Here is a 144,179-nt window from a genome sequence, read left to right as displayed (position 1 = left end):
GCCTCCAGCAGCAGTGCTTCTTTGCGCCTCAAGATCTCCTCTTCATCGGACGGTGCGCCCTTCATCAACCCTAAGGCAGCTTTGCGCGCCTCCACCTGTTGCTCCAAGGAGGCGTTCAAGGCCTGGAGCTCCCACCTACGCTCCTCGGCAATCATGCGGCGACAGTCTGCCTCCCTGGCCTCCTCCAAGGCTCGGGCACTGGCCTCGTGCGAGGTTGCCTGGGATGCCTCAGCTTTCGCATTGGCATGCTCATGCTGAAGGCGTCTAAGGTTGATAGCTACCTTCAGTTGATGCTACTCCTCCACCAGCCGGAGACCCTCGGCCTGAAGGCGTGCGTCAACATCCATGAGTTGTCCACCAAGCCGGCTCATCGCGCCCATTTCCTCCTGAAAGAGCTCGTGGCGGATGATACTCCGCTCATTCGCAAACTTAAGTGCACGACCAGGTCCATCCCCCACAGCGGGGGTTGCCGACGGGGTCCGAAGCGGCTCGCCCACTTTCATCAGGGGGTTGGGGGCTGGCGCCTACCGGGTCACCGACCGGGCTTCGGCAGGGGCCCGGATGGGTTGAGGCCCGTTGCTCGAAGAACAAGCCAGGATCAAAGTCATCCAGCCGCCGTCCATAACCATAGGAAGAGCCCTTGGCACACTTGCCGCACATCAACCGTGGCCACGAAGGAGAGACGGCAAAGGCGCAGGCTCAAGGCGCCAGGCTAGTGTGTTTGCCTCTCCAGCCGACTTTGCGCCGGATGCATGCTGGCTTGGGGCGCTCAAGGCCAGTGGGGGATTCGAGGCAGGAGGAGGTTGCTTCCCGGGAGACTTCGCTGCCTTAGCAGAAGGGACCCTGAGGAGCCACAATCAGGTTGGGAAGCAGCACTCGGGAAATTACAAAGATAAGGTACTCACTCATCTATGGAGATATACTTCCTCTGCTTCAACGGCCGGAAGGCATCACTTTTGTAGCTTGGAGACTCCTCTTGCATAGCGCAGCAAAGTCCAGACGGAGCTGGCCGAAGCCTTGGACAAGGCAACCAGTGCAGGGCGCGGCTGGTGAGGCGCCCAAGAAGACCACCTTGGGAGTGCTGGGCTGAGGGGAGCCCTCTGGCTCCACCTCATGATGACCTACTGAGACCTCGGAGGCTTCAGCCTCAGGAGCAACGGATTGCGTCGCCTCCTCAGCTGTCACCCCAGGGCAAGAGTCACGGGCTCCCGGGGATGGCACCTCGGTGGCCTCGAGCGGTGTCGACGCCTCAGCACCCGCGCCTCCGACCTCCAGCGGTGCTCGCCCCCTGCATCCATTCTTGGGCTAAGTTTGGCGCCAGCGTTAAGGAGGGGAAACACAGAGATAGGGTTCGCATGGGGCCCTTCAAGGCCGACTGGACGCAGCCCCCATTCATCAAAGGGGGGCATCTGCCCCGCGAACTCCACCCTGTTCGAGTAGCAGTACAAAAGACAGCCCCCCTGTCGGTGTCAAAACCGGCGGATCTCGGGTAGGGGGTCCCGAACTATGCTTCTAAGGTCGATGGTAACAGGAGATAGGGGACACGATATTTACCCAAGTTCGGGCCCTCTCTATCGAGGTAATACCCTACGTCCTACTTGGCTGATATTGATGAATACGAGTATTACAAGAGTTGATCTACCTCGAGATCGTAATGGTTAAACCCTAGAGGTCTAGCTTCTATGGCTATGGTAATGAATATCTCCCTCTCTCCGGACTAAGTCCTCCGGTTTGTATTGACACCGGAGAGATGTAGGGTTACACAAGGTCGGCTACAAAGAAAGGAATCTACATATTCGGTTGTCAAGCTTGCCTTCCGTGCGAAGGAGAGTCCCGTCCGGACATGGGTGCAGTCTTCGGTCTTTGTATCTTCACAACCCATCAGTCCGGCCCATGGCTAACAGGCCGGACGCTCGAGGACCCCTTAGTTTAGGACTCCCTCCGTAGCCCCCGAACCAGTCCTCAATGACGAGGTGTTCGGCACATAGATTATCTTCGGCATTGCAAGGCGGGTTCCTCCATCGATGACTTCCGAGTAGTGTGTTCGGCCTTCCATTTAATGTTATACTCCTCGGCTTCTGTGCATCAACAACTTCAGTTTCCACGTGTCAAGCGAATGTGAGAGGTCAGGGTATTTTTGCATATACCACCCCGACCGTACCTCAAAGGCGCCTATTTAAAGAGAATAGATCTCAGATCCATTCCACACCCCGCGAAAAATCCTCAAAGCTTGCTAAGAAAAAAAACATGGCTAGCACTCCCGGCTCTTCCTCTCGTCCTCATGGCTCCAAGAAGGGTGACTGGGAGAGATGTTCCGTATCCCACAGTCAGCTAGCGAAGCTGCAAACACAGGGCTTTCCTCCCCCCGTGGACATGGTCCCTGTACGAGCAGGGATGACGTCTTTCAAGGGCGGGGCTCAAATGGTGAACTTCCCCAACCCGTCCAGGGGAGAGTGAGTATGCTTCGTCCCCTTCTTGTTAAGAGGTGTAGGATTTCCGATCCATCTCTTCCTCCAAGGTCTGTTGGAGTATTATGGCCTCCAACTGTACAGTCTCACTCCCGCCTCTATCCTTCATATTGCGGGTTAGGTCGCTTTATGCGAGCTATTCCTGGGTTGCGAGGCCCATTTCGATTTATGGAGAAGAATGTTCTGCCTCGTCCCTCGTAATCAAGGTGGGTCAATTTTTAAAGTTGGAGGCGCCGAAGTGTGGCGCATCGCCGGGACCGGATACCTGTCCGGCACGCCGAAGAAAGCTTCCGAAGTGTGGCCTTCCGAATGGTTCTACATCGACGATGTCGGTCTACCCGACCCCGTCCATAGAGGCCTCCACGAGTTTTCAAGTGCTCTGATATGTCTCCAACGTATCTATAATTTTTGATTGTTCCATGCTATTATATTATTAACCTTGGATGTTTTATATGCATTTATATGCTATTTTATATGATTTTTGGGACTAACATATTAACCCAGAGCCCAGTGCCAGTGCCAGTTTCTGTTTTTCCATTGCTTTAGAGTTTCGTAGAAAAGGAATATCAAATGGAGTCCAAACGGAATGAAACCTTCGGAAAATTTATTTTTGGAAAGAAAGCAAGACAGGAGACTTGGAGTGCACGTTAGGGGATCAACGAGGAGAGCACGAGGCAGGGGGCGCGCCCTCCACCCTTGTGGGCCCCTCTTGGCTCCCCTGATGTATTTCTTGTGCCTATATATATCCATATACCCTAAAACTATCGAGGACGACAATAGATGGGGAGTTCTGCCGCCAGAAGCCTCCGTAGCCACCGAAAACCAATCTAGACCCATTCCGGCACCTTGCCGGAGAGGGGAATCCCTCTCCGGTGGCCATCTTCATCATGCCTATGCTCTCGATGAAGAGGAGGGAGTAGTTCTCCCTCGAGGCTGAGGGTACGTACTAGTAGCTATGTGTTTGATCTCTCTCTCTCGTGTTCTTGAGGTGGTACGATCTTGATGTATCGCGAGCTTTGCTATTATAGTTGGATGTTATGATGTTTCTTCCCCTCTACTCTCTTGTAATGGATTGAGTTTTCCCTTTGAAGTTATCTTATCGGATTGAGTCTTTAAGGATTTGAGAACACTTGATGTATGTATTGTGTGGGACACTACTAGGAAAAGGCCTACTAGTGGCGCACCTGTTTTGCCTACTAATGCCGCACTACAGGTGCGCCACTAGTATCACGCCATTAGTATCTGGTATACTAATGGCGCACCATGCAGCGCACCATTAGTATAGCCCATGGTGCACCATTAGTATACCTCCCAGGGGCCATATTTACCCATGTGCTTTGGCATACTAATGGCGCACTAGTGGATGATGCTCCATTAGAGTCCTTTTTGCAGTGCGCCATTAGTGTGCTGAGTAGTGCGCCACTAGTATGAATATTAGGATTTTTTTCCTTTTCTGATATTTGCACAAGTTACAAAACATATTACTGCACATAATATAGAGAGCACAACATATAAACAGCAGATTCATCGAATACAATAAAAGATTAGTCTCCGAATACAATTCATCATATTAGTCTCCGAATTCAAAAGACCCCAGAAAGATAGAACATTACAAGTCTCGAGACCGCGAGTAGCGAGTTTGTCGGAAGTCATACTAATCCTAACAAGTCCTACTAATCATCATCATACAACTTCTACTCGTTATTAATAACAAGTCATACGATCATCATCTTGATAGTCATCGAACCAACCCTAATTAATTGTTCTTAGCACATGATCATCAGTATTAGGCAGGACCTAAATACCCTATTGAAGGTAAAGTAGCATAAAACAATATAGACCCTGACTCCATTATGGAGAATGGAGATCATCCTGTCTCCAATTCTTGCGCTTCGCTTCCTTTTGCTTCATCACAACATTAGTGAAGAAGCGAAGATGGCTGGCGTAATCCTCGGTGTGGGGATGAGGGGCATGCTCATCGTAGATGGTACCAAGTGCCCGGTTGGCCTTCGTCCTAAGGTCCCGAAGCATGGGACCATACTCGCGCAGTAGCGTCTACCCGCGAAGTGCCTTCTCCCTGCTTTGTTGCGCGAAGGACTCGGTGCTGGCAACCTGCTACTAAAGAGAGAGCAGCTCGGCACGGGCGGAGGCCAGCTCGGCCTGCACAGAGGTGAGAGCGGTCGAGGCGGCTTTCTCGTGCTATTCTGCTTCAGCCAGCGCTGACTTGAGGGCAGTGGTCCTGCCCACAACTTCGGCTTCCACGAGCGCCAGCTTCAGGTCGTACTTGCCAAAAAGGACCGCGCGAGCCTCGGCCACCCGGCGGTCGACCTCCTCCTGAGCCTTGGCCTCACGTGCACCGACGACGTCTTCTACTTGGGCGACCTGGCGCACCCTCGTCTCCAACCGCTTGAGCTCGAGGCTACGCTCCGTGGCCTCCAGCAGCAGTGCTTCTTTGCGCCTCAAGATCTCCTCTTCATCGGACGGTGCGCCCTTCATCAACCCTAAGGCAGCTTTGCGCGCCTCCACCTGCTGCTCCAAGGAGGCGTTCAAGGCCTGGAGCTCCCACCTACGCTCCTCGGCAATCATGCGGCGACAGTCTGCCTCCCTGGCCTCCTCTAAGGCTCGGGCACTGGCCTCGTGCGAGGTTGCCTGGGATGCCTCAGCTTTTGCATTGGCATGCTCACGCTGGAGGCATCTAAGGTTGATAGGTACCTTCAGTTGATGCTACTCCTCCACCAGCCGGAGACCCTCGGCCTGAAGGCGCGCGTCAACATCCATGAGTTGTCCACCAAGCCGGCTCATCGCGCCCATTTCCTCCTGAAAGAGCTCGTGGCGGACGATACTCCGCTCATTCGCAAACTTAAGTGCGCGACCAGGTCCATCCCCCACAACGGGGGTTGCCGACGGGGTCCGAAGCGGCTCGCCCACTTTCATCAGGGGGTTGGGGGCTGGCGCCTACCGGGTCGCCGACCGGGCTTTGGCAGGGGCCCGGATGGGTTGAGGCCTGTTGCTCAAAGAAGAAGCCAGGATCAAAGTCATCCAGCCGCCGTCCATAACCATAGGAAGAGCCCTTGGCACACTTGCCGCACATCAACCGTGGCCACGAAGGAGAGACGGCAAAGGCGCAGGCTCAAGGTGCCAGGCTAGCGTGTTTGCCTCTCCAGCCGACTTCGCGCCGGATGCATGCTGGCTTGGGGAGCTCAAGGCCAGTGGGGCATTCGAGGCAGGAGGAGGTTGCTTCCCGGGAGACTTCGCTGCCTTAGCAGAAGGGACCCTGAGGATCAACAGTCAGGTTGGGAAGCAGCACTCGGGAAATTACAAAGATAAGGTACTCACTCATCTATGGAGATATACTTCCTCTGCTTCAACGGCCGGAAGGCATCACTTTTGTAGCTTGGAGACCCTTTCCTCTTGCATAGCACAGCAAAGTCCAGACGGAGCTGGCCGAAGCCTTGGACAAGGCAACCAGCGTAGGGCGCGGCTGGTGAGGCGCCCAAGAAGACCACCTTGGGAGTGCTGGGCTGAGGGGAGCCCTCTGGCTCCACCTCATGATGACCTACTGAGACCTCGGAGGCTTCAGCCTCAGGAGCAGCGGATTGCGTCGCCTCCTCAGCTGTCACCCCAGGGCAAGAGTCACGGGCTCCCGGGGATGGCACCTCGGTGGCCTCGAGCGGTGTCGACGCCTCAGCACCCGCGCCTCCGACCTCCAGCGGTGCTCGCCCCCTGCATCCATTCTTGGGGTAAGTTCGGCGCTAGCGCTAAGGAGGGGAAACACAGAGATAGGGTTCTCATGGGGCCCTTCAAGGCCGACTGGACGCGACCCCCATTCATCAAAGGGGGGAACTCCACCCTGTTCGAGTAGCAGTACAAAAGACAGCCCCTTGTCGGTGTCAAAACCGGCGGATCTCGGGTAGGGGGTCCCGAACTATGCGTCTAAGGTCGATGGTAACAAGAGACAGGGGACACGATATTTACCCAAGTTTGGGCCCTCTCTATCGAGGTAATACCCTACGTCCTACTTGGCTGATATTGATGAATACAAGTATTACAAGAGTTGATCTACCTCGAGATCGTAATGGTTAAACCCTAGAGGTCTAGCTTGTATGGCTATGGTAATGAATATCTCCCTCTCTTCGGACTAAGTCCTCCGGTTTGTATTGACACCGGGGAGATCTAGGGTTACACAAGGTCGGCTAGAAAGAAAGGAATCTACATATTCGGTTGTCAAGCTTGCCTTCCGTGCCAAGGAGAGTCCCGTCCGGACATGGGTGCAGTCTTCGGTCTTTGTATCTTCACAACCCATCAGTCCGGCCCATGGCTAACAGGCCGGACGCTCGAGGACCCCTTAGTTTAGGACTCCCTCAGTAGCCCCCGAACCAGTCCTCAATGACGAGCTGTTCGGCACATAGATTATCTTCGGCATTGCAAGGCGGGTTCCTCCATCGATGACTTCCGAGTAGTGTGTTCGGCCTTCCATTTAATGTTGTACTCCTCGGCTTCTGTGCATCAACAACTTCAGTTTCCACGTGTCGAGCGAATGCGAGAGGTCAGGGTATTTTTGCATATACCACCCCGACCGTACCACAAAGGCGCCTATTTAAAGAGAATAGATCTTAGATAAATCCTCAAAGCTTGCTAAGAAAAAAAACATGGCTAGCACTCCCGGCTCTTCCTCTCGTCCTCATGGCTCCAAAAAGGGTGACTGGGAGAGATGTTCCGTATCCCACAGTCAGCTAGCGAATGTCAGGACCCCGACTCGATGTCACATCGATCTAGCTGGTAACACCTCATATCACTTTGCGGCCTCACGCACGGTATCCCCGGGTGTCGTCTTACCTTTTCCCGGGACCGTTTGCGCCTTTTGGCTCACGTATATGATAGTGTCGCTAGCATCCATATGATAAAGAGCCCGGGCTGACATGACTAGTCGTAAACCCAAAGTGGCACAGACTTACAGGGACAGGCATCCATGACCCAGCTTCGAACGTGTCGGTCATCAGCAAGTGGGTCCGGGCTGTAGCACTGGGCTAGCAGGACTCCGGTAAACCGGGCTGTAGCGGGCTAACAGGACTCCGGTACTCAAAGCGTGACATTTCCCCGAAGGGACAGACACAGGAACGAAGAAGGACACATGCCGGCCAGCCTAAGTGTTCCAGAGCAGTAGCAAGCTACCATGGCTCAGCGGTAACACTAGGAGACATTTCCCGGTAAGAGAGGCTACTAAAGATAAACAACTAGATAGTCAGATCCCACACATACCAAGCATTTCAATCATACACACAATATGCTCGATATGTGCAAATACAACGAAGCATCACAACATGACTCTATGACACAAGTACTTTATTTAAGGCTCAGGGAGCCATACATAACATACACAAAGGTACGGGTCTCACGACCCAACATACAAGTCATACAGTCATACAAGCCAGCAGCGGAAGTAACTTGTCTGAGTACAGACAACTAGTAAAATAAAAGAGGCTTGGAAAGCCTAGCTATACTACGTGGTCCATCACAAGCTCAGGGTCACCACCTGGGTCTTTAGCCTACTCGTTGATGTCAACGTCTACATAGAACCCATCAGAAGGGGTTGCAGCGTCTTCTGTAAAAATGTAGATTATAGCAACATGAGTACAAAGGTACTCAGCAAGACTTACATCAGATCCTACATACATGCATAGTATCAAGAAGGGTTGGTGGAGTTATTGCAGCAGGCCAGCTTTGACTCTTGGCTAGACTAACCTACGATACTCCAACTTGAAATGGTTTTGCGCACACGAGTCCACTACTCACCACTTCAATACACTACCGAGGATCCACCTCCGTCTTCCTACAGAAGAGCCATCCTCGGCACTCACACTTATCTTGAGGCTTTTAGTAGTTTCCATTTACTTGTCTATGAACTGTATAGGCAACCAAGTAGTCCTTTACCGCGGACGCGGCTATTCGAATAGATCATGTTAACCCTGCAGGGGTGTACTTCTTCATACACGCTCTCACCACTTACCGTCGCTTACACGACATGTACTCGGCAACCTTCAAGCGGAAGCCCAACGTGGGTGTCGGCCACGACCTACCTAATCACCTAAGCCTCCAGTCCAGGTTTATCGCCTATTCAGGTTCCATCCGCAGGGAGTCCGGCCGAAGTTTCCCATACGGCCCCGAACGATGTGAACAGGGTTCCCGAGATACCTAACGGGTACTCGGTACACCGTGCCACGTACCTACCGCATCACAGCCCACCCCTACGGTCAGCGCTGTCCACGGCCTCCAGTAGGCTACAAACACCAGAAACTACTTGCAACTCCTGGACGGAGAACTAGGGTGAATAAGAAGCCGAGAGGGTCCATTGGTTTCGGGCCCAATGCATGGTAGTAGCTGATTCTTAAATCACACATACAGATCTCAGTGCTTAAGGTCGGCTTCAATGAAACAACCCACCATGTACTCCTACATGGCCTCTCATCGATACCTTTACCAAATCGTGTTCACCACACCACTCTCATTACCGACATAATCATTTCACTCTAGCCCATCACCCAGATGGACCAGACCTGACACGACTCTAAGCATAGCAGGCATAGCAAGGTAGGAACAACACATACATATGGCTCAATCAACTCCTACACATGCTAGTGGGTTTCATCTAGTTACTGTGGCAATGACAGGTCATGCAGAGGAAATGGGTTTAACTACCGTAGCACACAGCAGTTTGAATCGCGTTGTCTTAATGCAGTAAAAGAGAGCAGGAGCGAGAACATGGGATTGTATCGATATGATCAAATGGTAGGTTGCTTGCCTGATGGTTCGATGCACTGATACGGTTCTTCGTTAGGGTAATCACGGTACTCCTCGGAGGCAGAACCTGTCGCAAAGGACATCGGTACACAACATCACCAAACAATGTGCAACAATATGATGCATGCATGAAACATGGCAATATGAGTGTGTTGGGCTAATGCAACTAAAACCAGAAGGATTTGAGCAAATTTGAATCAAGGATTCAAATTTCAAATTCAAATATGGCCTTTTAAAGTGCTTTTCCTTGTTCTGCTTGAAACATCAATTTAACTTGTTTGATCATGCATGAAAATAGTACAGATGGATAGATTGGATTTTTCTGATCATTTTTCATATATAATTTGTCCAATTTGGAGTTACAGAATAAAAGTTATGAATTTTTGAAGTTTAAATAATATTCTGGAATTTCCTGATTTAAATTAAATCCAGAAATTATAATTATTGCGCCAGCATGACGTCAGCATGACGTCAGTGGTCAACTGCGGCTGGCTGAAGTCAAACCTGACGTGTGGGGGCCACACGTCAGTGACAGGGGGGGTTTAACAGGTTTAAATTAATCCTAATTAGGGATTAGTGGCGCTGGGGCCCACTGTCAGTGTCAGGGGGGGTTGACTAACGGTAATTAGGACTAACTAACCACCTGTCCGACAGGGCCCACGCGTCAGTGACCCTGGGGGGGTCAAACCTCAGGTCGGACAGGTCAAACCCGCCGGCGGTTAGTCGCCGGCGAGGTCCGCGGCGTGCAGGGGCCTCGGGTTTCCTCTGTGGTGCTCCAAACGGCGTGCGGCTAGGTGCGTTGGATAGCTAGCTCGACGGCGCGTCGGACGGTGGCCGTGGCTGGCCCTGGGGTGGCCGGAGTCGACGGCGGCGAGCTCGGCTGCGGCTGCCGGAGTTCGGGTGCGGTCGGAATCGACGTTGCAGGGGGCTTGGGGAGGCGTTAGTGCGCGCTGCGTGCTCCTGGTGAGGTGGGGAGCACGATAGTGCGCTCGGTTGGGTGCTACGGTGACCGTGGCCACGACGGCGACATCGCCGGCGGCGTGGAGCTCTCGGCCGAGGTGGGGCTAGGGCCTAGAGGTCGAAAGAGACCAGGGGAGAAGGGGGAAACGATCCGGGGGCTCACCGCGGAGCTGCAGGGATGGTTAGCGGGCTCGGGGACGCGCTGGTGACGGCGAATTCGACGGCGACGACGGTCGGAGCCCGAAGAGGGGAACGGCGACGTGGCGGCGATGCAGGGCTTCCGGGGAGCTGTGGAGTGGTGGGGAGGAAGAGGGGGTCGTGGCGGAGCTTCTGAGCTAGTCGGGGGAGCGAGGGGTGGCCGGAGACGGCTGCTGTGGCGAACGGCGGCGACGGTGGTGTTCGGCCGTGTGAGAGAGAGAGCGAGGGAGAGGAGGGGAGAGCCGGGGGAGAGTGAGAGAGAGCAGGGGGAGAGGCGTGGCGTCGTCCAGGGCATCGAGGCGAGGAGAGGGAGGGCAGGCAGGCAGGGAGAGAGGTGGCGTGGCGCGGTGGCGCGCGCGCGCGCCGGCCACACTCCCCTCCCTCTGTCGGGACGAAGACGACAGAGGAGGGAGGTGGGCTGGGCCGGTTGCTGGCTGGGCCAGCCAGCTGGCTGGGCCGCACAGTGGAGGAGCCCAGGTAAGTTTCTCCTGTTATATATTTTTCTGTTTTCTAATTTCTGACATTTGTTTTGATTTAAAAAATATATTAAATCATTTATTTAACTTATGCCAATTTTTGCAGGAGCTATATATATTAATCCAGAGCTCTTTTATAAATGGCATAATATTTGGACATATATTAATATATATAATTAATATATTTCCAATGCAAATATTTATGCATTAATTCCAAATGCCCAAAATAAATGTCCATGAGCCACTAAAATTATTGGTTTGATTTTTATCTCTGTCCAATATTTTCAGAGAGCAACATGAGCATTTTCTTGGATCCTTTTGGAGAAATTTTTATTTGGGTCATTTTCAAAATGATTCTGAGGGTTTCACAGATCCCCATTTCAAGTTTCTGATGAAAGAGTAAACATGATGCAACACTCTAATGCATGACTAGCTAGGGTGTGACAACTCACCCCCACTCAAAAGAATCTCGTCCCGAGATTTGGGTTCCTCCGGGAAGAAGGCGGGATACTCGAGTCGAAGACGATCCTCCCTTTCCCAGGTTGCTTCATCCTCAGAATGGTGCGACCATTGAACTTTGAGAAACTTGATGTTATGACGTCGGGTGGTACGCTCGGCCTGATCGAGGATACGAATGGGGTACTCTCGATATGTAAGATTATCTTGGAGATCAAGCGTTTCGTGGTCCACTTCACGGATAGGATCCGAGAAGCAACGCCTGAGTTGAGAAACGTGGAAGACATCGTGGACCCTGGAGAGGTGCGGAGGTAGTTCCAATTGGTAGGCAACTTCTCCTCGTTTGGCGAGAATGCGAAAAGGTCCAATGTAACGAGGAGCCAATTTGCCTTTGATACCGAAACGATGGGTTCCCTTCAGAGGGGTGACCCGAAGATAAGCCTTCTCGTCAACCTCGAAAGTCATAGCCTTATGTTTTCGGTCATATTGACTCTTTTGACGAGATTGGGCTGTTTTCAACTTTTCACGAACGATACGAACTTGTTCTTCTGCTTCCTGAATCATATCCGGGCCAAAGAATTGTCTTTCCCCGGTCTCTGACCAGTTAAGGGGTGTTCGACATCGTCGTCCATAGAGAACTTCAAAAGGGGCTTTACCCAAGCTAGATTGATAGCTGTTGTTGTAGGCGAATTCGGCAAATGGAAGGCACTTCTCCCAGTCCATTCCGAATGAGATAACAGAGGCTCGAAGCATGTCTTCTAGAATCTGATTGACGCGTTCCACTTGACCACTTGACTGAGGGTGGAAAGCGGTGCTAAAGGAGAGACGAGTTCCCATAGCATTTTGGAAACTTTCCCAAAATCGAGAGGTGAAAAGACTTCCTCGATCCGAGTTAATTTCCAAAGGAACACCATGGAGGGACACTATTCGGGAGATGTATAAGTCTGCCAGCTGACTAGCGGTTATACTCTCACGAACAGGTAAGAAATGGGCTACTTTGGAAAGACGATCGACCACGACGAAAATAGCATTATTCCCTCTCTTGGTCCTGGGAAAACCGGTAATGAAATCCATACCAATTTTATCCCATTTCCATTCAGGAATAGCTAAGGGTTGAAGGGTGCCAGCAGGCCGTTGGTGCTCTGCTTTTACACGACGACAGACGTCGCAATTTGCAATATACTGAGCAATTTCTCTCTTCATCCTAGTCCACCAGAACCTCTGGCGTAGGTCCTGATACATTTTAGTGCTACCGGGATGAATGGTGAGAGGAGATTCATGAGCTTCCTTAAGGATTAATCGCCTTAGGTTGCGCACTTTGGGAACCACTAGTCGATTCCCGAAGTATACGACTCCTTGATCATTAATGGAGAAACAATTCGCAATTCCTTTCTGAATGTTCCTCTTGATGCGGGAGATTCCCGGATCTACCTTCTGTGCTTTGATAATTTGATCCGTAAGGGTAGGTTTTGCCACCAAGGTGGAAAGAAAACCTTGAGGTACAATGTGAAGGTTAAGTTTCCGAAATTCCTCATGGAGAAGCGGTTGACTTTGTTGTAACATCAGGTTGTTACAATAAGATTTACGACTTAGCGCATCAGCCATGACGTTGGCTTTCCCTGGGGTGTAGGTTATTCCTAAGTCGAAGTCTGTGATCAATTCAACCCAACGTCTCTGCCTGAGATTCAAATCCGGTTGGGTGAAAATGTACTTCAGACTTTGGTGATCAGTGAATATTTCGCAACGATTACCGAGGAGGTAATGTCGCCAGGTCTTAAGTGCATAGACTACGGCTGCAAGCTCTAGATCATGAGTAGGATAATTCTCCTCATGTGGGTGCAATTGCCGTGAAGCGTAAGCAATTACGTGTCGATCTTGCATGAGAATGCAACCTAGTCCTTGTCGCGAGGCGTCGCAGTAGATAACAAAGTCCTTGGAGAAGTCTGGCGGTACCAGCACGGGAGCAGAGGTCAGGCGTCTTTTCAGTTCCTGAAAGCTGTGCTCACATTGTGGAGTCCATTCGAACTTTTTATCTTTCTTGAGGAGTTCGGTTAGAGGTTTAGCAACTTTGGAGAAGTTCTCGACAAAGCGACGGCAATAGCTCGCTAAGCCCAGAAAACTCCGAACTTGCTTGACCGATTCAGGTGGAGTCCAATTAAGGACGGCTTGAACTCGCTCAGGGTTAACAGCAATACCTTTACCAGATATTACATGACCCAGATAGGTCACTTCTGACAACCAGAATTCACATTTCGAAAATTTGGCATAAAGGCGATGCTCTCGAAGTTTCTTCAACACTAGCCTTAGATGTTCGGCATGTTCTTCCTCGTTCTTGGAGTAGATGAGTATATCATCGAGGTAAACCACGACGAATTTATCCAAATACTCCATGAAAATTGAGTTCATTAACCGAGAAAAGGTGGCTGGAGCGTTGGTTAAACCGAAGGACATGACGGTGTACTCGTATTGGCCATAACGAGTAACAAAGGCCGTTTTAGGAATGTCCCCGTTTCTGATTTTTATTTGATGGTAGCCCAACCTCAAATCCATCTTGGAGAAGACTGAGGATCCAGCGAGCTGATCATACAGGTCGTTGATCCTGGGAAGCGGATATTTGTTCTTGATTGTGACCAAATTGACAGGTCGGTAATCTACAACCATCCGGTCCGTACCATCCTTCTTCTTGACGAATAGGACGGGGCAAGCCCACGGAGATGAGCTAGGTCGGATGAAACCCTTTTTCAAGGATTCATCGAGTTGCTTCTTAAGCTCGGCTAGTTCTAGTGGTGCCATCTTATAAGGTCTTCTAGCAATCGGAACGGTTCCGGGGATGAGGTCGATTACGAACTCAACATCCCTGTCAGGTGGAACACCTGGCAATTCCTCTGGAAAGACATCCGGGAAGTCACAGACTACCGGCACGTCCTCAAGGTCTGGCAAAGGGCTGGCGTTAAGAGAATATAATTGTCGCTTGGCTATTCGGGTCAAGACATTGACTATCTTCCCCGATGGATGGGTGAGTTGAACAGTCCTAGAGAAGCAATCAATTTTGGCTTGATGAGCTGACATCCAGTCCATACCCAAAATGATATTAATATCTGAAGATTTAAGGGCTATCAAAGATGCGAGAAAAACAAGTCTGTCGACTTGGATTTCATTTCCATGGCTTACTCTAGAAGTTTGCCATTTGGATCCCGGAGTTTGAATTACCATAGAGGTTGGCATATCACCGAATGCGACGTTATGCAAGCGAGCATAGTTTTCAGATATAAAAGAATGAGAGGCTCCTGTATCGAAAAGAACAGATGCCGGGTGGCAATTAACAAGAAGCGTACCGAGAACGACGTTGGGATCCTCTTGAGCTTCTTCGGCAGAGATACAGTTGACATGGCCACGTGAAGCGGCGACCGGCTTAGCGTGGAATATTTTTCCTGTCGGCTTGCCACGGCCAACAGCTTTAGCAGATTGGTTGGGGTTGGTCTGGGGACACTCACGCATATAGTGGCCAGATTCCCCACACTTGAAACAAGTCACGGAACTGGTACGTGGAGGAGCATTATTGGTTGGACCCCCATAGGGCTTGGCCGGTGCAGACTGTTGAACGGGGCGAGGCGCCTGGAAAGATGGCCTCGGTGTGAACCTGGGTGGCAGGGCGGTGTTGGGTACCCACACGCGGCGCTTCTGAGGACCAGCACCGGACGAGGAACCCATGTCACGGCCATGCTTGCGTGTTGCGTCATAGTCAGTCTGACCAGTTTCAGCACTGATGGCTTTGTTGACAAGTTTCTGGAAGGATGTGCACTCATGCAGACGGAGGTCGCGGCGAAGCTCAGGACTAAGGCCCTTACGGAACCTTGCTTGCTTCTTGGCATCGGTAGACACTTCCTCAGTTGCATATCGTGCGAGATTACCAAACTCCCTGCTGTAAACATCCACAGAAAGTCGGCCTTGGGTGAAACTGCAAAATTCTTCACGTTTACGGTCCATGAGACCCTCCGGAATATGATGCTCACGGAAAGCCTCACTGAACTCAGCCCAAGTAGTGACATGGCCCGCTGGGCGCATAGCTCCATAATTTTCCCACCATAGACTGGCGGGGCCTTCAAGATGATATGCAGCAAAGGTGACCTTGTCAGCCTCCGCTACCAGCGCGGAACGCAGTTTGTGAGAGATACTGCGAAGCCAGTCATCAGCGTCGAGAGGCTCGACGGAGTGGTGGAACGTGGGTGGATGCAATTTGATAAAATCACTGAGTGACACCACGTTAGCCCTCTGATGGTGTGCTGTATTCTGTTCAATACGCTCCAACAAACGGTTGGTCTCCCGCTTGTTTCTCTCAGCTTCCATCATAACCTCGGCTAGTGAAGGAGGATGAGGCAGATTTTCATTCCTGGCTTCACTGCCTTCGGCCTGCTCTTGGGAAGCAGGGTTAGCGCGCGTGTTGACCATCCTAGGTAAACAAGACAATGATTTAGTCAGAACGATAAGATTCCGACATAGGGTACAGAATGTAAGGAATAATTCGGAATGCAAGATGATCATCCGTATGACATGGTAAATACAGAAACTGCTTCTTTTATTCCATCGTCATACACACCATACAGGGTTTAGTACAAGACCAAACAAGTACTATTACGGTGAAAAGAGGATTACATCTCATCGAAGGCATCCCAAGCTCCTATACATTATTTTTCTACTCCTCCGGAAAGAGTACAAACTAGGTCATATCCCACGAGTCACGCGGGACGATAGACGACACAGCTAGTGCGAACTAGTGATACTACCACTAACTCAGACCGATCCGTAGTAGTCCTCGTAGAAGTCGCCTCCATAGCCTGGAAGTTCAACATGATCATCCGGAAACAGACGGTCTCGCGGAGCTTGTGGACCATAGGGGCTAGGATGAGGCCTTGGACCAACAGACGGTGGCCTGCGGGGACCGCGAGGTGGGGTGATGCCTCCTACATCACGCCAAACCATCACGTCCGGCAGAGCAGATCTCACAGGATAGAGATCGCGCATATCTGAATATCCAGCTTGCACCGCCGGTGCGAACCGAGTCAAAGTAGCCCAGTGGTCAGCACGGGTATTGAAGAGCTCTAACCTTAAGGCCCGATTTTCACGGTCCTTATCCTCGAGCATCTCAGCAGTGGTGCGAGTTCGTGAATCCTCCTGAGTGGAGTCAGCATAGATAGCCTGGAGATACCCTTGTGCTCCCGGAAGTGATCCTGGCATATACCGGAAGTCAGAGTCCCGAAATAAACCAGATCTGACTCGCATAATGGTCATCATAGAGTAGGCGGCGTCCTGCACAGCCATCTCAATAGTAACCCCGAGTCCATAGGAGCAGTGAAGAGGCTCGGTGGATCCAGGATAAGATGGAAATATCCTGACAGTGCAGAGATACTGGCTTTGATTGAAGTCCCGGAATTGCTCTTCGACCGTGTACTCAGGATACCAGCGGTATCCAGCCTCAGTCATTACCCTGACCAACTTAGCAGTATGGCCGGGTACATCTAGGCATCGAGTCAGGCGAACCACTTGATTGAGGTCGCGAGTGGCCATCTGAAAGCATAATCATAATGCAAAGGCATTAGAATTTCTAGCAAAATTTCGGCAGCATAACAGCTGTAAATGCTCAAAAAGGATTTTGAGACATTTGACAAAGGATTTCGTACATACTCAACATCATCATATCAAAGTTCTGAAACCATTCTGGCAACATAATGTGGTAGTAGAACTGAACTAGGCTTGTAACCATCAAACTTATAAGGTACTACTGATTAGTAACACGTGATCCTGATAGAGAGAATAGATCCTAATTCCTTATCCCCCGGTGGAAGAATGGACTGACTCAGATCAGAATGTCACAAGATAGAGGAGTAAAAAGAGCCTTACGTTCCAACCCACAAACAATTCCCCTACATATAACTAAAGAATTTCTAGACTCAACATCGACCAGTTTGGCTTGAAGAACCTACAGGCAGTCCGGCTCTGATGCCAACGCTGTCAGGACCCCGACTCGATGTCACATCGATCTAGCTGGTAACACCTCATATCACTTTGCGGCCTCACGCACGGTATCCCCCGGGTGTCGTCTTACCTTTTCCCGGGACCGTTTGCGCCTTTTGGCTCACGTATATGATAGTGTCGCTAGCATCCATATGATAAAGAGCCCGGGCTGACATGACTAGTCGTAAACCCAAAGTGGCACAGACTTACAGGGACAGGCATCCATGACCCAGCTTCGAACGTGTCGGTCATCAGCAAGTGGGTCCGGGCTGTAGCACTGGGCTAGCAGGACTCCGGTAAACCGGGCTGTAGCGGGCTAACAGGACTCCGGTACTCAAAGCGTGACATTTCCCCGAAGGGACAGACACAGGAACGAAGAAGGACACATGCCGGCCAGCCTAAGTGTTCCAGAGCAGTAGCAAGCTACCATGGCTCAGCGGTAACACTAGGAGACATTTCCCGGTAAGAGAGGCTACTAAAGATAAACAACTAGATAGTCAGATCCCACACATACCAAGCATTTCAATCATACACACAATATGCTCGATATGTGCAAATACAACGAAGCATCACAACATGACTCTATGACACAAGTACTTTATTTAAGGCTCAGGGAGCCATACATAACATACACAAAGGTACGGGTCTCACGACCCCCACATACAAGTCATACAGTCATACAAACCAGCAGCGGAAGTAACTTGTCTGAGTACAGACAACTAGTAAAATAAAAGAGGCTTGGAAAGCCTAGCTATACTATGTGGTCCTTCACAAGCTCAGGGTCACCACCTGGGTCTTTAGCCTACTCGTTGATGTCAACGTCTACATAGAACCCATCAGAAGGGGTTGCAGCGTCTTCTGTAAAAATGTAGATTATAGCAACATGAGTACAAAGGTACTCAGCAAGACTTACATCAGATCCTACATACATGCATAGTATCAAGAAGGGTTGGTGGAGTTATTGCAGCAAGCCAGCTTTGACTCTTGGCTAGGCTAACCTACGATACTCCAACTTGAAATGGTTTTGCGCACACGAGTCCACTACTCACCACTTCAATACACTACCGAGGATCCACCTCCGTCTTCCTACAGAAGAGCCATCCTCGGCACTCACACTTATCTTGAGGCTTTTAGTAGTTTCCATTTACTTGTCTATGAACTGTATAGGCAACCAAGTAGTCCTTTACCGCGGACGCGGCTATTCGAATAGATCATGTTAACCCTGCAGGGGTGTACTTCTTCATACACGCTCTCACCACTTACCGTCGCTTACACGACATGTACTCGGCAACCTTCAAGCGGAAGCCCAACGTGGGTGTCGGCCACGACCTACCTAATCACCTAAGCCTCCAGTCCAGGTTTATCGCCTATTCAGGTTCCATCCGCAGGGAGTCCGGCCGAAGTTTCCCATACGGCCCCGAACGATGTGAACAGGGTTCCCGAGATACCTAACGGGTACTCGGTACACCGTGCCACGTACCTACCGCATCACAGCCCACCCCTACGGTCAGCGCTGTCCACGGCCTCCAGTAGGCTACAAACACCAGAAACTACTTGCAACTCCTGGACGGAGAACTAGGGTGAATAAGAAGCCGAGAGGGTCCATTGGTTTCGGGCCCAATGCATGGTAGTAGCTGATTCTTAAATCACACATACAGATCTCAGTGCTTAAGGTCGGCTTCAATGAAACAACCCACCATGTACTCCTACATGGCCTCTCATCGATACCTTTACCAAATCGTGTTCACCACACCACTCTCATTACCGACATAATCATTTCACTCTAGCCCATCACCCAGATGGACCAGACCTGACACGACTCTAAGCATAGCAGGCATAGCAAGGTAGGAACAACACATACATATGGCTCAATCAACTCCTACACATGCTAGTGGGTTTCATCTAGTTACTGTGGCAATGACAGGTCATGCAGAGGAAATGGGTTTAACTACCGTAGCACACAGCAGTTTGAATCGCGTTGTCTTAATGCAGTAAAAGAGAGCAGGAGCGAGAACATGGGATTGTATCGATATGATCAAATGGTAGGTTGCTTGCCTGATGGTTCGATGCACTGATACGGTTCTTCGTTAGGGTAATCACGGTACTCCTCGGAGGCAGAACCTGTCGCAAAGGACATCGGTACACAACATCACCAAACAATGTGCAACAATATGATGCATGCATGAAACATGGCAATATGAGTGTGTTGGGCTAATGCAACTAAAACCAGAAGGATTTGAGCAAATTTGAATCAAGGATTCAAATTTCAAATTCAAATATGGCCTTTTAAAGTGCTTTTCCTTGTTCTGCTTGAAACATCAATTTAACTTGTTTGATCATGCATGAAAATAGTACAGATGGATAGATTGGATTTTTCTGATCATTTTTCATATATAATTTGTCCAATTTGGAGTTACAGAATAAAAGTTATGAATTTTTGAAGTTTAAATAATATTCTGGAATTTCCTGATTTAAATTAAATCCAGAAATTATAATTATTGCGCCAGCATGACGTCAGCATGACGTCAGTGGTCAACTGCGGCTGGCTGAAGTCAAACCTGACGTGTGGGGGCCACACGTCAGTGACAGGGGGGGTTTAACAGGTTTAAATTAATCCTAATTAGGGATTAGTGGCGCTGGGGCCCACTGTCAGTGTCAGGGGGGGTTGACTAACGGTAATTAGGACTAACTAACCACCTGTCCGACAGGGCCCACGCGTCAGTGACCCTGGGGGGGTCAAACCTCAGGTCGGACAGGTCAAACCCGCCGGCGGTTAGTCGCCGGCGAGGTCCGCGGCGTGCAGGGGCCTCGGGTTTCCTCTGTGGTGCTCCAAACGGCGTGCGGCTAGGTGCGTTGGATAGCTAGCTCGACGGCGCGTCGGACGGTGGCCGTGGCTGGCCCTGGGGTGGCCGGAGTCGACGGCGGCGAGCTCGGCTGCGGCTGCCGGAGTTCGGGTGCGGTCGGAATCGACGTTGCAGGGGGCTTGGGGAGGCGTTAGTGCGCGCTGCGTGCTCCTGGTGAGGTGGGGAGCACGATAGTGCGCTCGGTTGGGTGCTACGGTGACCGTGGCCACGACGGCGACATCGCCGGCGGCGTGGAGCTCTCGGCCGAGGTGGGGCTAGGGCCTAGAGGTCGAAAGAGACCAGGGGAGAAGGGGGAAACGATCCGGGGGCTCACCGCGGAGCTGCAGGGATGGTTAGCGGGCTCGGGGACGCGCTGGTGACGGCGAATTCGACGGCGACGACGGTCGGAGCCCGAAGAGGGGAACGGCGACGTGGCGGCGATGCAGGGCTTCCGGGGAGCTGTGGAGTGGTGGGGAGGAAGAGGGGGTCGTGGCGGAGCTTCTGAGCTAGTCGGGGGAGCGAGGGGTGGCCGGAGACGGCTGCTGTGGCGAACGGCGGCGACGGTGGTGTTCGGCCGTGTGAGAGAGAGAGCGAGGGAGAGGAGGGGAGAGCCGGGGGAGAGTGAGAGAGAGCAGGGGGAGAGGCGTGGCGTCGTCCAGGGCATCGAGGCGAGGAGAGGGAGGGCAGGCAGGCAGGGAGAGAGGTGGCGTGGCGCGGTGGCGCGCGCGCGCGCCGGCCACACTCCCCTCCCTCTGTCGGGACGAAGACGACAGAGGAGGGAGGTGGGCTGGGCCGGTTGCTGGCTGGGCCAGCCAGCTGGCTGGGCCGCACAGTGGAGGAGCCCAGGTAAGTTTCTCCTGTTATATATTTTTCTGTTTTCTAATTTCTGACATTTGTTTTGATTTAAAAAATATATTAAATCATTTATTTAACTTATGCCAATTTTTGCAGGAGCTATATATATTAATCCAGAGCTCTTTTATAAATGGCATAATATTTGGACATATATTAATATATATAATTAATATATTTCCAATGCAAATATTTATGCATTAATTCCAAATGCCCAAAATAAATGTCCATGAGCCACTAAAATTATTGGTTTGATTTTTATCTCTGTCCAATATTTTCAGAGAGCAACATGAGCATTTTCTTGGATCCTTTTGGAGAAATTTTTATTTGGGTCATTTTCAAAATGATTCTGAGGGTTTCACATATCCCCATTTCAAGTTTCTGATGAAAGAGTAAACATGATGCAACACTCTAATGCATGACTAGCTAGGGTGTGACAGCGAAGCTGCAAACACAGGGCTTTCCTCCCCCCGCGGACATGGTCCCTGTACGAGTAGGGATGACGTCTTTCAAGGGCGGGGCTCAAATGGTGAACTTCCCCAACCCGTCCAGGGGAGAGTGAGTATGCTTCGTCCCCTTCTTGTTAAGAGGTGTAGGATTTCCGATCCATCTCTTCCTCCAAGGTCTGTTGGAGTATTATGGCCTCCAACTGTATAGTCTCACTCCCGCCTCTATCCTTCATATTGCGGGTTAGGTCGCTTTATGCGAGCTATTCCTGGGTTGCGAGGCCCATTTCGATTTATGGAGAAGAATGTTCTGCCTCGTCCCTCGTAATCAAGGTGGGTCAATTTTTAAAGTTGGAGGCGCCGAAGTGTGGCGCATCGCCGGGACCGGATACCTGTCCGGCACGCCGAAGAAAGCTTCCGAAGAGTGGCCTTCTGAATGGTTCTACATCGACGATGTCGGTCTACCCGACCCCGTCCATAGAGGCCTCCACGAGTTTTCAAGTGCTCTGATACGTCTCCAACGTATCTATAATTTTTGATTGTTCCACGCTATTATATTATTAACCTTGGATGTTTTATATGCATTTATATGCTATTTTATATGATTTTTGGGACTAACATATTAACCCAGAGCCCAGTGCCAGTGCCAGTTTCTGTTTTTCCATTGTTTTAGAGTTTCATAGAAAAGGAATATCAAATGGAGTCCAAACGGAATGAAACCTTCGGAAAATTTATTTTTGGAAAGAAAGCAAGACAGGAGACTTGGAGTGCACGTTAGGGGATCAACGAGGAGAGCACGAGGCAGGGGGCGCGCCCTCCACCCTTGTGGGCCCCTCTTGGCTCCCCTGATGTATTTCTTGTGCCTATATATATATCCATATACCCTAAAACTATCGAGGACGACAATAGATGGGGAGTTCTGCCGCCAGAAGCCTCCGTAGCCACCGAAAACCAATCTAGACCCATTCCGGCACCCTGCCGGAGAGGGGAATCCCTCTCCGGTGGCCATCTTCATCATGCCTATGCTCTCGATGAAGTGGAGGGAGTAGTTCTCCCTCGAGGCTGAGGGTACGTACTAGTAGCTATGTGTTTGATCTCTCTCTCTCTCATGTTCTTGAGGTGGTACGATCTTGATGTATCGCGAGCTTTGCTATTATAATTGGATGTTATGATGTTTCTTCCCCTCTACTCTCTTGTAATGGATTGAGTTTTCCCTTTGAAGTTATCTTATCGGATTGAGTCTTTAAGGATTTGAGAACACTTGATGTATGTATTGCGTGGGACACTACTAGGAAAAGGCCTACTAGTGGCGCACTTGTTTTGCCTACTAATGGCACACTACAGGTGCGCCACTAGTATCACGCCATTAGTATCTGGTATACTAATGGCGCAGCATGCAGTGCACCATTAGTATAGCCCATGGTGCACCATTAGTATGCCTCCCAGGGGCCATATTTACCCTTGTGCTTTGGCATACTAATGGCGCACTAGTGGATGATGCTCCATTAGAGTCCTTTTTGCAGTGCGCCATTAGTGTGCTGAGTAGTGCGCCACTAGTATGAATATTAGGATTTTTTTCCTTTTCTGATATTTGCACAGGTTACAAAACATATTACTACACATAATATAGAGAGCACAACATATAAACAGCAGATTCATCGAATACAATAAAAGATTAGTCTCCTAATACAATTCATCATATTAGTCTCCGAATTCAAAAGACCCCACAAAGATAGAACATTACAAGTCTCGAGACCGCGAGTAGCGAGTTTGTCGGAAGTCATACTAATCCTAACAAGTCCTACTAATCATCATCATACAACTTCTACTCGTTATTAATAACAAGTCATACGATCATCATCTTGATAGTCATCGAACCAACCCTAATTAATTGTTCTTAGCACATGATCATCAGTATTAGGCAGGACCTAAATACCCTATTGAAGGTAAAGTAGCATAAAACAATATAGACCCTGACTCCATTATGGAGAATGGAGATCATCCTGTCTCCAATTCTTGCGCTTCGCTTCCTTTTGCTTCCCAATTGGAGATAGGATGTTCTTGGAAGAAAAAATGTATGGAGAAGATCCATGGTGACAAGCATACCCTCATCAAAACCATACATCTTGCAAAATGCTTCCCAATTTTTGCAACCAAAATGGGTTACGCTCCCAGAATTATACAGATTTACTTCAAAATCCACATCGTGATGAGTCCTTAGGTGAGTTTTCTTTGTTTCAGAAATTTCATGGTCTTCAAAATCCATCCTCTCCAAGACATAGCGTCTTGCATGGCATGGGATAAGCTATACTCGAATTGTAAAAGATGAAAATTACACGTTGAAATAGTTGAAGTCATGCTTAATTGTGAAAATAACACTTGTCATTGTTGTGTACTGTTTCAACTTCAAACGTCTCCTCGAGCTTAATTCTAAAGCGCCGATCATCGTCCAGGTGAGGCATGTGGCACAGACCTCGATCGTCGTGGCACCAGTCGCACTCCTGATACGTCTCCAACGTATCTTTAATTTTTGATTGCTCCATGCTATATTATCTACTGTTTTGGAATATATTGGGCTCTATTTTCCACTTTTATATTATTTTTGGGACTAACCTATTAACCGGAGGCCCAGCCCAGAATTGCTGTTTTTTGCCTATTTCAGTGTTTCGAAGAAACGGAATATCAAATGGAGTCCAAACGGAATAAAACCTTCGGGAACGTGATTTTCTTACCAAACGTGATCCAGGAGACTTCGACCCTACTCCAAGGAGTCAAAGAGGCGGTCACGAGGGTGGGGGGCGCCCCCCCCCTAGGGCGTGCCCCCTGCCTCGTGGGCCCCTCAATGCTCCACCGACGTACTCCTTCCTCCTATATATACCTACGTACCCCCAAACGAACAGATACGGAGCCAAAAACCTAATTCCACCGCCGCAACTTTCTGTATCCACGAGATCCCATCTTGGGGCCTATTCCGGAGCTCCGCCGGAGGGGGCCGTCATCACGAAGGGCCTCTACATCATCATAGCCTCTCCGATGAAGTGTGAGTAGCTTACCTCAGACCTTCGGGTCCATAGTTAGTAGCTAGATGGCTTCTTCTCTCTTTTTGGATCTCAATACAAAGTTCTCCCCCTCTCTTGTGGAGATCTATTCGATGTAATCTTATTTTTGCGGTGTGTTTATTGAGATCGATGAATTGTGGGTTTATGATCAAGTCTATCTATGAATAATATTTGAATCTTCTCTGAATTCTTTTATGTATGATTGGTTATCTTTGCAAGTCTCTCCGAATTATCCGTTTGGTTTGGCCAACTAGATTGGTAGTTCTTGCCATGGGAGAAGTGCTTAGCTTTGGGTTCGATCTTGCGGTGTCCTTCCCAAGTGACAGAAGGGGCAGCAAGGCACGTATTGCATCGTTGCCATCGAGGATAACAAGATGGGGTTTATTTCATATTGCATGAATTTATGTCTCTACATAATGTCATCTTGCTTAAGGCGTTACTCTGTTTTTAACTTAATACTCTAGATGCATGCTGGATAGCGGTCGATGAGTGGAGTAATAGTAGTAGATGCAGAATCGTTTCGGTCTACTTGTCACGGATGTGATGCCTATATACATGATCATTCCTAGATATTCTCATAACTATGTTCAATTCTGTCAATTGCTCAACAGTAATTTGTTCACCCATCGTAGAATACTTATGTTCTTGAGAGAAGCCACTAGTGAAACCTATGGCCCCAGGTCTATTCTCATCATATCAATCTCCATCAGTTTAATCTTGCTTTGATTTTTTACTTTGCCTTTACTTTTTACTTCGCATCTTTATACCAAAAATATTATATCTATCAGATCTCGCTCTCGTAAGTGTCTGTGAAGGGATTGACAACCCCTAATCGCGTTGGTTGCGAGTAGCTATCGTTTTGTGCAGGTACGAGGGACTTGAGCGCGGCACCCTACTGGATTGATACCTTGGTTCTCAAAAACTGAGGGAAATACTTATGCTACTCTGCTTCATCATCCCTTCCTCTTCGGGGAAAACCAACGCAAGCTCAAGACATAGCAAGGAGGATTTCTGGCACCGTTGCCAGGGAGTCTACGCCAAAAGTCAACATACCAAGTACCCATCACAATCCCTATCTCTCGCATTACATTATTTGCCATTTGCCTCTCATTTTCCTCTCCCCCACTTCACCCTTGCCATTTTATTCGCCCTCTCTCTCTCTCTATCCTCCCTCTCTATTTGCCTCTTTTGCCCGTTTGCTCTTGTTTGCTCATGTGCTAGTTTGCTTGTTTGTCGCGATGGCTCAAGACAATACTAAATTGTGTGACTTCACCAATACCAACAACAATGATTTTATTAGCACTCCGATTGCTCCTCTTAATGATGCTAAATCTTGTGAAATTAATACTGCCTTTATTGAATCTTGTTTTGAAAGATCAATTCGCTGGCCTTCCTAGTGAAGATGCCGCTACTCATCTGAATAGCTTCATTGATTTATGTGATATGCAAAATAAAAAAGATGTCGATAATAATGTCGTTAAATTGAAGCTATTTCGTTTTTCGCTTAGAGCTCGTGCTAAAGCTTGGTTTTCGTCTTTGCCTAAAAATAGTATTGATTCTTGGAACAAGTGCAAAGATGCTTTTATCTCTAAGTATTTCCATCCTCCTAAGATCATCTCTCTTAGAAACGATATTATGAACTTTAAGCAACTTGATCATGAACATGTTGCACAAGCTTGGGAGAGAATGAAATTAATGATACGTAATTGCCCTACTCATGGTTTGAATTTGTCGGATTTCGGGTTCTGGCAGACCCTTGAGGTTCGAACACTGGGGTGCGCGTGGAGATTTCGCCTCCTACTTATCTGCACCCCTCCGCCTCGCTAAGATCTAAGCTATGGAAAGAACAACACAAGAGACATAGGGTTTATACTGGTTCGGGCCACCGTTGTGGTGTAATACCCTACTCCAGTGTGTGGTGTGGTGGATTGCCTCTTGGGCTGATGATGATGAGCAATACAAGGAAGAACAGCCTCGCGAGGGTCTGTTCTTGGCTGCGGCGATGAACTGCTGGGAGGAGTTCAGTCAGCCTTCTCTCTCTCTCTCTCTCTTTGATCGATCTCCTCTCGATCTCTCTCTGATTGATCTCCCACTGATCGATCTCGAACCTGATCGATCCTGAACCTCCACACCCCTACCCTGTGGGTGGCTGGTCCTATTTATAGGCAATGGCCCTGGGCCTCTTCCCAAATATTGAGTGGGAAGGGCGCCAACAATTGGCCATTTTGAAGGGGAACATCTGGTACACTTATCCTGACTAATGTTGGTCCTCGCCTACCAAAGACTCTGGTGGTGACGCTGGCTTGGGCTCCACAATGACTTCCTCCCTGCCGTTGGACTGGTCTTGGTCTCGTTGCACCGAAACGGGTGCCTTTGCTTGATGCTCTCACCTGCGCTTGCTCCCTTTGCACCAAAGAGGAAAGGAGGACACTGCGCGGGCTGGCGCCCGCCTGGCACCCTTGGTCGTCAAGGCTTGCATCACGGGCACCTCGTGAGGTACCCCGCCTCGATCTCTCCGCCTCCTCGCGAGCCAGCCTGATGAGGCCCTGCCTGAGGAAGCTCTGTGTCGTTCGCCCCGCGAGGCTTGGCCCCTCACGAGGGTCTTGAGTCTGTGTTGATGAAGATGGGCCGTGCTGGGCCCCCCTTTGAGCCACGCCGCAGGCCGCAGGCCGCAGGCAGGCAAGTCTGGGGACCCCCGTTCCCAGAACGCAGACAGTAGCCCCGGGGCCCAAGGCGCGCCCGGACTTGACCGTGCAGGGAGGCGGAAGGGCAAGAGCAAAGCGCCGCGGGCCCTAACAGCCTGCGGCCTTGAAGGAAATATGCCCTAGAGGCAATAATAAAGTTATTATTTATTTCCTTATATCATGATAAATGTTTATTATTCACGCTAGAATTGTATTAACCGGAAACATAATACATGTGTGAATACATAGACAAACAAAGTGTCACTAGTATGCCTCTACTTGACTAGCTCGTTAATCAAAGGTGGTTATGTTTCCTAACCATGAACAATGAGTTGTTATTTGATTAACGGGATCACATCATTAAGAGAATGATCCGATTGACATGACCCATTCCATTAGCTTAGCACCAGATCGTTTAGTATGTTGCTATTGCTTTCTTCATGACTTATACATGTTCCTGTAACTATGAGATTATGCAACTCCCGTTTACCGGAGGAATACTTTGGGTACTACCGAACGTCACAACGTAACTGGGTGATTATAAAGGAGTACTACAGGTGTCTCCAAAGGTACATGTTGGGTTGGCGTATTTCGAGATTAGGTGTTGTCACTCCGATTGTCGGAGAGGTATCTCTGGGCCCTCTCGGTAATGCACATCACAGAAGCCTTGCAAGCATTGCAACTAATGAGTTAGTTGTGAGATGATGTATTACGGAACGAGTAAAGAGACTTGCCGGCAACGAGATTTAACTAGGTATGGGATACCGACGATCGAATCTCGGGCAAGTAACATACCGATGACAAAGGGAACAACGTATGTTGTTTTGCGGTCTGACCGATAAAGATCTTCGTAGAATATGTAGGAACCAATATGGGCATCCAGGTCCCTCTATTGGTTATTGACCGGAGACATGTCTCGGTCTTGTCTACATTGTTCTCAAACCCATAGGGTCCGCACGCTTAAGGTTACGATGACAGTAATATTATGAGTTTATGCATTTTTATGTACCGTAGGTTGTTCGGAGTCCCGGATGTGATCATGGACATGACGAGGAGTCTCGAAATGGTCGAAACGTAAAGATTGATATATTGGAAGCCTATGTTTGGATATCGGAAGTGTTCCGGGTTAAATCGGGATTTTACCGGAGTACCAGGAAGGTTACCGGAACCCCCGGGAGCTAAATGGGCCATGATGGGCCTTAGTGGAAAAGAGAAGAGGCAGCCCTAAATGGGCTGCGCGCCTCCCCCTTCCCCTAGTCCTATTAGGACTAGGAGAGGTGGCCGGCCCCCTCTCTCTCTTTTCCCCCTCCGCGAATCCTATTCCAACTAGGATTGGGGGGGGGGGGGAATCCTACTCCCAGAGGGAGTAGGACTCTCCTGGCGCGCCACACCTTGGCCGGCCAGCCTCCCCCCTCTAGTCCTCTATATACTTAGGCAGAGGCACCCTAGAACACACAAGTTGATCCACGTGATCTATTCCTTAGCCGTGTGCGGTGCCCCCAGCCACCATATTCCTCGATAATACTGTAGCGGAGTTTAGGCGAAGCCCTGCTGTTGTAGTGCATCAAGATTGTCACCACACCGTCATGCTGACGGAACTCTTCCCCAACACTTTGCTGGATCGGAGTCCGGGGATCGTCATCGAGCTGAACGTGTGCTCGAACTCGGAGGTGCCGTAGTTTCGGTGCTTGATCGGTTGGATCGTGAAGACGTACGACTACTTCCTCTACGTCGTGTCAACGCTTCCGCAGTCGGTCTGCGTGGGTACGTAGACAACACTCTCCCCTCTCATTGCTATGCATCACATGATCTTGCGTGTGCGTAGGAATTTTTTTGAAATTACTACGAAACCCAACAGTGGCATCCGAGCCTAGGTTATTTATGTTGATGTTATATGCACGAGTAGAACACAAGTGAGTTGTGAGCGATATAAGTCATACTGCCTACCAGCATGTCATACTTTGGTTTGGCGGCATTGTTGGACGAGACGACCCGGACCAACATTACGCGTATGCTTACGCGAGACCAGTTCCCCCGACGTGCTTTGCACATAGGTGGTTTGCGGGCGACTATCTCTCCAACTTTAGTTGAACCAAGTATGGCTACGCCCGGTCCTTGCGAAGGTTAAAACGGAGTCTATTTGACAAACTATCGTTGTGGTTTTGATGCGTAGGTGAGATTGGTTCTTGCTTAAGCCCATAGCAGCCACATAAAACTTGCAACAACAAAGTAGAAGATGTCTAACTTGTTTTTGTAGGGCATGTTGTGATGTGATATGGTCCAGACATGATGCTGAACTTTATTGTATGAGATGATCATGTTTTGTAACCGAGTTATCGGCAACTGGCAGGAGCCTTATGGTTGTCGTTTTATTGTATGCAATGAAATCGCGATGTAATGCTTTACTTTATTACTAAGCGGTAGTGATAGTCGTGGAAGCACAAGCTTGGTGAGACGACAACGATGCTACGATGGAGATCAAGGTGTCACGCCGGTGACGATGGTGATCACGACGGTGCTTCGGAGATGGAGATCACAAGCACAAGATGATGATGGCCATATCATATCACTTATATTGATTGCATGTGATGTTTATCCTTTTATGCATCTTATCTTGCTTTGATTGACGGTAGCATTGTAAGATGACCTCTCACTAAATTATCAAGAAGTGTTCTCCCTGAGTATGCACCGTTGCGAAAGTTCTTCGTGCTGAGACACCACGTGATGATCGGGTGTGATAGGTTCTACGTTCAAATACAACGGGTGCAAAACAGTGCACATGCGGAATACTCAGGTTATACTTGACGAGCCAAGCATATACAGATATGGCCTCGGAACACGGAGACCGAAAGGTCGAGCGTGAATCATATAGTAGATATGATCAACATAATGATGTTCACCAATGAAACTACTCCATCTCACGTGATGATCGGACATGGTTTAGTTGATTTGGATCATGTAATCACTTAGAGGATTAGATGGATATGATTAATAGAACTTAAATTTATCATGAACTTAGTCCTGGTAGTATTTTGCAAATTATGTTGTAGATCAATACCTCGCGTTGTTGCTTCCCTGTATTTATTTTGATATGTTCCTGGAGAAAATTGTGTTGAAAAGATGTTAGTAGCAATGATGCGGATTGGATCCGTGATCTGAGGTTTATCCTCATTGCTGCAGAGAGGAATTATGTCCTTGATGCACCACTAGGTGATAGACCTATTGCAGGAGCAGATTATGACGTTATGAACGTTTGGCTAGCTAAATATGATGACTACTTGATAGTTTAGTGCACCATGCTTAACGGCTTATAATCGGGACTTCAAAGACGTTTTGAACGTCATGGACCATATGAGATGTTCCAGGAGTTGAAGTTAATATTTCAAGCAAATACCTGAGTTGAGAGATATGAAGTCTCCAACAAGTTCTATAGCTAAAAGATGGAGGAGAATCGCTCAACTAGTGAGCATGTGCTCAGATTGTCTGGTACTACAATCGCTTGAATCAAGTGGGAGTTAATCTTCCAGATAAGATAGTGATTGACAGAATTCTCTAGTCACCATCACCAAGTTAGTAGAACTTCATGATGAACTATAGTATGCAAGGGATGACGAAAACGAATCCCGAGCTTTTCATGATGATGAAATCGATGAAGGTAGAAATCAAGAAAGAGCATCAAGTCTTGATGGTTGACAAGACACTAGTTTTAAGAAAAGGGCAAAGGGAAGAAGGGGAACTTCAAGAAGAATGGGAAGCAAGTTGTTGCTCAAGTGAAGAAGCCCAAGTCTGGTCCTAAGCCTGAGACTAAGTGCTTCTACTGCAAAGGGACTGGTCACTGGAAGCGGAACTGCCCCAAGTATTTGGCGGATAAGAAGGATGGCAAAGTGAACATAAGTATATTTGATATACATGTTATTGATGTGTACTTTACTAGTGTTTATAGTAACCCCTCAGTATTTGATACTAGTTCAGTTGCTAAGATTAGTAACTCAAAACAGGAGTTGCAGAATAAACAGAGACTAGTTAAGGGTGAAGTGACGATGTGTGTTGGAAGTGGTTCCAAGATTGATATGATCATCATCGCACACTCCCTATACTTTCGGGATTAGTGTTGAACCTGAATAAGTGTTATTTGGTGTTTGCGTTAAGCATGAGTATGATTTGATCATGTTTATTGTAATACGGTTATTCATTTAAGTAAGAGAATAAATTGTTGTTCTGTTTACATGAATAAAACCTTATATGGTTACACACCCAATGAAAATAGTTCATAGGATCTCGATCGTAGTGATACACATAATCATAATATTGAAACCAAAAGATGCAAAGTTAATAATGATAGTGCAACTTATTTGTGGCACTGCCGTTTACGTCATATTGGTGTAAAGCGCATGAAGAAACTCCATGCTGATGGGATTTTGGAATCACTTGATTATGAATCACTTGATGCTTGTGAGCCATGCCTCATGGCCAAGATGACTAAGACTCCGTTCTCCGGAGCGAGCAACTGACTTATTGGAAATAATACATATTGATGTATGCGGTCCGATGAGTGTTAACGCTCACGGCAAGTATCGTTATTTTCTGAACTTCACAGATGATTCGAGCAGATATGGGTATATCTACTTGATGAAACATAAGTCTGAAACATTTGAAAAGTTCAAAAGAATTTCAGAGTGAAGTGGAAAATCATCGTGACAAGAAAATAAAGTTTCTACGATCTGATCGCGGAGACAAATATTTGAGTTACGAGTTTGGTCTTTAGTTAAAACAATGTGAAATAGTTTCACTACTCACGCCACCTGGAACACCACAGCATAATGGTGTGTCCGAACATCATAACCTTACTTTATTAGATATGGTGCGATCTATGATGTCTCATACCGATCTACCACTATCGTTTTTGGGTTATGCATTAGAGACAGCTGCATTCACGTTAAATAGGGCACCATAAAAATCCGTTGAGACGATGCCTTATGAACTGTGGTTTGGCAAGAAACCAAAGTTGTCGTTTCTGAAAGTTTGGGGCTGCGATGCTTATGTGAAAAAGCTTCAACCTGATAAGCTCGAACCCAAATCGGAGAAATGTGTCTTCATAGGATATCCAAAGGAAACTATTGGATACACCTTCTATCACAGATCTGAAGGCAAGACTTTTGTTGCTAAATTCGGAAATTTTCTGGAGAAGGAGTTTCTCTCGAAAGAAGTGAGTGGGATGAAAGTAGAACTTGATGAGGTAACTGTACCTGCTCCCTTATTGGAAAGTAGTTCATCACAGAAATCTGTTCCTGTGACTACTACACCAATTAGTGAGGAAGCTAATGATGATGATCATGTAACTTCAGATCAAGTTACTACCAAATCTCGTAGGTAAACCAGAGTGAGATCCACACCAGAGTGGCACGGTAATCCTATTCTGGAAGTCATGTTTCTAGACCATGACGAACTTGCGAACTATGAGGAAGCGATGATGAGCCCAGATTCCGCGAAATGGTTTGAGGCCATGAAATCTGAGATATGATCCATGTATGAGAACAAAGTATGGACTTTGATGGATTTGCCCGATGATCGGCAAGCCATAGAAAATAAATGGATCTTCAAGAGGAAGACGGACGCTGATAGTAGTGTTACTATCTACAAAGCTAGAATTGTCGCAAAAAGGTTTTCGACAAGTTCAAGGTGTTGACTACGATGAGAGTTTCTCACTCGTATCTATGCTTAAGTCTGTCCGAATCATGTTAGCAATTGCCACATTTTATGAAATCTGGCAAATGGATAAACAAAATTGCATTCCTTAATGGATTTACTAAAGAAGAGTTGTATACGATGCAACTAGAAGGTTTTGTCGATCCTAAAGGTGTTAACTAAATAAACAAGCTCCAGCGATCCATCTATGGACTGGTGCAAGAATCTCGGAGTTGGAATATACGCTTTGATAAGTTGATCAAAGCATATAGTTTTATACAGACTTGCGGTGAAGCCTGTATTTACAAGAAAGTGAGTGGGAGCACTACAACATTTCTGATAAGTATATGTGTATGACATATTGTAGATCGGAAATAATGTAGAATTATTCTGCAAAGCATAAAGGAGTGTTTGAAAGGATTTTTTCAAAGAAAGACCTCGGTAAAGCTGCTTACATATTGAGCATCAAGATCTATAGAGATAGATCAAGACGCTTGATAAGTTTTTTCAATGAGTACATACCTTGACAAGATTTTGAAGTAGTTCAAAATGGAACAGTCAAAGAAAGAGTTCTTGCCTGTAGTGCAAGGTGTGAAATTGAGTAAGACTCAAAACCCGACCACGGCAGAAGATAGAAATAGAATGAAAGTCATTCCCTATGCCTCAGCCATAGGTTCTATAAAGTATGCCATGCTGTGTACCAGATCTATTGTATACCCTACATTGTGTTAAGCAAGGGAGTACAATAGTGATGTAAGAATAGATCACTGGACAGCGGTCAAAATTATCCTTAGTGGAATAAGGAAAAATTTCTCAATTATGGAGGTGACAAAAAGGTTCGTCGTAAAAAGTTACATCGATGCAAGTTTTGACACAGATCTGGATGACTCTAAGTCTCGATCTAGATACATATTGAAAGTGGGAGCAATAAGCTAGAGTAGCTCCGTGCAGAGCATTGTTGACATAGAAATTCACAAAATACTTACGGATCTGAATGTAACAGACCCGTTGACTAAAATTATCTCACAAGCAAAACATGATCACACCTTAGTACTCTTTGGGTGTTAATCACATAGCGATGTGAACTAGATTACTGACTCTAGTAAACCCTTTGGGTGTTGATCACATATCGATGTGAACTATGGGTGTTAATCACATGGTGATGTGAACTATTGTTGTTAAATCACATGGCGATGTGAACTAGATTATTAACTCTAGTGCAAGTGGGAGACTGAAGGAAATATGCCCTAGAGGCAATAATAAAGTTATTATTTATTTCCTTATATCATGATAAATGTTTATTATTCATGCTATAATTGTATTAACCGGAAACATAATACATGTGTGAATACATAGACAAACAAAGTTTCACTAGTATGCCTCTACTTGACTAGCTCGTTAATCAAAGATGGTTATGTTTCCTAACCATGAACAATGAGTTGTTATTTGATTAACGGGATCACATCATTAAGAGAATGATCTGATTGACATGACCCATTCCATTAGCTTAGCACCAGATCGTTTAGTATGTTGCTATTGCTTTCTTCATGACTTATACATGTTCCTGTAACTATGAGATTATGCAACTCCCGTTTACCGGAGGAACACTTTGGGTACTACCAAACGTCACAACGTAACTGGGTGATTATAAAGGAGTACTACAGGTGTCTCCAAAGGTACATGTTGGGTTGGCGTATTTCGAGATTAGGTTTTGTCACTCCGATTGTCGGAGAGGTATCTCTGGGCCCTCTTGGTAATGCACATCACATAATCCTTGCAAGCATTGCAACTAATGAGTTAGTTGCGAGATGATGTATTACGGAACGAGTAAAGAGACTTGCCGGCAACGAGATTGAACTAGGTATGGGATACCGACGATCGAATCTCAGACAAGTAACATACCGATGACAAAAGGAACAACATATGTTGTTATGCAGTCTGACCGATAAAGATCTTCGTAGAATATGTCGGAGCCAATATGGGCATCCAGGTCCCGCTATTGGTTATTGACCGGAGACATGTCTCGGTCATGTCTACATTGTTCTCGAACCCGTAGGGTCCGCACGCTTAAGGTTACGATGACAGTAATATTATGAGTTTATGCATTTTTATGTACCGAAGGTTGTTCGGAGTCCCGGATGTGATCACGGACATGATGAGGAGTCTCGAAATGGTCGAGACGTAAAGATTGATATATTGGAAGCCTATGTTTGGATATCGGAAGTGTTCCTGGTGAAATCGGGATTTTACCGGAGTACCGGGAAGGTTACCGGAACCCCCTGGGAGCTAAATGGGCCATGATGGGCCTTAGTGGAAAAGAGAAGAGGCAGCCCTACATGGGCTGCGCGCCTCCCCCTTCCCCTTGTCCTATTAGGACTAGGAGAGGTGGCCGGCCCCCTCTCTCTCTTTTCCCCCTCCGCGAATCCTATTCCAACTAGGATTGGGGGGGGGGGGAATCCTACTCCCAGAGGGAGTAGGACTCTCCTGGCGCGCCACACCTTGGCCGGCCAGCCTCCCCCCTCTAGTCCTTTATATACTGAGGCAGAGGCACCCTAGAACACACAAGTTGATCCACGTGATCTATTCCTTAGCCGTGTGTGGTGCCCCCAGCCACCATATTCCTCGATAATACTGTAGCGGAGTTTAGGTGAAGCCCTACTGCTGTAGTGCATCAAGATTGTCACCACGCCGTCGTGCTGACGGAACTCTTCCCCGAAACTTTGCTAGATCGGAGTCCGGGGATCGTCATCGAGATGAACGTGTGCTCGAACTCGGAGGTGCCGTAGTTTTGGTGCTTGATCGGCTGGATCGTGAAGACGTACGACTACTTCCTCTATGTTGTGTCAACGCTTCCGCAGTCGGTCTGCGTGGGTACATAGACAACACTCTCCCCTCTCGTTGCTATGCATCACATGATCTTGCGTGTGCGTAGGAATTTTTTTGAAATTACTACGAAACCCAACAGGCCTTGGGCGCCGCGTGGCGGTTGATTGGACGTGAGCGTCTCCACTTCCCCATGGCGCCTCGGCAACTGCACGGATTGGACAAGTCGCTGCATGCAAAGCGGGTCATGATTACCTGCGATCGTGGAGGTTGGTGGTTGTTCTTCGCCGGCCATAAGTACGGAACGACGCGCGCCCTTCCAGTCCATCCCTTCTTGACTCTCCTTCCCGGTCCTTGCTCTGTCTTGCTACGATGGCTCCGATCCACCGGTTCTCGACGGCAGAGAAGGGAAAGGCTCCCCGAGAGGAACCAGACCCGCTCCCGCCGAAGAAATGGCTCGCCCTCTGCGGCCGGGACGAGGGGGCCATCAGGTGGTGTCAAGGCCCTGGTGCGAGTGGCCACCGCCGGGGTTCCCGCTTCCCTTGTACGCCCACATCGAGGGCCCTGAAGGAGTCGATGTCGATCGCCACGGGCGGCGCCACCGTCGGCGCCGACGGGTCACGAAGGTGTGGTTCGACCCCCCAGGTGTCCACACCGAGGGCTCCTCCCGAGAGTTCATGCTCCACGCCGCCATGCCTCCTCAGTCTTGGATTCGCCTTCCTCCCTTCTTCGCCTCCATCATCCCGCAGGGAGAACTCCTGGAGCTTTGGCTGAAGCACGCCGGCTGCAGCACCCTCGCGACCGAGGCAGAGGTTGCGGTCGTTGCCCTGGTGGAGTTCTTCATGACTCGAGGTTGGAGCGAAATCGCCCGGGTTTGCAGGACAAGAGGCGCATTCGCGATCCACTTGGAGTACGACGGTGCTTCGGTGATGTTCTTCAAGGTCTTCTACGCGAACGGGCGCCGCCTGGAGTGCTGCCCCGGGAGAGGTGGCCGGGACCCTGCTGCGGCGGGGACCGGGCCCGCCGACCGCTCCCTTGGCGGCTCCTCAGGCGGCGGAGGTGTCGGAGGTTCCAGCGACTCCGCCGAGCTCTTCGCGACTCCGGCGAGCAGGGCGGGCTCGTCAGGCCGTCGCCGACTCTGATCTGGATGGGGTTGGCGCCGGTGCTTGACGGCCCACTGTTGATGATGGCGTCTTTTGCAGGGGCGCACGTAATTAGCATCCTTTTAGGATCTGTTCCCTGCGAGGAATCAAAGACGCGTCCCGTGGGGGCTTGTAAGGTGCCTGTGATCCTGTTTTGTTAATATAAACCTTGTCATAGAATTGTGCGAGTTGCTCATCCCGTCTTAGCTCAGTTCTCCCTTTTGAACCTCACAAGGGCTTGGTGCTCTGTGTCGACAGGTCCCAGTCCCAAGGCGGCTTCAGCCGTCGCTGGTATGCCAGGTCGCGATGCCGTGGTCAAGGCCAGGAGGTGAGCGACCCGGGGTCCGGTAAGAGCCCCTGAGTCGCGATGCTCAGGAGGTCCCCTTTGGCGCTCAAGCAGCTGTCGTTCGGTGAGAAAGGAGAGCGGCGTCGCTAACACGGGATTGCATTAGGTGCGGGGATGGTGCCATGGTAGCTGGTGCTTCCGGGTGGTGACTTATCTTGAGAATCCGGGGCCTCTCTCTAGTGTGTCGCCGGGTCCGTGCATCGGCAGACGCGAGGTTGCTCGGCGAGGTCCTCGCGTGTCCCTCCCCTCTCGCCTTTGCTCCCCTTTCTACTCTATGTCCTCGGGTCCCGGCCCTCGAGCGAGTCTTAGCGGTCGTTGGTATGCCAGGTCGCGATGCCGTGGACAAGGCCGGAGGGTGAGGGCTGGAGAGCTAGTAGGAGCCCTGAGTCGCGATGCTCAGGCACCCCCCCTTTAACGTGCAAGTGGTTCGCGCGGTTGAGAGTGAAGGAGACACCGCAAGGGCCTCGCCTGACGCGGCTCCTTTAGGAGATCCTGTAGACCCATCATAGAAAGAACGAGGGGTTGCCATGACAATTGACAGTCAGCCGTTGGTTGCTTCCGAGGGGCAATGAGGCCCTAAAGGCTTGACGAGGTGGTGCCATGCGGGGCTGCCGCGGCCAGAGCTCAGCCATTTAGGTTGTCGGCTTTGCAGGGACGGACCCATGCGCAAGCGTCGTGCCGTTTGGGAGCAGTTCCGTCAGTTGGCGTCAGTTGAGCGGGCAACTAGGTCAAACACATTAGCCGCGAAGGAGTGGATTCATTCAAATAGATGCTGGGAAGGTGGACATCACTGGGTCAGGCCCGAGCGACTTGCGGGATGATGCAGCCCGAGGGGAGCCCCCAACAAGGTAAGCTAACAACATGAAATAAAAGGGATACATGCCGCAGGGACGGACCCACGCGGCCTGGGAATAATGCAGCCCTGTGGGGGCACTCCCAGCTGGAAATGAAACTTGAAAGATTTCACGTGATGATGTTGAGGACGAAGGAGTGTTGGTGTAGTAGACTCGGTGGGCTGCGGAAGCCAATCCTCACGAGCCCCCAGGCCCAGGGGCCTCGGGAGGCTCCGGAGGCGCTGGTGGCTCCTCGCGGACCATCTCCATCTCTGCCAGGGCTGCAGAACGCCTGGCCTCTTGAGCCTGCACAATGTCCCTCATGAGGCGCTGGTACATGGAAGCCGCATTCGGCAAGCCGTAAGGCAAGCGAACATAGCTGTGGGGTGGACCTTCACGGAGCCCCACTCGCGAGGGCCAAAGGCGCTCCAGAGAGGCGACTTGGTTGAGCCCTGGTATGTCGATGCAGACACACAACCCACCATCTTCGCCTAGATGGGGAGCCACTGCTGTTAGGCGGCGGCCGCCTTTCATGACTCTTGACTCCTGTAGCTCCTGAATGGCCTTGCTTACGAACTCCTGAGGGTCTGGCTCTCCTTGCCTTACTCCTTCTTGAGGGAAACATGCTTCGAAACACGCCTCCATGTGGTGCCCGAGCGCCTCCCTCGTGACCCTAGCCAGGTCGGTGGCCCTCCAGGGGAGAGCCCTCGAGCCCTGCCTGAGGAGGGCGCTGGGTGTGCTTTCCTATGCGATGGAAGGAGGTTCCCCCTGGGCAGGCGCGGGCCCAGAGGGGCCTGCCTCCTGAGGGGTCGGGCCGGACGATGTCTTCTTCTTCTTGGGGGCGGCCTTGGGAAGCCTCCTGCTTCCGCGATCCGGGTCTTCTAGTGATGCAGCCTGAAAGGCTCGTTCCAGGGAACATACCGCGTCCTTCTCTTCACAGGGCACCGTGATGACTCCGCCACTTCTTGGCATCTTGAGGACGTCATACCGTGGTGAGTTACGGCCATGAACTTGGCCAGCGCTGGGTACCCAAGGATGGAGTTGTACGACAGGCGAATGTGAGGGACGTCGAAGTCGATGAGCTCGGTGCGGTAGTTGTCGCGTGCCCCGAAGGTGACAGGGAGGCGGACCTGCCCAATCGGGACCGTGGAGCCGTCCGTGACTACGGAGAAAGGCTTGGTTGGCTGAAGCTGGCTGTAGGGCACTTGGAGATTGTTGAATGTTTCCACGGACAGGACGTTGAGCCCTGCCCCGCTGTCGATGAGGGTCCTGGTGACCACCACGTTGCTGATGATTGGGGAACAAAGCATCGGGAGGACTCCGGCTGTAGCCGCACACTTGAGCTGATCTGCTGAGCTGAACGTGATGGCGCATGCCGACCACCTAAGAGGGCGCATGGCTTCGAACTTCGGGAGGACTGCATTCACTTCGCGGGCGAACTGCTTGAAGATGCGTTGAGAGGCTGGGGCTTGAGCCCCGCCCAGGATTCAGGCGATCGCGCGCGGCTCCTGGAAGCCCCCAGCGCCCTCGTCCTGATGGCGGTCCTCGTTTCTCCTTGGCTACGGCGGCAGCGGAGGGAGGCATGTGTTGCCTTCTGGGCGATCCTCGCGATGCTGATCCCTCCAGTCTCCCTCGCGAGGCAGGTCTTGCCAGCGATTCTGTTTTTCGTGTGTTGTTTGCTTATTTTGATGAATCTATGGTTAGTAAAATAGTTTATAATCCATAGAGAAGTTGGAATACAGTAGGTTTAACACCAATATAAATAAAGAATGAGTTCATTACAGTACATTGAAGTGGTCTTTTGTTTTCTTTCGCTAACGGAGCTCACGAGTTTTCTACTTTAAGTTTTGTGTTGTGAAGTTTTCAAGTTTTGGGTGAATTCTTGTGATGGAATATGGAACAAGGAGTGGCAACAGACTAAGCTTGGGGATGCCCATGGAAACCCCAAGATAATCCAAGGACACCAAGAAGTCAAAGCTTGGGGATGCCCCGGAAGGCATCCCCTCTTTCGTCCACTTCCATCCGTAATTTACTTGGAGCTATATTTTTATTCACCAACATGACATGTGTTTTGCTTGGAGCGTCTTGTATTATTTGTGTCTTTGTGTCTTAGTATGCCATAATCATCCTTGCTGTACAAACCTTTTGAGAGAGCCATACATGAATTAAACTTTGATAGAATACTCTATGTGCTTCACTTATATCTTTTTGAGCTATGTAGTTTTGCTCTATATGCTTCACTTATATCTTTCTGAGCTAAGTAGTTTTTCTCTATGTGCTTCACTTATATGTTTTGAGCGTTATGATTTTTCTCTGTGTGCTTCACTTAGATCTTTTAGAGCACGGTGGTGGATTTGTTTTAAAGAAACTATTGATCTCTGATGCTTCACTTAAATTATTTTGAGAGTCTCTTAATAGCATGATAATTTGCTTAATAATAATATGCTTGGTATTCAAGATTTGTGAAACTTTCTTTTGAGTGTGTTGAATACTAAGAAAAGATTGAAGCATGATAATTGTTTTGAGATATGGAGGTGATAATATTAGAGTCATGCTAGTTGAGTAGTTGTGAATTAAAAGAATACTTGTGTTAAAGTTTGTGATTCCTGTAGCATGCACGTATGGTGAACCGTTATGTGATGAAGTCGGAGCATGATTTATTTATTGATTGTCTTCCTTATGAGTGGCGGTCGGGGACGAGCGATGATCTTTTCCTACCAATCTATCCCCCTAGGAGCATGCGCGTAATACTTTGCTTTGATAACTTCTTGATTTTTGCAATAAGTATATGAGTTATTTATGACTAATGTTGAGTCCATGGATTATACGCACTCTCACCCTTCCACCATTGCTAGCCTCTCTAATACCGCACACTTTTTGCCGGTATCATACACCCACCATATACCTTCCTCGAAACAGCCACCATACCTACCTATTATGGCATTTCCATAGCCATTCCGAGATATATTGCCATGCAACTTTCCACTATTCCGTTTATCATGACACATTCATCATTGTCATATTGTATATCCCGATACACAGCCGGAAGCATTCACATAGAGTCATATTTTGTTCTAAGTATCGAGTTGTAATTGTTGAGTTGTAAGAAAAATAAAAGTGTGATGATCATCATTATTAGAACATTGTCCCAAGTGAGGAAAGAATGATGGAGACTACGATTCCCCCATAAGTCGGGATGAGACTCCGGACGAAAAATAAAATAAATAAATAAAAAGAGGCCAAAGAAGCCCAAATAAAAAGAGGCCATAAAAAGAGAAAGGGCCCAAATAAAAAAAATGAGAGAAAAAGAGAGAAGGGACAATGTTACTTTCCTTTTACCACACTTGTGCTTCAAAGTAGCACCATGATCTTCATAGTAGAGAGTCTCTCATGTTATCACTTTCATATACTAGTGGGAATTTTACATTATAAAACTTGGCTTGTATATTCCAATGAGCAAGCAAGTTGGATGCACACCCACTAAGTTTCTTTTTGAGCTTTCATATACTTATAGCTCCAGTGCATCCATTGCATGGCAATCCCTACTCACTCACATTGATATCTATTGATGGGCATCTCCATAGCCCGTTGATACGCCTAGTTGATGTGAGATTATCTTCTCCTTTTTGTCTTCTCCACAACCACCATTCTATTCCACCTATAGTGCTATATCCATGGCTCACGCTCATGTATTGCATGAAGATTGAAAAAGTTTTGAAAAAGTTAGAGTATGAAACAATTGCTTGGCTTGTCATCAGGGTTGTGCATGATTTGAATACTTTGTGTGGTGAAGATAGAGCATAGCTAGACTATATGATTTTGTAGGGATAACTTTCTTTGGCCATGTTATTTTGAGAAGACATAATTGCTTTGTTAGTATGCTTGAAGTATTATTATTTTTATGTCAATATAAACTTTTGTCTTGAATCTTTCGAATCTGAATATTCATATCACAATTAAGAAGATTTGCATTGAAATTATACCAAGTAGCACAACGCATAAAAAATTCTCTTTTTATCATTTACCTACTCGAGGACGAGCAGGAATTAAGCTTGGGGATGCCTGATACGTCTCCAACGTATCTATAATTTTTGATTGCTCCATGCTATATTATCTACTGTTTTGGACTATACTAGGCTTTATTTTCCACTTTTATATTATTTTTAGGACTAACCTATTAACCGGAGGCCCAGCCCAGAATTGTTGTTTTTTGCCTATTTCAGTGTTTCAAAGAAACGGAATATCAAACAGAGTCCAAACGGAATAAAACCTTCGGGAACGTGATTTTCTCACCAAACATGATCCAGGAGACTTGGACCCTACTCCAAGGAGTCAAAGAGGCAGTCACGAGGGTGGGGGCGCACCCCCTAGGGCGCGCCCCCTGCCTCTGGGCCCCTCGATGCTCCACCGACGTACTCCTTCCTCCTATATATACCTACGTACCCCCAAACGAACAGATACGGAGCCAAAAACCTAATTCCACCGCCGCAACTTTCTGTGTCCACGAGATCCCATCTTCGGGCCTATTCCGAAGCTCCGCCGGAGAGGGCCGTCATCACGGAGGGCTTCTACATCATCATAGCCTATCCGATGAAGTGTGAGTAGTTTACCTCAGACCTTCGGGTCCATAGTTAGTAGCTGGATGGCTTCTTCTCTCTTTTTGGATCTCAATACAAAGTTCTCCCCCTCTCTTGTGGAGATCTATTCGATGTAATCTTCTTTTTGCGGTGTGCTTGTTGAGACCGATGAATTGTGTGTTTACGATCAAGTCTATCTATGAATAATATTTGAATCTTGTCTGAATTCTTTTATGTATGATTGGTTATCTTTGCAAGTCTCTTCGAATTATCCGTTTGGTTTGGCCAACTAGATTGGTAGTTCTTGCCATGGAAGAAGTGCATAGATTTGGGTTCGATCTTGCGGCGTCCTTTCCCAGTGACAGAAGGGGCAGCAAGGCACGTATTGCATTGTTGCCATCGAGGATAACAAGAGGGGTTTATTTCATATTGCATGAATTTATCTCTCTACATCATGTCATCTTGCTTAAGGTGTTACTCTGTTTTTAACTTAATACGCTAGATGCATGCTGGATAGCGGTCAATGAGTGGAGTAATAGTAGTAGATGCAGAATCGTTTCGGTCTACTTGTCATGGACGTGATGCCTATATACATGATCATGCCTAGATATTCGCATAACTATGCTCAATTCTATCAATTGCTCAGCAGTAATTTGTTCACCCACCGTAGAATACTTATGTTCTTGAGAGAAGACACTAGTGAAACCTATGGCCCCCGGGTATATTCTCGTCATATCAATCTCCATCGCTTTAATCTTGCTTTGCTTCTTTTACTTTGCCTTTACTTTTTACTTTGCATCTTTATACCAAAAATACCAAAAATATTATATCTATCATATCTCACTCTCGTAAGTGACCGTGAAGGGATTGACAACCCCTAATCACGTTGGTTGCGAGTAGCTATCGGTTTGTGTAGGTACGAGGGACTTGAGCGTGGCCTCCTACTGGATTAATACCTTGGTTCTCAAAAACTGAGGGAAATACTTACGCTACTCTGCTGTATCATCCCTTCCTCTTCGAGGAAAACCAACGCAAGCTCAGGACGTAGCAACTCCCCCGGGAGACTTTCGTCGTCCGATGACGACATATCCTACGTTCATAATTCAGTACTACATCATGTCTTGCGTTGGGTCCAATAAGATAATCCATAGTGTGGTGAAAACACGCCCTTCGTACTGGTTTGAGCTATTGGTGAATGGAGATGGTCTAAGATTTTCAGTAGTAAGAAGTGAAGTGGTAATTTTGAGAGCAAATGGTTAGGATGAGTGCTTCCTATTTCCTGTTTAGCTTTACAATGGAATATTGTTAGTCATGCACACTTGTGCATTTTCAGCCAGGCCTAGTGGAGTTGGCCTAAAAACATTTATTTCTTTAAGCCTGCTACATCCATCTCAAGTATTTATGGTCAAGGGTTAGCAGGGCCATCCAAATAGAATATGTGGTATGGGCTTTTTTAGTAGGTCATCCTACCAGATTAGGGTTTATCGATGACGAGCAACTGACATTAGTAATAACTATGAGTTGATATCACACTTCTATATGTATAACACATGAGGCAGTTGATCCTACTTAATTAAGTACTAAGATACCCCGGCCGAGGCATTAGTCGCAAGTACCCGATATGTCCTATTTTTAGCAAAGTCATGCTAAAATTCATGGAAAATTTCAGCATGACCTTTGCTGAAAATAGGACATATGGAGTACCCGAATTTGCCGGAACGGAAGTTAATCGACATTCCGGCAAACTCAAGGGCCTCTCGGGGTACCTGCAAAATCATCACGACACGATGGTCGGAGACAAAACCCAGCAAACTAGCACCACAATGTGCCTCTACTTTCATATGGATGAAAAGGGCACAGACCATATGGTCCTCTGCTTTCATTTCTATTGAAGCAGAGGCAAATATCTCTGAAGTGTGAACTAAAGCACGGTTTCCTTGCTAATGATCCACAGTCCCACACTACTTAATGGGTTTTTGCAGAACCAAAACACACATCACAAGAGAGAAGTTCCAGTGGACAAGTCAGAATGGCATAAAAACATGATTGCATACATTAGGGCAGATGTGATTTTTGTACAGCTACACTACTGCAGGCTGCATACATTCAGTCATTCTAAAATTTATTTTAGTCTACTCCTAAAATTCAGCACTAGCAGATCTTCAACACTCCTAAAATACATACATTAGGGCAGATGTGAATAAGAACTCTGTCTAGCATGGCCACTGACCCGTGGATGGCATCTAGACAACACACACACACATACAGTACATCACACACACATATAGTTGACTTATCATATTTTTTTAAACTTAACAAGGTTCATGATTCAGAAATTCCAATGGTTCAGAACTTAAATGATTCAGACCATGATTTAGTTACAAGGTTCAGAACTTAAATGTTCTCTCCAACTTAAATCCAATAATGAGGGAGAGCAAAAACCTTTTGCTGCTGCTGGAGGAGAACGGAGAAGGCCGGTTGTTTGGTTGCAGAACGTGACCAAATCTCCGGGCCCGTGTTGCTGCAACTGCAACCGCAACTTCAATTTTCCAGTTCTACTCAAATTTTCAGTCAAACATTACATTTTGGATCCTCACCTTTGCTGGGCGGCGAATGCGGGGATGGTTGCTCCTGCCGACGGGGGAAAGTAGAGAGCTTCTACTGACTCGAGGGAGGTGCGCCGGACAGTGAGGTGGATGAGGTTGGCGGCGAGGCGGGTCCGGCGGCGGCGCTGGAACCCTAGCTTGAGGAGGAAACGCACGATTCGGGGCGACGACGGCAATGGCTTGTGGTCCAGTGGAGGGTGGTGGATGGTTGGGAGGAAGGGGAGGGGGCGGCGCTGGTGGATGGTTGGTTGGGGGCGGCGGCGGTGGTGGTGGATGCTCGGGGGTGGCGGCGGGCTAGGGATTGATCTGGCGCGGGGCAAGGGGGAAAGGGATAGAGGGGGAAAGGCATAGCAATGGAGCACCTCCAAGGGGTGCGCCATAAGTACATCCATATCAATGGCGCACCACCGAGGGGTGCGCCATAAGTAACTTCTTTTATTGATAACAATGGCGCACCCTCTCCTGGTGCACCATTAGTAACTTTTTTATTATATTTTTATTGCTAACAACAGCACACCACATTTGTGAATTGGTAAAACATTTATGAATGTGAAAAAATATTAACAAATTCAATACTTTTTGTGAGTTAGAAATTCAATACCAGAATAAACACATAAATAAATATTGATGAGTTCAAAAATATAATTGTTACTAGTGGCACACCTAGGTTGTCGTCGGCGGTGGTGGAGCGGGGGAGGGTGCGGTGGGTCGTCGGTGGCGGTGGAGCGGGGGAGGGTGCGGGGGGTGCTCGGCAGCGAGGGGGGATAGCGATCGAGATGGAGGGGGGGTCTGGTGCTCCAAGTCTCCGGCGGGGCGGCGCAGTGGGTCTTGGTCGGGGCGACGCAGTGGGTCTGGGCGCCGCGGTTTTCTAGGGTTTGGAGGGCTGGGAAGGCGAGGGAGGGGTGGGTGGGGGCGGCGGAGCCAGGGAGCGAGGTCGCCGATGGGTGGAAGGGGATCGGCGGCGGTGGCAAGAGGCGAGGGGCGAGATGGGTCGGCGCAGTATGGGTGGGGGTGGGGGATTGGGGGAAGAAAAGGGGTTGGCGAGGGGGGAGGCTTAGGAACGGCGCACCCCCTAGCGGTGCGCCATTAGAATTTTTTTAGGATAGCAATGGCGTACCCCGTAGAGGTGCACCATTAGTAATCTTTTTCTTTGGATAGCAATGGCGCACCACCTTGTGGTGCGCCATTAGTAGTTTTGCAAAAAAAATGAAAGTAGTGGCGCACGTGGTGAGTGGTGCGCCATTAATAGTTAAACTAGTAATGGCGCACTGTTACCTGGTGTGCCATTAGTATTTTTGGAAAACAATATATGTTAGTAGTGGCGCACCATTGGTGTGGTGCGCCATTAGTGTGATAGACACTAATGTCTGGTGCGCCATTAGTGTCCATATTATATATAGCCCTTTTCCTAGTAGTGGGATAACCGTGGTGACAATGGCTTATTCTATTGATTCACTTGATGTATGTTTTGGTGATCAACTTGTGGGTTCCACCCATGAACCTATGCATAGGGGTTGGCACACATTTTCGTCTTGACTCTCCGGTCGAAACTTTGGGGCACTCTTTGAAGTACTTTTGTGTTGGTTGAATAGATGAATCTGAGATTGTGTGATGCATATCGTATAATCATACCCACGGATACTTGAGGTGACATTGGAGTATCTAGGTGACGTTAGGGTTTTGGTTGATTTGTTTCTTAAGGTGTTATTCTAGTACGAACTCTTGAATAGATCGATCCGAAATAATAACTTTGAGGTGGTTTCGTACCCTACCATAATCTCTTCGTTTGTTCTCCTCTATTAGTGACTTTGGAGTGACTCTTTGTTGCATGCTGAGGGATAGTTATGTGATCCAATTATGTTATTATTGTTGAAAGAACTTGCACTAGTGAAAGTATGAACCCTAGGCCTTGTTTCCTAGCATTGCAATACCGTTTTTGCTCACTTTTATCATTAGTTACCTTGCTGTTTTTATATTTTCAGATTACAAAAACCTTTATCTACCATCCATATTGCACCTGTATCACCATCTTTTCGCTGAACTAGTGCACCTATACAATTTACCATTGTATTGGGTGTGTTGGGGACACAAGAGACTCTTTGTTATTTGGTTGAAGGGTTGCTTGAGAGAGACCATCTTCACCCTTCGCCTCCCATGGATTGATAAACCTTAGGTCATCCACTTGAGGGAAATTTGCTACTGTCCTACAAACCTCTGCAGTTGGAGTCCCAACAACGTCTACAAGAAGAAGGTTGTGTAGTAGACATCAAGCTCTTTTCTGGCGCCGTTGCCGAGGAGGTTAGCGCTTGAAGGTATATCTTTAGATCTTGCAATCGAATCTTTTTGTTTCCTATCATTCATATTGCTTTGCTTTGTGGCATCAGAAGAAACAGCCACCATACCTACCTATCATTGTCATATTGCTTTGCATGATCCTGTAGTTGACATCTTATTTGTGGCAAAGCCACCGTTCATAATTCTTTCATACATGTCACTCATGATTCATTGCACATCCTGGTACACCGCCGGAGGCATTCATATAGAGTGATGATCATCATTATTAGAGCATTGTCCCAGTGAGGAAAGGATGATGGAAACTATGATTCCCCCACAAGTTGGGATGAGACTCCGGAAGAAAATAAATAAATAAAAGAGGCCAAAGAAGCCCAAATAAAAAAAGAAGAGAAAAGAGGCCAGAAAAAAAGAGAAGGCCCAAATAAAAAAATGAGAGAAAAAGAGAGAAGGGGCAATGCTACTATCCTTTTACCACACTTGTGCATCAAAGTAGCACCATGAGCTTCATGATAAAGTGTCTTCTATGTTGTCACTTTCATATACTAGTGGGAATCTTTCATTATAGAACTTGGCTTGTATATTCCAATGATGGGCTTCCTCAAAATGCCCTAGGTCTTCGTGAGCAAGCAAGTTGGATGCACACCCACTAGTTTCTTTTGTTGAGCTTTCATACACTTATAGCTCTAGTGCATCCGCTGCATGGGAATCCCTACTCACTCACATTGATATCTATTGATGGGCATCTCCATAGCCCATTGATATGCCTAGTTGATCTGAGACTATCTTCTCCTTTTTGTCTTCTTCACAACCACCATTCTATTCCACCTATAGTGTTATATCCATGGCTCACGCTCACGTATTGCGTGAAGATTGAAAAAGTTTGAGAACATCAAAAGTATGAAAAAATTTCTTAGCTTGTCATCGGGGTTGTGCATGATTTAAATATTTTATGTGGTGAAGATGGAGAATAGCCAGAATATATGATTTTGTAGGGATAGCTTTCTTTGGCCATGTTATTTTGAGAAGACATGATTGTTTTGTTAGTATGCTTGAAGTATTATTATTTTTATGTCAATATTGAACTTTTGTCTTGAATCTTATGGATCTGAATATTTTTCCCCCAAAAAAGAAAATTACTTACAGAAATATGTTCGGTAGCATTCCACAGAAAAAATTTGGTTTTTATCATTTACCTACTCGAGGACGAGCAGGAATTAAGCTTGGGGATGCTGATACGTCTCCAACGTATCTATAATTTTTAATTTTTCCATGCTATTATATTATCAACCTTGGATGTTTTATATGCATTTATATTCTATTTTTTATGATTTTTGGGATTAACCTATTAACCCAGAGCCCAGTGCCAGTTTCTATTTTTCCCTTGGAGTGCACGTCAGGGGATCAACGAGGAGAGCACGAGGCAAGGGGGCATGCCCACCCCCCTGGGCGCGCCCTCCACCCTCGTGGGCCCCTCATGGCTCCCCTGATGTATTTCTTCCGCCTATATATATCCATATACCCTAAAACTATCGAGGACGATAATAGATTGGGAGTTCCGCCGCCAGAAGCCTCCGTAGCCACCGAAAACCAATCTAGACCCGTTCCGACACCCTGCCGGAGGGGGGAATCCCTCTCCGGTGGCCATCTTCATCATCCTGGTGCTCTCCATGACGAAGAGGGAGTAGTTCTCCCTCGGGGCTGAGGGTATGTACCAGTAGCTATGTGTTTGATCGGTCTCTCTCGTTTTCTTGAGGTGGTACGATCTTGATGTATCGCGAGCTTTGCTATTATAGTTGGATGTTATGATGTTTCTCCCCCTCTACTCTCTTGTAATGGATTGAGTTTTCCCTTTGAAGTTATCTTATCGGATTGAGTCTTTAAGGATTTGAGAACACTTGATGTATGTCTTGCGTGGGATAACCGTGGTGACAATGGGTTATTCTATTGATTCACTTGATGTATGTTTTGGTGTTCAACTTGCGGGTTCCGCCCATGAACCTATGCATAGGGGTTGGAACACATTTTCGTCTTGACTCTCCAGTAGAAACTTTGGGGCACTCTTTGAAGTACTTTTGTGTTGGTTGAATAGATGAATCTGAGATTGTGTGATGCATATCGTATAATCATACCCACGGGTACTTGAGGTGACATTGGAGTATTTAGGTGACATTAGGGTTTTGGTTGATTTGTGTCTTAAGGTGTTATTCTAGTATGAACTCTTGAATAGATCGATCCGAAAGAATAACTTTGAGGTGGTTTCATACCCTACCATAGTCCTCTTAGTTTGTTCTCCTCTATTAATGACTTTGGAGTGACTCTTTGTTGCATGTTGAGGGATAGTTATGTGATCCAATTATGTTATTATTGTTCAGAGAACTTGCACTAGTGAAAGTATGAACCCTAGGCCTTGTTTCTTAGCATTGCAATACCATTTGTGCTCACTTTTATCATTACTTACCTTGCTGTTTTTATATTTTCAGATTACAAAAACCTTTATCTACCATCCATATTGCACTTGTATCACCATCTTTTCGCCGAACTAGTGCACCTATACAATTTACCATTGTATTGGGTGTGTTGGGGACACAATTTAAAAGACGTGCGGGTAAGTTTACTTTGTCCGAATATGATAACCATATGCCAATAGCCCCCAAGACTTGAAGCAGTTGGTACAACTGGTTTAAGTATCATTGTATAACTAGGTTCTTACGGAGAAGAACGACCTGCTAGCCTAGGATCTAGAAAAGTGTCAGACGCAGCAAACTGCTGCCTGTGCCGAACTGGAGAAATCCAAGAAGGTGTCTCCTGGTAATGTTTCCCTCCATCGAGAAAACATGATGGTACACTAATAATGCTAACCTAGTTGCTTACCTTTTTATCGGATCATTAGACTAACTGCAAGAACAGCTAGACACCGCTCGAAGCGGAGAACATGGAGCAAAAAAACTGCTAGCAGTGGGCGAGCGTGTTCTAACAAAAGTCGTTCAGGAGGAAAACTAGCTCCGTGATGTGAACACCCAAATGCACGAAGAACTGAAAGATGTACGGGCCCAGTTGGCAGACTCCGTGAAGGAGAACAAAAAGCTGCGAGGCGGCATATTCAATATGTGGCCAAATTTATCTGTTGACAGTTTGGGGGTAAAATTAGCTAATATAGCTATGATTGCAGGTATGTTAACGGGCCGTCCCGAAGAGGAGGTGTCCGGATCACCAAGTGATCTTCTGTAAGGGTTGTCCCAGTTGCACGAGCAAGCTCGGCAGGCAATGCCAAGTGTATCCTAGGCCTTATGGCCATCCGCCTCCCCTCCAAGGAGTATGGAGAAGCTTGTAGAGCTGTTCAAGGTAGTGCGGTGGTGTATCCGACTGTGGAAGATATCGGCATGCCGAGAGGGTGCTCGAGAGGCCTAGGCCATGGTAAAAACGTAGTATACCAAGATGGATCCGAATCACATGGCCCGGGTCGGACCGCTAGGGTCAAATGGGGAAGAAATTCCCGTTAGTTTAGTATATGACCAAGAGGAGGTGGCCGCTAGATATTCCCAACAGGATTGTAAGTTAAACCGCCTGTTGGACGGTATAGAGGAGGAAGTCTTTAAGTCCTAAGTGACTATGTCATTTCCTTCTAGCTGGATAATAAAAACAATTGTCATGGCTGACCTTTTCACTTCAACCTCTGGACCCGAAGGTGCGGAGTGTTTCCGAATACCCTAACGGTAGAATATACCGGGGTATGCATAGGAACCAGGCGTAGGGGTCACAGTTGCTTGAACATACAATGTGTATGCGGCTAGTTATGTTATATTACATTATGTAAGAAACCTTCTCCAGAGAGAATAGTTCCGTTAAGGGTTCCTTTCCCTGGGTGTGCATGCGTATAATGTGCATGTCTGAACTATGATTGAAAAACTCGTAGATTAAGTAACTTCTGGGGTTTCACAATGGAGTGAATGCGGAAACGTCTTTAATTCGCCGACCGAATATTCCCTTAAGAATGCTAGCTTTCGGCTTCACCCAGTCTGAGGTACACATCCGGATGACCCGGCAGTAACAATCGCAGGGGTGCTCCCTTTATGCCCTAGCCAAACTAACGGGAACGTAGAGTATAAGCACAGGAGCCAGGCAACCCAGCTTGGCCAAAACATAAGTCATATCGATGCATATAATGGCGAAGAAAAGGTACATATGGAAAAACTCATATGTGGTGAGCTTGATGCTCGAAGAATTATAGCAAGCTTGTGTATGAGAAGCCCCCAGGTATAATGAACGTACATATGTGGAGATGTACGCATCAAGGGAGGACGGTCTAGCTGTACTAAAACCATAGGGCTAAAGAGCAAAATGAAGAAAGATAAAAAACGAAAAGAGAGAATAAATAACGTGAATAATAGGAGGAAGGAGACGAACACAGAGTTCGGCGCTAGGCATAAAATCGTTGGAGTCTGGCCGCATTCCAGGGGTTCGGCTGCAGGCGATTGTCTGACGCATCACGCAGGCGGTACGCTCCTCCGATGAGAACTTCGTCAATGATGAAGGGACCCTCCCACTTGGTCTTGGGTTTGTCCTTTATCTTCTCTGGCAGGCGTAGAACGAGTTCACCAACATTATAAGTCTTCGCCCGCAATTCTCTGCTTTGATATCTGCGAGCCTGCTGATATGTCTCCAACTGGGGGAATAATGTGCAGGTTCTTACAGAGAAGAATACTAGGCTGTCCCAGGAGCTGGAGGAATGCAAGACCCAACTAGGGCCGCTCTTGCCGCATTGCAGGAACAGAAAAAGCCTTCCGCTGGTAACATTTATTTTAAAGAATGGTGGTTACCATATAGTGTGCAGCGTGTCTGCAGATCTAACAATTGATTTTGCAGATGAGTCCGGAGAAAGTCCGGAGGACTAGCATGTTATGCGACAGCTAGAGGCTGGCAAACGCGTGCTGAGTAAGGTTATGCTGGAGAAAAATAGTCTCCAAGATGCCAATGTTAAGCTGAGCGTTGAACTAAAAGACATTCGGGGCCAGCTTGCGGACTCCGAGAAGGAGAATAAGCGGCTTCGGCGCGGCATTTTTAGTAAGTGCTTGAACGAATCCTGCTAAAGGAGTTTGGCGAAGAAGTCGACTAACAGCGTTATGTCTATAGGTGTACTGATGGGTCGTCTCGCGGAGGAAATGCCCGGCTCTGCGGGTGATCTTCGGTCCGAGCTATCACATCTGCACGAACAAGTTCGGCAGGTGATATAGGGCGTTGCCCAGGCCTTGTGGCCATCCGTCTCCCTGCCAGAAGGCGTTGCTGAGCTTGCGAAGAAGCTGAAGGGAGCATGGCGGCGCTTCCGTTTATGGAAGATATCAGTCTGTCGACAGGGTGCCAAAGAAGCCTGGGCCATGGTGAAGACACGGTATACCAAGGCAGACCCGAATCACATGGCCGAGGTCGGACCTGTGGGGCCCGACGGAAAAGATATCCCCGTTAGCTTAGTTTATGGGCAAGTAGAATTAGCCGCAAAGTATTCTCACCAGGATTGTAAGCTGGACCACCTGTTGGATGGTATAGAGGAGGAATTTAGTCAGTTCGTGTGACTATGTAATTAAAGTGACATGTATAATGCCTTCTAGCCGGATTGTAGATCATTTGTCGTTGCAGACCTTTTCGCTTCAACCTCCGGGCCCAATAGTCCGGAGTGAATCCGAATACCCGCTCAGTTTATATAAAACCGGGGTATGGGTGGAGACCAGGCGTAGGGGTCATTAGTGCTTTATCAGACAAGTGCCCAACTAGTTATGTTATATTACATGGGTAGTAAGAAACATCTTCCAGGGAGAATAGTTCCGTTAAGGGTTCCTTTCCCTGGGTAAGCATGCCCTAAAGTGCATGTCCAGACTGCGATAAGAAACGCAGAAAAAGCATCTGGGGGCAGATATGGACAATAATAAAAATCATCTTTTGTTCATCGACCGAATATTCCCTTAAGAACGCTAGCTTTCGGCTTCACCCAGTCTGAGCTACACATCCGGCTGACCCGGCAGTAACAATCGCAGAGGTGCTCCCCTTATGCCCTAGCCGAATTAACGGGAACGTAGGGCATAAATACAAGAGCCAAGCAACCCAGCTTGGCCAAAAATTAAGTCATATCAATGCATATAATGGTGAAAAAAGGTACATGCGGAAGTAGAACACATGTGTTGGGCATGAAGCCCGGATAAATAATTTAAGCTTCTGTGAAGGAAGCCCCCAGGTATGAAGAGTGCGGCTAGCGCATCTGTAATGTGCACACAGGGCACAAGGTGACCCTTGAAGGCCTAGAGAAATAAGAAAAGAAAGAAAGAAAGGAAAACAAGACATATAATGTATTTGTGAAAAAATGGACAGAGGGAGTGGACTAACATAGAGTCCGGTGCTAGGCGTAGAATCTTCGGAGCCTGGCCGCGTACCATGGGTTCGGCTCGAGTCGACTAGTCGATGCATCCCGCAGTCGGTACGCTCCACCGGTCAGAACTTGGTCAATAATGAAGAGACCTTCCCATTTGGGCTCGAGCTTGTTCTTTTTCTTATCCGGCAGGCGTAGAACTAGTTTGCCAACGTTATAAGTTTTGGCCCGTACTTCTCTGCTTTGGTATCTGCGAGCCTGTTGCTGCTAAAATGCGGAACGGGCTTTGGCTATGTCGCGCTCCTCCTCTAAGGTGTCCAGACTGTCCTGCCGATCGAGCTCGGCTTCTCTTTCTACGTACATGCGCACTCTAGGTAAGTCATGAATTATGTCACGTGGCAAGACTGCCTCTGCGCCGTACACCATAAAGAAGGGTGTATATCCAGTACTATGATGCGGCATGGTCCGCAGCCCCCAGAGTACGGAGTCGACCTCCTCTACCCAGTGCGTGTTAGACTCCATTAAGGAAAGCACTAATCTAGGTTTAATTCCGCTCATTATAAGACCGTTTGCTCGCTCGACTTGACCGTTGGTTTGTGGGTGATAGACTGAGGCATAATCGAGCTTGATGCCCATTTTGCTGCACTAGAGTTTTACCTCGTTGGCCGTGAAGTTCGTGCCATTATTAGTGATGATGCTGTGGGGGACGCCATAACGGTGTACAACCCCGGATATGAAAATCTATCAACGGTCCGGATTCAGCTGTTTTAACCGGTTTGGCCTCTATCCATTTGGTGAATTTATCCATCATGACCAATAAGTATTTTTTCTTGTGGGTTCCCCCTTTAAGGGGTCCAACCATGTCAAGCCCCCAGACCGCAAAGGGCCATGTAATGGGGATTGTTTGGAGGGCGGTGGGTGGCATGTGGCTTTGATTTGCAAAGAGCTGGCAACCGGCGCAACATTGGACCAAGTGATGTGCGTCTGCCCGGGCCGTTGGCCAATAGAATCCTGTATGGAAGGCTTTGCTTACAAGAGCCCGGGATGCGGCGTGATGACCGCCGAGTCCAGTGTGAATTTCTGCCTGAAGACTCCGCCCTTCCTCTACGGAGATGCACCTTTGAAGACTCCGATGGTGCTTTTCTTGTACAATTCTCCCTCGTGGACCCTGTAGGCCTTGGATCGCCGCACTATGCGGCGTGACTCATTTTGGTCCTCCGGAAGTTCCTGGCTAGTTAGGTAGGCCAAGAATGGTTCTGTCCACGGGGCAATAATGGCCATTATTTTGTGGGCTGAAGGTGTTATTTCGGCGGCGGAGCCTCCGATTGTGTCAGAGAGTTCGGTATCGGGTATTTTGGCCAGGTCCAGACTGTTGTTACCGGTGTCCCCTTCCCATGCTACGGATGGCTTGAAGAGCCTTTCCAGAAATATGTTGGGGGCGACCGCGTCGCATTTTGCGCCAATGTGGGCGAGGATATCCGCCGCCTGATTGTATTCCCGAGCCACATGGTGAAATTCGAGTCCCTCGAACCAAGCTGACATTTTTAGGACGGCGTTTCGATAGGCCGCCATTTTCGGATCCTTGGCAGCGAAATCTCCGTTTATTTGGGATATTGCGAGGTTTGAATCCCCACGCACCTCCAGGTGTTGAATGCCCATGTAGACTGCCATCCGAAGACCATGAAACAGAGCTTCGTATTCGGCTGCATTGTTGGAATCTGTATACAATATTTGTAGTACATACCGAACGATATCTCCGGTTGGGGACGTCAGGACGATGCCAGCCCCTAGACCGGCCAGCATTTTAGAACCGTCGAAGTGCATGATCCAATTGGAGTATGCACCGTACTCTTTAGGGAGTTCGGCCTCCGTCCATTCGGCGACGAAGTCGGCCAGTACTTGCGATTTAATGGCTCGGCAAGGTTTGTATGTTATGTCGAATGGGAGGAGCTCAATGGCCCATTTGGCAATCCGGCCTAGAGCGTCGCGGTTGTTGATAATATCATTAAGTGGCACTTCTAAGGCTACTGTAATCGAACACTCTTGAAAGTAGTGTCGCGGTTTCCACGATGCCATGAATACCGCATATGCTATTTTTTGGTAATGTGGGTACCGTGATTTGCATGGAGTGAGGACAGTGGATACATAGTATACCGGCCTTTGAAGAGGGAATTTGTGTTCGTCCGCTTCCCATTCGACAACGAGCACCGCACTTACAACTTGACGAGTTGCCGCAATGGACAACATCATTGGTTCGCCGATGTTTGGTGCAGCCAGGATCGGGTTGGTTGCCAGAATGGCCTTTATTTCTTCCAATCCGGTTGTGGCCGCGTCCGTCCACTCGAAGTGTTCGGTGCGCCGAAGGAGGCGATAAAGGGGTAAAGCCTTTTCTCCCAAGTGGGAGATAAAGCGGCTTAGAGCCGCCACGCATCCAGTTAGCTTCTGGATTTGTTTGAGGTCTGTTGGGGTAGCCAACTGTGACAACGCTCGGATTTTGGCCGGATTAGCTTCAATACCTCTACTGGAGACAATGAATCCCAGGGGCTTTCCGGCTGGTACGCCGAAAATGCATTTTTCTGGATTGAGCTTGATGTCATATGTTCGGAGGTTGTCGAATGTGAGCCTCAAGTCGTCTATCAAAGAGTCGATGTGTTTGGTTTTGACGACCACATCGTCTACGTATGCCTCTACTGTTTTGCCGATTTGTTTCTCCAGACATGTCTGAATCATGCACTGATCTGTTGCACCGGCGTTTTTGAGCCCAAAAGGCATTGTGTTAAAATAGAAGGGACCGTATGGTGTGATGAATGCCGTTGCGGCTTTGTCGGACTCCGCCATTTTGATTCCGTGGTGACCGGAGTATGCGTCAAGGAAACACAATGACTCGTGTCCTCCAGTAGCATCAATGATTTGATCGATGCGTGGGAGGGGGAAGGGATCCTTTGGGCAAGATTTATTGAGGTCTTTGAAGTCAACACAAAGGCGCCAGGATTTGTCCTTCTTTGGTACCATCACCAGGTTTCCTAGCCAGTCCGGATGTTTTATTTCTTTCCCATGGCCTGTCTCTTAGGTTCGGAGAAATGCCGAAGAGCTTGCTTGAACGGCTTGAATCCCTTTAGGATATTGAGGCTATGATCGGCCAGCCTGTGTGGGATTCCTGGCATGTCTGAGGGATGCTAGGTGAATATGTCCCAGCTCTCACGCAGGAACTCTTGTAGTGCAGCGTCCACTGCGGGGCTTAGCTGTGCCCTGATGGAGGCTGTTTTTGTAGGTTCCATTGGGTGGACTTGGAATTTGACTATTTCATCCGCTGGTTTAAAGGAGGTGGACTTGGATCTCTTGTCGAGTATCACGTCGTCCCTGTCCACTGTGGAGCGCAGCGTAGTTAATTCCTCGGCCGAGAGGGCTTCCGATAATGCCTCAAGGGCCAATGCGGTTGTTTTGTTTTCGGCACGGAGTGCTATGTCCGGATCGCTGGCGAGAGTGATGATTCCGTTGGGCCCGGGCATTTTGAGCTTCATGTACCTGTAATGGGGTACGGCTTGGAAGATTGTGAATGCCTCCCGTCCTAAAAGAGCATGATAACCACTGTTGAACAGGGCCACTTGGAATGTAATTTCTTCGGACCTGTAATTATCCGGCGTGCCGAATACCACATCTAGTGTGATTTTCCCAGCACAACGTGCTTCCCGACTGGGGATAATTCCTCTAAAGGTTCTGCTACTTTGCTCAATGCGGCTCCAGTCTATTTCCATCTTTTGAAGAGTTTCCTCATAGATGAGGTTTAATCCGCTGCCGCAGTCCATGAGTACCTTGGTGAGTCGAAAGCCGTCCACGATTGGACTAAGAACCAGTACGGCTGGTGCTCGGGCTGTTCGGAATTTAGGTTCGTCACTGGCATTGAAGGTAATAGTCGAGTCACCCCATGGATTTATTGCTGCTACGTGGCATATTTCGGACATGCTGCGGAGTGTTCGCTTGCATCTATTATTCCAGGCGAAGGTCTCAAAGACCGTTAACATCGTATTGTTGTCCACGGGATGGTGCTCTGTGGTATTTGCGAGAAGTAGATCCTCACCACTTTTGGCCACCTGCCGGAGTATCCAACATGCTCTAAGGTTGTGCGTTGGTATTGTATCCGCTGTACTATGAATTTTGCAGTGTCCGTTGAGCCATCCCTCCAGTACGGTTCCTTGCCCCGTAGAGGGTTTTTGCTTTTTGCTAGTTAACCCGGGTGTATTGTGATAATGCACCCTTTTATTTCGGACCGGGTTTCTGTTCAGGGTCGGATTATCCCAAAAGTTTGTTTCAGTTTTCCACGCACTTTCCATCGCACAGTACTTTCGTACTATGGACGCCAAGTCAGCGAAGCGTGTTATCTCACGGCGATTTATGGCGTTAAGGATTCCCTTGTCCGTGCAGTTATTGCGGAAAAATAAGATTGCGTCCTCCTCGCGACAGTCCTTAACCTAGTTCATCACAAGGAGGAATCTGGCCCAGTAGTGATGCACTGTTTCCTGGGGCTCTTTCCTGATATGGGAAAGGTCGCTTGTGTTTGGGTGGGTGGGTGGAATTGATCCCAAACCCCTACCTGATCTGGGATCCAGGGGCCGAGGAGTTTCCAATTTTGGAAGTTCCGGTTCCGGGATGTTACCCGCTAATCCTGGTCCGCTGCCTGACTATAAGTTCAGGGATTGGATGTTGTCCTCCCGCGAACGGGCGTCCGGCTCGGAGAGCTCGAGAATCCGGACATATTTGGTCCTCAGGATAGAGGAAGGGTCACCGCATTGTTCCTCCACCACTGCAATATGATGGGTGACCGGTGGAGAGTTAATCTCACTTTGATCGGGTTTAAGCCCAATCTGATCATAGTCCGTAGCAACTCCCAAGGCAGCGATGCGATCCAAGAGCTCGTTTAGGGAGGACAGCTCCATTGGATTCATCTGTTCGGCGAGTTCTGATTTGACATGGAGGCTGGTTTCGATGATCCGAGAATTCATCGTCGGCACGGCGACCGAATAGGCGGTCATGATGAACCCGCCTAGCCGGAGAGTTTGGCCGACAGCCAAAGCTCCCCCAACAGTAGTACCGTCTTTAAAGACGAGACGAGACATCCTTCCTTCTGATGACGACACACAGGAACTCTCAATGAAAGCACCAATGTAGGTGTCAAAACCGGCGGATCTCGGGTAGGGGGTCCCGAACTGTGCGTCTAAGGTGGATAGTAACAGGAGGCAGGGAACACGATGTTTTACCCAGGTTCGGGCCCTCTTGATGGAGGTAAAACCCTACATCCTGCTTGATTAATATTGATGATATGGGTAGTACAAGAGTAGATCTACCACGAGATCGGAGAGGCTAAACCCTAGAAGCTAGCCTATGGTATGATTGTATGTTGTCCTACGGACTAAAACCCTCTGGTTTATATAGACACCAGAGAGTGCTAGGGTTACACAAGGTCGGTTACAAAGGAGGAGATATACATATCCGTATTACCTAGCCTGCCTTCTACGCCAAGTAAAAGTCCCATCCGGACATGAGACGAAGGCTTCAATCTTGTATCTTCATAGTCCAATAGTCCGGCCAAAGGATATAGTCCGGCTGTCCGGAGACCCCCTAATCCAGGACTCCCTCAGAACCCTCCCACTTGGTCTTGAGTTTGTCCTTTTTCTTTTCCGGCAGGCGTAGAACGAGTTCACTAACATTATAAGTCTTGGCCCGCAATTCTCTGCTTTGATACCCGCGAGCCTGCTGATACGTCTCCAACGTATCTATAATTTTTGATTGCTCCATGCTATATTATCTACTGTTTTGGACATTATTTGGCTTTATTATCCACTTTTATATTATTTTTGGGACTAACCTATTAACCGGAGGCCCAGCCCAGAATTGCTGTTTTATATTGTTTTTTGCCCAGCTTTGGGTTCAATCTTGCGGTGTCCTTTCCCAGTGACAGTAGGGGCAGCAAGGCACATATTGTATTGTTGCCATCGAGGATAACAATATGGGGTTCTCATCATATTGCATGAGTTTATCCCTCTACATCATGTCATCTTGCTTATGGCGTTACTCTATTTTCATTAACTTAATACTCTAGATGCATGTTGGATAGCGGTCGATGAGTGGAGTAATAGTAGTAGATGCAAGAAGGAGTCGGTCTACTTGTCTCGGACGTGATGCCTATATACATGATCATGCCTAGATATTCTCAAAACTATGCTCAATTCTGTCAATTGCTCAACAGTAATTTGTTCACCCACCGTAGAATACTTATGCTCTTGAGAGAAGCCACTAATGAAACCTATGGCCCCCGGGTCTATCTTCATCATATTAATCTCCCAGTACTTAGTTATTTCCTTTGCTTTTTACTTTGCTTTTATTTTACTTTGCATCTTTATCAAAAAAATACCAAAAAAATTATCTTATCATATCTATCAGATCTCACTCTCGTAAGTGGCCATGTAGGGATTGACAACCCCTTATCGCGTTGGTTGCGAGGATTTATTTGTTTTGTGCAGGTGCGAGGGACTCACGCGTAGCCTCCTACTGGATTGATACCTTGGTTCTCAAAAACTGAGGGAAATACTTACGCTACTTTGCTGCATCATCCCTTCCTCTCCGGGGAAAACCAACGCAGTGCTCAAGAGGTAGCACCTGCTGTTGTTAAAATGCGGAACGGGCTTTTGTGATGTCAGGCTCCTCCTCCAGGCCATCTAAGTTGTCCTGCCGATTGAGCCCGGCTTCTCTCTCTTCATACATGCGCACTCGAGGTGAGTCATGGATAATATCGCAGGGTAACACTGCTTCTGCACCGTACACTAAGAAGAAAGGTGTATATCCAGTAGTGCGGTTAGGCATGGTCCGCAGCCTCCAGAGTACGGAGTCAAGTTCCCCCACCCAGTGCTTGTTTGATTCTTTCAAAGACCACACTAGTCTAGGTTTAATGCCGCTCATAATAAGACCATTAGCTCGTTCGACTTGATCGTTTATCTGCCGGTGATAGACAGAGGCGTAATCGAGCTTAATGCCCAGATTAGCACACCAGGTTTTCACATCATCGGTTGTGAAATTAGAGTCATTAGGATTATGTTGAGTGGGACACCATAACGATGTACCATGCCAGATATGAAATCTATTACCGGCCCCGCTTCGGCCGTTTTGACTGGTTTGGCCTCTATCCACTTAGTGAGTTTATCCACCATGACCAGCAAATACTTTCTCTTATGGCTTGCTCCTTTAAGGGGTCCAACCATATCGAGTCCCCAGACCGCAAAAGGCCAAGTGATGGGGATTGTTTTTGAGGCAGTGGGGGCATATGGCTTTGGTTGGCGAAGAGTTGGCATCCAACGCAATGTCGGACAAGGTCCTGTGCGTTTGCTCGGGACGTCGGCCAATAGTACCCTATACGGGAGGCCTTGCTAACAAGGGCCCATGCTGCGGCAGGTTCCTGCCAAAACCGGCATGAATCTCAGCCAGGAGCTGCCACCCCTCCTCCTTGGAGATACATCTTTGAAGGACTCCAGTAGCGCTTTTCTTATAGAGCTCTCCGTTATGAACCTTGTAGGCCTACGAACGCCGGACAATGATGTGGGTCTCATTCTGGTCCTCAGGAAGCTCGTTGGTTAAGGTAGGCCAGGAAGGGTTCGGTCCAAGGGGCAATGACTGCCATGATGAGATGTGCCGACGGTGTTGTTTCGGTGGCTGAGCCTCCGATGATATCGGTGGGTTCGGAATCTGGGGTTGTGTTCGGATCCGGACTAATATTGCCGCTTTCCCCCTGCCACACCACAGATGGCTTAAAAAGCCTTTCTAGAAAGATATTAGGTGGGACGGGGTCGCGCTTGGCGCCGATACAAGCAAGGACGTCTGCCGCTTGATTACTTTCTCGAGCCACGTGATGGAACTCGAGCCCCTCAAACCGAGCCGACATTTTTAGGACGACATTACGATAAGCTGCCATCTTCAGATCTTTAGCATCGAAGTCTCCATTTATTTGAGATATTGCGAGATTTAACTCCCCGCGCACTTCCAGGCGCTGTATGCCCATGGAGACAGCCATCCGGAGAATGTGCAATAAGGCCTCGTATTCGGCTGCGTTGTTGGAGTTTGTGTATAGTATTTGGAGTATGTACTGAACGACGTCTCTAGTGGGGGACATTAAAACAACGCCCGCTCCTAGCCCTGCCAGCATTTTGGAGCCATCGAAATACATAACCCAATTGGCATATGTGTTGTATTCTTTAGGGAGTTCGGCCTCTGTCCATTCGGCGACGAAGTCAGCAGGAACTTGGGATTTAATAGCTCGACGTGGTTTGTATGTAATATCAAATGGAAGGAGCTCAATGGCCCATTTGGCAATCCGGCCCAGGGCATCGCTGTTGTTTATAATGTCATTGAGTGGTATTACGGAAGGCACCCTGATCGAACACTCCTGGAACTAGTGATGGAGCTTTCGGGATGCCATGAAGACCGCATATGCTATCTTTTGATAATAGGGGTACCGGGATTTGCTTGGTGTAAGGACAGTGGATACGTAGTATAGTGGCTTCTGAAGCAGGAATTTGTGTCCGTCCTGTTCTCATTCAACGACGAGCATGGTGCTCACCACCTGATGTGTTGCCGATATGTATAATAACATCGGTTCACCAACGTTTGGCGCGGCCAGGATTGGGTTGCTCGCAAGAAGGGTTTTTATTTCTTCCAGTCCGGTTGTTGCTGCGTCCATCCACTCGAAGTGATCGGTTCGCCGTAGAAGTCGGGTAGAGTGGCAGTGCCTTTTCTCCCAATTTGGAGATAAAGTGGCTTAGAGCTGCCACGCAACCCGCGAGCTTTTGGACTTGTTTAAGGTCTGCTGGCATTGCCAATTGTGATAGAGCTCGGATTTTGGCTAGATTTGCTTCAATTCCTCTGTTGGAAACGATGAAGCCCCGCAGTTTTCCAGCGAGGACGCCGAAAACGCACTTTTCCGGATTGAGCTTAATGTCATATGCGCGGAGCTTATCAAATGTGAGAGGTAAATCGTCTATTAGTGTTTCGACGCGCCTAGTTTTGATGAAGACGTTGTCCACATAAGCTTCAACTGTCTTGCCGATCTGTTTCTCCAGGCATGTTTGAATCATGCGTTGGTATGTGGCGCCGGCGTTCTTGATCCCGAAGGGCGTTGTGTTGAAGCAGAATGGCCCATATGGGTAATGAATGCTGTTGCAGCTTGATCGGACTCCTTCATTTTGATTTGATGGTATCCGGAATATGCATCAAGGAAGCACAGTGAGTCGTGTCCTGCGGTATTGGTCAATGCGGGGGAGGGGGAAGGGATCCTTAGGGCAAGCCTTATTCAGGTCTTTCAAATCGACGAACAACCGCCAGGATTTGTCCTTCTTTGGTACCATCACCATGTTTGCCAGCCAGTCCGGATGTTTTATTTCTCTGATGAATCCGGCCTCAATTAGCTTGGCCAGCTCCTCCCCCATAGCTTGGCGTTTGGGCTCGGAAAAGCACCGTAGTGCTTGTTTGATTGGTTTGTATCCCTTTAAGATATTAAGGCTATGTTCGGCCAGCTCACGTGGGATTCCAGGCATGTCTGAAGGGTGCCAGGCGAATATATCCCAATTTTCGCGAAGGAAATCCCTTAGTGCGGCGTCGACCATTGGGTGGACCTGGAATTTGACTATTTCTTCTGCCGGTTTGAAGGAGGTGGATTTGGGTCGTTTGTCTAAGATCACATCGTCCCTATCCACCGTGGAGCACACTGCAGCTAATTCTTCGGCCGTGAGGGCTTTAGATAATGCCTCAAGGGCCAGGGATGCGGTTTTGTTTTCGGCGTGGAGTGCTATGTCCGGATCACTGACAATAGTGATTATGCCGTTTGGTCCGGGCATTTTGAGCTTCATATACCCGTAATGAGGTATAGCTTGGAAGCGTGTAAAAGCATCCCGCCCCAACAGGGCGTGGTATCCGCTACTAAAAGGAGACACTTGGAAGGTGATTTCCTCAGACCGATAATTCTCCCATGTGCCGAATACCACGTCAAGTGTGATTTTTCCCGCACACCGCGCCTCCCGACTGGGAATGATTCTTCGGAAGGTCATGCTGCTTTGCTTGATGCGGCTCCTGTCTATTTCCATTTTGTGGAGTGTATCCTCATAGATGAGGTTTAGTCCACTGCCACCATCCATGAGGACCTTGGTAAGTCGAAAGCCGTCCACGATGGGGCTGAGGACTAAAGCGGCTGGGGCTCAGACTGTCTTGTATTTTGGTTCGTCGCCGGCATTAAAGGTTATATCCATGTCGTTCCAAGGGTTTACTGTGGTGATTTGACAAACTTCGGCGAGGCCGCGAAGTTTTTTCCCTTATTGTTTGAAGCGAATGTCTCCAAGACCGTCAATACTCTAGGGTCGTCGTCTTCTAGAGGGTGTTGCTTTGGAGTGTTTTTAGTAAGGATGTCCTCGCCACTTTTGGTTACCTGCCAGACTATCCAACATGCTCTAAGGTTGTGGGTTGGTGTGGTATCCATTGTTGTGTGTATTTTGCATGGGCCATCGAGCCATCCTTCCAGAACGGTTCCGCGCCGCGTAATGGGTTTGTATTTCTAGGGCTATTGGACTAGGTGCGTCACTGGGATGCGCCCTTTTCACCTAGACCAGTGGTTGAGTTAGGACCAATGGCTCCCAACAAGCTGCCTGATCCCTCCAAGTGCTTTCTGATACGTCTCCGACGTATCTATAATTTTTGACTGCTCCATGCTATATTATCTACTGTTTTGGACATTATTGGGCTTTATTATCCAATTTTACATTATTTTTGGGACTAACCTACTAACCGGAGGCCCAGCCCAGAATTGTTGTTTTTTTGCCTATTTTAGGGATCTGAAGAAAAGGTATATCAAACGGAGTCCAAACGGAATGAAACCTTCGGGAATGTGATTTTCTCACCGAACATGATCCAGGAGGCTTGGATGCTACATCAAGCAACCAACTGGGAGGCCATGAGGTAGGGGGGCGCACCTACTCCCCCAGGCGCACCCTCCACCCTCGTGGACCCCCTGTTGCTCCACCGACGTACTTCTTCCTCCTATATATACCTACGTACCGCCAAACGATCAGATACGGAGCCAAAACCCTAATTCCACCGCCGTAACTTTCTGTATCCACGAGATCCCATCTTGGGGCCTGTTCCGGAGCTCCGCCAGAGGGGGCATCGATCACAAAGGGCTTCTACATCAACACCATAGCCTCTCCGATGAAGTCTGAGTAGTTTACGTCAGACCTACGGGTCCATAGTTATTAGCTAGATGGCTTCTTCTCTCTTTTTGGATCTCAATACAAAGTTCTCCCCCTCTCTTGTGGAGATCTATTCGATGTAATCTTCTTTTGCGGTGGGTTTGTTGAGACCGATGAATTGTGGGTTTATGATCAAGTTTATCTATGAACAATATTTGAATCTTCTCTGAATTCTTTTATGTATGATTGGTTATCTTTGCAAGTCTCTTCGAATTATCAGTTTTGTTTGGCCTACTAGATTGATCTTTCTTGCAATGGGAGAAGTGCTTAGCTTTGGGTTCAATCTTGCGGTGTCCTTTCCCAGTGACAGTAGGGGCAGCAAGGCACGTATTGTATTGTTGCCATCGACGATAACAAGATGGGGTTTTTATCATATTGCATGAATTTATCCCTCTACATCATGTCATCTTGCTTAAGGCGTTACTCTATTCTTATGAACTTAATACTCTAGATGCATGTTGGATAGCGGTTGATGTGTGGAGTAATAGTAGTAGATGCAGGCAGGAGTCGGTCTACTTGTCTTAGACGTGATGCCTATATACATGATCATACCTAGATATTCTCATAACTATGCTCAATTCTATCAATTGCTCAACAGTAATTTGTTCACCCACCATAAAATATCTATGCTCTTGAGAGAAGCCACTAGTGAAACCTGTGGCCCCCTGGTCTATCTTCATCATATTAATCTTCCAACACTTAGTTATTTACTTTGCTTTTATTTTATTTTGCATCTTTATCATAGAAATACCAAAAATATAATCTTATCATATCTATCAGATCTCACTCTCGTAAGTAACCGTGTAGGGATTGACAACCCCTTATCGCGTTGGTTGCGAGGATTTATTTGTTTTGTGTAGGTGCGAGGGACTCGCGCGTAGCCTCCTACTAGATTGATACCTTGGTTCTCAAAAACTGAGGGAAATACTTACGCTACTATACTGCATCACCCTTTCCTCTTTAAAGGAAAACCAACGAAAAGTGCTCAAGAGGTAGCAAGAAGGATTTCTGGCACCGTTGCAGGGGAGGTCTACGCAAAAGTCAACATACCAAGTACCCATCACATACCCTTATCTCACGCATTACATTGTTTGCCATTTGCCTCTCGTTTTCCTCTCCCCCACTTCACCCTTGCCATTTTATTCACCCTCTCTCTCTATCCTCCCTCTCTTCCTCTATTTGCCTCTTTTTCACGTTTCTTGTTTGCTTGTGTGTTGGATTGCTTGCTTGTCTCGATGGCTCTTCCTTGATTTGGTGATCATCACCTTAAGAGGTTAGAAGAAATCGAAAGCAACATTAGGAGTTTTATGGTCTTGCAATTTGAGCATAATAGTTTCTTTAGAAATGAGCTTAAGGGACAAAAAAGCTTTATGAGTTATATGAATAAAGAGCTCGATGATATGTCTAAAGAATTTTATGGTTTGAGATCCCAAATTGCTTGTCTTGGGAAGTTAATAGCTGAAGTTTCGGATGAGCAGGCTACCTTAGTTAATAAGATGGCCGCTAAAATGGAAGACCATGAAAATAAAGATGAAGATATATAAGTTATTGATGTGTCCCTATTTAATCTTTGTTTTGTAATATGAATCTTGATAATGATGGGACTGAATATGATCCACCTTTACCTAGAAGGCGTTCCAAAAATTCGTAGTTTTTAGATCTTGATGCTAAAATTGATAAAAATGGGATTGAAGAAGTTAAAACTCTATATGTTAATGAACCTACTATTTTGGATTTCAAGAAATTTAATTATGATAATTGCTCTTTGATAGATTGTATTTCCTTGTTACAATCCATGCTAAATTCTCCTCATGCTTATAGCCAAAATAAAACTTTTACTAAACATATCGTTGATGCTTTGATGCAATCTTGTGAAGAAAAACATGAGTTTGAAGTTTCTATCCCTAGAAAACTTTATGTTCAGTGGGAGCCAACTATTAAAATTAAAATTAAAGATCATGAATGCTATGCTTTGTGTGATTTGGGTGCTAGTGTTTCCATGATTCCAAAGACTTTATGTGATTTGCTAGGTTTCTGTGATTTTGATGATTGCTCTCTAAACTTGCACCTTGCGGATTACACTATTAAGAAACCTATGGGAAGAATTAATTATGTTCTTATTGTTGCAAATAGGAATTATGTGCCCATAGATTTTATCATTCTTGACATAGATTGCAATCCTTCATGTCCTATTATTCTTGGTAGACCTTTCCTTAGAACGATTGGTGCAATTATTGATATGAAGGAAGGAAATATTAGATTCCAATTTCCATTAAGGAAAGGCATGGAACACTTTCCTAGAAATAAAATTAAATTACCTTATGAATCTATTATGAGAGCCACTTATGGATGGCAATACCGAGATCTATCCTTGCTTTTTATGCCTAGCTAGGGGCGTTAAACGATAGCGCTTGTTGGGAGGCAACCCAATTTTATTTTTATTACTTGCTTTTTGCTCCTGTTTAGTAATAAATAATTTATATATCCTCTGTTTTGGTTGTGTTTTTTGTGTTTAATTAGTCTTTGTGCCAAGTAGAACCGTTGGGAAGACTTGGGGAAAGTCTTGTTAATCTTGCTGTAAAAAACAGAAACTTTAGCGCTCACGAGAACTGCTGCCATTTTTATTTGGAAAGTGATATTTAGTTAATTATTTTTGCATATGATTAATAGATAAATTCCTCACGTGCATAAGTTTATTTTAGAATTTTTGGGGTTCCATATCTTGCTCTAGCTACAGATTACTACAGACAATTCTGTTTTTGATAGATTCTGTTTTTCGTGTGTTGATTGCTTATTTTGATGAATCTATGTCTAGTAAAATAGTTTATAAACCATAGAGAAGTTGGAATACAGTAGGTTTAACACCAATATAAATAAATAATGAGTAAATTACAGTACCTTGAATTGGTATTTTGTTTTCTTTCGCTAACGGAGCTCACGAGATTTTCTGCTTTAAGTTTTGTGTTGTGAAGTTTTCAAGTTTTGGGTAAAGATTTGATGGATTATGGAACAAGGAGTGGTAAGAGCCTAAGCTTGGGGATTCCCATGGCACCCCCAATATAATCTAAGGACACCTAAAAGCCAAAGCTTGGGGATGCCCCGGAAGGCATCCCCCCTTTTTGTCTACTTCTATCGGTAACTTTACTTGGAGCTATATTTTTATTCACCACATGATATGTGTTTTGCTTGGAGCGTCTTGTATGATTTGAGTCTTTATTTTTGTTTGTTTACCACAAGCATCTTTTCTGTACACACGTTTTTAGAGAGACACACATTATTCGGAAATTATTAGAATATTCTATGTGCTTCACTTATATCTTTTGAGTTATATAGTTTTGCTCTAGTATTTCACTTATATCTTTTAGAGCACGGTGGTGGATTTGTTTTATAGAAACTATTGATCTCTCATACTTCACTTAGATTATTTTGAGAGTCTGAAATATCATGGTAATTTGCTTAAATAATCCTATATGCTAGGTATATGAGATTAATAATAAAATTCATTTATGAGTGTGTTGAATACTAAGAGAAGTTTGATGCTTGATAATTGTTTTGAGATATGGAGATGGTGATATTAGAGTCATTCTAGTAGAGTAGTTGTGAATTTAATAAATACTTGTGTTAAAGTTTGTGATTCCCGTAGCATGCACGTATGGTGAACCGTTATGTGATGAAGTCGGAGCATGATTTATTTATTGATTGTCTTCCTTATGAGTGGCGGTCGAGGACGAGCGATGGTCCTTTCCTACCAATATATCCCCCTAGGAGCATGCATGTAATACATTGCTTTGATAACTTGTAGATTTTTGCAATAAGTATGTGAGTTGTTTACGACTAATGTTGAGTCCATGGATCATATGAACTCTGACCCTTCCACCATTGCTAGCCTCTCTAATACCACACACCTTTCACCGGTATCATACACCCACCATATACCTTCCTCAAAACAGCCACCATACCTACCTACCATGGCACTTCCATAGCCATTCTGAGATATATTGCCATGCAACTTTTCAACGTTCCGTTTATTATGACACACTCCATCATTGTCATATTGCTTTGCATGATCATGTAGTTGGCATTGTATTTGTGGCAAAGCCACCATTCATAATTCTTTCATACATGTCACTCATGAGTCATTGCATATCCCGGTACACCGCCGGAGGCATTCATATAGAGTCATATTTTGTTCTAAGAATCGAGTTGTAATTCTTGAGTTGTAAGAAAATGACAGTGTGATGATCATCATTATTAGAGCATTGTCCCAAGTGAGGAAAGGATTATGGAGACTATGATTCCCCCACAAGTCGGGATGAGACTCCGGATGAAAAATAAAATAAAAAAAAGGAGGCCATAAAAAAGAAGAGAAAAGGCCCAAATAAAAAAATATGAGAGAAAAAGAGAGAAGGGACAATGCTACTATCCTTTTACCACACTTGTGCTTCAAAGTAGAAGCATGATCTTCATAGTAGAGAGTCTCCATTGTTATCACCTTCATATACTAGTGGGAATTTTTCATTATAGAACTTGGCTTGTATATTCCAATGATGGGCTTCCTCAAAATGCCCTAGGTCTTCGTGAGCAAACAAGTTGGATGCACACCCACTTAGTTTCTTTTTGAGCTTTCATATACTTATTGATTTAGTGCATCCGTTGCATGGCAATCCCTACTCACTCACATTGATATCTATTGATGGGCATCTCCATAGCCCGTGTATACGCCTAGTCGATGTGAGACTATCTTTTCCTTTTTTTATCTTCTCCACAACAACCATTCTATTCCAACTATAGTGCTATATCCATGGCTCACGCTCATGTATTACGTGAAGATTGAAAAAGTTTTGAGAATGTAAAAAGTATGAAACAATTGCTTGGCTTGTCATTGGGGTTGTGCATGATTTAAATACTTTGTGTGGTGAAGATAGAGCATAGCCAGACTATATGATTTTGTAGGGATAACTTTCTTTGGCCATGTTATTTTGAGAAGACATAATTGCTTAGTTAGTATGCTTGAAGTATTATTATTTCTATGTCAATATTGAACTTTTGTCTTGAATCTTTCGGATCTGAATATTCATGCCACAATTAAGAAGAATTACATTGAAATTATGCCTACTAGCATTCCACATCAAAAATTCTATTTTTATCATTTACCTACTCGAGGACGAGCAGGAATTAAGCTTGGGGATGCTTGATACATCTCCAACATATCTACAATTTTTTATTGCTCCATGCTATATTATCTACTGTTTTGGACATTATTGGGCTTTATTATCCACTTTATATTATTTTTGGGACTAACCTACTAACCGCAGGCCCAGCCTTGAATTGCTGTTTTTTGCCAATTTTAGGGTTCCGAAGAAAAGGAATATCAAATGGAGTCCAAACGGAATGAAACCTTCGGGAACGTGATTTTTTCACCGAACATGATCCAGGAGACTTGGACCCTACGTCAAGCAACCAACAGGGAGGCCACGAGGTAGGGGGTGCGCCTACCCCCTCAGGCGCGCCCTCCACCCTCGTGGGCCCCCTATTGCTCCACCGACGTACTTCTTCCTTCGATATATACCTATGTACCCCCAAACGATCAGATACGGAGCCAAACCCTAATTCCACCGCCGTAACTTTCTGTATCCATGAGATCCCATCTCGGGGCCTGTACCGGAGCTCCACCGGAGGGGGCATCAATCACGGAGGGCTTCTACATCAACACCATAGCCTCTCCGATGAAGTGTGAGTAGTTTACCTCGGACCTACAGGTCCATAGTTATTAGCTAGATGGCTTCTTCTCTCTTTTTGGATCTCAATACAAAGTTCTCCCCCTCTCTTGTGGAGATCTATTCGATGTAATCTTCTTTTGCGGTGTGTTTGTTGAGACAGATGAATTGTGGGTTTATGATCAAGTTTATCTATGAACATTATTTGAATCTTCTCTGAATTCTTTTATGTATGATTGGTTATCTTTGCAAGTCTCTTCGAATTATCAGTTTGGTTTGGCCTACTAGATTGATCTTTCTTGCAATGGGAGAAGTGCTTAGCTTTGGGTTCAATCTTGCGGTGTCCTTTCCCAGTGACAGTAGGGGCAGCATGGCACGTATTGTATTGTTACCATTGAGGATAACAAGATAGGGTTTTTATCATATTGCATGAATTTATCCCTCTACATCATGTCATCTTGCTTAAGGTGTTACTCTGTTCTTATGAACTTATTACTCTAGATGCATGCTGGATAGCGGTCGATGTGTGGAGTAATAGTAGTAGATGCAGGCAGGAGTCGGTCTACTTGTCTTGGACGTGATGCCTATATACATGATCATACCGTAAAATATCTATGCTCATGAGAGAAGCCACTAGTGAAACCTATGGCCCCCGGGTCTATCTTCATCATATTAATCTTCCAACACTTAGTTATCTACTTTGCTTTTATTTTATTTTGCATCTTTATCATAAAAATACCAAAAATATTATCTTATCATATCTATCAGATCTCACTCTCGTAAGTGACCGTGTAGGGATTGACAACCCCTTATAGCGTTGGTTGCGAGGATTTATTTGTTTTGTGTAGGTGCGAGGGACTCGCGCGTACCCTCCTACTGGATTGATACCTTGGTTCTCAAAAATTGAGGGAAATACTTACGCTACTCTGTTGCATCACCCTTTCCTCCTCAAGGGAAAACCAATGCAAGTGCTCAAGAGGTAGCACTTTCCATTGCGATGTACTTCTGTACGATAGTTGCCAAGTTAGCAAAGTGTAGTATGCGGCGGCGACTAATGGCGCTGAGGATTCCTTCGTTCGTGAAATTATTGCGGAACACTGATATCGCGTCCTCGTCACGGCAATCTTTAACCTTGTCCTTGACAAGGAGGAATCTGGCCGAGAAGTGGTGGACCGTTTCCTGAGACTGTTGTTGTATGCTCATGAGAGTGCTTATGTCTGGGCGGGTGGGTGGAATTGGATTTGGACCCTGACCCGATCGATGCTCCGGAGTCTGAAGTTTTTTGAGACTTAACAGTACGGGCTCCAAAGTATCTTCTGGTTGCCTTTGCCCATCATCTGATTCAATGTTCGGAAGGCCAGTCACCTCTTTTTGTGGGTGGGTATCTGGCTCTGTAGAGTCGGCAATCCGGACGTAGTCCGTCTTTAGTATAGGGGAAGAGTCGCCGTGTTGCTCCTCGACTACCGCTATCTGGTGGGTGATTAGTGGATATTTGATTTCTCTTTGGTCGGGTTTGAGCCCGATCCGATCGTAATCTGTTGCGATTCCCAGGGCGGCGATACGATCAAGGAGCTCGTTTAAAGATGAAAACTCCGCCGGATCCATCTGCTTGGAGTATTTGGGATCGATACAAAGAGGATTTTCGATGGCCCGAGAGGTCATCGTCGGCTTAACGACCGAACGAGCGGTCATGGTAAAGCTGCCCAACCAGAGGGTTTGGCCTAGGGCCAATTCTCCTCTGGTAGTAATATTGTCTTTAAGGACGAGGCGTGTCATCGATCCTGTCATCGATGGCACAGTGGAACTCTCAATGAAAGCACCAATGTCGGTGTCAATACCGGCGGATCTTGGGTAGGGGGTCCCGAACTGTGCGTCTAAGGTCGATGGCAACATGAGACAGGGGACACGATGTTTACCCAGGTTCGGGCCCTCTCTATGGAGGTAATACCCTATGTCCTGCTTGATTGATATTGATGAATACGAGTATTACAAGAGTTGATCTACCTCGAGATCATAATGGCTAAACCCTAGAGTTCTAGCTTGTATGGCTATGGTAATGAATATCTCCCCCTCTCCGGACTAAGTCCTCCGGTTTATATAGACACCAGGAAGATCTAGGCTTACACAAGGTCGGTTACAAAAAAGGAATCTACATATTCAGTCGCCAAGCTTGCCTTCCACGCCAAGGAGAGTCCCATCCGGACACGGGTGCAGTCTTCGGTCTTCGTATCTTCATAGCCCATCACTCCGGCCCATGGCTAACACGCCGGACACCCGAGGACCCCTTAGTCTAGGACTCCCTCACCTCCTGCGGCATATCTGCTGGCGAGGGGTCGCCCATTAGGACCTCAAGCATCGTTCTTCGCGCCTCGGGCGGAAGCCCCGACTCCTGAAGCCTCATGCGATCCTAGCCGCCGGACAGGGCCCACATCGACCGGGAATCTCGCTGGAGTGGGGCGACACGGCGTCGGGGGAACTCCTTCGTCACCATGAGCACATTCACGCCAAGATCTTTCAGTCTCTTCAACCAGAGCGAGACGAAGGCAAGGCAGGGGTCCGCGAGCTTCGCGTGGCCCCGGCCGGAGGGGGCGAGAGCAGGGGGCTGAGCACACCGACGTCCACAAACACCCACCGTGTCTGAAACTTGCTTGTGGATGGTGAAATCTCAAAATCAATCCCCGAGCCAGACGTCACAGCCACGACCTAGAAGCTCAAGCATCCCGAGCACTGCCGAGGGCTAGCCAGGTGCAGTGAGAAGAAATGGCGCAATAGGGCCATGGAAGGGGGAATGCCCACCATGGCCTCACAGACGAAAGCAAAAATGGCGAGAAGGGAGACCGATTGGGGATCTAGGTGCAGCATATGGATCTGATAATGGGAGAGCATGAAGTTGAAGAAGGTGGGGAAGGGAGGAACCAGACCAGCCCACAGGGCGTCAATTAAGAATTGGACTTCGGTGGCTATCCTGTCGACGGAGGCGCGGGATGTGGGATAGGCCGCCGTCCTCCCCCATTCGTTGAAGTTAGCGGCGAGCACAGGGCGCACCTTGTCCATGGCTTCCTGGTTGAGCACAAACGACGGGCCTACGGCGGGTTCAACGGCTGGGGGTGGCCCGGCTGAAGACTGAGACTTCTTCTTCCCCTTCCTCGTTCACTGGGGCGCCATGGCAACAAGGAGGGCCGAGCTTGGGACAGATTGGAAAAGGAGGTTATTGTTTCTGAAAGGCGGGAGAGTTGGAGGGGCGCGTCATCGGCAATGGGGGAATAACTGTGTAAGTCACGACGGTCACCAAGCTAGCCAGGTATCAAGGCTCCATGGGGAAGCGGGGCTGCCCATGTCCTGTCAATCGCCATGCATCAACCGAGGCCGCAGGCTGTTGGTGTTGGAAATATGCCCTAGAGGCAATAATAAATTGATTATTATTATATTTCCTTGTTCATGATAATCGTTTATTATCCATGCTAGAATTGTATTGATAGGAAACTCAGATACATGTGTGGATACATAGACAACACCATGTCCCTAGTAAGCCTCTAGTTGACTAGCTCGTTAATCAATAGATGGTTACGGTTTCCTGACCATGGACATTGGATGTCGTTGATAACGGGATCACATCATTAGGAGAATGATGTGATGGACAAGACCCAATCCTAAGCCTAGCACAAGATCATGTAGTTCGTATGCTAAAGCTTTTCTAATGTCAAGTATCATTTCCTTAGACCATGAGATTGTGCAACTCCCGGATACCGTAGGAGTGCTTTGGGTGTGCCAAACGTCACAACGTAACTGGGTGGCTATAAAGGTACACTACGGGTATCTCTGAAAGTGTCTGTTGGGTTGGCACGAATCGAGATTGGGATTTGTCACTCCGTGTAAATGGAGAGGTATCTCTGGGCCCACTCGGTAGGACATCATCATAATGTGCACAATGTGACCAAGGGGTTGATCACGGGATGATGTGTTACGGAACGAGTAAAGAGACTTGCCGGTAACGAGATTGAACAAGGTATCGGTATACCGACGATCGAATCTCGGGCAAGTACCATACCGCTAGACAAAGGGAATTGTATACGGGATCGATTGAGTCCTTGACATCGTGGTTCATCCGATGAGATCATCGTGGAACATGTGGGAGCCAACATGGGTATCCAGATCCCGCTGTTGGTTATTGACCGGAGAACATCTCGGTCATGACTACATGTCTCCCGAACCCGTAGGGTCTACACACTTAAGGTTCGATGACGCTAGGGTTATAAAGGAAGTTTGTATGTGGTTACCGAATGTTGTTCGGAGTCCCGGATGAGATCCCGGACGTCACGAGGAGTTCCGGAATGGTTCGGAGGTAAATATTTATATATGGGAAGTCCTGTTTTGGTCACCGGAAAAGTTTCGGGCGATATCGGTATTGTACCGGGACCACCGGGAGGGTCCCGGGGGTCCACCAAGTGGGGCCACCTGCCCCAGAAGGCTGCGTGGGCCATGTGTGGGAGGGGACCAGCCCCTAGGTGGGCTGGTGCGCCCCCCACAAGGTGCCAAGGCGCAAGGGAGAGTGGGAGGGGGCAAACCCTAGTCCAGATGGGCCTTAAGGCCCACCTAGTGGGCGCCTCCCCTCTCTCCCCCTCCTGGCCGCCGCCCCCTTTGCCATCTAAGGCAGGCCGCACCCCTTGGGGGTGGGAAACCCTAAAGGGGGCGCAGCCCTCCCTTTCCCCTATATATATGAGGCCTAGGGGCTGCCCATAACACGCGATTTGATCTCTCTTGGTGCAGCCCTGTCTCTCCTCCTCCTCCTCCTCTCCCGTAGGTGCTCGGCGAAGCCCTGCAGGATTGCCACGCTCCTCCACCACCATCACGCCGTTGTGCTGCTGTTGGATGGAGTCTTCCTCAACCTCTCCCTCTCTCCTTGCTGGATCAAGGCGGGGAGACGTCACCGGGCTGTACGTGTGTTGAACGCGGAGGTGCCGTCCATTCGGCACTTGATCATCGGTGATCTGAATCACGACGAGTACGACTCCATCAACCCCGTTCACTTGAACGCTTCCGCTTAGCAATCTACAAGGGTATGTAGATGCACTCTCTTTCTACTCGTTGCTAGTCTCTCCATAGATAGATCTTGGTGACACGTAGGAAAATTTTGAATTTCTGCTACGTTCCCCAACAGTGGCATCATGAGCTAGGTCTATTGCGTAGATTCTTTGCACGAGTAGAACTCAAAGTAGTTGTGGGCGTCGATATTGTTCAATATGCTTGCCGTTACTAGTCTTATCTTGATTCGGCGGCATCGTGGGATGAAGCGGCCCGGACCAACCTTACACGTACGCTTACGTGAGATCGGTTCCACCGACAAACATGCACTAGTTGCATAAGGTGGCTGGCGGGTGTCTGTCTCTCCCACTTTAGTCGGATCAGATTCGATGAAAAGGGTCCTTATGAAGGGTAAATAGCAATTGGCATATCACGTTGTGGTTCATGCGTAGGTAAGAAACGTTCTTGCTAGAAACCCATAGCAGCCACGTAAAACATGCAAACAACAATTAGAGGACGTCTAACTTGTTTTTGCAGGGTATGCTTTGTGATGTGATATGGCCAACAAGAATGTGATGAATGATATGCGATGTATGAGATTGATCATGTTCTTGTAATAGGATTCACGACTTGCATGTCGATGAGTATGACAACCGGCAGGAGCCATAGGAGTTGTCTTTATTTATTATATGACCTGCGTGTCATTGAACAACGCCATGTAATTACTTTACTTTATTGCTAACCGGTAGCCATAGTAGTAGAAGTAGTCGTTGGCGTGACAACTTCATGAAGACACGATGATGGAGATCATGATGATGGAGATCATGGTGTCATGCCGGTGACGATGATGATCATGGAGCCCCGAAGATGGAGATCAAAAGGAGCAAAGTGATGATGGCCATATCATGTCACTATTTGATTGCATGTGATGTTTATCATGTTTATACATCTTATTTGCTTAGAACGACGGTAGTAAATAAGATGATCCCTTACAACAATTTCAAGAAGTGTTCTTCCCTAACTGTGCACCGTTGCGACAGTTCGCTGTTTCAAAACATCACGTGATGATCGGGTGTTTTATTCAGACGTTCAAATACAACGGGTGTTGACGAGCCTAGCATGTACAGACATGGCCTCGGAACACACGCGAAACACTTAGGGTTAACTTGACGAGCCTAGCATGTACAGACATGGCCTCGGAACACGGAGACCGAAAGGTCGAGCATGAGTCGTATAGAAGATACGATCAACATGAAGATGTTCACCGATGATGACTAGTCCGTCTCACGTGATGATCGGACACGGCCTAGTTTGACTCGGATCATGTAATCACTTAGATGACTAGAGGGATGTCTATCTGAGTGGGAGTTCATAAGATGAACTTAATTATCCTGAACATAGTCAAAAGGTTTTTGCAAATTATGTCGTAGCTCACGCTATAGTTCTACTGTTTAGATATGTTCCTAGAGAAAAATTAGTTGAAAGTTGATAGTAGCAATTATGCGGACTAGGTCCGTAAACTGAGGATTGTCCTCATTGCTTCATAGAAGGCTTATGTCCTTAATGCACCACTCAGTGTGCTGAACCTCGAACGTTGTCTGTGGTTGTTGCGAACATCTGACATACACGTTTTGATAACTACGTGATAGTTCAGTTAAACGGTTTAGAGTTGAGGCACCAAAGACGTTTTTGAAACATTGCGAAACATATGAGATGTTTTGAGGGCTGAAATTGGGATTTCAGGCTCGTGCCCATGTCAAGAGGTATAAGACCTCCAATGACTTTCTTAACCTGCAAACTAAGGAGAAAAGCTCAATTGTTGAGCTTGTGCTCAGATTGTCTGAGTACAACAATCATTTGAATCGAGTGGGAGTTGATCTTCCAGATAAGACAGTGATGGTTCTCCAAAGTCATTGCCACCAAGCTGTTAGAGCTTCGTGATGAACTATAACATATCAGGGATAATATGATGATCCTTGAGGTATTCACGATGTTTGACACCGCGAAAGTAGAAATCAAGAAGGAGCATCAATTGTTGATGGTTGGTGAAACCACTAGTTTCAAGAAGGGCAAGGGCAAGAAGGGATACTTCATGAAACGGCAAATCAGCTGCTGCTCTAGTGAAGAAACCCAAGGTAAAACCCAAACCCAAGACTAAGTGCTTCTGTAATAAGGGGAACAACCACTAGAGCAGAATTACCCTAGATACTTGGTAGATAAGAAGGCTGGCAAGGTCGATAGAAGTATATTGGATATACATTGTGTTAATGTGTACTTTGCTAGTACTCCTAGTAGCACCAGGGTATTAGATACCGGTTCGGTTGCTAAGTGTTAGTAACTCGAAACAAAAGGCTACGAAATAAACGGAGACTAGCTAAAGGTGAGCTGACGATATGTGTTGGAAGTTTTTCCAAGCTTGATATGATCAAACATCGCATGCTCCCTCTACCAAAGAGATTGGTGTTAAACCTAAATAATTGTTATTTGGTGTTTGCGTTGAGCATAGACATGATTGGATTACGTCTATCGCAATACGGTTATTCATTTAAGGAGAATAATGGTTACTCTGTTTATTTGAATAATACCTTCAATGGTCTTACACCTAAAATGAATGGTTTATTAAATCTCGATCGTAGTGATACACATGTTCATGCCAAAAGATAGTAATGATAGTACCACCTACTTGTGGCACTTCCATGTAAGTCATATCGATATAAAACGCATGAAGAAGCTCCATATTGATGGATCTTTGGGCTCACTCGTTTTTGAAAAGTTTGAGACATGCGAACCATGTCTATTGGTGTATATGCATGAAGAAACTCCATGCAAATGGACCGTTTTGACTCACTTGATTTTGAATCACTTGGGACATGCAAATCATACCACATGGGCAAGATGACTGAAAAGCCTCGTTTTCAGTAAGATGGAACAAGATAGCAACTTGTTGGAAGTAACACATTTTGATGTGTGCAGTCCAATGAGTGCTGAGGCATGCAGTGAATATCGTTATGTTCTTACTTCACAGATGATTCGAGTAGATGTTGAGAATATTTACTTGATGAAACACAAGTCTGAATTATTGAATGGTTCAAGTAATTTCAGAGTGAAGTAGAAGATCATTGTGACAAGAGGATAAAATGTCTATGATATGATCATAGAGATGAGTATCTGAGTTACGAGTTTTGGCACACAATTAAGACATTGTGGAAATTGTTTCACAATTAATACCGCCTGGAACACCATAGTGTGATGGTGTGTCCGAACATCATAGTTGCACCCTATTGGATATGATGCATACCATGATGTCTCTTATCGAACTGCCACGATAGTTTATGGGTTAAGCATTAAAGACAACCACATTCACTTTAAATAGGGCACCACGTAATTCCGTTGATATGACACCGTATGAATTATGGTTTAGAGAAACCTAAGTTGTCGTTTCTTAAAGGTTTGGGGCTGCGACGCTTATGTGAAAAAGTTTCAGGATTAAGCTCGAACCCAAAGCGGATAAAATGCATCTTCATAGGACACCCAAAACAGTTGGGTATACCTCCTAATTCAGATCCGAAAGCAATATGAATTGTTTCTAGAATTGGGTCCTTTCTCGAGGAAAGGTTTCTCTCGAAAGAATTGAGTGGGAGGATGGTGGAGACTTGATGAGGTTATTGAACCATCACTTCAACCAGTGTGTAGCAGGGCACAGGAAGTTGTTCATGTGGCACCTACACCAATTGAAGTAGAAGCTTATGATAGTGATCATGAAGTTTCGGATCAAGTCACTGCCGTACCTCGTAGGGTGACAAGGATACGTACTACTTCAGAGTAGTACAGTAATCCTGTCTTGGAAGTCATGTTGCTAGACAACAATGAACCTACGAGCTATGGAGAAGCGATGGTGGGCCCGGATTCCGATAAATGGCTCAAGGCCATAAAACCCGAGAGAGGATCCATGTATGAAAACAAAGTGTAGACTTTGGAAGAACTACTTGATGGTCGTAAGGCTGTTAGGTACATATGGATTTTGAAAGGAAGACAGACAATGATGGTAAGTGTCACCATTGAGAAAGCTCGACTTGTCGTTAAGATGTTTTTCAACAAGTTCAAGGAGTTGACTACGATGAGATTTTCTCATCCGTAGCGATGCTTAAGTCTGTCGGAATCATGTTAGCATTAGCTGCATTTATGAAATCTGGCAGATGGATGTCAAGACGAGTTTCCTTACCAGTTTTCGTAAGGAAAGGTTGTATGTGATACAATCAGAAAAGTTTTGTCGATCCTAAGGATGCTAAAAGGTATGCTGGCTCCAGCGATCCTTCTAAGGACTGGAGTAAGCATCTCGGAGTTGGAATGTGCACTTTGATAAGATGATCAAAGATTTTGGGTTTATACAAAGTTTATGAGAAACTTGTATTTCCAAAGAAGTGAGTGGGAGCACTATAGAATTTCTGATGAGCATATGTTTTAACATATTGTTGATCGGGAATGACGTAGAATTTCTGGAAAGCATATAGGGTTATTTAGAAAGTGTTTTTCAATGGAAAGCCTGGATTAAGCTACTTGAACATTGAGCATCAAGATCTATAAGGATAGATCAAAATGCTTAATAGTACTTTCAGATGAGCACATACCTTGACATGATCTTGAAGGTGTTCAAGATGGATCAGTCAAAGAAGGAGTTCTTGCCTGAGTTGTAAGGTATGAAGTTAAGACTTAAAGCTCGACCATGGCAGAAAAGAGAGAAAGGACGAAGGTCGTCCCCTATGCTTTAGACGTAGGCTCTACAGTATGCTATGCTGTGTACCGCACCTGAAGTGTGCTTTACCATGAGTCAGTCAAGGGGTACAAGAGTGATCCAAGAATGGATCACAGGACAGCGGTCAAAGTTATCCTTAGTAACTAGTGGACTAAGGAATTTTCTCAATTATGGAGGTGGTAAAAGAGTTCGTCGTAAAGGGTTACGTCGATGCAAGCTTAACACCTATCCGGATAGCTCTGAGTAGAGATACCGGATACGTATAATGGAGCAACAATTTAGAATAGCTCCAAGTAGAACAGTTATTTGGAATAGCTCCAAATAGAACGTGGTAGCTGCATCTAGGAGATGACATAGAGATTTGTAAAGCACACACGGATCTGAAAGCTTCAGACCCGTTGACTATAACCTCTCTCACAAGCATAACATGATCAAACCCAGAACTCATCGAGTGTTAATCACATGGTAAATGTGAACTAGATTATTGACTCTAGTAAACTCTTTGGGTGTTAGTCACATGGGGATGTGACCTTGAGTGTTAATCACATATCGATGTGAACTAGATTATTGACTCTAGTGCAAGTGGGAGACTGTTGGAAATATGCCCTAGAGGCAATAATAAATTGATTATTATTATATTTCCTTGTTCATGATAATCGTTTATTATCCATGCTAGAATTGTATTGATAGGAAACTCAGATACATGTGTGGATACATAGACAACACCATGTCCCTAGTAAGCCTCTAGTTGACTAGCTCGTTAATCAATAGATGGTTACGGTTTCCTGACCATGGACATTGGATGTCGTTGATAACGGGATCACATCATTAGGAGAATGATGTGATGGACAAGACCCAATCCTAAGCCTAGCACAAGATCATGTAGTTCGTATGCTAAAGCTTTTCTAATGTCAAGTATCATTTCCTTAGACCATGAGATTGTGCAACTCCCGAATACCGTAGGAGTGCTTTGGGTGTGCCAAACGTCACAACGTAACTCGATGATATGATGGACCAGAGTTTGGACATGATTTACGTAGTTTGAAGATGTTGGATGCAATATTTTGTATGAACTTGTCAACTTTAATGTAATACTTGATACCTGATAGGCACCAGGGCACTAGAAAAGTAGACGGATTTATATTTTGTCATCTTGTTTCGGCCCAAGGGACTTGAATTTGTCTCTGTTATATGGTTCAAGTATTAGTTGATTCCACTTTCAGTTCCAGTTCAAATGATTAGGTGATTCTTTCATGTCGATCCTAGCAGAAATATCAGCAGCAAATACTCTTTCAATCTCAATAACACAATGACAGAATGTAAGAGGCAAGAATATGATGAAACCCACTTTTGTATTGATCTCAGCCAAGTACATGAGTGCACGAACGTGCTAGTCAGTCGTGGCTAACTAAATCCCTGAATAGGGAGATATGTTTACAATGTACAACATCACGGAACAACAACAATATATAGGGATGTTTCCAACAGACATATTTCTTACTGAACTGCCTTGATTTTGTGCCCTTTCTGCATCAGCTGATGGTGATGCTTATGTTGGAAATATGCCCTAGAGTCAATAATAAATTGATTATTATTATATTTCCTTGTTCATGATAATCGTTTATTATCCATGCTAGAATTGTATTGATAGGAAACTCAGATACATGTGTGGATACATAGACAACACCATGTCCCTAGTAAGCCTCTAGTTGACTAGCTCGTTAATCAATAGATGGTTACGGTTTCCTGACCATGGACATTGGATGTCGTTGATAACGGGATCACATCATTAGGAGAATGATGTGATGGACAAGACCCAATCCTAAGCCTAGCACAAGATCATGTAGTTCGTATGCTAAAGCTTTTCTAATGTCAAGTATCATTTCCTTAGACCATGAGATTGTGCAACTCCCGGATACCGTAGGAGTGCTTTGGGTGTGCCAAACGTCACAACGTAACTGGGTGGCTATAAAGGTACACTACGGGTATCTTTGAAAGTGTCTGTTGGGTTGGCACGAATCGAGATTGGGATTTGTCACTCCGTGTAAACGGAGAGGTATCTCTGGGCCCACTCGGTAGGACATCATCATAATGTGCACAATGTGACCAAGGGGTTGATCACGGGATGATGTGTTACGGAACGAGTAAAGAGACTTGCCGGTAACGAGATTGAACAAGGTATCGGTATACCGACGATCGAATCTCGGGCAAGTACCATACCGCTAGACAAAGGGAATTGTATACGGGATCGATTGAGTCCTTGACATCGTGGTTCATCCGATGAGATCATCGTGGAACATGTGGGAGCCAACATGGGTATCCAGATCCCGCTGTTGGTTATTGACCGGAGAACATCTCGGTCATGACTACATGTCTCCCGAACCCGTAGGGTCTACACACTTAAGGTTCGATGACGCTAGGGTTATAAAGGAAGTTTGTATGTGGTTACCGAATGTTGTTCGGAGTCCCGGATGAGATCCCGGACGTCACGAGGAGTTCCGGAATGGTTTGGAGGTAAAGATTTATATATGGGAAGTCCTGTTTTGGTCACCGGAAAAGTTTCGGGCGATATCGGTATTGTACCGGGACCACTGGGAGGGTCCCGGGGGTCCACCAAGTGGGGCCACCTGCCCCAGAAGGCTGCGTGGGCCATGTGTGGGAGGGGACCAGCCCCTAGGTGGGCTGGTGCGCCCCCCACAAGGTGCCAAGGCGCAAGGGAGAGTGGGAGGGGGCAAACCCTAGTCCAGATGGGCCTTAAGGCCCACCTAGTGGGCGCCTCCCCTCTCTCCCCCTCCTGGCCGCCGCCCCCTTTGCCATCTAGGGCTGGCCGCACCCCTTGGGGGTGGGAAACCCTAAAGGGGGCGCAGCCCTCCCTTTCCCCTATATATATGAGGCCTAGGGGCTGCCCATAACACGCGATTTGATCTCTCTTGGTGCAGCCCTGTCTCTCCTCCTCCTCCTCCTCTCCCGTAGGTGCTCGGCGAAGCCCTGCAGGATTGCCACGCTCCTCCACCACCATCATGCCGTTGTGCTGCTGTTGGATGGAGTCTTCCTCAACCTCTCCCTCTCTCCTTGCTGGATCAAGGCGGGGAGACGTCACCGGGCTGTACGTGTGTTGAACGCGGAGGTGCCGTCCGTTCGGCACTTGATCATCGGTGATCTGAATCACGACGAGTACGACTCCATCAACCCCGTTCACTTGAACGCTTCCGCTTAGCGATCTACAAGGGTATGTAGATGCACTCTCTTTCTACTCGTTGCTAGTCTCTCCATAGATAGATCTTGGTGACACGTAGGAAAATTTTGAATTTCTGCTACGTTCCCCAACAGTTGGGGCTCGGGGCGCTCTGCACTTGCCCCTTGGCTTCGCCTCCAAGCCAAGTCCAAGCGCGCCTTGGGCCCGAGGGCTACTATCGGCATCCTGGGAACGGCGGTCCCCAGACATGCCTGCCTGCAGCCCACGACGTGGCTCCGATAGCGGCCCATAAGGCCCATCTTCACCAGCAAACACTCTAGACCCTCGCGAGGGGCCGAGCCTCGCGAGGCAGACGACGTAAGACCTCCTCGGGGGCGGCCTCACCAGGCTGGCTCGCGAGGGGCGAAGAGATCAAGGGAAGGGGCACCTGATGAGTTTCCTGTGACGCAAGCCATGACGACCGGGGGCAGGCGGGCACCAACGTGCACAGTGTCCTCGTTTCCTCTTTGGTGCTAAAGAGGCAAGCGCAGGCGAGGAGTCCGAGGCATCAGCCAAAGGTTTCCATATCAGTGCAACAAGACCAAGACTAGCAGGACGGCAGGATGGAGGTCACCATGGAGCCCAGGACGGCGTCACCACCAGAGCCTTTGGCAGGCGAAGACCACCTTTAGTCAGGATAACTTGTACTAGTTGTCTCCCTTCAAATTTGGCCGCTGTGGCATCCCTTCCCTCCAGCATTTGGGAAGAGGACCAGGGCCTCTATAAATAGGGCTAGCCACCATAGGAGGAGAGGACGAACGGATCCGAGGCCATTCAGATCATCCTCATCCCCAACAACTCACCAAGCTCAAGAGCACCTATCCTTAGGAGGTTGTTCTTCCCTTGTAACTGTTCATCCTCAGCCCAAGAGGCAATCCACCACACCACACTGGAGTAGGGTATTACACCACATGGTGGCCCGAACTAGTATAAATCTTGTGTCCCTTTGTTGTGTGAGTTCGACGTGCTGAGTCTTGAGATCATGGTGAGGGAGAGTGCAAAGGGGGAGGAGAGATCTTTGTGCGCACCCCAGTGTTCGAACATCAAGGGTTTTGCCGGCACCGGAGAACATAGCTGCTTCGGAAGCAGCAAATGAACATGTCTAGATGAAGGAGTTCATATCCGACCTAGGTGTAATACCTAGTGCATCGGTTCCAATGAAAATCTTTTGTGACAATAGTGGGACAATTGCCTTGGCAAAGGAATCCATATTTCCCAAGAGAACGAAGCACATCAAGAGATGCTTCAATTCCATCTGCGATAAAGTCAAAGAGGGAGACATAGAGATTTGCAAGATACATACGGATCTTAATGTTGCAGACCCGTTGACTAAGCCTCTCTCACGAGCAAAACATGATCAGCACCAACACTCCATGGGTGTTAGAACCATTACTATGTATTCTAGATTATTGACTCTAGTGCAAGTGGCAGACTAAAGGAAATATGCCCTAGAGGCAACAATAAAGTTGTTATTTATATTTCCTTATATCATGATAAATGTTTATTATTCATGCTAGAATTGTATTAACCGGAAACTTAGTACATGTGTGAATACGTAGACAAACAGAGTGTCCCTAGTATGCCTCTACTTGACTAGCTCGTTAATCATAGATGGTTAAGTTTCCTAGCCATGGACATGTGTTGTCATTTGATGAACGAGAACACATCATTAGAGAATGATGTGATGGACAACACCCATCCGTTAGCTTAGCATAATGATCATTTAGTTTTACTGCTATTGCTTTCTTCGTGACTTATACATGTTCCTCGGACTATGAGATTATGCAACTCCCGAATACCGAAGGAACACCTTGTGTGCTATCAAATGTCACAACGTAACTAGGTGATTATAAAGATGCTCTGCATGCGTATCCGATGGTGTTTGCTGAGTTGGCATAGATCGAGATTACGATTTGTCACTCTGTGTATCAGAGAGGTATCTCTGGGCCCTCTCGGTAATGCACATCACTATGAGCCTTGCAAGCAATGTGACTAATGAGTTAGTTACGGGATGATGCATTACGGAATGAGTAAAGAGACTTGTCGGTGTCGAGATTGAACTAGATATGATGATACCAATGATCGAATCTCGGGCAAGTAACATACAGATGATAAAGGGAACAACGTATGTTGTTATGCGGTTTGAACGATAAAGATCTTTGTAGAATATGTAGGAACCAATATGAGCATCCAGCTATTGGTTACTGACTGCAGATATGTCTCGGTCATGTCTACATAGTTCTCGAACCCATAGGGTCTTCACGCTTAACATTCAATGACGATTTGTATTATGAGTTATGTGATTTGATGACCGAAGTTTGCTCGGAGCCCCGGATGAGATCACGAACATGACGAGGAGTCTTGAAATGGCCGAGGCATAAAGATTCATATATTGGAAGGTTGCATTTGTACATCGGAATGGTTCCGAGTGATTCGATCATTTTTCCAGAGTACCGGGAGGTTACCGGAACCCCCGGGAGAAGTATTGGGCCTAGTGGACCTTATTGGAGGAGAGGAGAAAGGAACACAAGAGAGGGGCGTGCCCTCCCCTTTCTCAAACCGAATGGGACTAGGGGAGGGGGCCGGCCCCCCTCTTTCCTCCCCCCCCTCTCTCTCTCTCTCCCTTCCCTTTCCCTTCGGTGGAAGAAAGGAAAAGGGGGGGGGGGGGCGAATCCTACTTGTACTAGGAGTCCAAGTACGACTCCCCCCTTGGCGTGCCCAACCCTCCTCTCTCCCTCCCTCCTTTATATATGTGGCCAGGGGGCACCCCAATACCACAACAGACAATCTCTTAGCTGTGTGTGGTGCCCCCCTCCAAAGTTACACACCTCGGTCATATCGTCGTAGTTCTTAGGTGACGCACTACGCCGGTAACTTCATCATCATCATGACCATGTTGTCGTGCTGACGGAACTCTCCCTCGAACTGAACTGGATCCAGAGTTCGAGGGACGTCATCGAGCTGAACATGTGCTGAACGTGGAGGTGCCGTACGTTCGGTTCTTGGATCGGTTGGATCGTGAAGACGTATGACTACATCAACCACGTTATTAAACTCTTCCGCTTTCGGTCTACGAGGGTACGTAGAAACACTCTCCCTTCTCGTTGCTATACATCTCCTAGATAGATCTTGCGTGATCATAGGTAAATTTTTTGAAATACAGCGTTCCCCAACAAGAACGGGAACCGACACATATGTATCGTTGCCATTAAGGATATCAAGATGGGGTCTATTTATACATAAATAGATCTTGTCTACATCATGTCATCGTTCTTATTGCATTACCGCGTTTCTCCGTGAACTTAATACACTAGATGCATGCTGGATAGCAGTCGATGTGTGGAGTAATAGTAGTAGACACAGGCAGGAGTCGGTCTACTAATCTTGGACGTGATGCCTATATAATGTCATTGCCTGGATATCGTCATGATTATTTGAAGTTCTATCAATTTCCCAACAGCAATTTGTTCACCCACCGTCTGCTATTTTTCTTGAGAGAAGCCACTAGTGAAAACTACGACCCCCGAGTCTCCTCTTTAATATATTTGCCTTTGTGATCTATTTTCCTTTGCTTTTATTTTCGGATCTATTAAACCCAAAACTACAAAAATACCTTGCTGCAATTTATTTTATCTGAGATCTATTTATCTCATCTATCATATTTTTATCATGTCCGTTTGCCAATTTCTGGCGCCGTTCCCGAAAGGGATTGACAACCCCTTTAACACATCGGGTTGCGAGTATTTGTTATTTGTGTGCAGGTGTTGTTTACATAGTCTTGCTTGGTTCTCCTACTCATTCAATAAACTTGGTCTCACCACTAAGGGAAATACCTACTGTTGTTGTGCTGCATCATCCCTTCCTCTTTGGGGAAATACCGACATATTTCTAGCGGACATCATGGTCCAACCATAATGTTCCGCATCCTCGTATGCCTTTGGGTTTGTGATATAATCAGCTACATAGCTCTCTCCTTCCATATCTTGAGATGACATATTTTCATATTTGCCAGGAACATGCTACCTCTTGGGCACTGCGTTGGATTTCCCTGAAGAGGTAGGGATGATACAGCAAAGTAGCATAAGTATTTCCCTCAGTTTTTGAGAACCAAGGTATCAATCCAGTAGGAGTCTACGCTTGAGTCCCTCGTACCTACACAAAAACAATAGCTCAACGCAACCAATGCGCTTAGGGGTTTTCAATCCCTTCATGGTCACTTACGAAAGTGAGATCTGATAGAGATGATAAATAATATTTTTTGGTATTTTTGGTATAGAGATGCAAAGTAAATAAAGTAAAAGCAAAGTAATAGCAAAGCAATAATAAAGTGATGGAGATTGATATGATGAGAAAGAGACCCGGGAGCCATAGGTTTCACTAGTGGCCTCTCTCAAGAGCATAAGTATTCTACGGTGGGTGAACAAATTACTGTTGAGCAATTGACAGAATTGAGCATAGTTATGAGAATATCTAGGTATGATCATGTATATAGGCATCACGTCCAAGACAAGTAGACCGAAACGATTCTGCATCTACTACTATTACTCCACTCATCGACCGCTATCCAGCATGCATCTAGAGTATAAAGTTAAAAACAGAGTAACGCCTTAAGCAAGATGACATGAATTAGAGGGATAGTTTCATGAAATATGATAAAAACCCCATCTTGTTATCCTCGATGGCAACAATACAATACGTGCATTGCTGCCCCTTCTGTCACTGGGAAAGGACACCGCAAGATTGAACCCAAAGCTAAGCACTTCTCCCATGGCAAGAACAACTAATCTAGTAGGCCAAACCAAACTGATAATTCGAAGAGACTTGCAATCATAACCAATCATACTAAAAAGAATTCTGAGAAGATTCAAATATTATTCATAGATAGACTGGATCATAAAACCACAATTCATCGGTCTCAACAAACACACCGCAAAAAGAAGATTACATCGAATAGATCTCCACAAGAGAGGGGGAGAACATTGTATTGAGATCCGCAAAGAGAGAAGAAGCCATCTAGCTAATAGCTATGGACCCGTAGGTCTGAAGTAAACTACTCACACTTCATCGGAGAAGCCATCTAGCTAATAGCTATGGACCCGTAGCCCTCCGTGATCGATGCCCTCTTCGGCGGAGCTCCGGAACAGGCGCCAAGATGGGATCTCGTGGATACAGAAAGTTGCGGCGGTGGAATTAGGTTTTTGGCTTCGTCCCCTATCGTTTGGGGGTACATGGATATATATAGGAGGAAGAAGTACGTCGGTGGAGCTTCAGGGGCCCACGAGGCAGGGGGGCGCGCCCTAGGGGGGCGCACGCCCCTACCCTCGTGACCACCTCGTGGCTTTCTTGACGGAGGGTCCAAGTCTCCTAGATTTTATCTGATGAGAAAATCATGTTTCCGAAGGTTTCATTCCGTTTGGACTCTGTTTGATATTCCTTTTCTTCGAAACCCTAAAACGGGCAAAAAAACAACAATTCTGGGCTACGCCTCCGGTTAATAGGTTAGTCCCAAAAATAATATAAAAGTGGATAATAAAGCCCAATAATGTCGAAAACAGTAGATAATATAGCATGGAGCAATCAAAAATTATAGATACGTTGGAGACGTATCAAGCATCCCCAAGCTTAATTCCTGCTCGTCCTCGAGTAGGTAAATGGTAAAAACAGAATTTTTGATGCGGAGTGCTACTTGGCATAATTTTAATGTAATTCTTCTTAATTGTGGTATGAATATTCAGATCCGAAAGATTCAAGACAAAAGTTCATATTGACATAAAAATGATAATACTTCAAGCATACTAACTAAGCAATTATGTCTTCTCAAAAGAACATGGCCAAAGAAAGTTCATCCCTACAAAATCATATTGTTTAGTCATGTTTCATTTTCGTCACACAAGAATGCTATCATCATGCACAACCCCGATGACAAGCCAAGCAATTGTTTCATACTTTAGTTATCTCAAACCTATAAACTTTCACGCAATATATGAGCGCGAGCCATGGACATAGCACTATGGGTGGAATAGAATATAATGAGGGGTTTAATGTGGAGACTAATCAATGGGCTATGGAGATGCCCACCGATTGATGTTAATGAAAGGAGTAGGGATTGCCATGCAACTGATGCACTACAGCTATAAATGTATGAAAGCTCAACAAAAGAAACTAGTGGGTGTCCATCCAACTTGCTTGCTCATGAAGACCTAGGGCACTTGAGGAGGCCCGTTGTTGGAATATACAAGCCAAGTTCTATAATGAAAAATTCCCACTAGTATATGAAAGTGATAACATGAGAGACTCTCTACTATGAAGATCATGGTGCTACTTTGAAGCACAAGTGTGGTAAAAGGATAGTAACATTGTCCCTTCTCTCTTTTTCTCTCATTTTTTTGGGCCTTCTCTTTTTTATGGTCTTTCTCTTTTTTGGGGCCTTCTCTTTTTTATGGCCTTTCTTTTATTTATTTATTTATTTATGTATTCCTCACTTGGGACAATGCTCTAATAATGATGATCATCACACTTCTATTTATTTACAACTCAATGATTACAACTCGATGCTAGAGCAAATATGACTCTATGTGAATGCCTCCGGCGGTGTACTGGTATATGCAATGAACCAAGAGTGACATGTATGAAAGAATTATGAACGGTGGCTTTGCCACAAATACTATGTCAACTACATGATGATGGTAAGCGATATGACAATGATGAATGTGTCATGATGAATGGAATGATGGAAAGTTGCCTGGCAATATATCTCGGAATGGCTATGGAAATGCCATAATAGGTAGGTATGGTGGCTGTTTTGAGCAAGATATAAGGAGGTTTATGTGTGAAAGAGCGTATCATATCATGGGGTTTGGATGCACCGGCGAAGTTTGCGCCAACTCTCAATGAGAGAAAGGGCAATGCACGGTACTGAAGAGGCTAGCAAATATGGAAGGGTGAGAGTGCGTATAATCCATGGACTCAACATTAGTCATAAAGAACTCACATAATTATTGCAAAAATCTACAGGTCATCAAAAACCTCGGCACTATGCGCATGCTCCTAGGGGGATAGATTGGTAGGAAAAGACCATCGCTCGTCCCCGACCGCCACTCATAAGGAAGACAATCAAATAACACCTCATGTTTCAAATTCGTTGCATAACGTTTGCCATACGTGCATGCTACGGGACTTGCAGACCTCAACACAAGTATTTCTCAATTTCACAACTACTCAACTAGCATGACTTTGATATTATTACCTCCATATCTCAAAACAGTCATCAAGCATCAAACTTTTCTTAGTATTCAACACACTCATACGAAAGTTTTATTATTAATCTTGCATACCAAGCATATTAGGATTTTAAGCAAATTACCATGCTATTAAGACTCTCAAAATAATCTAAGTGAAGCATGAGAGATCAATAGTTTCTATAAAACAAATCCTCCACCGTGCTCTAAAAGATATAAGTGAAGCACTAGAGCAAAACTATAAAGCTAAAAAGATATAAGTGAAGCATATAGAGTATTCTATCAAATTCCAAATCATGTATGGCTCTCTCAAAAGGTGTTTACAGAAAGTATGATTGTGGTAGACTAACAAGTAAAGACTCAAATCATAAAAGACGCTCCAAGCAAAACACATATCATGTGGTGAATAAAAATATAGCTCCAAGTAAAGTTACCGATAGAAGTAGACGAAAGAGGGGATGCCTTCCGGGGCATCCCCAAGCTTTGGCTTTTAGGTGTCCTTAGATTATCTTGGGGGTGCCATGGGCATCCCCAAGCTTAGGTTCTTGCCACTTCTTGTTCCATAATCCATCAAATCTTTACCCAAAACTTGAAAACTTCACAACACAAAACTTAAAGTAGAAAATCTCGTGAGCTCTGTTAGCGAAAGAAAACAAAAGACCACTTCAAGGTACAGTAATGAACTCATTATTTATTTATATTGGCGTTATACCTACTGTATTCCAACTTCTCTATGGATTATAAACTATTTTACTAGCCATAGATTCATCAAAATAAGCAAACAACACACGAAAAACAGAATCTCTCAAAAACAGAACAGTCTGTAGTAATCTGTAGCTAGCGCAAGATCTGGAACGCCAATAATTATAAAATAAACTGCTGTACTTGAGGAATTTATCTATTAATCATATTCAAAAATAATTAACTTAATATCTCTTTCCAAATAAAAATGACAGCAGTTCTCGTGAGCGCTAAAGTTTCTGTTTTTTTACAACAAGTTCAATCAAGACTTTCCCCAAGTCTTCCCAACGGTTCTACTTGGCACAAACACTAATTAAACACAAAAACACAACCAAAACAGAGGCTAAATAATTTATTTATTACTAAACAGGAGCACAAACCAAGGAATAAAAATAAAGTTGGGTTGCCTCCCAACAAGCGCTATCGTTTAACGCCCCTAGCTAGGCATAACAAGCAAGAATAGATCTAGGTATTGCCATCTTTGATAGGCAATTCTTCAATGAGGCATCTATTTCCCTTAGGAATTTCTTTCTTTATAGTGATATCAAACTCCTAGGCACAAGATCGAAAAATTCATTTGTAGCAATTGGTTCCTTAATGATAGCAAAAAGATTGGGATGAATACTTATAGATTTAAGATCCGCGGTTTCCTTACTAGATGATTCACCCTTATTTTTAGGAACATACGTAAGCTTGGAAATTTCAGTAGGAGGATTTGGAGTATTCTTTATGGAATAACAAGCGGTTCCCAAGTTTGTAATGATACCCTCAAGTTTATCAATTCTAGTAGAATATAAGTTTATCTTCTCATTAACTATGGGTTCCTTTTCCTTAATATTTTTCAAAGTCATTCCTACCTTAGATCCATATTGAGTAATTTGATTGTGGATATTTTTATCTAGATTTTCAATTAATTCAATAGTAGCAACTTTATTTTCAATAATTTCAAGTCTTTGCATAACAGGCTCCAAAGTTAACATAGTTCCATTAACCAAAAGAGGTGGTGAGCCAAATAAATCTAACATAGCATTATAAGAATCAAAAGTATGGCTACCCAAGGAATTCTCTCCGGTAATGGTATCAAGGATATATCTATACCAAGGATTAACATCTACATAAAAATTGCGGAGAAGAACTGAAGTAGATTGCTTCCTGGTAGATCTATTTTGAGCATTGCAAATTCTATACCAAGCATCTTTTAAATTTTCTCCCTCCCTTTGTTTAAAATTTAGCATTCTCGGGAGACAACGGAGAAAATATGAGACTAGCCATGACGACAAGCAAACAAACTAACACACGAGCAAACAAAGAGCAAACGGGCAAAAGAGGCAAAAAGAGAGGGAGGATAGAGAGAGAGGGCGAATAAAACGGCAAGGGAGAATTGGGGGGAGAGGAAAATGAGACGCAAATGGCAAATAATGTAATGCGGGAGATAGGGATTGTGATGGGTACTTGGTATGTTGACTTTTGCGCAGACTCCCTAGCAACGGCGCCAGAAATCCTTCTTGCTACCTCTTGAGCACTGCGTTGGATTTCCCCGAAGAGGAAGGGATGATGCAGCAAAGTAGCGTAAGTATTTCCCTCAGTTTTTGAGAATCAAGGTATCAATCCAGTAGGAGGCTACGCTCGAGTCCCTCGTACCTACACAAAAACAATAGCTCAACGCAACCAACGCACTTAGCGGTTGTCAATCCCTTCACGGTCACTTACAAAAGTGAGATCTGATAGAGATGATAAATAATATTTTTTTGGTATTTTTGGTATGGAGATGCAAAGTAAATAAAGTAAAAGCAAAGTAATAGCAAAGCAATAATAAAGTGATGGAGATTGATATGATGAGAAAGAGACCCAGTGGCCATAGGTTTCACTAGTGGCTTCTCTCAAGAGCATAAGTATTCTACGGTGGGTGAACAAATTACTGTTGAGCAGTTGACAGAATTGAGCATAGTTATGAGAATATCTATGTATGCTCATGTATATAGGCATCACGTCCGAGACAAGTAGACCGAAACGATTCTGCATCTACTACTATTACTCCACTCATCGACCGCTATCCAGCATGCATCTAGACTATTAAGTTAAAAACGGAGTAACGCCTTAAGCAAGATGACATGAAGTAGAGGGATAGTTTCATGCAATATGATAAAAAACCCCATCTTGTTATCCTCGATGGTAACAATACAATACGTGCCTTGCTGCCCCTTCTGTCACTGGGAAAGGACACCGCAAGATTGAACCCAAAGCTAAGCACTTCTCCAAAGGTAAGAACAACCAATCTAGTAGGCTAAACCAAACTGATAATTCAAAGAGACTTGCAAAGATAACCAATCATACATAAAAGAATTCTGAGAAGATTCAAATATTATTCACAGTTAAACTGGATCATAAACCCACAATTCATCGATCTCAACAAACACACCGCAAAAAGAAGATTACATCAAATAGATCTCCACAAGAGAGGGGGAGAACATTGTATTGAGATCCAAAAAGAGAGAAGAAGCCATCCAGCTACTAGCTATGGAACCGTAGGTCTGAAGTAAACTACTCACACTTCATCGGAGGGGCTTGGATGATGATGTAGAAGCCCTCCGTGATTGATGCCCCCTCCGGCGGAGCTCCGGAACAGGACCCAAGATGGGATCTCGTGGATACAGAAAGTTGCGGTGGTGTAATTAGGTTTTTCGCTCCGTCCCCGATCGTTTGGGGGTACGTGGATATATATAGGAGGAAGAAGTACGTCGGTGGAGTTTCGAGGGCCTACGAGGCAGGGGGCGCGCCCTAGGGGGGGGCGCCCCTACCCTCGTGACCACCTCGTGGCTTTCTTGATGGAGGGTCCAAGTCTCATGGATCTTATCTGATGAGAAAATCACGTTCCGAAGGTTTCATTCTGTTTGGACTCCGTTTGATATTCCTTTTGTTCGAAACCCTAAAACAGGCAAAAAACAACAATTCTGGGTTGGGCCTACGGTTGATAGGTTAGTCCCAAAAATAATAGAGAAGTGGAAAATAAAGCCCAATAATGTCTAAAACAGTAGATAATATAGAATGGAGCAATCAAAAATTATAGATACGTTGGAGACGTATCAGAAAACACCACGAAACTAGAATAGTGGATTTTGTCGTGGTACAGTGGTCAAAACCTTCGGGAGATTATATAATGAATTTTTACCAACCAAAAAGAAATATTGTGCAAGAAAACGGAGTCCGGAGGACACACAAGGTAGGGGGCGCACCCTCCACCCTTGTGGATGCCTCGTGCGCTCTTTAGACTACTTTTAATTTTCCTAATTTTTTAACTATTCCAAAGTGGAGAAAAATTGCCATTGGAAACGTTTTGGAGTCGGTTTACTTACCGTACCACACACCTATTCCTCTTTGGAGTCTGAAACGTTCTGGAAAGTATCCCATATGTACTCCGCCGGTGTTATGGTATTAATTATATTTGTCTCAACATTTCTGGGAGTACCTAAGATATAATGTTTGATTCTTTGACCGTTTACCACCTTCGGATTTGTGCCTTTGGCGTTGTTGATTTTGATGGCATCGGAATGATAGACCTCCTCGATAATGTAAGGACCTTCCCATTTAGAGAGAAGCTTTCATGCAAAAACTCTTAAATGAGAGTTGTATAGCAAAACATGATCACCTACATTAAACGCACGCTTTTGTATTCTTTTGTCATGCCATCTTTTAACCTTTTCTTTAAACAACTTAGCATTCTTGTAGGCTTGGGTTCTCCATTCATCAAGTGAGCTAATGTGAAATAACCTCTTCTCACCGCCAAGTTTGAAATCATAATTGAGCTTTTTGATTGCCCAATAAGCTTTATGTTCTAGTTCGAGAGGTAAGTGACATTCTTTTTCATAAACCATTTTATATGGACACATGCCCATAGGATTCTTATAAGAAATTCTATAAGCCCATAATGCATCATCAAGTTTCCTAGACCAATTCTTTCTAGATCTGTTAACAGTCTTTTGCAAAATCAATTTAATCTCTCTATTTCTCAATTCTACTTGACCACTAGACTGAGGATGATAAGGAGATGCAATTCTATGGTTAACATCATACTTAGCAAGCATTTTACGGAAAGCACCATGAATAAAATGTGAACCACCATCAGTCATTAAATATCTAGGGACTCCAAACCTTGGAAAAGTAACTTCTTTAAGCATCTTAATAGAAGTGTTATGATCAACACTACTAGTTGTAATAGCTTCTACCCACTTCGTAACATAATCAACAGCAACTAAAATATGTGTATACACATTAGAGGAAGGAAAAGGTCCCATATAATCAAAGCGCCAACAATCAAATGGTTCAACACTAGTGCGCGTCGGTCCTAAACAAACGGTTTTTAACCCCTTTCCGCGACGGCATTTGGAACCATCGCCAAGTGAGTGTGGGTGATAGGGGGTTCCTTCCCACACGACCCAGAAACAGTCGGGGATAGGGCCCCTACAGTACTCCTACTCATTTCTGCTCGCATTGCCATCACAGTCGGTATTCTGTGGTGCTATGTTTACAATGTGCGGCCCATCACAAATGGTTTACTATTATAGAACGTTTATGATGCACGGCCCATCACACGGTTCACCGTTAAGAACATTAGCTAATCATCGTATGCGTGTCGGACAGGATTACAAAACATCGGACCGTCGTAACATCGTCGTACACGATAACTATCGCACACGCTATCCTGTGGTGCAATGTTTATGATGCATACTTCATCAGAAATAGTTCACAGTAGCGAATCGTGTATAATAAGGCAACTAACACAAACGTATAGATTGCCTACACCATTTGTGATATTATCTGACATCGCACACGGTTTGCAAACGGCAACTGTGTGCATGTTTGCACACGTTTCCTCTGTGTGAACCGTCTCGGATTATGGTGCATATCACAAAAGTTTGTGTTTTACCAACCATGTGTGTGCCGTAAGAACCCGGAGAGTGTAATTTCACCCTAATTTAATTGCTACGTTTCCAAGTTGTGCCGGATTTGGATTTGAATTTGAATGTTTGGTTCATCATATCCATCAGGTTTAAACAACCAATGCATTATTTGATTCATAGGTACATATGTTCAAGAATTACATAAGAACCAAATAAATAATGATGAACCATAGTTGTATACTTGTACTATTAAAGATGGTAAAGAAAGAGGCGAAATATATTCTGGTGGCTGAACAAGGTGAAGCGGAATGCCCATATTGTTCCCTCCTCCATGCAGAAGGCACGCACGACTTTAGTCCAACCCCTTGTGATGGCTGACCGCCCATCCTTCACGATCTTCATGAAAATATCGAGATAATCATCGTGTTCTGGTAGAAATACTTTAACCTTTGCGTGCCCACCAATCATGTAGTTTGAGGGGTAATCTTGAGTAAACTGCTTTGGCAACCACTGCAAAGGAAAAAGATTCAGACCTTGTCATCTAACACAACTCATTATGGGCAGTAAATAGAAGGCTGCTGAGTTCTTACTTACCATCCTGTAGTTCGCAGTTGTCTGGAATAAAGTGTAAACAAATAGCTTAATTGCCATCTTTGGACCCATTTACTAACAATCTTTATCAGCTTCCTCACTTGATGCTGGATCATTGATATCTCATTGCCCCATACACAGAAAGGGTCAAAGCGCAGATCTTTACCAATGACATATGTACCTAAAAGCACCAAGTTAATATTAGAAGCTAAACAGCAATTGCACAATGATGTAGCACAACACTCTTTTATAATATGTCTATATACATTTGTTTGTGGAAGTCCATTTGAAATCTCTAAAAAGACAAATATTTAGGAATGGAGGGAGTATCTTATAACATCCAATATACTCACATATTAGATGAATTAACATCTTATATTATGGGCCGGAAGGAGTTTAGTGCATTCTTACAAATTATCGGCTGATTAACTACTGTTGTATCCAGGGGTTACAGTTAGTTTGAGCTAGTTCCGGATCAAATAGCCCTAAAGTATATCTAAACATGAGGGCTAGTTTGAGCTAGTTGCATCTATAACCCATCCAAAAAAACTATCCAACCCAAGAGGTGCTAATTGGAGCTAGGTCTCCAGGTGCATTTATTGTCAATCTAACCCTGCCATCCAAACAACTCTTTGGATGGAGTTAGTTCAGGGTTAGTAATGAGCTAGAAACTAACTCTAACCTCTAGCTAAGTTGAGTATCCAAACAGGTTTGTGTTGTTGTTGTTGTTGTTGTTGTTGCTGCTGCTGCTGCTCTTCTCTGTATATCTAGACATCATTAGTACATTAACGTAACACTCTTCCTTGTTGCTATGTAGCCTAGGATTGCATATTTAGACATTAAATACAGTGCATGTTGCTATGTAGCCTCAAATATATTACATATGGCCCTAGTTAACCTAACGATAAATGGGTTGCAGATATATTCAGTTAAAAGTCCGATTCACTGATTAGTCAATTATCAGCTGCCATCTTATATGGTACCCGATACATCTCCAAAGTATCTACTTTTCCAAACACTTTTGTGCTTGTTTTGGACTCTAACTTCTATGATTTGAATGGAACTAACCCGGACTAACGTTGTTTTCAGCAGAATTGCCATAATGTTGTTTTATATGCAGAAAACAAAAGTTCTCGGAATGACCTGAAATTCCACGGGATATCTTACAATAAATAATAAAAAATCCTTGCCAAAGATGACGACCAGGGGGCCCACACCCTTCTCATGAGGGTGGGGGCGCCCCCCCTAGGGCGCGCCCCCTACCTCATGGGTCCCCTGGAGACCCCCGACTCCAACTCCAACTCTATATAACTGCTTTCGGGGAGAGAAAAATAGCGGAGAAGAAATCATCACGTTTTACGATACAGAGCCGCCGCCAAGCCCTAAAACCTCACGGGAGGGCTGATTTGGAGTCCATTCGGGGCTCCGGAGAGGGGGATTCATCGCCGTCGTCATCATCAACCATCCTCCATCACCAATTTCATGATGCTCACCGCCGTGCGTGAGTAATTCCTTCGTAGGCTTGCTGGACGGTGATGGGTTGGATGAGATTCACCTTTTGTCAGGGAAACTGATCCTCGAGCACCTATGGGGCCGGCGGACCGGGCCCCTTTCGGTTCGGCGGGGGGCGGAGATCGCACGAAGAGCAGATCAAGGCGAAGCACACGAGCAGTTTACCCAGCTTCGGAGCTCTCCGGAGAGATAACACTCCTACTGCTGCTTGTCTGGTTCTATTCTGTTCTTGCTCTAGAGAGAGAGCGTAGTGTCTTTTTGGGTTACGAATGAGTCGAAACGAACCCCGAACCCCCTCTACGTTGCGCATGGGCCTCCTTTTATACGCCAAAGGGGTCACCGACAGGTGGCAACGCAGAGAAGGGTACAAATGTAAAAAGTGAGGTGGTTGGTACAGCTACTTGTATAGTGCACCCTACCTAACCCTGACGGCAGGGGACAAGGGCATTAAGTGCCCGTCTGCATCGCCCAAACAGTGCAGAAAAGGACCGTTAGGGGCGCCACCGTTCGCCACGATGGCGATGTTGTCAGCTTCGCATGCCCCTGCGCACCGCTGGCTGCACAGCCTCCCGCCAAGCGCGCCTGGAGAAGCCCCCAGGGCGACACATTGGTGGATGCGCTGGAGTGTGGGCACAGAGTGGCCGCCTGCTGCGGCAAGCGCCTTGCCGCTGCTGTTATCTTGTCGGGTCCGGAGGCTTGTCGCTTACCGGGCCTCGAGGTACCTTGGTTGGTCTTCCCGGCAAGCTCCTCTCCCTGGGGCCTTGTTGCCTTGCCGGAGCGCGAGGCGCGTCGCGGCAAGTTCCTTGGAGTGTCCTGGTTGGCCTTCCCGGCAAGCTCCTCTTGCCGGGGCCTTGTCTCCTGAGCTTAAATACTTTGTTCTTGAATGGCTCCAAGGGTACAATGGAGGATCTTGGCGTTCGCCCGGCAAGCCTTGCCGCGGGGTGCTGCAACTGCCCGTGCACAAGTTCGTGGTACTAGGGTACCCCTATTCTAGTACACCGACAGGAGCCCCCGGGCCTGGGCCAGACACGGTGCCGAGCGCTGTTGGGCCCGGCCCAAGACAGGGCACGGGCACACGCGGACTGGGCCACACCGAATCTCGCTCCGTATCCACCGCGCTCTCGCATAACGGCACGCGTTGAAAGCGGCATCGTGGGAGAGATCGTGGGTGGTTGTTTATTCTGAAGGGCAAAACGTCCGCCCCGTCCCTCTTTATAAGCAGAGGAAACAGGGGCAGTTCATTCCCCGTCGCTGGTTGCTGCTACTCCATCTTCAAGAACCTCCGCCGCTCCCCCCCTTCTTCTCGAAGCCGAGAGAGCAGCGCTCCGCCCCCATTGCCACCAGCATCACCATGCCGTCGACCTCCCTCACCACCTCCACCATGGCCCCGAAAGCCGACAAGGGAAAGGGCGTGAAGTTTGCCGAGGCGCAGCGGCTCGTGGCGCTGCGGAAGGAGCGGGCGATCTTCTCCCCTCAGCTCGGCGTGCAGGAGCTGAGGGAGTACTTCTACCTCTTTTGGGCGATGGAGACGCGTGCGCATCCACGCACGAGGGTACTCCCGGCTGCTGCTTCAGAGCGGGCGTGTTTGGGTTCACTGTGGAGGAGGCGGAGGCTGCAGAGGCGGCAAACCTTGCCGAGCACGCGGAGTTCATTGGCGAGGAGGAGCCTGCCGGTTCGGAAGCCGAGCCGAGCGAGACCGGCGAGGAGGAACCCGAGCCTTCAGAAAACTTGCCGCAGGCAGAGCCCCCGGCCCCGCCAAGAAGGCGCCTTCGCAGGGCCGGGGACGCAGCGGGGCGGCAGCCAGGTCAACAGCCGCCGAGCCGTGCGACACGCTCTAGCGCGGCAAGCAATGTTGCCGCGGGAGCGCCTCACGCAACAACGGCAACTGGAGCGGGATCTTCCCGGGCCACCGCCACCGCCCCCGCCAAGCGGGCAAGGGATCCTACTCCTCCGCCTCACCCCAACGGAGGAGGACCAGACTTCGACCTTTCCGCGCTCAGCTCCGATGAGGAGGAAGAAGAGTAAGTTTTTTCGGTGCTCTTGTAGTTCTTCAATCTTGCTGTTTATATCTTGTATCTGACTTGCTCCAATCTGGACTCCTTTCTTTTCAGGACGCTGGCCCAGAGAGCGGCGAAGAGGGCCAAGGCCGCGGTGATTGTCATCAGGATGACCCCACCGTGTCAGCAGGAGGTGAGTCCGAGACCACCTTGACGGACCCGGCAATCACTCCTCACAGCAGCCCCCAGTGCAGCCCCCAGCGAAAGTTCATAGTTTAGCCTTCTGCTGCCGGGCGCGCTTGAGTGCTTTTTCCTTTGTTGATATCTTGCTTGTTGATTTGTGTAGGAGCAGAGCAGCCACATCAGGAGCGCCCGGAAGCTGGTCCCGAAGTGCCATCTGCTTTGACTACGCCGCCAAGGGAGGGGTTCCCGGTAAGGGAGCGTTCTCCGGCAAGGGAGAACTCTCCAGCAAGGGACAGCACCGTCGATCCTGCGGTGACCCAGACTGCAACTGCAGATCTTGGCGCAGGTAATTCACTTGTCCAAAAACTTTCCCTTGGGTTCTTCTTCTTCTGATTTTCTTCTCTTGGATTTTTGATTGATAATTCTCCCTTCTTCGTTCTTCAGAACCCTCTGCTACTGAGCCAATGGAGACACAGGGCGCCGGCGAGGAAGGGGTCGGTGCTGATGAGACCGCCGGCGAGGAGGCCGCCAGGGCTGCCGCTGCAGAAGCCGGCGAGGGGTCGGGCGATTGCACTGACGACCCTGAGGCCGCAGGAGCGCCAGGCGCTGCGCCGACCGCCGATCCCTCTGCCGCTTCTGCGGAGCCGGGCTCCGAGGAGCCCCAGCCCGCCACCTATTTAAAGGCCGGCGACAATATCTTCATCAAGCTACCATGGGCGTCGAGCTCCAGGGCGCCGGTCGAGGGGGAAACTTTTGACGGGGAGGTGCTCGCCTCTGCTGGACTGTCGTTGGTCGACGCACCCAGCAGCAGCAGCGGCGAGCCTGAGGAGGAGCAGCTGCTGCGGAAGCTGCTGTCACTCTACCGCGCCCGGCAAGCCAAGCTGGCTTCCCGGGAAGCGCTTGTCGCGAAGGCGGGAGTTGACATGGAGAAGCGCGCGGAGGAGCTCCGGGGCTACAATCAAGAAGCTCTCCGGTCCCTGGCGCAGGAGCGGGAGCGACTCGACGAGGAGCGCACGGCCTTCCTTCTCGAGAAGGCTGAAGCTGAGGAGGAGCAAAGGCTGGCCGCCGAGAAGCAGTTCGCCCGGGAAGGTGAACTAGTGCAGCGGAAGGCCAACCTCAACAGCTACGAGGAAGAGCTCGCCGAGCGCGAGCAAGCACTTGGCGGGGCGCTTAAGGAGGCAAAGGACACTGCGGCAATTGCAGAGGCCACCGAGAAAGAGCTGGAGGAGAAGGTGGCGCAGCTGGAGGCCAACATTGGGAAGAGCGGCGAGGAGCTTGCCGCGCTCAAGCGTGAGCGTGAGAAGGATGCTGCCGCCCACGGTGAGCTGCAAGGTCTTCTCGCTGAGAGGGGCAAGGAGCTCAGCGCCGCCAAGGATTCCAAAGCAGACCTGGAGCTGAAGCTGGCCACGCTGACACAGATGCTGGAGGCCGTCAAGGAGCGGGAGAAGACCTTGTCGGAGAAGGTCAAGGCTGACGCGGCACTGCTGGAGAGCATTGCAGTTACCCAGAACTCGTTCAGAGACACTATGGAGCACTGGACCGAGGGTCTGGTGAACATTGCCGCAGTCATCAACGAGGAGCTGGCGCAGCTGGGGATGGAGGACTTTGGGTATCCTTCCGACGAGAGTCTTCAACCCAGCGCCAAGCTCAGCCTGTTCTTCAAGGGCGTGGCGACGGCACTCCAGCGGCTCCGGGAGAGGATCCCGAAGCAGCTGGCCGACGAGTCGCGCAAAATCTGCGCCGGGGTTCTCCAGAAGGTGCTGATGCAGGTGGCCTTCCGCAATCCAAGCCTCAGCTTCACCAACGTCCTCAGGTCCTTGCCGCCTGACGCCAATCTGGATGCACTCAAGGCCCTTGTCGCACCCATTGTGGACAAGGTGAGCGAGATCAAGAGGGTCGAGGGCGGACGCGTAGACTAGGCCATCCATTTCTTCTTTTCCCTTGCCACTGCTAATCATGTTATGAAAACATTCTGTTAGAGTTGCGACAAGTTATCTTGTAATATAACTTTATTTCTGTTATCAATTGCTATGTTACTTCCTCTACTAGATTCCTTTCTTTGTATGTTTTTACCCTACGCTTCTAGGGAACTTGTCAGCGCAGGCACCCGAGCCACGAGCTTTGAGTGCGGAACTTCAGCAGCCTGCTGGCGGCGCTGCTTCCGACAAGAAACCTTGTCGCGACTAGATGCAGCACACTTAAGCTATTGAGTAGACTCGAAACAAAGTAAGGGCGCAACTAGCCATGAGTCGGTTCCTCCGCGCATAGGTTTTCCATACAAAGCAGGGTCGTTTGAGGAAGATAACTCAAAAATTTAAAAACTGATTGCTCAAACTTTGGCAACTTAGCTTTTCTGTCGTTTGCTTCCCGGCAAGGCAAGACTTCGCTCGAACGACGCCTGGTCCATACCACAATCTTCTCCTTCCCCCCCAGCAAACATGTGTGCGAGGGAACCTCCTTTTCCTTTGTTGAAAAAGAACAAAGAAGAGAAAATAACGATATGGAGCCCTTCGGCTCGTTACTGCTCACCGGATGTAGGTGCTGCACAAAGTTTCAGATAACGCATGCGAGAAAGAAACTAATGCATGAAATGGACAAGTTGTGCGGAGCATATGGGGTTCTTTTTATGCACGGGATCTACGCCCGGCTTTGTACAAAGGATTACATGCAACAGCGGCAAGACTTGTACAAAAGGTGGTTGCCGGAACGGGGTTCCGGCAACCGCGCCCTATGGGAAAAACTTACAAAGATGTTCTATGTTCCAGGAGTTGCTCACCGGAATGCCATCTTCGGTCTCAAGGCGGACAGCGCCGGGCCTTGTGACTCGTCTCACCCGATAAGGGCCTTCCCACTTCGGCGTCAACTTGTTGGAATTCTTGGCGGACTGAACGTGCCGAAGAACAAGGTCGCCTTCCTCGAAGCTTCTGGCCTTAACTTTGCGGCTATGGTAGCGGTGCAAAGCTTGCTGGTATCGAGCAGCTCATACAGCAGCCTAAAGACGATCTTCCTCAAGGAGCAGCGCGTCGTCTTGTCGCAGCTGTTCTTGCTCAAACTCATCATAAGCGAGCACTCGAGGCGATCCGTATACGAGTTCCGTGGGGAGAACTGCCTCTGCTCCGTAGACTAGAGCGAAAGGTGTTTGGCCAGTGGCTCGATTTGGCGTCGTTCTGATCGACCAAAGAACCACCGGCAGCTCCTCGATCCAGTTTCTTCCGCACTTGGCAAGCCTGTCGAAAGTTCTGGTCTTGAGCCCGCGCAGCACTTCAGCATTTGCCCTCTCTGCTTGACCGTTGCTTCTCGGATGAGCAACAGAAGCGAAGCAGACCTTGGCGCCAAGGTCTTGGACGTACTGCATGAAGGTGCGGCTCGTGAATTGCGTGCCGTTGTCGGTGATGATCCTGTTAGGGATCCCGAAACGGCAAACAATTGACCTGAAGAACTTGACTGCTGACTGTGCTGTCACCTTCCTCACTGGCTGCACTTCCGGCCACTTTGTGAACTTGTCGATTGCGACGTACAAGTACTCAAAGCCCCGACAGCTCGGGGGAAAGGGCCGAGGATATCGAGCCCCCAGACCGAAAATGGCCAGGATAAAGGGATCGTCTGGAGAGTTTGAGCTGGCTGGTGTATCTGTTTGGAGTGGAACTGGCACGCTTCACACTTGGTTACTTGTGCAGTTGCATCCTGGAGGGCTGTCGGCCAAAAGAAGCCTTGCCGGAAAGCTTTGCCGGCAAGTGCCCTTGCGCCTATGTGGTGGCCACATATGCCTCCATGTATCTCTGCCAACAGCTTTTGTCCATCTTCCCGGCAAATACACTTCAATTTCACACCGTTGAGTCTTCTTCTGTACAGTATGCTATCGACAAACTGGTACATACTTGACTGCCGGGCTACTCTTTCCGCTTCTTCTTGCTCTTCGGGAAGTTCTCCTGTCTGAAGGAAATGGACAATCTGATGTGCCCATGCTGGAGCTTGTGGCTCGACAACAAGGACTAAAGGCACATCTGCTGCTGCGGGAACATCCGCTTCTACGGCAAGGACTTGCGGCCCTGCCGGAGCTTGATGTTCCCCGGCAAGCTTGCCGGAGCAAAACTTGTCGGGAGCATCTGCTTCAACGGAACAAACCATAAGGTTTGCCGGAGCAGACTGCCCCTCAGCATTCTTGGTGTTGATCTTGGGGACTTTCTTGGCGGCGGCTTCGGGGAGCTCTGCCGGAAAGTAGTCGCCAGAAACCAACTTCCTCTTCTTGCTTTGTCCAGTTGAGGGTGTTACGGATGGTTGAGTCAACTTGAGCACAAAGATCCCTGGTTCCACAGGTAACTTTAGTGCGGCGCACTTTGACAGGCCATCAGCAATGTCATTCTGAGCTCTCGGGATATGTTCCATCTGTAGGCCGTCAAAGTGCTCTTCTAGCTTCCTCACTTCATCAACATATGCTTCCATCAATGGACTCTGGTAGTTCTTGTTCACTTGGCGGACGACAAGCTGTGAGTCACCCCTGACAATGAGCTTCTTGATCCCAAGGTCTGCTGCGATTCTGAGACCGGCAAGCAATCCTTCATACTCTGCAGTATTGTTGGTTGCTTGCTCCTTGGGAAAGTGCATCTGGACTACGTACTTGAGGTGCTCTCCGGTGGGTGCGACAAGCAGCACGCCCGCACCAGCGCCTTGCAGCGATAAGGCACCATCAAAGTACATCAGCCACTCTCTACTTCCCTCTTTGACGGGGATGCTCGTCTCTAGAATTTCTTCATCTGGGGTTGGCGTCCACTCTGCTATGAACTCTGCCAATGTTCTGCTTTGGATAGTTGAAGTGCTCTCAAACTTGAGGCCAAAGCTTGACAGTTCCAGCGCCCACTCGACAATCCTGCCTGTTGCTTCTGGATTTTGCAGTATCCTCTTCAGCGGAAAGCGAGTGACGACTGTGATTTCATGTGCTTGGATGTAATGGCGCAGCTTTCTCGAGGCCATGAGAAGGCCAAAAAGCAACTTCTGCACACCAGAGTACCTTGATCTAGCCCCCTGCAGAAGGGAACTGACAAAGTAAACTGGACGCTGCACCATTCTCTTCTGCATCTTATCATGCTCTTGCGCAGATCCATCTTTGTCGGGACCAGAGCTTGTCGGCGAAGCCCCCTGCTTGTCGCTGGATGCATCTGCCGTGGTTGCTGGCTCATCATCTGCCTCTCTCTCCGCCACTAACGCAGCACTAACCACTTGATTGGTTGCCGCTATATACAGCAGCAACTTCTCTTGCGGCTTAGGTGCGACAAGTGTTGGAGTGGAGGACAGGTATCTCTTCAAGTCCTGCAGCGCAGCCTCCGCCTCCGGAGTCCATTTCATTGGACCTGCCTTTTTCAAAATTTTGAAAAATGGCAGGGCGCGCTCAGCAGATCTAGAGATAAACCTGCTGAGAGCAGCCACGCAACCGGCAAGCCTTCGTACATCCTTGACGCGCTTTGGTGCTTCGATCTGCTCAATGGCCTTGATCTTGTCGGGATTGGCTTCAATTCCCCGCTGAGACACGAAGAACCCGAGAAGCTTGCCGGAAGGGACTCCAAACACGCACTTCTCGGGGTTAAGCTTGAGGTTGATCTTGCACAGATTTGCAAATGTCTCGTCTAAATCTTGAATCAGGGTCGCCCTGTTCTTGCTCTTGACCACTATGTCATCCATGTAAGCTTCCACATTTCTGTGCATTTGCGGCTCAAAAGCATGGTGGACTACCCTTGCGAATGTTGAACCAGCATTCTTCAAACCGAAAGGCATCCGTACGAAGCAGTACGTGCCACACGGGGTGATAAATGCGGTTTTCTCTTCATCCTCTTCTGCCATGAAGATCTGATGGTATCCTGAGTATGCATCAAGAAATGAAAGCAAATCACATCCGGCTGTGGAGTCAACAATCTGGTCAATGCGCGGCAAGGGAAATGGGTCTTTGGGACAAGCTTTATTAACATCAGTGAAGTCAATACAAAGTCTCCATTTCCCGTTAGCCTTGCGCACAACAACAGGATTGGCCAACCACGTGGGATGGAGCACTCCTCTGACAAGGCCTGCTGCTTCCAACTTCTTGATTTCTTCTGCGATGAATTCTTGGCGCTCCACTGCCTGCTTCCTGACTCTCTGCTTGACGGGCCGCGCATGAGGACAGACGGCAAGGTGGTGCTCAATTACTTTCCTGGGAACACCGGGGATATCAGACGGTTGCCATGCAAACACGTCGACATTCGCCCGCAGGAAAGCAACGAGCGCGCTTTCCTATTTGGGGTCAAGAGTGGCGCTGATGGTGAAGGTACCACCAGCGCCATCCTCCTTGGCGGACACCTTCTTGGTCTCAGGTGGAGCTGCCATTGCCTTCTTACACTTGCCGGTGGAGCTCGATGGTGCGTCCTCGACGGTAGCGCAGCACTCCGAAGAGGTGCGCTTGCCGGAGTGGGCATCAGAGCTCTTGCCGGACTTGGTCTTCTTCTTCCCCCCGGGAGCTTCAGCGGCAAGTGTCTTGCGTTCTGCTGCGGCTGCTGCTTCCCGGTAGATCTTGTCGGCACAGATAAGAGCATCCTTCTTGTCGCCAGGGACAGAGATGACACTTATCGGGCCTGGCATTTTCAGTACGTTGTACGCATAGTGAGAGGCTGCCATGAACTTGGCGAGTGCCGGACGGCCAAGGATTCCATTGTAAGGTAATGGAAAGTCAGCAACATCAAATGTGACCCTCTCAGTCCTGAAGTTCAGTTCGCTGCCAAATGTTACCGGCAACGTGATCTTTCCCTTCGGCTTGCTCCTTCCCGGGTTGATTCCTTGAAATGTACCGGTCTCTTCGAGCTCGCTGTCGGGGATCTGGAGTTTCTGGAGCACCGCGGAGGAGATCAGGTTCAAGCCGGCCCCGCCGTCAACTAGCATCTTAGTGACCTTGAGGTTGCGGATTGTTGGTGAAACCAACATCGGCAAGCACCCGACCGCAGTTATGCGATCCGGGTGGTCCTCAATATCAAAGATGATAGGCGTGCCGGACCATTTCAGAGGCTTGCGTGACTCGACGAGTGGTTCTGCTGCATTAACTTCCCACACCCACTGCTTGAGCTGACGGTGCGAGGTATGCAGAGAAGCACCACCGTCAACGCACAGGACCTCTGTGGCTTTCTGGAACTCCTGCTCATCAGTCTCCTCGTCATCCATGTCTTCATCGTCGTTGTCATCTTCATCCTTGTCGCGGCCGCGGGGAGGTCTGTCTCCTTGCCGCTGCTTGGCCTTGCCGCGGCGTCCTCCTCGGCCGGGACGTTTCTTGCCGGATCCCCCAGCACCTTCCTGGCCTTCTCCTTGTCGCGCCGCTCGTATTCAGCTTTCTGTTGCTCAACAAGCTGCTTGACTTTCTTACAGTTCTGGAGATCATGGCCCTTGGTGCGGTGGATCTTGCAATACTGCTTGTTGGTGCCGTCCTGCTTGTCGGCGACCGCCACCTCCGCGGCAACCTCCTTGCCGGAGTCACCAGCTTTGGCTTCCTTGGCGCCACCACCGTTGCCGGACTGCTCAACAACTAGCACCTCTTTGCCTTTCCTCCTTCTGTTGTTCCGCCGCCGGTTTTTCCTTGACGGGGTAGCATCTTCACTGTCAGATCCTCCCGCTCCTACATTCTCTCCGGGGAGTCTCCTCCCTTCCTCAGCACGTGCACACTTGTCGGCCAGTGCATATAACTCACTGACGTCCCTGATCTTGCACATCGCCATTTCCTCCCGCATCCTGCGGTTCCGCACGTTCTGATGGAACGCGCTGATCACCGCGGCAGGGTGGACGTCTGGGATGTTGTGCTGCACACTGCTGAATCTCTGAATGTACTTGCGCAGGGGCTCTCCTTCCTTCTGGGCGAGCAGATGAAGATCACTCTCCTGGCCATGAGGCTTGTGTCCGCCTGTGAAGGCGCCGACAAACTGATGGCACAGATCAGCCCAAGAGGATATTGAGTTGTCCGGCAAGTGCATGAGCCAAGATCTGACGTTGGGCTTGAGCACCAGCGGGAAGTAGTTGGCAAGGATCTTGTCATCCCGTCCCCCGGCAGCCTGCACCGCGATGGTGTAGATGCTGAGGAACTCTGACGGATGCGTCTTGCCGTCGTACTTCTCCGGTACGTCTGGCTTGAAGTTTTTCGTGCTGGGCCACTGGACTTGCCGCAGCTCACGAGTGAACGCAGGGCAACCTACCGCGTACGGCAGATCGCCTGGTTCCCCTGGCGCATGCATGTCATCAGAGGGCCCAGCGCGCTTGTCGGATTGACGTCGCGCTTCTCTTCGGCGCTCGATGCGAGTTCGAGCGTCTTCTTGTTGCCGATCATGAAGGACTTGGCGCTGATCGCGACGAGCTCGTGGATCCGACGATCCAGTGGAGTCGCTGTCGAGGTGGATCCGGCGAGTCGGCGATCTTGGCCTTCGGGGCGGTGATTGCATGGTAGTTGCACCTCCGCCCGTTTCGTCGCCACCGGCTCGCGCCTGGCAACCCTGCCGCGGCGGTGACGCGCTCGGCCGCTGTGGAGTGTCGCCGTTGGCGTAGCCGATGAGACTCTGAATCGTGGCCCTCCATTCGTCGATCTTGTCCGACGTCGGAGGGTAATCTAGGAGAAGTTGAGCTCGCGCCAAAGCTTCTGCTGGAGTGGTGGGTGGCAGTGGCGGACGGCGCGAGGAGCGGGATGTGCTCGAACTTCTAACTATGTTGGAAGGAGCAGTATCCCGTCCAGGCGACCGTGCCCCGCTCGTGCCAGCACGCTGGCATGCATGCTGGTCTTGAGCGCCCCGAGATCCACCAGCTTGGTCTTGGCCTATCATGCGTATGGCACTGCTAGTGCCATGACGCTGTTGGTCTTGCGCCTCCTGAGAGTGGCGTGGAACATGTACAGTCGCCGAGGTTTGTGCAGCCTTGTTCTTGGACCCGGCGGCATCATGAGCTTCCTCGTCGACGTCCATTCTTCCGCCGGCGTCCATTCCACCACCCGTTTGCTCCAACGGTGGCGGAAGTGACGTGGATGGAGCGGTTGCCGCCGAAGTCTTTTTCTTCGGTGGCATGTTGATGAAGGGAATGAAGATCTAGCTCGTGTGAACGCCGGATCAGGTTCACACAATCTCGACGCCCCCTACCTGGCGCGCCAAAGATGTTGGGGAAACTGATCCTCGAGTACCTATGGGGCCGGAGGACCGGGCCCCTTTCGGTTCGGCGGGGGGCGGAGATCGCACGAAGAGCAGATCGAGGCGAAGCACATGAGCAGTTTACCCAGCTTCGGAGCTCTCCGGAGAGATAACACTCCTACTTCTGCTTGTCTGGTTCTATTCTGTTCTTGCTCTAGAGAGAGAGCGTAGTGTCTTTTTGGGTTACGAATGAGTCGAAACGAACCCCGAACCCCCTCTACGTTGCGCATGGGCCTCCTTTTATATGCCAAAGGGGTCACCGACAGGTGGCAACGCAGAGAAGGGTACAAATGTAAAAAGTGAGTTGGTTGGTACAGCTACTTGTACAGTGCACCCTACCTAACCCTGACGGCAGGGGACAAGGGCATTAAGTGCCCGTCTACAACGCCCAAACAGTGCAGAAAAGGACCATTAGGGGAGCCACCATTCGCCACGATGGCGATCTTGTCAGCTTCGCATGCCCCTGCGCACCGCTGCTGCACAGCCTCCCGCCACGCGCGCCTGGAGAAGCCCCCAGGGCGACACGTTGGTGGATGCACTGGAGCGTGGGCACAGAGTGGCCGCCTGCCATGGCAAGCGCCTTGCCGCTGCTGTTATCTTGTCGGGTCTGGAGGCTTGTCGCTTACCAGGCCTCGAGGTACCTTGGTTGGTCTTCCCGGCAAGCTCCTCTCGCTGGGGCCTTGTTGCCTTGCCAGAGCGCGAGGCGCGTCACGGCAAGTTCCTTGGAGTGTCCTGGTTGGCCTTCCCGGCAAGCTCCTCTTGCCGGGGCCTTGTCTCCTGAGCTTAAATACTTTGTTCTTGAATGGCTCCAAGGGAACCATGGAGGATCTTGGCGTTCGCCCGGCAAGCCTTGCATTGGGGTGCTGCAACTGCCCGTGCACAAGTTTGGGGTACTAGGGTACCCCTATTCTAGTACACCGACACCTTTAATCGAGTTAGTTTTGTTAGGGTTTGATCCCTAGTTTCCACTATGTTCTGAGATTGATGTTGCTATGACTTTTCGATGCTTAATGCTTGTCACTAGGGCCTGAGTGCCATGATTTCAGATCTGAACCTATTATGTTTTCATCAATATATGAGAGTTCTAGATCCTATCTTGCAAGTCTATAGTCACCTATTATGTGTTATGATCCGTTAACCCGGAAGTGAGAATAATCGGGATACTTACCGGTGATGACCATAGTTTGAGGAGTTCATGTATTCATTGTGTGCTAATGCTTTGTTCCGGTTCTCTATTAAAAGGAGGCCTTAATATCCCTTAGTTTCCATTAGGACCCCACTGCCACGGGAGGTAGGACAAAAGATGTCATGCAAGTTCTTTTCCATAAGCACGTATGACTATATTCGGAATACATGCCTACATTACATTGACGAATTGGAACTAGTTCTGTGTCACCCTATGTTATGACTGTTACATGATGAACCGCATCCGGCATAATTATCCATCATTGGTCCGATGCCTACGAGCTTTCCATATACTGGTTTACACTTATTTACTTTCCTGTTGTTATTGTTACAATCACTACAAAACACCAAAAACATTACTTTGCTTTTGATTACTCTTTTGTTACCGTTACCATCACTATCATATTACTTTGCTACTAAACACTTTGCTGCAGATACTTAGTTTCCAGGTGTGGTTTAATTGACAACTCAGCTGCTAATACTTGAGAATATTCTTTGGCTCCCCTTGTGTCGAATCAATAAATTTGGGTTGAATACTCTACCCTCGAAAGCTGTTGCGATCCCCTATATTTGTGGGTTATCAGTACCAGCTATCGATATCCTGAACAGTGAGCAGATATAAGCCATGGGATGAAACTAACCTCGATGGAAAATAGTAGTCGTTCCGAAAATTGTCCTGTGTAGGTACATCGAGAAGCATGTTAAGCACAACAGTTCATACTTGCACATATAGAACATTATGTTGTGAATAACTGGAATAAACAAGGCATACTATGAACAACCAAAGATAGCATTTGAAACTAGACATATGCTAACTACAAACAATCGAACAATCATTTTTTTTAAAATAGGCATATGCTAGCTATAAGAGGCTTAACAACAAGCAAATATATGCATTCCTATTGGTATGTTTAAAACTGGATTGATGAAATGTACTGCGCAGTAAATAATTGCACATATAGAGTGAACAACTGAAATTAACAAGGCATACTGCAAACAACCAGATATAGCAATTAAAACTGGACATATTCTCACTACACTACAAAAGGGACTCGACAAAACAAATCATGGGTTTCCACCTATGAAGAGGAACGAAAAAACAAATCATGGGTTTCCTCACTTGTCAGAGATGGACTCATTCCTGTGGGGAGAGCAAGGACCCTGGATGTGCTCCATGTTGTCGCAGATGGGCTCCTTCCCCTTGGAAGAGCATGACTATAGGGTGCCCTCCTCGATGTTGCAGACGGGTGCTTTCCCCTTGGAAGAGCAGATGGGCTCTTTCCCCTTGTAAGAGCCGAAGAGGCTGCCCTCCTCGTGGTCGCCGTCCATGAGGTCTGACTTGGAAGCTGTGGATCCCAAGCTAGTGTCACAAAACGTGTCCTTCAGAAATGACAAAAGGGGCTCGATGGCGATGTAGAATGGCAAATTGTTGACAGCAAGCGAGAGGAGATCAGCGGCAGGGCCATGTATGAGTTCGATGGCGGTTGAACCCGAGGGGTTGGGTGTGGGCTACTTAACCTGTGACATAACCCACCTCAGGCCGTCGCTGTCGATGACCCGATGTCGTAGCCGGCGGACGAGACATGCCCGCATACTCTAGCCCGCTGCTTGAGTGCCTGCCGCCAGTAATCGTCATCAGCTTCCTCGGTGACGTCAAGCGAAGAGACCGCTATACACCTCCTTTGGGACAGTCGCTCCTCGAGCTCCACGGGAAGCGTAGCCGGACTTAGGCTATGACGCTCTGGAGTGGGGGATGGGGATGGGGATGGGGATCTGTGGGAAAGGGGGGATTTGGCAGGCGTTATCTAAGAAACTCAGGGCGGCCTGGGTATGGAGATTGGTGTATAAGCTACACGGGCAAACCAGCAGATGTTGACAATTGAGGCCTTGCGGCGGCGGCGGTGGGGACCTTGCTAGGGTTTCGAGCGAGGGAGGGTGTGTGTGTGTGCGCGTGTGCACGCCCGAGAAGTATTTGGTGTGTGTATGTGTGGAGGGGGGCGCGGGGTGTTTGAGGAAATGACGCGGGTACTGAAAATTTTACTACGCGGGAGTCAAACGCGGGATTGAAATGTCGGGCTATTGAAAATTTTAATGATAGTGCATCACACACGGTCCGGAGATAACAACCATGTGTTATGAAATAGAAAAACCCTCGAGGCGGGCATATATTTTCTAGGGATTCAGGCGGGATTGGGAACAAGAAACAACGCACACGGTCCAAAGATAACAACCGTGTGTTATGAAATAGAAAAACGTCGAGGCGGGCACATATTTTTGAGAGGGGGAGCCTCGTGGAGCCGAATTTACTATGTGGATGTGTGCGTGAAAGGTGCACCAGCGTGGCACATGGTTAGTTTGAGTGAACCGTGTCTGTTGCATCATGCGACTTATCTAATGTCCATAAATTTGGTGAAAAATGACGCGGGAGAGGATCAGAACACGAACACACATGCATGTGGACCAAATTTATGTATCAAAAGGGTGGTTTGATTTTTAAATACCAAATGAACTTCGATGCGGCACCTCTCTCGCAAAGCGCACTGTATTGCTTGCCCCCACCCCCCTCGTCAGCACGAAGGGAATCCTAATCTATGAATGCATGCCCCCTTCCCCCCAATCGAGGTTCACCCTAGCAAAGTGTGAAGTAGCTAGCAGGCCCCCTCCTCCCTCGTGTCGGCATGAAGGGTATCCTAAGCTATGAACACATCCCCCCAACCGAGGTTCATTCACCTAGCAAAGTGTGAAGTAGCCAGCAGCCCCCCTCGCTCGTGTCGACACGAAGGGAATCCTAAGATATGAATGCATGCCCCCCCAAGCGAGGTTCACCCTAGCAATGTGCAATGTAGTTAGCAGCCCACACCCTCGTGTCGGCAAGAAGGGAATCCTAAGCTATGAATGCATGCCCCCAACCGAGGTTCACCTAGCAAAGTGCGAAGTAGCTAGCAGCCCCCCCTTGTGTCGGCACGAAGGGATTCCTAATCTACGAATGCATGCCCCCCCCCCCCGACCGAGGTTCACCTAGCAAAGTGTGAACTAGCTAGCAGCCCCCTCCCTCGTGTTGGCATGAAGGGAATCCTAAGATATGAAGGCATGCCCCCCAACCGAGGTTCAGCCTAGCAAAGTGCGAAATAGCTAGCAGCCACCCCTCCCTCGTGTCGGCACGAAGGGAATCCTAAGCTATGAATGCATGCCCCTCCCCCCCCCCCCCGACCGAGGTTCACCTAGCAAAGTGCGAAGTAGCTAGCAGCCCCCCTCTTGTGTCGGCACGAAGGCAATCCTAAGCTATGAATGCATGCCCCCTCCCCCCCCAACCGAGGTTCCCCTAGCAAATTGTGAAGTAACTATCAGCTCCCCACCCCCCTCATGTCACCACGAAGAGAATCCTATGCTATGAATGCATGCCCTCCCAACCGAGGTTCAGCTAGCAAAGTGCAAAGTAGCACCCCGCCCCACACACACACACTTTCAGTCGGCGGGCCAGAGAGGCATATATCTCACAAACATGGATCATAAAACAGACCAAGAATAATCCACCTTGGTCGTACAACCTCTCTCTCATTGTTGGTCAAAGTGATGGCCGTCCATGCGACCACGGAGATGGGCTATCTCGCCAATAATCAAGCAAGTAGCTTTTCCCTGAAGACAACCACTGCATGCGTGTGGCCAAAACATATGTATGGAGAGGTGTGTTTTTGAGTAAAAATTGAACAATTTTGATGTGTCACCGTGATTTCGAACTAGAAATCCACAGACTGAGTGAGGGTTAGGTTGACGATGCGTATGTATGTTACAACACACTTCAAGCCAACGACGGGGATTCATGGATGCATGCGTGCATAGTATATGCGCTCAAACTTAATTAGGTTTGAATCTCACCATGACCTATACTACGATAACACGAACCATGAAGAATCCACCATGGTAACCTATCTTGTTGTTGGTCAGGTGATCATGGATGCCCATGTGGGCCCTCGAATATATATGCTTGTCGCCGATAACCACGTGAGGGAGTGTACCATTCGAAGGCAACCACTACATGCATATGTATGGAGGTGATGCGTGCATGCATGTTTGAATACACAACATTTATGTGGCACGTCAAAAATCGTACACTATCTCCCCACACAGAGCGAGATCGTTTCATGATGTGTCGTTGTACTAGCCTCTTCGACTCGATGGGAGGGATTCATGCATACTCATGCATGCGTGTGTGCTCAAGCTATATCATGTATGTCATCCCAGAGCAAAAATAATAATCCCCTCCTAAGTGAAATTAACCTCTCCTGTTGTCAAGCAAAAAGTAGTGATGGACCAAGCGGGCTCACAAATGGAAAGCATCGATATCGCTGATAACCGCTTAAGTGGATGTGAGAGGACAACCACCACCGCTTTGCATGTGCGCCAAACATATATATGTCGAATACCCAAAATGCACAACTTTGATGTGCCACATGCCTAAAAAACCGTAAACCATGCACCCACACAGAGTGAGGTTCATATCAAGTGTACTACATATGATGGTCCCCTTCCCCCCTCTTTACCGCATACTATATGCTCCTACTGTAATATATGTAACCCAAAAGAATCATCATCGATGGTGAAATTAATTAACCTCTCCCAATGTACGTAAAAGTGATGCATGCATGCATGCCTCGACGATGGCCTCGTGGGCCCACAGATGGAAGCGTCACACGTGAGTGTCCTAACTAGGATATGCATGTGGCCCAGAAAGGTGTTGTGTGATGTTTGAATAACCAATTTCACAATTTTGATGTGGCACGTGCCTCAGAAACCAAAAATTCATGACACTGAGTGAGGTGTACTTGTTCAAGGACGCGTACATATAGTATATATGCTAGTACCCTCCCACCTCTTCGACGCGTACTATATACCACCATAACACAAACAAAAAAGATTCCACCTTGCTGGTCAAATTAACCTCACTATCGGATGTTTTTCAAATTGATGGACGACGACCTCGCAGGCCCACAGAAAGCGTCACACGCGAGTATCGAGTGTTGTGTAGGACAACCATCGACTGCATGTGGCCAACACGTTTATGTGTGACAGGGTTGTATAATGTTTTTAAATAATGAGCTCATGACTCTGATGTGGCACCGGCCTAGCTAACAAAACGGCCAACCCACACGATGGCTCACAACTCGTAGTGTACTGCGAGCCAGTCGCCACCCCCAGACGCACACACCCACACACACACCGCGAGTCTACTGCAACTACGATGCATGTTAAATTAATTATCCCGTGGTGAACATACATGTTACCAAATGAGGGACGTTTTAATTTCAAAAAAATCACAGAGATCATTAAGATGTTTTAGTATATTGATTGATTGATTGGTTTTCTATAGGTATAATGTGAAAAAAATCAAATTTGAGCTGCATGCACACGTGACAGTGCACCTAAATGGATTGCAAAAACACATGTGTCTCACTGGGTGCTTGTTTACTCCCCGTGCAACAAATTTCAAACATTGAGAATCTTGATTTTTAAATTCTAGTACATCCAAAACTTATTTTAAGTTCATGAAACTTTTCGTGTTGGGGAGTAAACAAGTTGAAACCAGTTTTGATGTAATCTTTATCTAATTACAGTCGAGAGATTATTAATAATTGGGAACCAATATCCCAAACGGATTATTTATTCGAACCGTCAGTGTTAGACCAACAATGGATACGTCCCATGCTTCCGTTCAGCAATAAAGCGGCAACATTAATCATCCAAATAGAAAAACTATATATGTGTCGCCACGCGACCCATGTGGCATGCGAGTAGGCGTGAGTTGATGGGACGCGTCCGCCACGCAGGCAGACGGGCAGGCATGCGTGAAGGTGTGTGAATTGACAGAGGCGTGCTCACTGCGCGGTGTCATCAGGAGGCGTGCAAGTAGTTGTGTGAAACTTTGGTAGGCATGCCAGCAGTCCGGTGTGCAGGCTCACCGGGAGGCGAGCCATCGGTTTGACCGCCACCCGCGTCTCTCCCACAACTCCCACAACTCCATATTAATGGTGCGCCCGAGCGGCCACACCCCCATCCTCGCTACGTACACACAATCCTCTTGCTCCACTTGCATCCTCGACGCCGCTCTCAGTCCTCAAACCGTCGGTGTATGACGATGCCGCCAAAGCGCCTCATCGGAGGGAGGGGTAACGCTGGGGCTGCTAAAGCACCGGAGCACCGCGTGAAGATGGAGACAGAGGTTGCCGTCACCGTCGGTGAGTTATCGCTGCACCCTAACGTCGTCGAGCTTCCACAGCCGAAGGCGGAGTTCCACACCAACTTCGACGACCACTCCGGCAACGACTTCGACGACCACTCCGGCGGCGACTCCGACGACCACTCCGGCGACGACTCCGATGATGACGGACAGCTGGTTAGTCATCTATACCCATTTATGTGCCAAATAGATCATAGGGTTTCTCTGGTTACTCCTGCCTCCCCCTTTTTGCAATAGAAATCCTATGGTTATGTTCTCCGAATCCATGAAATCTGAGTAAGTTTTGTTAGATCCGTTTAGTGTATTGATTGTTTGGATGGTACAGGTGATAAGTGATTAGTTGTTTCATCTGTGCAAATGATTTCTGCTAGTAATCCGACTAGGGTTAGTGTTCATGCTAATAATTCCTAGCCAGGGCTTGACAATTGATTTTCAATGACCTACATATGTTTGTGCCATTATTTTCTTCAAGGTTGGTCTGTACATAGACGATTGCGCTTAAAAATCGAACCATAATCTCTGGATATGTATAAATAAATAGCCATAAATCCCTAATCCTACTTCACGGCATGTAATCATTGATTTGATGCCAAATTTGTTTTACTATTTGTATAGGTGATGTCTGACGATGTGGATAGCAAGGATGAAGATGTCCAGAGGAGGTACAACCGGCAAATCCTGAGGGAGCTTTATGCCGGAATGCATAACAGGCATATTAGGACCTGGAACGGCGGCTATGGATGCCCATTTTGCAACCAGAAGCTTCGTGGCACGTGTCTAAATGTTCTGGCACATACAAGAGGACGGGCCGTTGGCTCCTTCAAGCAGAAGTCACTACGAAAAAAAGACACATCCATGACATTTTGGGCCGAACGAAATTTTTTCTGTCATACATATGACACTTCTATGATGATAATTGTGACAAAACCCGGTATCATCATAGATGTGGTGGGCTCCTACTTCTATGACAAAAAATCATGATAGAAAATGGGCTTTTCGTCTTGGGCGGGCCGGAGACGCAGCTGCATGACATTCTTTCGGCCGTCCATGACGGAAAAACCCTTGGTAGAAGCGAGGGGGAGGAAAATTTCGGGGAGTTCCTGTCACGACCGGTTTTCCGGGTAATAAATTTCCAGAAAAGACCGTCGTGCTCATCAGCCCCAGGATTACTGTTAGCTGATGAGGCTCCAACTTGATACAGAAATTCCAAGGAGAAAACAAAATATGTAGTACAAGGCCATTCTGGCCTGTGAGTACAACAAATGGTTTCTAGTGGTTGATGGCGGAAGCCGGTTGTGAAACATCAGTGTCTATGGGACTCCATTTCCCACGGGAACAGCTGACCAGGTTAACTCCTATCTTCGTGAGGCTGCTATCTCCATTACTTAGGTTCCGGGGCTGTCAGCGCGTCGCTCCTCTTCGTGCAAGAAAATCTGGCCAAGACAATAGCCAGGGACAAGCCAGTGAGTACTTTGAATGTACTGGCAAACATTATTAACACAGGTATAATATAACAATGATGTGCTAAAAATATTTTATGCTCATGACGTCAGTCACAAAAGATAAATAAATCTCTGATGCGTGCAAGCAAGTTATTTATAAAATTGCAATAACATAGTAGTATTAAAATTTATGAAATAAATAACAAGCAAAGCCACAGTCGGGCGTCTTAGCGACACCACATAAAGGGCTTTAAAAGAAATGCCACAGTCGGGCGTCTGAGCGACACCACATAAAAAGCTTTAAAAGAAATGCCACAGTTGGCGTCTGAGCGACACCACATAAAGGGCTTTAAAAGAAATGCCACAGTCGGGCGTCTGAGCGACACTACACAAAGGGCTTTAAAAGAAATGCCACAGTCGGGCGTCTGAGCGACACCACATAAAGGGCTTTAAAAGAAAGGCCACAGTCGGGCATCTGAGCGACACCACATAAAGGGCTTTAAAAGAAATGCCACAGTCGGGCGTCTGAGCGACACCACATAAAGGGCTTTAAAAGAAATGCCACAGTCGGGCGTCTGAGCGACACCACATAAAGGGATTTAAAAGAAATGCCACAGTCGGGCGTCTGAGCGACACCACATAAAGGGCTTTAAAAGAAATGCCACAGTCGGGCGTCTGAGCGACACCACACAAAGGGCTTTAAAATAAACAATCATAGTGAATATCCCGGAGGTAGAACCATCCTAGAGATACTCGATAATAACAATAATATCATGGGTCAGTCAACAATAATAATAATCATAATTATCACAAGTCACAGGTAGTAGTTCCAGTTCTGGTTAACAGTTTCACCTCCGAAGACCGACACTACGACCGACACTTGACCCATCCCAGACTGTAATCCTTAACCATGGACACGGCTATTCGAATAGGTTTAATCTCTACAGAGGGTGTACTCTTTACCCACGAGTAACGGATTTCTTTAGTCCATCGGGACTAATTCCGTCTACGGTCTTTTTGTTGAAAACACACCTAACTTGCACACACCAGCTTATCTCACATGTGTCTGGAATCACCCACGACACCTGTTAAGCAAACTCTAAGTGGGGAGGCTACAACCTCGCGTAGCATGGGATCAAATTTATATCGCACGCTCTAAGGGGTGGCCTCCCCTCTCGGTCCCAACCGGAAACACCCATGCCCCCGGACCAGGTGGCCTGCCTACCAGCTACAACCGGTATCTTCCACCATGGCCTCTCTGTACGGTGTTTGCTAGAAAGAGGTTGACAACTTACTGAACCGTACTCTACTTGCTGTAGAGACGAGTGGTAGTACGAAACAAGTATGGGGGTTACTGGCACAAGACTCGATCTACGGTCGACTCAGGAGGTTTAATTATTCCCTGCATGATTAGCATGACGAATATATTTCAACCAACAGAGTCACCGCTCATATCACCTTGCCATGCCATACCAGACATAACCATCCCGACGGAGACCGGCGACAAAATCATGCCTACCCAAGGCAGAGGTTTTCCCGGGTTCCTGCCGGTATGCATGCAAGGCACATGAGGGTGATTATCATCACAAGTGTGTCCATTTTCAACAGCATGGAAATCAATAACATGCACCCATGCATATGATCATATCACATGAAATAACAAGTTTCTCCAAAGTGAGGTGATGTTATGAACGTGTCATCGAACACACAAAAATATTATGCCGGGGTTCAGAATGCTTGCCTTTAATGGTGTGGAGAGGTGGGGTGCTCTCCAAATTTTTTTGAAAGCTTCCTTCTCTCCCAAAAATCCTATTTCCAAAAATATGCAAATAACACATATTTCAAAAACAGTACAAAAAGTTGTTTGGAAAATTTTCAAATAAAACTTAAAATAAACTAGACCAAATTGGAGGAAGGTAGGAAAAAGAATCAACTCATTTGGAGTTATATTTAACAAGTTATAGGCAGTCAAAGTTGTGGTAAAAATCTGTTTTTAATAAAATCAGGAAAAAGAAAACGTTTCAAAAGAGATTACGCTTTCGGACAGAGAAGACGTATTTGCGCCTTTTACGCCTCCACTTATCCAGCGTGGCTGCCGCGTGAGTCACCGATAGTGGGCCCGCCTGGCCCACCGGTCAGGTTTGACTGGCCCACGCGTGCGTCGTCTCCCCCTGACCGAACAGGGGCAGAGCTCTGGCGAGGCTCGCCGGCGAATGGCGGCGTCCCTCGGTGATCTGAGTGCATGGGCGTGCTCAGGAGGTCGAGACGAACTCGGGGGTACCCGCTATGGTCGCCGACGTGGACGGAGTTGCCGGCGATGAGCTTCGCGGTGGAGATGGTTTCGGGGGCAAAGTGATATTGGGGCTGCGGTGGTTACCGATCAAAATTGAGTATGGGGACGGTTTCACGGGAGGATGAGGAGGTTCGTGGCGAAGCGAACGGAGAGGGGGAGGTACTGGAGGTGCCGGATTGGCTGGGGCGGTGGCGGCGGCAGGAGTTGCCGGAGATGAGGAAGGAGGCCTCCCCGGGTCGAATGTGAGGTAGGGGAGTGCCATTGGGGTGGCCTGAGGTTGCCTGCGTGCTCGGGGAAGCTCGGGGCCTCCTTTTATAGGCGTGGCAAGGCGGTTCTGCGGCGGCTGCGGATAAGGTCGCCGGCGACCGCCATTCTGTAGCTAGGGCGTCGTGGCGGCGACGAGCGCTAGCGGACACACTCGTGGATGAGCTCGCGCTGTTCCAGGGGCCAGGTGGCGAGCGGAAGAGGCTTGGGCGGCGCTGAACGGAGCAGGGGCTATCGGCGGCCGTGGCGGCTAGCTCCTGGCCTGTCGGGGACGTGGCGAGGGGCGGCTTGGCGTGTTGCGGTGAGGAGGGACGTGCGTGGCGTGGCTCTGCAGTGGAGGCAAGGCCAGGGGCACGACGCGTCGGCTCGGGCGCGGCACGTGCAAAACGCGTGCCAAACGCACGCTCTGCTCGCGCTTCGGGCGTGCACGGGACGTCCTCGACGTAATGCCAGGGCATGCTAGAGGTCGCGGTTGAGGCTGGGAAGAAACAGGGCTGGGTTAGGGTTAGATGGAGGGTGAATGGGCATGGTTGTTAGGTCAGGTGACCAAGTTCATAGTGTAAACTTGAATCCATGCCAAATCTGGCTATGCTCTCCAGGTGTTTGACAAAATGCCACAGGCACCTAGGCTCTTCTTGGGGTGGCCAAATCCTCCAGATCAGGGTCTCCATAGATGCAAGAGAGAGTGGTGAGGTTAGTTTGTGAAAAGCACAAACTTGTTAGTGCAAGTTTTGCAAAACTACAATTCTGGACAGGAAATAAATGACATTATTTCATGAACCAAAATTAATCCAATGGGTGCATGCTCCTGGATTTAGGGGTTTGGTAGGGCTGTCTACAAGTAGGAGAAAACACAAGATCTTTGGAGCAAAATTAAATAGGGGTGCAGTAGAAATCACAAGGCTGGACCAGAATGAAGAAGAGGATGATTCACTAAATTTTTTCAAAGAACATAAATAGGTTTTTGCACAAAGTGGAATAATATGCTCCTACTGACCTCCCCTAATTTTGGTAGAAGTTTTAAATAAATATTTAAATAGGTTGTAGTGTAAAATTGCCCACTGGACCAGATTTGAAAACTTGGTGTAGAACTCAAAATATCCAATGAATGAAATATATTATTGCACAAAAGTGATTTAGAGACATCACATGATATCTCCAAACCTTGGTGAAATTTTTAGTTAAATATATCAAATGGTTGTAGTTCAAAAAGAGCTCCAAATTTTAAAACAAGTCATTTAATGAATAAAGCTCAGGGTGAAATAATTTTATAAATAAATCTCCTGATTGAGAGATGTTTTTTTAAATGAGAGGGAAAATAAGTCCAATATATTTTGGAAGGATCCACTTGGGAAAAATTTCTTAATATTAAAAGAGAAGTTTTGAAATCAACAGAGATATACTTGCATGCAAAAATTTTGAACTCTTGACAAAATTTTAATAACTAAAACCTGGTTAAATTTTTGGGGTGTTACAATACTACCCCCCTTAAGAAAAATCTCGTCCTCGAGATTTGCTAAGAGCCATTGTGAAAAACAAAAGTTCCATATGCGTTCGAGCGGTTGTGAGACTGCTGCCGTGGTGCTGCGTGAATAAAAATAATAATAATCCACGTAGTGAGGGGATAAATGATGCAGCAATTTAGTAAAAAGAAAACTCATACTAGGATCTTTCGCGGTTACACAAGTTAATCACGAAGAAAAATTACTCATACCAGTAGAAACTAAATACTCGACTCGTCGCACAAATTCAGGATATCACGCATAGGTCACACACATAAATAAATGTTGCAAATGATGAACACTGCAGCGACGTCTACAATGGAAACGGTAACTGGGTGGGGTCCTGATAAAATGTCTCTGGTAAAGGGATACACTCCTCTTCTATCGGAGGAAGTGGATTGACCAGTCGATGTATGCGTCTCTCCGGGTCGGGCCTCAGTGGTCTGCCGATGGCAATCTGAGGATTCAGATCAGTGAGATTCTGGAGATAATCCATCACTCGTTGGTTCAAATGCTCTTGAGCGATGATGTACTGGATAAGGTTGGCCAGAACTGGGTCTCTCTCAATACGCCCACCGGGAAAAGACATTACTTCTCCGGGTACTGCACGGCTCGGAAATTAATAATATCCTCGTTCGCGGGCATAGGGTACTGCGGATCGAAGGCGAGCAATCGCTTCTTTCGCAGTAGCTTCTATGGCCAAGTGTGGGGTTGGCATAGATTTCCCCACGAAGGAAACTTCTGTTGGATCGTGGTTGGGGTCTACAGGAGGAATGTGTACTACTGCCCAATATTCCGAGGTGGATGGGGTGATTCTAGATTTGAACAGCTCGTACTGGGGTGGCTGGGTAGAACCCATGGTACTGCAGGTAAAATCCCACAATATTTTGACAAAGCTACCTTCTGCTTCCTGAATCATATCCGGGCCAAAGAATTATCTTTCCCCGGTTTCTGACCAGTTAAGAGGCGCTCGGCACCTACGTCCATAGAGAACTTCAAAAGGGGCTTTGCCCAAGCTGGATTGATAGCTGTTGTTATAAGCAAATTCGGCAAATGGAAGGCATTTCTCCCACTCCATTCCGAATGAGATGACAGAAGCTCGAAGCATATCTTCTAAAATCTGGTTGACGCGTTCCACTTGACCACTTGATTGAGGGTGGAAAGCGGTACTAAAAGAAAGGTGGGTTCCCATTGCACTTTGGAAACTTTCCCAAAATCGAGAGGTGAAAAGACTTCCTCGATCCAAGTTAATTTCCAAAGGAACACCATGGAGAGACACTATTCGGGAGATGTATAAGTCTGCCAGTTGACTAGCGGTTATACTCTCGTGAACAGGTAGGAAATGGGCTACTTTGGAAAGACGATCGACAACGACGAACATAGCATTATTCCCTCTCTTGGTCCTGGGAAAACCGGTGATGAAGTCCATACCAATTTTATCCCATTTCCATTCAGGAATAACTAGGGGTTGAAGGGTGCCAGCAGGCTGTTGATGCTCTGCTTTTACACGACAGCAGACGTTGCAGTTAGCAATATACTGAGCAATTTCTCTCTTCATCCTAGTCCACCAGAACCTCTGGCGTAGGTCCTGATACATCTTAGTGCTACTGGGATGAATAGTGAGAGGAGATTCATGAGCTTCCTTAAGGATCAATCGCCTCAGGTTTCGCACCTTGGGGACCACTAGCCGATTCCCGAAGTATACGACTCCTTGATCATCGATGGAGAAACAATTCGCAACTCCTTTCTTGATGTTTCTCTTGATGTGGGAAATTCCCGGATCTACTTTCTGTGCTTTGATGATCTGATCCGTAAGGGTAGGTTTCGCCACCAAGGTGGAAAGGAATCCTTGAGGAACAATGTGAAGGTTAAGCTTCCGAAATTCCTCATGGAGAAGCGGTTGACTTTGTTGTAACATCAGGTTGTTACAATAAGATTTACGACTTAGCGCATCAGCCATGACGTTGGCTTTCCCTGGGGTGTAAGTTATTCCTAAGTCAAAATCTGTGATCAACTCGACCCAACGTCTTTGCCTAAGATTTAAATACGGTTGGGTGAATATATACTTCAGACTTTGGTGATCAGTGTAGATTTCGCAACGATTACCGAGAAGATAATGTCGCCATGTTTTGAGTGCATGGACTACAGCTGCAAGCTCTAGATCATGAGTGGGGTAGTTTTCCTCATGTGGGTGTAATTGCCGTGAAGCATAAGCAATTACGTGTCGATCTTGCATGAGAATACAGCCTAGTCCTTGTCGCGAGGCGTCACAGTAGATAACAAAATCCTTGGAAAAATCCGGTGGTACCAGTACGGGAGCAGAGGTTAAACGTCTCTTCAGTTCCTGGAAACTATGCTCACATTGTGGAGTCCACTCGAACTTTTTATCTTTCTTGAGGAGTTTAGTTAGAGGTTTGGCAACTTTGGAGAAGTTCTCGACAAAGCGACGACAATAGCTCGCTAGGCCAAGGAAACTCCGAACTTGCTTGACCGATTCAGGTGGAGTCCAGTTAAGGACGGCTTGAACTCGCTTAGGGTTAACAGCAATGCCTTTACCAGAAATTACATGTCCAAGATAGGTCACTTCTGACAACCAGAATTCACATTTAGAAAATTTGGCATAAAGGCGATGCTCTCGAAGTTTCTTCAACACTAGCCTTAGGTGTTCGGCATGTTCTTCCTCGTTCTTGGAGTAGATGAGTATATCATCGAGGTAAACCACGACGAATTTATCCAAATACTCCATGAAGATAGAGTTCATCAACCGAGAGAAGGTGGCTGGAGCGTTGGTTAAACCGAAGGACATGACGATGTACTCGTATTGGCCATAACGAGTAACAAAGGCCATTTTCGGAATGTCCCCATTTCTGATTTTGATTTGATGGTAGCCCAACCTCAAATCCATTTTAGAGAAGACTGAGGATCCAGCGAGCTGATCATACAGGTCGTTGATCCTGGGAGCGGATACTTGTTCTTAATTCTGACCAAGTTGACAGGTCGATAATCTACAACCATCTGGTCTGTACCATCCTTCTTCTTGACGAAGAGGACGGGGCAAGCCCAAGGAGATGAACTAGGTCGAATGAAACCCTTTTTCAAGGACTCATCAAGTTGTTTCTTAAGCTCGGCTAGTTCAAAAGGTGCCATCTTGTAGGGTCTTCTGGAAATCGAGACAGTTCCTGGAATGAGATCTATTACGAACTCGACATCTCTGTCAGGTGGAACACCTGGCAATTCCTCTGGAAAGACATCCGGAAAGTCACGGACTACCGGAACGTCCTCAAGGTCTGGCAAAGGGCTGGCGTTATGAGAATATAACTGTCGCTTGGCTATTCGGGTCAAGACATTGACTATCTTCCCCGAAGGATGGGTGAGTTGAACAGTCCTAGAGAAACAATCAATTTTGGCAAGATGGGCTGACATCCAGTCCATACCCAAGATGATATTAATATCCGAAGATTTGAGGGCTATCAAAGATGCGAGAAAAACAAGTCTGTCGACTTGAATTTCGTTTCCATGGCTTACTCTAGAAGTTTGCCATTTGGATCCCGGAGTTTGAATTACCATAGAGGTGGGCATCTCACAGAATGTGGTGTTATGCAGACGAGCATAGCTTTCGGATATAAATGAATGAGATGCTCCTGTATCGAAAAGAACAGATGCCGGGTGGCAATTAACAAGGAGCGTACCGAGAACGACGTTGGGATCCTCTTGAGCTTCCTCAGCAGAGATACAGTTGACATGGCCACGTGTAGCGGTGGCCGGCTTGGCGTGGAACACTTTCCCTGTCGGCTTGCCGCGGCCAACAGTTTTTGCTGTCTGGTTGGGGTTGGTTTGGGGACACTCGTGCATATAGTGGCCTGATTCCCCACACTTGAAACAAGTCACGGAGCCGGTGCGTGGGGGAGCATTGTTGGTTGGACCACCGTAGGGCTTGGCTGGTGCATATGACTGAGCTGGGCGAGGTGCCTGGAAGGATGGCCTCGGTGTGAACCTGGGTGGTAGAGCAGTGTTAGGCCCCCATACGCGGTGCTTCTGAGAACCAGCACCGGATGAGGAACCCAAGTCACGGCCATGCTTGCGTGTTGCTTCATAATCAGTCTGACCAGTCTCAGCACTGATGGCCTTGTTAACAAGCTTCTGAAAAGATGTGCACTCATGCAGACGGAGGTCGCAGCGAAGCTCAGGACTAAGTCCCTTACGGAACCTTGCTTGCTTCTTGGCATCAGTAGAAACTTCCTCCGTCGCATAACGGGCAAGGTTACCAAACTCCCTGCTGTAAGCGTCAACAGAGAGTCGACCTTGAGTGAAACTGCAAAATTTTCCTCACGTTTACGGTCCATGAGACCCTCCGGAATGTGGTGTTCATGGAAAGCCTCGCTGAATTCAGCCCAAGTAGTGACATGGTCCGCTGGGTGCATAGCTCCATAATTCTCCCACCAGAGACTGGCGGGGCCTTCAAGATGATATGCAGCAAAGGTGACCTTGTCAGCCTCAGCTACTAGCGCAGAACGCAGTTTGTGAGAAATACTGCGAAGCCAGTCATCAGCGTCGAGAGGCTCGACGGAGTGGTGGAACGTGGGTGGATGTAACTTGATGAAATCACTGAGTGACACCAAGTTAGTCCTCTGACGGTGTGCTGTGTTCAATACGCTCCAACAAACGGTTGGTCTCCCGCTTGTTTCTCTCAGCCACTAGCATAACTTCTGCCAGAGAGGGAGGGTGAGGCAGATTTGTATCCCCAACTCTGCTGCCTTCGGCCTGCTCTAGGGAAGCAGGGTTGTTGCGGGTGTTGACCATCCTAGGAAAACAAGACAATGGTTTAGTCCAACATGACAAGATTCCGACATAGAATGTAGAATGTAATGGACAACTCAGAATGCAAGATGATCATCCATATGACATGGTAGATATAGAAACTACTTCTTTTATTCCATCGTCATACACACCATACAAGGTTTAGTACAAGACCAACAAGTACTACTATGGTGAGAGGAGGATTACATCTCATCAAAGGCATCCCAAGCTCCTATACATTATTTTTCCTACACCCCCGGGATTACTACATGCTAAGTCATATTCCACAAGTCACACAGGACGGTGGAAATACATCTATTACAATACCTAGTGGAACTACTACTATCTCAGTCATCTCCGTAGTAGTTCTCATAGAAGTCTCCTCCATAGCCTGGAAGTTCAACGTGAGCATCCGGAAACAAACGGTCCTGAGGAGCCTGTGGACCAAAAGTGCTAGGGTGGGGTCTTGGACCAACAAACGGTGGCCTGCGAGGACCACGAGGTGAGGTGATGCCTCCCACATCACGCCAATCCATCATGTCCGGCAGAACAGACCTAACAGGATACAGATCTCTCATATCCATGCATCCAGCTTGCATAGCCAGTGCAAACCGAGTCAAGGTGGCCCAATGATCAGCGCGGGTGTTGAAAAGCTCCATTCTCAAGGCCCGACTCTCTCGGTCCTTATCCTCGAGCAACTCAGCAGTGGTGCGAGTTAGTGAGTCCTCCTGACTGGGTTCAGCATAGATAGCCCGGAGATAACCGTGCGCTCCAGGAAGTGAAGCCGGCATATACCGAAAGTCGGTGTTGCGAAGCAGGCCAGACCTGACTCGCATGATGGTCATCATAGAATAAGCCGCATCTTGCACAGCCATCTCAATAGTAACACCGAGCCCATAGGAACAGTGAAGAGCCTCGGTAGAACCAGGATAAGAGGGAAATATCCGGACGGTGCAAGGATACTGGCTTTGGTTAAAATCTCGAAACTGCTCTTCGACCGTGTATTCGGGATACCAACGGTAACCCGTCTCGATCATCACTCGGACTAACATAGACGTATGACCGGTCACACCAATGCATCGGGTCAGGCGAACCACTTGATTTTGGTCGCGAGTGGCCATCTGAAAGCAGAACCATAATGCAAAGGCATTAGAATTTCTAGCAAAATTTCGACAGCATAACGGCTGTAAATGCTCAAAAAGGGTTTGAGACATTTATCAAAAAATTGCATAGACACTCAACAATGTCATATCAAGGTTTTGAGTTCAACTTATCAGCATAAAAAGGTAGTAGAACTAAACTAGGCTTGTAGTCATCAAACCTATAAGGTACTACTGATTCGTAACACGTGAACCTGATAGAGAGAGAAGATCCTAATTCTTAATCCCCGGTAGAAGAATGGACTGACTCAGATCAGAATGCCATGAGGTAAAGAAGTAAAAAGAGCCTTACGTACCATCCCACAATCAATTCCCCTACATATAACTAAAGCATTTCTAGACTCAACATCGACCAGTTTGCCTTGGAGAACCTACAGGCAGTCCGGCTCTGATGCCAACGCTGTCAGGACCCCGACTCAATGTCACATCGATCTAGCCTGTAACACCTGATATCACTTTGCGGCCTCACGCACGGTATTCCCACGGGTGTCGCCTTACCTTTGCCCGGGACCGTTTGCGCCTTTTGGCTCACATATATGATGATGTCGCTAGCATCCATATGATAAGGAGCCCGGGCTGACATGACTAGTCGTAAACCTAAAGTGGCACAGACTTACAGGGACAGGCATCCATGACCCAGCATCGAACGTGTCGGTCATCAGCAAGTGGGTCCGGGCTGCAGCACTGGGCTAGCACGACTCCGGTAAACCGGGCTGTAGCGGGCTAACAGGGCTCCGGTACTCAATGCGTGACATTTCCCCAAAGGGACATACACAGGAATGAAGAAGGACACATGCCGGCCAGCCTAAGTGTTCCGGAGGAGTAGCAAGCTACCATGGCTCAATGGAAACACTAGGAGACATTTCCCGGTAAGAGAGGCTACTAAAGATAAACAACTAGATAGTCAGATCCCACACATACCAAGCATTTCAATCATACACACAATATGCTCGATATGTGCAAATACAACAAGGCATCACAACATGACTCTATAGCACAAGTACTTTATTTAAAGGCTCAGAGAGCCATACATAACATACATACAAGTACGGGTCACACGACCCACATTCAAGTCATACAGTCATACAAACCAGCAGCGGAAGTAATTTGTCTGAGTACAGACAACTAGTAAAATAAAAGAGGCTTGGAAAGCCTAGCTATACTACATGGTCCTTCACGGGCTCAGGATCACCACCTGGGCCTTAGTCTACTCGTCGATGTCAACGTCTACGAAGAACCCATCAGAAGGGGTTGCAGCGCCTTCTGTGAAATGTAAATTATAGCAACATGAGTACAAAGGTACCCAGCAAGACTTACGTCAGATCCTACATACATGCACATTATCAAGAAGGGTTGGTGGAGTTATTGCAGCAAGCCAGCTTTGACTCTTGGCTAAACTATCCTACGAGACTCCAACTTGAAAAGGTTTTGCGCACACGAGTCCACTACTCACCACTTCAATACACAACCGAGAATCCACCTCCGTCTTCCTACGGAGGGGCCATCCTCGGCACTGATGCTTATCTTGAAGCTTTTAGTAGTTTCCAGTTTACTTGTCTATGAACTGTATAGGCAACCAAGTAGTCCTTTACCGCGGACACGGCTATTCGAATAGATCATGTTAACCCTGCAGGGGTGTACTTCTTCATACACGCTCTCACCACTTACCGTCGTTTACACGACATGTACTCGACAACCTTCAAGCGGAAGCCCAATGTGGGTGTCGGCCACGACCTACCTAATCACCTAAGTCTCTAATCCAGGTTCATCGCCTATCCAGGTTCCATCCACAGGGAGTCCGGCCGAGGTTTCCCATATGGCCCCGAACGATGTGTACAGGGTTCCCGAGATACCTAATGGGTATCCGATACACCGTGCCACGTACCTACCGCATCACAGCCCACCCCTACGGTCAGCGCTGTCCATGGCCTCCAGTAGGCTACAAACACCAGAAACTACTTGCAACTCCTGGACAGAGAACTAGGGTGAATAAGAAGCCGAGAGGGTCCATTGGTTTCGGGCCCAATGCATGGTAGTAGCTGATTCTTAAATCACACATACAGATCTCAGTGCTTAAGGTCGGCTTCAATGAAACAACCCACCATGTACTCCTACATGGCCTCTCATCGATACCTTTACCAAATCGTGTTCACCACATCACTCTCAATACCGGCATGATCATTTCACTCTAGCCCATCACCCAGATGAACCAGACCTGACACGACTCTAAGCATAGCAGGCATAGCAAGGTAGGAACAATACATACATATGGCTCAATCAACTCCTACACATGCTAGTGGGTTTCATCTAGTTACTGTGGCAATGACAGGTCATGCAGAGGAAATGGGTTCAACTACCGTAGCACACAGCAGTTTGAAACGCATTGTCTTAATGCAGTAAAAGAGAGCAGAAGCGAGAACATGGGATTGTATCGATATGATCAACTGGTTGGTTGCTTGCCTGATGGATCGATGCACGGATATGGTTCTTGGCTAGGGTAATCACGGTACTCCTCGGAGGCAGAACCTGCCGCAAAGAACACCGATACACAACCATCACCAAACAATGTGCGATAATATGATGCATGCATGAAACATGACAATATGAGTGTGTTGGGCTAATGCAACTAAGACCATATGGGTTTGAGCCAATTTGAATCAAAGATTCAAATTCCAAACACATTTGTGATCTTAAATAGTGCTTTATCATGTTTTGCACTAAACAGCAAGTTAACTTGTTTAAACATGCATGATAACAGTACAGATGGATAGATTGGATTTTTCTGATCATTTTTCATATATAACTTGTTTGATTTGGAGTTACAGATTAAAAGTTATGAATTTTTGAAGTTTGAACTATATTCTGGAATTTCCTATATTAGAATAAATCCAGAAATTAATTTATTGCGTCAGCCATGCGTCAGAATGACGTCAGGGTCAACGGAGACGTCCAGGTCAAACCTGACTGTGGGTCCAGGGTGTCAGGGTAATTAGTTTAGCTAAAGTTTAATTAAAACTAAACCTATTTAGTTAACAGGGCTGGGCCCCACCTGTCATTGACTCATCAGAGTCAACCAGGGCCCACCGTGGTCGAAGTCAACATCGGCTGCACCGGCGTCTAGCCGCCGGCGAGCCCGACGCGGCGGCGGAAGTGAGTTTGGCCATTTCGGCAACCAAACGAGCCGCGGAGGGTGGCTATGGATAGCTGGGAACATGCCGCAGCTTCTGGTGGAGTCGGTTGGGGTCGGGGCGGCCGGAATCGGCGCCGGCGACGACCTAGGCGGCCGCCGGAGTTCGGCCGAAAGCGAACTTGAGGCTAGAGGGGTCGGTGAGGTGCGGGGAGTAGTTGGTTAGGTGCTACGTGACGTGGTGAGCACGATGGACACCAAGTGGTGGCCGGAGGGTGACCGGGAGCACGTCGGCGATGAGCTCCGCGGCGGTGGGTGCGATTGAGCTCCGGGAGGTCACTACACAACTCGGGGGCAAGAAAGGAAGGGAGGGGAAGATGGTTAAGCTCACAGGGAACTCGACGGAACACTTGGTGCAGCCGGGGACGGGCCGAAGCGACGACGGCGTTGAAGGGGATCTCCGGCGACGGTGGACTCGGGCGAAGTCGATGCGGTGGACTCGGGCTACTCGAGCATGAGGGGCTCGGCTAGCTCGACGTAGTTGAGGGCGGCGGAGCTCCTAGACACAGTGAGGAGGAGCACGGACGGCGGGGAGCGTGTCTACGACGACGGCGTGGCTGCAGTGGCGTCGGCCATGGCGGGGGAGCGCGAGAGAGAGGAGCCGGGGAGGAGAGGGGGCGTCTGGGGGTTCGGGGGAGAGAGGGGGATTGATCCACGGCGTTAGCCGGGCGAGTGGAGCGGCGAGGCGGCGAGCAGGTGCGTGGCACCCATGCGGTGCTCGCCGTCGAGCACCTTGCCTGCTTGTCTGGCCGGCAAGCAGCTCGCTGGCGCGGCGCTGTGCTGGGCCGGCAGGTGGGCCGGTTAGCGGGCGCCAGGTAAGTTTTCTGTTATTTCCCTTTTCCTATTTTTCTGCAACTTTGTTGAATTATTAAAAATACTTAGGCAACTCCTAAAATCACCAAACTGCTCCTGGTCCATGGTTGTATTATTTCCAACATGAAACATTTTAGTTTGGATATATTTGAGCATTTGAAATATTTTATAAATTTAAAATGCCCAAATTCAAATAATTATGAATTAACTCAAAGACCTTAGGATGACCTAGAAAACTGTGCATCACTTTTGGCAGAGGTTCTGAACCAAGACAAAAATGATGGACATTTTAGAAGGGCATTTCAGGTTCATTGGAAAAGTTTTTAGCAAACCCTAGTTGGTTTCAGAGGGGGCTGGGGGTTCTGTCCTTCCCCATTTCAAATTCAAATGATATTTAAACATGATGCACACACTAATGCATGGACTAGCTAGGATGTGACAAAATGCCACAGTCGGGCATCTGAGCGACACCACATAAAGGGCTTTAAAAGAAATGCCACAGTCGGGCGTCTGAGCGACACCACATAAAGGGCTTTAAAATAAATGCCACAGTCGGGCGTCTGAGCGACACCACATAAAGGGCTTTAAAAGAAATGCCACAGTCGGGCGTCTGAGTGACACCACATAAAGGGCTTTAAAAGAAATGCCACAGTCGGGCGTCTAAGCGACACCACACCAAGGGGCTTTAAAATAAACAATCATAGTGAATATCCCGGAGGTAGAACCATCCCAGAGATACTCGATAATAACAATAATATCACGGGTTAGTCAACAATAATAATAATCATAATTATCACAAGTCACAGGTAGTAGTTCCAGTTCTGGTTAACAGTTTCACCTCCGAAGACCGACACTAAGACCGACACTTGACCCATCCCAGACTGTAATCCTTAACCATGGACACGGCTATTCGAATAGGTTTAATCTCTGCAGAGGGTGTACTCTTTACCCACGAGTAACGGATTTCTTTAGTCCATCGGGACTAATTCCGTCTACGGTCTTTTTGTTGAAAACACACCTAACTTGCACACACCAGCTTATCTCACACGTGTCTGGAATCACCCACGACACCTGTTAAGCAAACTCTAAGTGGGGAGGCTACAACCTCGCGTAGCATGGGATCAAATTTATATCGCGCGCTCTAAGGGGTGGCCTCCCCTCTCGGTCCCAACCGGAAACACCCATGCCCCCGGACCAGGTGGCCTGCCTACCAGCTACAACCGGTATCTTCCACCATGGCCTCTCTGTACGGTGTGTGCTACAAAGAGGTTGACAACTTACTGAACCGTACTCTACTTGCTGTAGAGACGAGTGGTAGTACGAAACAAGTATGGGGGTTACTGGCACAAGACTCGATCTACGGTCGACTCAGGAGGTTTAAGTATTCCCTGCATGATTAGCATGACGAATATATTTCAACCAACAGAGTCACCGCTCATATCACCTTGCCATGCCATACCAGACATAACCGTCCCGACGGAGACCGGCGACAAACTCATGCCTACCCAAGGCAGAGGTTTTCCCGGGTTCCTGCCGGTATGCATGCAAGGCACATGAGGGTGATTATCATCACAAGTGTGTCCATTTCCAACAGCATGGAAATCAATAACATGCACCCATGCATATGATCATATCACATGAAATAACAAGTTTCTCCAAAGTGAGGTGATGTTATGAACGTGTCATCGAACACACAAAAATATTATGCCGGGGTTCAGAATGCTTGCCTTTAATGGTGTGGAGAGGTGGGGTGCTCTCCAAATTTTTTTGAAAGCTTCCTTCTCTCCAAAAAATCCTATTTCCAAAAATATGCAAATAACACATATTTCAAAAACAGTACAAAAAGTTGTTTGGAAAATTTTCAAATAAAACTTAAAATAAACTAGACCAAATTTGAGGAAGGTAGGAAAAAGAATCAACTCATTTGGAGTTATATTTAACAAGTTATAGGCAGTCAAAGTTGTGGTAAAAATCTGTTTTTAATAAAATCAGGAAAAAGAAAATGTTTCAAAAGAGATTACGCTTTCGGACAGAGAAGACGTATTTGCGCCTTTTACGCCTCCACTTATCCAGCGTGGCTGCCGCGTGAGTCACCGACAGTGGGCCCGCCTGGCCCACTGGTCAGGTTTGACTGGCCCACGCGCGCGTCGTCTCCCCCTGACCGAACAGGGGCGGAGCTCCGGTGAGGCTCGCCAGCGAATGGCGGCGTCCCTCGGTGATCTGAGTGCATGGGCGTGCTCAGGAGGTTGAGACGAACTCGGGGGTACCCGCTATGGTCGCCGACGTGGACGGAGTTGCCGGCGACGAGCTTCGCGGCGGAGATGGTTTCGGGAGCGAAGTGATATTGGGGCTGCGGTGGTTCCCGATCAAAATTGAGTATGGGGATGGTTTCACGGGAGGATGAGGAGGTTCCTGGCGAAGCGAACGGAGAGGGGGAGGTACTGGAGGTGCCGGATTGGCCGGGGCGGTGGCGGCGGCAGGAGTTGCCGGAGATGAGGAAGGAGGCCTCCCCGGGTCGAATGTGAGGTAGGGGAGCGCCATTGGGGTGGCCTGAGGTTGCCTGCGTGCTCGGGGAAGCTCGGGGCCTCCTTTTATAGGCGTGGCAAGGCGGTTCCGCGGCGGCTGCGGATAAGGTCGCCGGCGACCGCCATTCTGTAGCTAGGGCGTCGTGGCAGCGACGAGCGCTAGCGGACACACTCGTGGATGAGCTCGCGCTGTTCCAGGGGCCAGGTGGCGAGCGGCAGAGGCTTGGGCGGCGCTGAACGGAGCAGGGGCTGTCGGCGGCCGTGGCGGCTAGCTCCTGGCCTGTCGGGGACGTGGCGAGGGGCGGCTTGGCGTGTTGCGGTGAGGAGGGACGTGCGTGGCGTGGCTCTGCAGTGGAGGCAAGGCCAGGGGCGCGACGCGTCGGCTCGGGCGCGGCACGTGCAAAACGCGTGCCAAACGTATGCTCTGCTCGCGCTCCGGGCATGCACGGGACGTGCTCGACGTAATGCCAGGGCATGCTAGAGGTCGCGGTTGAGGCTGGGAAGAAACAGGGCTGGGTTAGGGTTAGATAGAGGGTGAATGGGCATGGTTGTTAGGTCAGGTGACCAAGTTCATAGTGTAAACTTGAATCCATGCCAAATCTGGCTATGCTCTCTAGGTGTTTGACAAAATGCCACAGGCACCTAGGCTCTTCTTGGGGTGGCCAAATCCTCCAGATCAGGGTCTCCTTAGATGCAAGAGAGAGTGGTGAGGTTAGTTTGTGAAAAGCACAAACTTGTTAGTGCAAGTTTTGCAAAACTACAATTCTGGACAGGGAATAAATGACATTATTTCATGAACCAAAATTAATCCAATGGGTGCATGCTCCTGGATTTAGGGGTTTGGTAGGGCTGTCTACAAGTAGGAGAAAACACAAGATCTTTGGAGCAAAATTAAATAGGGTTGCAGTAGAAATCACAAGGCTGGACCAGAATGAAAAAGAGGATGATTCACTCAATTTTTTCAAAGAACATAAATAGGTTTTTGCACAAAGTGGAATAATATGCTCCTACTGACCTCCCCTAATTTTGGTAGAAGTTTTAAATAAATATTTAAATAGGTTGTAGTGCAAAATTGCCCACTGGACCAGATTTGAAAACTTGGTGTAGAACTCAAAATATCCAATGAATGAAATATATTATTGCACAAAAGTGATTTAGAGACATCACATGATATCTCCAAACCTTGGTGAAATTTTTAGTTAAATATATCAAATGGTTGTAGTTCAAAAAGAGCTCCAAATTTTAAAACAAGTCATTTAATGAATAAAGCTCAGGGTGAAATAATTTTATAAATAAATCTCCTGATTGAGAGATGTTTTTTTTAATGAGAGGGAAAATAAGTCCAATATATTTTGGAAGGATCCACTTGGGAAAAATTTCTTAATATTAAAAGAAAAGTTTTGAAATCAACAGAGATATACTTGCATGCAAAAAATTTAAACTCTTGGCAAAATTTTAATAACTAAAACCTGGTTAAATTTTTGGGGTGTTACAGTTCCCGGTTACGGTGGGAGGTCGGGGGCCGAGTGATGCGCATTTCTCTCGTACACGTACGCGCGTGTGTGCGAGGCGTTGACTCTAACTGAACCCGAGCGAGGCGTTGGGCTCTAACTGAACCCGAGCGATTGCACTGCAGGCTACGCGTTACTGAACCCGAGCGATCGATCGATGGCTGTTAACTGAACCCGAGCGAGCGATTCCTTCGCTACTGCTGCTAACCGAAGCCGATCGATGGGATGAACAGTGAGCGGTGGTGTTGCCTCTTGATGAACAGGACCCCGTGGTGTGGTGGAGGGCTGGATGAACAGTAGACGGTGGAGGGGTGCCCGTGGAGGGGTGGATGAATAGGACCCCGTGGTGTGGAGGGCTGGATGAACAGTAGATGGTGGAGGGGTGGTTGAACAGGACCCCGTGGTGTGGAGGGCTGGATGAACAGTATATGGTGAATGGGTGGTTGAACAGGACCCCGTGGTGTGGAGGGCTGGATGAATAGTAGACGGTGGAGGGGTGGTTGAACAGTAGCCGGTGGAGTAGCGCGCGGTGGAGGCTTGTCGGATTTCGGGTTCCGGCAGACCCTTGAGGTTCGAACACTGGGGTGCGTGTGGAGATTTCGCCTTCTACCTACCTGCACCCCACTGCCTCGCTAAGATCTAAGCTACGGAAAGAACAACACAAGAGACACAGGGTTTATACTGGTTCGGGCCACCGTTGTGGTGTAATACCCTACTCCAGTGTGTGGTGTGGTGGATTGCCTCTAGCTAGGGCTGATGATGAACAATACAAGGAAGAACAGCCTTGCGAGGGTCTGTTCTTGGCTAGGGGGACGAACTGCTAGGAGGAGTTCAGTCACCCTTCTCTCTCTCTCTGATTTCGATCCGATCCCCCCTACCCTGTGGGTGGCTGGTCCTATTTATACGCAAATGTCCTGGGCCTCTTCCCAAATATTAAGCGGGAAGGGCGCCAACAATTGGCCATTTTGAAGGGGAATATCTGGTACACTTATCCTGACTAAAGTTGGTCCTCGCCTGCACAAAGCTCTGGTGGTGACGCCATCTTGGGCTCCACGATGACCTCCATCTTGCAGTCCTCCTGGTCTTGGTATTGTTGCACCGAAATGGCAACCTTTGCCTGATGCCTCAGTACTCCACGGCTGCGCTTGCCCCCTTTGCACCAAAGGGGAAAGGAGGACACTGCGCAGGCTGGCGCCCGCCTGGCGCCCTTGGTCGTCATGGCTTGCGTCACGGGCACCTCATGAGGTACCCCGCCTTGATCTCTCCGCCTTCTCGCGAGCCAGCCTGGTGAGGCCGTGCCTAAGGAAGCTCCACGTCATCCGCCCCGCGAGGCTTGGCCCCTTGCAAGGGTCTTGGGTCTGTGTTGATGAAGATGGGCCGTACTGGGCCCCCCTTTGAGCCATGCCGCAGGCCGCAGGCAGGCATGTCTGGGGACCCCCATTTCCAGAACGCCGACAGTAGCCCCCGGGCCCAAGGCGCGCCCGGACTTGGCCGTGCAGGGAGGCGGAAGGGCAAGAGCAAAGCGGCGCGGGCCCTAACAGCCTGTGGCCTTGGGCGCTGCGTGGCGGTTGATTCGACGTGGGCAGCACTATTCCCCCACGCCCCCCTTATTTTGCGCCATGCTAGGCGGACTCGTAGTCGTACACACCGGCTCCCCTTTCTGTTGCTCGAGCGCCCTCTGTCCTTCCTCTGCTCGAACTCCAGCTTCTGTTTTCAACCCAGTCTCGAACCTTCCCCCCCCTCCCCATCGCCATGGCTCCGACGAAGAAGGGAAGAGGGAAGAAACCTGTGCCTTTGCCTTGCCCGCCGCCGCTGGCGGCCCCCGCCGAGGGCTTGGGCAAGGTCAGCTTGGCTCTGGCCACTATCTTCAACGAATGCGGGAGGACGACGGCCTGGCCCGCATCCCACTTCTCCATCGACAGGATAGTCACCGAGGTCCCGTATTTTGCCGACGCCCTGTGGGCAGGTCTGGTTCCTCCCTTTTCTGATTTCTTCAATGTCGTGCTTTCCCACTATCAGATCCACATGATGGATCTGGGTCCTCAATCCGTCACCCTCCTGTCAGTCTTCGCCTTTGTTTGCGAGGCTATGATGTGCATCTTTCCTTCGGTTGCCTTGCTACACCACTTCTTCTCGCTGCCCTTGTCGACCCTACCCAATGTTGGGCGTGTGTGAGCTTCGTTGCCGCGTCTGAGACAGCGGCCTCTGGGATTGACTTCAAGCTCCCTCTACCCGCGGCTGGGTTCCGCGAGCGGTGGCTGTATGTGGATGCAGGGGTGCCCAGCCCCCTGCTATCGGAGCCAGCTTCGCCTGCTGTCCCCAATTCGGGCTGGGGCCAGGAGACGCTTGAGAGCCCCGGCTCGTCTTCGTCTGGTACCGCTTCGCGTTCTTGCGGTCGCTTGGCATGACAGTGCCCAAGGTGGTGAAGGAGTTCCTGCTACGCCGCGTTGCTCCTCTCCAACGCCACTTCCACCGGATGCGGGCCTTCAGCGGGCGCGATGACCGTATGAGGCTCCAGGAAGAGGATCTAACGGCTGAAGTGCTGAGGACAGCGCTCTTGACCCTGACTGGGGACCCCAACCCTGGCAGCATCCAGCAGGGAGGGGCCTTGCTGTACCTCTGCCAGAGCAGGGGCGATTTTGTGAACCAGATGCCTATCTTTGATGAGTGGGAGCCGCGCGCCGCCTGCCTCCAGGGGCCTCGCGATAACCCAGTGATGGTGACTGCCCTTCCAGTCGGCCAAGGCGACTCTTCCTCAAGTGGCGGAGCAGGGAGGCATAAGGCGCCAGAGGCTGAGGGGGCTCCCGGCGGGGTGACAGCGCCGGGCGATGCTCATGAGGGAGCAGATCTTGGGGCCCGTGCCGCTGACGCTGAGGGTGGCAAGCAGCTACCCTCAGCGCCTGTGACTGACGCCCCTAAGGATCCAGCTGCTTCTCTTGGCGAGGCGATTGGCAGCGCGCATGAGGCAGGCGCCCCTGACGCAGATCGCCTTGACGCTCCGTCTTCGTCGCAAGTTGATCCCTGCGCTCAACTCTTGGGCCGCTTCCGCATGGACTTTGAGGCCCTCCAGAAGAGAAGGGAGGCCCTGGACGACGATTAGCCTTGTCGCCTACTGAAGCATAGGAAGTACTTCGCCACTGACGAGTGAGCCTTCTCCTTTCCTAGCTCCCGATCCTTCTTTTGCTTTTACTGATCCTTGCTCCTCAGGCCCCTTCCAGCCGAGCTCGCCAAGACGGCTGAGGTGCCGTCCCCCTTGGCTTCGCCCCCTCCACCGTCCTCAAACGCTCCGAGCAGTAGAGCCCTTGTGGTGAGGGCGATCGGAGAGGCGAACCGTCCCGAGGCGCATCATGGCCCTGCACACCTTGCGATCCTCCTTCGCGGGCCTTCTCATGGCATACCCAGCCTGCCGTGGGCTTCTCGCCTGGTCGTGGACTGCGATTGGTTGAGGCGCTCCCTGCGCTCTTCATCTGGGGACGGGCTAGCTCCAGGCCGGGCTTCTAGTGTGGCGTGCCCGGCCGTCGCGAGGGTGCCAGCCCCCAGCCCCCTGCCCGGAAGGGGAGTGCTGATTTGTGGCCCCCGGCGCTTGCTTGGGGCAGATGATGGTGTGGAATACGAGCTCGAGCGCACCTGGGAGCGTCGCGCTCTCTGCCACAGATGCCTTCGAAGGGCAGCTAATGCGGTGAGCCTACTTGGTGAGGAGCTTGCTGATGAAGACGCGCGCCTTGAGGCCGAGGGCCTGCGCCTGGCTATAAAGAGGCGCGAGCTGGAGGGCGCCATCGCCCTTGCGCGCCGTCAGCGCGATCTTGACGACGCAGAGGCCAAGGCATTGCTGGTGGCCTCTCGGGAGGCCTGATCTTGGGCCACTGAGGAGGCCCGGGAAGATGACCGGCGGCGAAAGGCGGCGGAAAAGCGGGCTCGAGAGCTCCTGGCCTGGTGCCACTCACTGGAGGAGCGGGTGGAGCAGCGCGAGGCAGCCCTCGCGTCGATGAAGGTGGCCTCTGGCAACTCAGCAGAGCTCCAGAAGCGGGAGGAGGCGCTGACGCTGGAAGCCACCGAACGTACCCGCGAGTACGAGTGTCTGGAGACGAGGGAGCGCTTGGTGATGCAGGCGGAGGATGATGTTGCTGCACAGGAAGCCCGTGTCCTGGAGGAGGTCGGACGTCGGGTGGCGATGGCGCGTTTGAACCTCGAGCACGAGTTCGAGGAGAATCTGGGGTTGAACCGGGCCGAGGCTGAAGGCAGGACTGCTGCCTTGAGGGCCAAGCTGGAGGAGGCGACGCGGCAGGCCGATGCTTTCTGGGCCGCCCTTTAGGTGGCGCAAGGTGAGTTAACCACCTCCCAGGCCGAGGTGCTCCTTCTTCTCCAGCGGGTGGAGGAGGCTGAGGTCGTCGCGCGCCAGAATGCGGACAAGATACGTCAGCGTCGGATCCTAGAGCATGAGCACGGCCCCATGCTCACCACGCTCCGGGAGAGAGCCAACACAGCCTTGGGCAACATCTGTGAGGCGGCTATTGGCGAGCCGCACGCAGTCAGCTATGCCGGCAATCTTCAGTTCTTCACCGACGTGGTGACGCAGCTGGAGGCGCGGTCGGTCAGGGCTGACAGGTTGGTGGAGGAGAGGAGCTGCGCCCTGCTCGGGTGCACCTTCTCTCGCGTCTTCAGCCATCTCCGGAACATGGATCCCCACTTCGATTTTGACGCCGCCATCGCCCCAGTCCCCCAGGCCGTCCGAGACGACCTGGCGCACTGGGTGGAAGACAATGTGGATGCTCTTATCAGGGCCTTCGCTTCAGACAACGACGGCATGGTCGTGGCTGCCGACGAGGGCGCTGTGGTGAACGGCCCTGACGCAGCTAGTGGCGACGCGGATAGCGATGGCAAGTTCAGCAACGCCAGCAATGGCTCGGGTGGTGCTCCTGAGGACGCATTGGGGGATTTATCCGACTGATTGTGCATCATTCTTGCTTCCTTACCCTACATGAATAGAACTCAGGTTTTGGCCTGATGGCTGTGAGAGCATTTTGGAGGGGGAGCCCCTCATGTAAAACTTGTGTTCATCGTATTAGTAGACGCTACATTGCCCATGCGCCCGCGCCAAGTGGTTGGCTTAAGCGACGCGCTGGTTGGCTAGTTTACCTTTGTCCCGTGCTGGCCCTGAGGTAGCCTGTGGGAGGTTGTGGTGTCCGTAGGACCTGCAGTAAAACACCCTCCTGAGAGGACGCGGCGGCGGCAATCTGGGCTGCACGCAAGCTAGGCCTAACCCGGCTCGCGAGAGCTCACGAGGGGAGGCAGCTGAGGCGAAGTGGTAACCAAAACGCGAGAAATTGCTCGAACGAGACTAAGCACCCCTTCCCCGAACACACGCAAATCTCAAATTCGAATCCAACTTGAATCCAGCGGGGGAAAGCGATAACCAAAGGGAAAAGCAACGAAAGTAGACAAAAGGCCGCGTCTGGCACCTAATCTAGTCTTGGACGTCTTCTCACCAGCGCGTAGCTAAGTGCTGCCACTGGGCGTGGGAGGGAGCCCCAGGGCCTAAGGCCGGCTCCCCTGAGACTCCGGGGCGTGTACAGCCCCACTCATTATTACGTGAGAGTGTCACGGGGTGGTGAGGTTCACAGGTACTGGGCCTTCTGCACAGGTACCGGCCTTGCTTCGTATCGCCAGACGAGGGCCCCGCCTTGTGCCACACTCTAGTGCCATCAATGATGACCGGAAACCAGGACGCCGCCGGTGGGGTAGAGCGGTCGCCAGCGGTTCCCCCAATGACCACGGGTCCTCCGCCAGGGGCAGGCCCTGAGGCACCTCCCCAGCAGAGGGCCTGCCTCTTCAGAACACCTTGCTCCGAACGCCGCGGTGGTGATGTCGGATCTCGGCCCCTCTCCTACAGCCCCCTGCGCCCTCCTCCCGAGGGGTAGGAGACGGTGGGAGCGGGGCAACTGCTTGCTGTGGCGACCTGCACCTCCTGCGATCCATGATTAGCGTATGCCTGCTCCTGAGGAATTAGCGGTACCCGATAATCGTTGCCTCCAGCGTGGCCAGTGGGACCGTCCCGGGGCTCCTGGAAAGGCCCAGCTTCTGGCGCCTCGTCCCACCAGCTTGGGCTGAGGAGCGAGCCTTGTTCGCCCTCGTGAGGGTGTCCTTGGTCCATCATGAGGGGCACGTATTCTTCTGGCGTCATCATCCCGAAGGCCACGCCGTAGTGCTCCGTGTGCCACGTAGTCCTGCCTGACGCACCCACCGTGGGGTGGCAGCGTAGCTGTCCACTAGGGCCGCGGGTCGCGTCGAGTCCTTCTTCGCGGACCGGGAGCGGGGGCAGCGCCGCCGCCGGTCCGGTGCTGACAGCTTCGCTGATGTTGGAGTAGCCTTGGAGCCCGCGGGCACGCGCGGAGCCCCCGCGCGGGCCGCCCTGGGCTTGAGATGGGAGCTGGGTGCAAAAGGGGTGAGCTCCCGAGGCGGCGAAGCCCAGGAGCTCTGCCACCCGCTCCAGCAGCACATCGCGGCCGCCTTCCAGCAGCCTGCACTGCAGCAGCTCTCGGGCCACCGTGAGCGTGGCCCTCGAGTTCGCCTGCTCCCGGCGGGTGTACGGTGTCGTGATCGCGGCGTGATTGGAGGCCCTTGCTGCCGACCGCGCTTGCCGCGGTGTGAGAGCTGTCGAAGCCTGTCCGCGTCGCCCACGGCCCACAATGCCCTGCGGACCGCGAGCTGTCTGGGGCACGGGGTCGCCCGAGGCAAGCAGCTCTGTGCGGGCGGGCCACGCCGCCCATGGATCTGGGTTGCCCGCCTGGTCGCCGGAAAAGGTGATGACGAAGCGACGGGGCACGAAGCGGTAGAAAGTGGATTCCGGCGCACCCCTACCTGGTGCGGCAAATGTCGGATTTCAGGTTCCGGCAGACCCTTGAGGTTTGAACACTGGGGTGCGCGTGGAGATTTCTCCTTCTACCTACCTGCACCCCTCTGCCTCGCTAAGATGTAAGCTATGGAAAGAACAACACAAGAGACACGGGGTTTA

Source organism: Triticum aestivum, chromosome 2A, assembly GCF_018294505.1.
Source record: "Triticum aestivum cultivar Chinese Spring chromosome 2A, IWGSC CS RefSeq v2.1, whole genome shotgun sequence".
NCBI lineage: Eukaryota > Viridiplantae > Streptophyta > Magnoliopsida > Poales > Poaceae > Triticum > Triticum aestivum.
This window is presented reverse-complemented; position numbering follows the sequence as displayed.